We start from the raw sequence: 136,288 nt of genomic DNA on the forward strand, positions 1-136,288 counted from the left end.
ACTCTATTTAAAAACAATACACTCATTTTGTTTCATAATAACAAATATACAATAAAATGTGAGGAATTAATAATAGAAACAGGTCAGCACCTATGAAAACTGTAGGAACTTCTCAATTTCCTGTAAACAAACTTTTAAAAAATGAATTTCAGGGCCAGCAATGTGGCTCACTTGGTTAATCCTCCACCTGTGGCGCTGCCATCCCATATGGGTACCGGGTTCTAGTCCCGGTCAGGGTGCCGGGTTCTGTCCCGGTTGCTCCTCTTCCAGTCTAGCTCTCTGCTGTGGCCCGGGGAGGGCAGTGGAGGATGGCCCAAGTGCTTGGGCCCTGCACCCCATGGGAGACCAGGAGAAGCACCCGGCTCCTGGCTTCAGATCAGCACAGCGCTAGCCATGGCAGCTATTTGGGGAGTGAACCAACAGAAGGAAGACATTTCTCTCTGTCTCTCTCTCTCTCTCACTGTCTATAACTCTACCTATCAAATTAAAAAAACAAAAGTGAATTTCACATTTAGAAAAAAGTTGTGAGGACAGCAGTTTCAGTCTCATTCTAATCGGTTCCCCTAATGTTCACCTCGACATAATCGTAAAGCCGTCTACACAGACAGCAGACTAACCTGACGTCACACAGTTAACTAACACAGAAAACTCCAATATGTGCTGAATTAAAGATAGCCTCGGGGCCAGCGTTTCTGCGTAGCAGGTTAAGCCATCACCTGCAATCCTAGAATCTCAAGTGGTCATCACTTGGAGTCCTGGCTGCTCCACTTCCGATCCAGCTCCCTGCTAATGCTCCTGGGAAAGCAGCAGCAGGTGGCCCAAGTCCTGGGATCCCTGCATCCCACTGAGAGACCCAGATGAAGCTCCTGGCTCCTGGCTTCAGCCTGGCCAAGCCCCTGCCATTGCGGCCATTTGGGGAATGAACCAGTGAATGGGAGATCTCTCTTTCTCTCCCTCTCAGCAACTCAGCCTTCAAATAAGTAAATAAAATAATGGCCATAAATTCCTTCTGTTCTTCCCATTAGCAGTAGGTAGACTCCACTACCCTCCTCTTAAACCTGGTCATGCCTTAGTGACGACCTTGACCAGCGGAGTGGGGGTGAAATCGATGCTATTTCCCTGTCAGTGACACAATTTCCTCAATCCATGACTGACTCCATGATAGTCCATAAGATCTGTGATGATGGAGCCCAGCTGCCAGGCTGGGGGGAAGCCCCGGGAGTCCCAGGAGAGGACCATGTGGGGAGGGATGAAGGCCCCTCCCCCACCCAGAGCAGCTGCTCCGCAAGCACGTGAGATCCTTCCAGAAGGTCCCCAGCAGGTCCCCTCAGCCCCCACCCCACCCCCACCAGCTCTGTGGTGTGAGGGAAGCAGGGCTGAGCCCGCCCCATCCCCCACGTCCTGAGCATGTAAGATCCCTGTGAAGAAGGACAAAGGTGATAGATGCTTGGAATCGTGTTCTGTGAATCAGGCTGCTTTGGGAACAATTTTCTATTTTAAGGTTACAGTAATTTGCCTCGGCAGAAAATACTTTCATTCACTTAAACACCCTTTTTTAAAAAATATTTATTAAGTTATTTGAAAGATGGAGTTACAGAGGCAGAGAGAGAGAGAGAGAGAGAGAGAGAGAGAGAGGTCTTCCATCTGCTGGTTCACTCCCCAGATGGCTGCAATGGCTGGAGCTGAGCCAATCCGAAGCCAGGAGCCAGGAACTTCTTCCAGGTCTCCCATGTGGCTGCAGGGGTCCAAGGACTCGGCGCATCTTCTACTGCTTTCCCAGGTCACAGCAGAGAGCTGGATCCAAAGTGGAACAGTTGGGACTTGAACTGGTGCCGGCACTACAGGTGCTATGCCACAGCACTGGCCAATAAACATCTTTTTGTATCTTTTAAACCATCCCCAGGAGAAGTTGAGATGCGAGTGTGCTGTGTCCAGGAGTGATGAGAGGCCTGCAGGTCCCTGCTGTGGTCCCAGAGGCAGCTCTGTCAGGGTCCCGGGCGCAGAGACAGGGCTGGGAGAGCTGTTCCTCCCACGGGGCACGGCTGGGCAGGGTCAGGCTGCAGGAGTGATCTGAATCAGCTGTGACTCTGGGACGAGTCCTGGCCTGAGATTTCAGGACCGCACCCTCATGCGTGGGGAGCTCAGCCTTGTCTTTGCCCTTGGACCTGACCCAGGTACTCGTCAGTGTGTCACTGGCTCCCTGCCTGACCCCAGGGCTCCGGGAGAACCACGTGATAGGACTCGGCTGCTGCACCCTCGGCCACAGCAGAGCCCGGCCGCCCTGCACACAGAATTGAGAGGGTGGAAGCGCCGACTCGGATCTGCAGCCTGAGGAGGGGCGTGCCTGTGACAGTTAGGGGCGCCACACTCACCGTCCTGACACGGTTTCTCCGTGGCCACTTGGAAGTTTTCCAGTTTGCCATTTTGAAAGAAATTCACAACCTACCTCACTTAGAGGAGGGCGGGGTTTCCATCATTCAGCTCGGCTGCCCCCACGATCACTTTGCTCAGAGCCCTAACACAATCATTGTCCCCAGAGGACTCGGCGTCCACAGTTACGTCACGTGCAGGTCTGGTCTGAGAGCTGTCGGGGGTCCTGCTCCAGATTCCAACCGTAAATCTCACTGCCGTACATGATCAGGACTCCTGTGCACCCTGCCAGCAGGAAGGGACTTGGTGTCTCCTGAGTGTCCATTAGCAGCAGGTGTAACGCGGCTAACATTCTTTATGTCTCCCACAGTCCAGAGGATGCTCTGAGCAACCCACTAACCCAGTCGCGCCATCACACAAACACCTCCCGCCCGGCATCAACCCGTGTCCAGCAGGGAGGCTCCCCTCTATCCCAGGCCTGCTGCTGTCCTCAAACTGTCCATCTAGGCTGGACCTCCCTCCCCCTAGCCTTTCCCACAGGAAACTCAACAAGAGCCCTGGCCTGGCCCCGCCCCTTCCCCCTGCTTCTGTCCCTGGCCAACCCCACCGCTTCCCAGAAATGTCTTGTATGGGGAGGAAGACAAGTCCTCCTCAGGGACAGGTGACCGTGACCCCCAGGGGACCCGTGATGGCTTCACACAGCCCTGCAGCCTCCATGCGGGCTGCCCTCTTTGGTCTGCTGCAGGGTCTGCGGACCCAGCTGGGAACCAGGGACTCGGGATGCTGGGATTCTGCCCTCCAGGGAAACCGAGTGATTGGGGAGCTTGTCTTTGAGGCACACTGATGTGTCCCCCCGTCACCCCCGCAGACGGCAATCCTGTGGGCTTGGGGGCGCCTCGGTCCTCCACAGTGTGGGGAGCAACTCGGACTAGACTGTTACTGGAATTAAGACTTATTCTATGCATCTGCTCTCCCACAATATGGCGCTGAGAAGGGAGTAACAACTTCTACGCAGCTGCCTCTCGCCAACTTGAGTGATGACCTGCAGGAGCTGATCCTGCTCCTGATTGGAGGAGAGCAGCGTACTCGGCGTGTGGGCAGCCGAGTTGGGATTGGTGGAAGAGGACTATAAAGGAGGAGAGAGACAACATGCACCAGGAACATTTGAGGAACATCTGAGCAGCCCACGAGAGAGCCGGCCGGCGGTGTGCCGCTCCCCCGCGGAAGTGGGGAAAGTGGCAGGGGGAACCGCCCTTCCACAGAGGTGGAAGGATCGGCAGCCCACCCGGGAAGAACCAGCAGCAAACCCGGGGAGGGCCGAGCAGACGAAAGAACAAAGGGAGCGACACACAGCCCTCCCCTCTCTGGCTGCCTGCGGGTGGCCCTGCTGTGCCGCGACTCCCACACACCCCGCGTGCACCTCTGGGGCTGCCTCTCCTTTGGGCAGCCCCGGGGAGTGTCCGCCGCTTCTGCAGGCCTGGCCGCGGGGCTCCGCTGCTGTCCCCGCGCCCGCTCCAGCCGGGAGCCGGCCCGGGCAGAGCCGCGCATCCCGGTGCTCTCGGGCGCGCCAGGGTTTCCCCGCCTCCGTGCGTGACTGACAAAGCGGCCTCCGGGATCCGTCCAGGTTTGCCGCCGTCAAAGGCAGGGACGCGGCTCTGGTGCCCGTCGCGGCTCCAAGCGACAATGTCCTCACCGGCTTGGAGGTCGCTGGTGCGCGTGCGCGGGTCTACCTGGCTGTGGTTCTGCGCCCCTTAACAGGGGCAGGTTCTTCTGGGATGCCAGGGTCGTGCGTTCTCACCGCGCCCTCGGTCAGCAGAGCCCAGGAGCAGCCCCTGATGTCAGGTCGCCTCCGCCCCACCTCTCTCTTCCACGTCCACCACCACCACTCGGGGAGGGTTGTTTGTTCGTTGGCTTGGTGTGGAAGCCCAGGAGAGACCGCAGGAGCGGTGGAAAGAGAACAGGAAACCGGAGAGGGGGCGCCGCCGGGGGCAGTGCTCTCTGCAGAGGCACTGGCTCCTCAGCCCTCGGCCCCGGGCCCCGGGCGAGACAGGTGCTCAGGGCCGCGGCTCGCTGAGCCCAGGCCTGGCTGACTGGTCGTCCAGCCGCGGGGCGAGGGCAGCGGAGGATGGGCTCCGAGCCGCGGCTGCAGGGAGCCAGGCAGCGCGTCCAGGGTCCCTGGTTCCCGGGAGTCCTGAGGGCTGTTCCCAGCTGGGTCCGCAGACCCCACAGCAGACCAAAGACAGCAGCCCGCATGGAGGCTGCAGGGCTGTGTGAAGCCATCACGGGTCCCCTGGGGGTCACGGTCACCTGTCCCTGAGGAGGACTTGTCTTCCTCCCCATACGAATCGTTTCTGCAACCCCCCCCCCCAGGACACCTCACACCATCACACACACACATCACTCACATCATGTATCTTCCATACAGCACACATGTCACTCACATACCTCATTGTCACATACACACCACTCACAGCACACACACAGACCACCTAGCATGCATACAGCACACACATCACATATCACACGCTAACACACATGACACACACATCATATATCACATCCATACATCACACGCGTACCACACAGCACACACACATCGTGCACATTATATATCATATACATGCATCACACACACACACACACACGCACACACACGCACAGGTGGAATCCATCTGCCCTGATGGGGAGAACCTAGGACCGCCCTTGAAGGGGAAGTGGAGCGGGAAGTGTCCGGTCCCTAACCCTGGCCGGCGTGTGTAGGAGGAGCTTGATTGTGACCAACGCGGCAGAGCTCAGGAGCCTGCGTGTGCGACTCTGACGCCGCGAGGCACGGAGGGTGCTGCTGCTGGAGATCTCTGTGTGTTCCTGGTTTTCCCGAGGACAGAAGTCGTCGTCTGACCCGGGAGAGTCCAGTCACGGGTTCTGTGCACCTGCGGAGCTGCACAGCCCTGGGCTACAGCTCCATGCTGTCCTTTGTTGCAGGTTGCAGGCCTGTGTTTTGTTGGCAGCCACACAAAAGGCGGTGAAATTCATAGCACAGAAGCTGGGCCCTGCCTGCTGCACGTGTCAGCTCATTAGTATTTCAGGTTTGTTTAGTTGCATTTACATAGTGCTCAGAGCTGCCACACAAGTTGATTCAGAGTTTCCACTGTGGTGCTGGTGCTAAGGGAACGCCCAAATGCACATGGAGAGACACAGGTACAGAGACATTGATTACAGTATTTAAGGCAAGGCTGAAAAATTAGGAACCGTTTTCAATAGGAGACAACAAATGAAATAAATTATAATCTCTCCATAAAATGGAAAGATAGGGGCCTTGTGCTATACTGGGTAAAGCTGCTGCCTACAACACTGGCGTCCCATATGGGCACTGGTTCAAGTCCCAGCTACTCCAATTCTAATCATCTTCCTACTCACGTGCCTGGGAAAGCAGCGGAAGATGGCCCAAGTTCTTGGTTCCCTGTACCCACGTGGGAGACCTGGAGGAAGTTCCTGGCTCCTGGCTTTGGCCTGGCCCAGCCCTGCCTGTTGAGGCCATTTGGGGAGTGAACCAGTGGATGGAAGACCTCTCTCTCTCTCTTTGCCTCTGCTTCTCCCTCTTTCAAATAAACAAATACATATTTTTAAAAAATGGAGCCCTGTTATCCTATAAACTATGCAGAAGAGTTGACCAGTTGGCAGGCCCGCCCTGTGTAAGTCCCCAATGCCCTGAGCGGGACGGACCCCTCCCGACAGCAGGAGTCTCTGTTTCCTGATAAAACACTCTCCCTTGCTCTGTTCACACCACGCCTACTGTCTGCATCGTAATTCTCCATCACTCTGAGGCAGACTGACCTGAACTCCTGTAACACTGTTTTTTTTAAACCTTTGGCATGGTGAAATGGCATGTGGGAGGGGAGGCTTTATTTTTAAGATTTATTTATTTGAAAGGCAGAGTTTCAGAGAGGCAGAGACAGAGAGTGGGGGAGAGAGAAAGCGAGAGAGAGAGAGAGAGAGAGGTCTTCCATCTGCTGGTTCACTCCCCAAATGGTTGCAATGGCCAGAGTTGTGTCCATCCGAAGCCAGGAGCCAGGAGCTGCTTCCAGGTCTCCAATGTGGGTGCAGGGGCCCAAGGACTAGGGCCATCGTCTACTGCTTTCCCAGGCCATAGCGGATTTGGATCAGAAGTGGAGCAGCCGGGACATAAACCAGCGTCCATATGGAGCGGCAGCATTGCAGGCAGTGGCTTTACCCATTATGCCGCAGTGTCAGCCCCTGTAACACTTTTTATAAAAAGAGAAGAGTGGGGGCCAGTGCTGTGGCGTAGCAGATAAAGCAGACGCCTGCGGTGCCGACATCCCATATGGGCACCGTTTGAGTCCCAGCTACTTCATGACTGATCCAGCTCCCTGCTGTGGCCTGGGAAAGCAGTAGAAGCTGGACCAAGTGCTTGGGCCCCTGCACCCATGTGGGAGACCCAGAGGAAGCTCCTGGCTCCTGGCTTTGGATCAGAACAGCTCCAGCTGTAGAGGCCACATTGGGAGTGAACCAGCAGGTGGAAGACCTCTCTCTCTCTCTCTCTCTCTCTCTCTCTCTCTCTGCCTTTCCTTCTCTTCTGTGTAACTCCAACTTTCAAACATATATATTTTTTTAAAAAAGAGAAGATTATCTGTGTACACGAATATTTCTTTTGTTATGAAGATTTATTTTTTTATTTGAAAGGTAGTGGGAGAGAGAGAGGTGTCTTCCATCCACTGGTTCTCTCCCCAGATGGCCCCAACAGCTGGAGATGAGCCAAAGTGAATCCAGAAACCAAGAAACTCCATCCTGGTCTCCCACGGGAGGGAGAGTCCACACACTGGGACCGTCATCCGCTGCTTTCCCGGGCAAATCGGCAGGAAGCTGGATCAGAAGTGGAGCATCTGCTATGAAAGCCAGAATTGCAGACAGGACTGATCCACTGCAGCCAGTGCAGGGGGGACAGGACTGATCCACTGCAGCCAGCGCAGGGGGGGACGCGACTGATCCAGTGCAGCCAGCGCAGGGGTGGACGCGACTGATCCAGTGCAGCCAGCGCAGGGGTGGACGCGACTGATCCACTGCAGCCAGTGCAGGGGGGACAGGACTGATCCACTGCAGCCAGCGCAGGGGGGGATGGGACTGATCCACTGCAGCCAGCGCTGGCCCTGCCCGGCTACCTTCTACGTGTGTAACTATATCGAGTTTTTGGAAAAATGCAAACACTATGTGGTACCCACAGTTACCTGCGGGGGCAGGAGGCGGACGGAGCGGAAGTGAGGGGAAGATGACCCTCACTCGCTGTGTGACTCTAGGGCTCAGAAGACAGAACGTTTTCCAGTTGAGTTATTGCCTGCATTATCTGTAATATGGGAGCGGCCCTGAAGGCTGAGAAGAGGAAAAATCAGTGCCGGACGGAGGAGTGGGGGGTGGGGGAGACGGAGCAGGGAGCTCAGGGCAGGAAGCCGGGTGGAGGGACATCGATCGGGGGAAGGGCAGAGATTCCGCCCCCAGCGTGGGCAGTGCCCGCCTCGGGTGGGCCCTGGACCGAAGCCCTGCGATCCCTGCTGTCTGGGGGCAGAGGTGATGTGAGGGTTCCCGCGTATCTGTGCAGTGCTGGCTGGACAGCTCCCCGCGTGCTGCCCACATTGGATCCTGAGCCTGGACTCAGCAGCGCCCCTACAGGACAATCCTGAACACAGGACAGCCGTGCCCTTCTGTCCCCAAGCCCCTCATCCCAGCCCTAGCAGGGAGTAGCTGGACAGATGAGAGACACAGCCCCAGGGCTCAAAGCGGAGGCGCCAGGCCTGGGAGGTCCTGACGCTGAGGTGGGGCCACCGGTGCCTGAGATCCCTGTTCCTCTGCCCATGGAAAAGCACCGGATTGCCTCAGCCTGGGTTCCCAGCAACAGTGTCTGCCCGAGGGTATTGACAAGAATTCTCTGTGGGAGGAAGAGGTGGGTGAGTATCTTAGAAGGCGGCAGGGGACACCCAGAGGTGCAGCACGCCCTGACCAAGTTTGGAAGCCCTCCGTTCTCTTCTTGAATATTGTTATTATCCTTAAAGATTTCTTCATTAGTTTATTTCAAGTGGGGAGAGTAAGATATATAGAGAGATCTTTCATCACTAATCACCTGCAGATAGCTATCATGCCCAGGGCTGGGCCAGGCTGAAGCCAGGAGCCAGGAGCTCCATCCTGGCCTCCCAGAAGGGTGCAGGGCCCCATCCTCTGCTGCTTTCCCAGTGCAGTAGCAGGGACCTGGCTTGGAGGTAGAGCAGCTTGGGCTGAAACCAGCACTCATTAAGGGTGCTGGCGAGGCAGGGAGCAGCTTAGCCAATGCCCCTGCGGCCCAGGGCTGCTGCTCTGGTTCTCCTTGGTCAGGGAAGGGCAGTGTCCCTGAGAGCAGGTCTGATATGCCAGCTGTCTGCCGTGCCGCAACCCGAGGCCCAGCGCTGCATGGCGGAGCCCGGGGCGGAGGGCAGGGGTGGCAGGGAGGTTCCTGGCTGCTGGAGTCGACCCTGGGGCAGAGGAGCTGCAGGGCCGTCAGGTGCAGGGAAGCTGGGCTGAACAGGGAGGGGGCAGTGATGTGAGCTGGGCAGAGGCGGGACCTGGGGTTGGGGTCCCCTTAGCCAAGGCGCAGCTTCCGTGAGCAGCACCGGGGCACCAGGGGAGAGGGTGAGGCCCCGAATCAGGGCTCTCGTTCATCCCTGGGGTCTCTGACCTCTGCCGGCGGCGTCTCCCGCAGCACTCACAGGTCCATCTGTGGGCCCTCTGCCCTCACCCTTTCCCGCCCAGTGCTCCCGTGTCTCAGCGCTGCAGGGAGTTCTCTGGGTTCAGGAAGTCCCCTTTGCTCAGGGGGCGCCTCCTGTGATGGCTGACGGAGCACGCAGCTGCCGTCACGGGGCCTACGGGGGGACTGGCGATTTCATAAACGGCCGGGCTCCTGCAGCTCAGGGCGCAGTGGGCTGGGCTTGGCGTTACCGTGGAGGGCGAGTTTCCACGCTGTCCCTTGTCACATGCTTTTCTGAGTCCTTGAGATGAACGTTTTGTTGCGAACGGGAAGAAAGGACGCTGAGGTACCCCGTCCCCAGCGCTGAATGTCTCCCCACTCGACCTCTTATTCCCTGACTCCCCGGCGGTGGGGTGAAGCCATCCGTGCCGATCTGGCTCCCTTCTGTTGGGTCGATCGCTGTGTATTAGGTCCTTCCTGGCCGTGGTCATCAAATTAAGTTCGGATCCCCTCTGCCGCCCCCGTCCTGACCACTGGTGCTGCCGCCCAAGCCCCGAGGCCCTGGTCTGGATGCAGAGTGCATGAGTGCAGACAAGACAGACAGGACTGTACCTGGGACAGGAGCCATGAAGGGGTAGGGGCCGAGTCATTCCTCAAATATCTTTCATTATTAAGTGGCGACGCCCCGACAGAGAGAACTCCCATTCATCAGCAGCTCCCCGAATGCTGCAACCACCAGGGCCAGGCCACAGCCGGGAGCCCAGCCCTCCAGCCGGGTCTCCCGCGTGGGCGGCAGGGACCCAACTACTAAAGCCATCGCCGCTGCCTTCTGGGGTCTACGTTAGCTGGAAGCTGGAGTCACGAGCCAGGGCTGGACTCCAACGCAGCTGTGGCAGCTTAGTCTGCGGGTGCTGTGACCGTGTCCCCACCGCCAGGCCGCATGCGGGCTCCTGAGGCGTCCCTTCTGCAAGTGCTCCCCGGAGAGCGGAGCTGACGCTGGGACCAGGGATGAGCGCAGGGGAGGGACTGCTCTGAGGACGAGCCTGCAGATTCTTCTGTATTTACTTAGAGGTAGAAACAGGGAGAGGGAGAGGGAGAGGGAGAGGGAGAGGGAAAGAGGGAGAGGGAGAGGAAGAGGAAGAGGGAGGGAGAGGGAGACAGGGAGAGAGGTAGAGAGGTAGACAGAGAGAGAGAGAGGGAGAGGGAGAGGGAGAGGGAGAGGGAGAGGGAGAGAATCGTCCACCCCTGGGTCACTCATCAAATGCCTCTCACATCCAGGGCTGGGTCAGGTCAAGGCCAGGAACCCAGAACTCCATCTATGGGTGGGAGGGGCCTGCAGCCTCCCAGGGTTCCGTTAGCAGGGAGGGGCCGTCGGGAGCAGCGTCAGGACTTGGAGCCAGGAGCTCTGGGGTGGGATGCGGGAGCAGCATCTCAGCCACGAGGCCAAACGCCCGCCCCAGGAGGAGCTGCTTGAACTGAGCCAGCGATGACACAGGGCTGGAGTGGGCCGGAGATCAGTTATATGCCTGTGTGTGTTTGCAAGTGTGTGTTTGCATGTGTGTGTTTGGGTGTGTGTGTGTTTCTTTTGAAAAGGTTAAATGGAACATTAGTGGTGTCTGTGGGCACCTCTGTGGTTTCCAATGAATGTAAGTGATTGACTGAGTGCCCAGCCTGTGCCCACGGGATTCCGAGCTGAGCGGGCCGTGAACCATCAGCTGAGGCTCTGTCCTCCGCGGGGGGAGGGCTGCGGGAGACTGGGGCTGACCGCTGTGCACTCGACACTTCCACACGCAGCTGTGTTCCACTCTGCTGTTCCAGCCCATCCAGACCCAGTCGCCAGCCAGCGCCTCCCTCAGCTCTGGAGTCGCAGGTACGGTTGGATTTTACTTTAAAAATGGGTGTTTCTTGCCCTTTCTAGATTTGAAAGCCTAAAGCTCTTTTGGGCCAAATCCTGGGGAAAGACTAATAATTTCCTCAATTTGCAGACTTTCTTGTCCACAAGAGAAAATCGTAACAGCCTCTGGGACTCGGAGGGTTAAGGCGAAGAGGCTTGGAGCTGGCTGTCTTGCGGTGGGTTAAGCTAGGACCGGCAGCGCCAGCACATCATGTGGGTGCCAGTTCGAGTCCTGGCTGCTCCATTTCCCATCCAGCTCTCTGCTAATGGCCTGGAAAAGCAGCAGAAGATGGCCCAAAAGTGTGGGCCCCTGCACCCATGTGGGAGACCCAGAGGAAGCTCCAGACTCCTGGCTGCGGATTGGCTCAGCTCCGGCCATTGCAGCCTTTGGGGAGTGAACCAGCGGATGGCAGATTCTCTGTCTCTGTCATACCTCTCTTTCACTGGAACTCTGCCTTTCAAAGAAAGAAAGAAAGAAAGAAAACAAAACAGGAAGAGGGCAGAAATGATCCTCTGGCTGATTACAGGGGTAGAGGAGGGGTGTGGAACTGTGGGTCCCACCTCTGTGCGGGGCAGGGCGGCTGAGGCAAGGACCGTGAGAAAAAATGCAAGTTGGGAAAATCATGGGAGGGGCCGGGCTGGATCTGAAACCAGTGCCAACCTCTGGAAGGACCTGACCCACGGCCAGCACTGAGCCAAACAGCCCCAGCCCCAGCCCCGATCCATCTCTGCCACCTCGCGCATCAGCTGTGTGAGGGTCCGGGGTAGGGTGACCCAAGCCTGGGCCCCCAGACCTCGCCCTCACCCTCGCCCTCGCCCTCGCCCTCGCCCGCACTTCCTGATGCATTAGGAGGCACCTGCAGCACTGGAGAAAACGCGGGAGCTCACGGGGACCTGAGCCACACGTGGGGGCTCCTGGCCAGGACACACCGCTGACCTCCAGTGCACTGCAGAGGAGGGGGCACCTCCAGAGGGGCTCAGGTGGGAGCCCTGGTCGGAGCTGCACTGTGGGGCGACCCGCAGTGACCAAGTGCCCCGTGGGCAGAGGCCATGCCCTGACCTCGGCCCCGCAGGGCGCTGAGCGCTGGACACAGGAGTGGGCGCTGACAGCCGGCATCTTCATTCTTCTCATTTCCACGGGCGTCCCGGGGCGTGCAGCACCCCGTGTTCCTGTTCCACCAGGGCTGCCAACCCCATGGCTGCGTGTGAGGGTCGGGGGAGGGGGGCTCCGTTCTCCTCACTGCTCCTCACCCGACCGCGCCCTGCAGAGACCGAGAGCTGTGAGTGGGCCCCTTCCCTGTAGCCCAACACGCAGGGAGCAGCAGGGACCTGGGCCAGGGCTCAGGGGTGCCCTAGGGCCGGAGTTCCGATGACTCACAGGTTCCCTGAGCCCTGTTTACCAGACAGCTGTGGGCAGAAGCGAGAACATAAAAATGGGTGATGCTGCCAGCAGTCTCTTTCCTAATATCCTAAAGCTCTCGTTATATTTATAGAAGCCCGTGTTGAATATGCAATTAGTGTGCAGTTTGTTTCTTTGCTTATAGATTTATTTCTCTATTTGAAATGCAGTTTTACAGAAATAGGGAGGAAGAGAGGGAGAGAGACAGAGAAGCAGATCCTCCATCTGCTGGTTCACTCCTCAAATGTCACCGGGAGCCAGGAACTCCATCCGGGTCCCTCACGGGGTGCAGGGGCCCAGGCGCGTTGGCCATGGCCCAGAGCCTTTCCGGGGCAGCACCCGGAAGCAGGATCAGAAGCAGAGCAGCCAGGACTGGAATGGGCGCCCCCTGTGCGGTGCTGGTGTTGCCAGCAGGGGTCTGAGCCACAGTGGCACAAGGCAGGTCCCCACTGGTAATCAAACGTTTGCTATGGTCACATCATAAGTAAGTACACACACACACACACGCGCGCGCACACACGTGCACACACACATTACACACACATACACACACACTACACACACACGCACACACATACACACACACACGCACACACACACAGTCTCTCCAGAAAGCAGGGATATCTGCAGGTGTTCCTAGGACCAGGGCACCCCAGTGAGTTAATCCCTGTGCAGAGCTTTGGCCCTAAGCCCTGAGGCTGGGCGCAGGTGCACACTTGGTTGTAAACTGAAATATCCCAGCTCCACCGCTCTGCAGACACGGAGGGACTCCCTGAGGTGCGGTACAGGCAGCGGGACAGAGCGCGTAACTGAGGACAGAGCTGCTGTCCTGGGGGGGGGGCGTCCAGGTGACAGGTGCTGTCACCGTCCCTGTGAGAGGCGGGCAGGACCTCGTGACGGCCTTCACTCAGCTCTGTCTCCTGGGGCCCTGGCTCCCGGGCACGGACACAGCCCACGCTCCCCAAGCTCACAAAGCACAGCCAGGCCTGCTTTGCCGTGTGCTCACGGGAGCCCAGAACACACGTGCTGGGGGACGTCCAAGTTGTGCCCACGGCAGCACCCTGCACGCCATGTTCCTCCACCTTCCACCACCGAGGACGCCCACGTTTCGTGCCTTCTCGCCGGGTCAGCTCGCCCTCGCCCTCGCCCGCGCCCTCGCCCGCGCCCGCGCCCGCGCCCGCGCCCTCACCGGCGCCCTCGTCTAACTCTGCCTGTCAAAATAAATAAATAAATGGTAAATGTGTGTGTGAGAGATTTATCTGTCTACCTTCAAATAAAATGAAAACAAAATTTTAAACAGAAAACTGGAAAGCCATATACTGATTTCAAAAAATTTCATTTCAGGATTCCTTAATTTGAAAGTCAGACTTACAGAGAGACAGAGACAGGGAGAGAGATCTTCCATCTGCTGGTTCACTCCCCAGATGGCCACCATGGCCGTAACTGGGCGAGCCCAAAGCTAGAGCCAGGAGCTTCTTCCCTGTCTCCCAGGTGGGTGCAGGAGCCCAGGGACTCGGACCCTCCTCTGCGGCTTTTCCCAGGCGCATTAGCAGGGAGCGGGATGGGAGTGGAGCCTCAGGACGTTCCGGCACCCGTGTGGGACGCCAGGACCGAGGAGGCAGCTTTGCCCTCTGTGCCACAACGCAGCGCCGTGAGAAAGTTTTGCTGCAAAATAAACTCAGACTCCCTTGTTCTGATGGCTTGAACAGGACGTGGCTGGCGGCACTGGGGAGGAGGCGCTCCCACCATGTGAAACCCGGACACCCATGCGCAGGAAGCTTACCGGGGAGAACCACGAACTCGTTGCTGCTTCCCGGGACTCCTGGAGGGGACAACGCGCCTGGGGCCTCAGTAGTTTACAAAGGAGTCCATTCAAGCAGCCTGGGCCAGCACTGAAGCTGAGGTCCACAGGGCCAGACCAAACCTGCGCACTGAGCACAATTAATCTTGACCAAGTCCTACAGCCGAGGACACATGAGGGACGGCGCAGATAACAGCAGAGCTGACCCTCGCGCTGACAGCAGCCGCTGCCTTCTCTGTGGGAACCAGCGCTGGCTCCGCCCCCAGGAGCTGCACAGAGGACCTGAGTTCCCACGGGAGTTTAACCCAGCAGGACGGCGGCCAACTAGCTTCAGTTTAATCAGCTGGTGCTGTGTCAGGGGTTGCGATATTGCCCTGTACTCAGAAAATGCTCAAGGATTGCTTGTTAATAAAATCAACAAATTAAATCAAGGGCTGGGCGGCTGCGAGTCGCGGCTGCGGTGCTCTGGGGGACGCTCAGGTGTTGGCTCCTGGGCTCTCTGGGCGCCGAGCCTGATGGCTCCTGCTTATTGGGGCGGTGATGAGAGATCTCGCCTCAGCCGCAGCAGGAAGAGCACCCGGGAAGCTTCCCCGAGCGTCCTCTCCACCCGACTGCGCCCCCAGCACCCAGGGCAGCTCCGTGCGTGCGCTACACGGGAAGTGACCACGCAGCCCCTGGCGGCCCTGACTCCGCCCCTCTTGGTTCTTTGTTATTTTCTTGGTTCTTTGTTATTGCCGTGGGCGTGGTTCCGGAGCTGTCTGGGCGCCCAGGTCCCATATCTGAGAGCCTGAGGGGGAGTCCACCCTTGAGCCCAGGAATTCACAGCCTGGGCGGAGATGAGGCCACATAGCTGGGTCTGTCCTGCGCGGGAGTCCCAGCACCGGCTTTGGCCGGATTCACCCCAGCTGTTGCCGGCGTTTGGGCAGCGCCCCCTGGGTGGGAGGTCACTCTCTGTTTCACTAGCTCCACCCGCACTTCCACCCGCACCTTTCAGGTAGAACAAATTATTGTAATGCTTTAACTATTTAATGGAGCTCCTTTCTCTTCAGCTAATCAAGACGGCACCACCGCGGCTCAGCCCCAGGACCCTCAGTTCTGAGAAATGTGCTGGAGTTCTGGAATCAGCGTCTTGACCTTGACCGAGCCTGCACTGAGAAAGGGAGTCTGTGTTTATTTTGATCTCCCGATGCTTTCTGTATTTTATTAACAATGCAACATTCCCTTTTTAGGGAAAAAAAGGAATGAAATCCAGTGCTGATGCGAGCGATGGACACAAGCAGGTGTGGAGGGCGATGCCAGCAAACGCACACTGGGCCCTGCAGGCTGCAAAGCGAGCCCGAGGAACGCGCCCTCAGCACTCACACGGGGCTCCCTGCACCTGCCCAGCCCAACTGGCTCATGCATATGTAGTGGGGCAGTTCTGACGCATGTGGGCTAAATTAGTCAGCATTGTTAGTTACTCAGAGCACATATGTGTGCACTAGAGGTTTCTGTACTGAAGAGTACCCATCCTCTGCAGAACCAGAGAGTGACCTTCAAGGCCCATGAGTGGACAGGTTGCACGAGGCTGCCAGGCGGCAGGGCAGGGACTGGCCTTGGTGAAGCCCCGCCTATGGGTCAGGCTCTGGCGATGTGGTCTCTGCACAGAGCAGCCCCGTCTCCCAGAACCTCCCCCTTGATGTCCTGTGCTTGGCAGGAAGCTGGAATTGGGAGTGGAGCAGCCGGGACTCGAACTGTGCCCATATGGGATGCCGGTGCTGTAGACGGGGCTGAGCCGCTGTCCCACAGCGCCGACCCCATGTCCTATTATTCCCGTTCAGCTGTCTGGCTGCGTTTGTCTCAGTGTCACTTGGCGCAAGGGACACGGGTACCAGGAACCTATGGCTAGTCTTCCTTTCTCTGTGTAGGTAACGAACTCAATTTTTTTTCCAATTCGTTGCAAAAGTCAGCCATTTCATAACAAATGCTCCCTGCCCTCTACCCATCACAGCCCCCAAGTGTGCAAGAGGGGAGGAAAGCCAGTGTGAAGGGTGGAGCAGGTGACAATCCGTCAGGGACTCCCCATCAGGCGGCAACTCAGCCACGTTTCTCCATTGAATGAGCCCAGTGCACACGTGTCCCCACTGGCTGTCACCTCTGTGAGGGCCTGACCCTGGAGCTTGGGCAAGCAGGGAGGTAGAGCGGCCAGCAGAGGCGGAAGTCGGCAAATTCCAGCAGGCGATGTAGAACCCGGCAGAGGGGGCACCACCCGTAGTCCACGTCTTTTGGGTGACCGTGGGAGCAGGCGTAGGGCGTGATCCACACGATGGTGGGGCCCAGCACCCCAGCCTAGCACCTCAGTCATCGGGCGAATGCATCTGGGACGGTGGCTCTCGCAGGCCTGATTTCCCGGCAGCTGCTCTCTCAGCGGGGGACGTCCGGCGACCAGGGGACTCCTGTTAGGGTGCAGGGGAAGCAGAGGCACCGACTTCACACCCGCAGAGGAGGGAGCAGGCGGCTCTGTACGCAGCCATCAGACCCTGCAGGTGGAGTCTCCTCCTCTGACCTGGGACAGGAGAGTCCCTGCCGCCGGCGATGCCCCCTAAGGCCTCTGCCCCAGTGCTGTGTCAGCCTCCCTGGGGAGCCCCGGAACACAGAGGGGCGGCCTCTGAGAACCCCACAGGCGTTGCACTCACAACGGAGTGATGCTGACGGGCAGACAGCAATGACAAACACGGGGTAACAATTATCTGGTCAAAGACCTTAGAGCAACAAGAAAAAGGCACCGTGGACACCAGGGTCCCCCGTGACTCTGTCCCTGGCGACTCCCTGGTGGAGAGTCTGCAGCCCCGGAGGAGCCCCCGATCCTGCTGCACCTTCGATGTCTCCCACACCTGACTCTGCAGAAGCAGGAGCCCTGCAGGTGTGGACATGGGGGGGCCTTGAAACTTCTGGGATAAGGCATGTGGGGAGCCTGGAAACAGCCAGTGTTTGGGGAGGGCGGGTGCCCTCAGGGGAGGGTCTCTCCCAGCTGGGCGCCCCTTCAGCTGTGCCCAGAAAAGGCTCTCAGGGCGGAGGGCGTGAGAAGGCGGCTGCCTCCCGGGCCAGATTCAGGAGCTGTTACTGAATGACTGCTGTCTGTGCCGTCCCCACCCTCCCAGGCCCTGCTGCCTGTGTTGCCACATGATTCACAGGTCCAAGTTCGTATAAAAACCACAGAGCCAGGTCCCACCCCAGAGGTGCAGCTGCTCCACCACCCACTGCCCTGCAGCCGGCTCAGAAGCATGGTGCTCGGTGAGGAGACCCCAGCCCCAGGGAGCCTCAGAGCCCCCAACCCTGCTGGGCTGGAAACCTGACCCTCTTTTCACTTGTAGAGAGGTACTTATTTATTTGAAAGTCAGAGTGACTGGGGGAGAGAGGGAGGGAGGCAGGGAGGTAGGGAGGAAGAGAGAGAGAGAGAGGTATTGAGCGCTTCCCTCTTCTGGCTCCCTGCCCAGGTGGCTGCAATGGCAGGGCCCTGAGCTCCACCGGGTCTCCCCCGAGGGTGCAGGGCCCACGCTCTCAGACCATCTTCTGCTGCTTTCCCACTGCATAGCAGGAGCTGCATCAGACGTGGAGCAGCCGGGGCTTGAACCAGGACCCGTGGGTGATGCTGCTGTCTCAGGTGGCAGCTTAACCCCTGCACGGCGCCAGCCTGACTCTCTCTCCCCTAAGCAGTTCTTGTCTCCCTCCTCGTATCACCCTGGTCCTCTCTGATGCTTTGCCACCTCCCTCGTACCTGCAGCCTCAGAACCTTAACTCCTCCCGGAGCCTCCCTGTGTGTCCCCCCTGCCTGCCCACACCCCAGGACCCTGACCCACTCTGAGCGGCATCCGTGAGCAGGGAGCTCCGTGCCGTCGCTGGGGCCTGGACCAGGTGTCCCAGCGCTGTCCTCATCCCCTCTGCTTCACAGCTGCCGTCTTCCTCTCTGCCCTCCTGGGCTCGCTCTCGGAAGGAGTCCCAGGTGAGAGCAGGTGCATGAGGCGGGAGGAGGCAGCATCACGGAGCTGGGGCTGGTCCCGGACACAACCCCGGAGCCCACCCAGCTCTGGCTTTGCAGGGCCTGACGGTCTGTGGCTGTGCCAGCCAGCGCCCATGTGCGGGGACCAGGCCTACAACCCCCTGGAGCAGTGCTGTGACGATGACACCATCCTGCCCCTGAACCAGACCCGCCTCTGTGGCCCCCACTGCCGCTACTGGCCCTGCTTCCAGCGCTGCTGCCTGGAGTCCGTGGGCTCGCACACTGACAGAGTGGTGAGGCTTAAGCTGCCCGGCGTGAAGTCCGACTGCAGGACGTCCCCCATCTCCAGGATCTGCGCCCAGGTGAGGGTCTGGGATCCAGGCCCTGCTGGAGAGGGGGGAAGGTGAGTCCCACTCGGCGGGCAGACTCTCCCTTGCCATCTCTGGGTAGCCACGTAACCGCTGGCCTCCTGTCTGTCTCCCCCCATCCCCTGCCCCTCTGTTCCCCCCAACTTCCCTGCAGGAAAAGCCCCTGACCGGACCTCTGCCAGATTCCACCTCATCTCCAGCGGCCTGGAGAGCAGACGCAGGTCGCCCCAGACTCTGATGTGTGGGGGTCACTTGTGCTGCACTGCTGTAGCCCCCGTGGTCCCTGGGTCAGATGTCACTTTCCCAGGACAGCAGTGTTGGGAAGTGGGCTGCGGGGGAGGCTGTCAGGTCAGGGGCAGAGGGGTCACCTCCCTGGAGAGTGGGTTGCTGCCCAGCCAGGCCGCCTCTCACATTCTGCTTCTTCCATGGGCTAACGTGTTAGAGTTGGATTGCTCTTGCCACCCCAAAAACGCTCCAAGAGACCTTCTCTCATGCAATTAACAAAGGGTAAGGTTTATTGATGATCCGACATGTCGGGGCCCCCGTCCCAGTACAGGCAAGCGGCCCCAAATAGTCTTGGGTTGGGGTTTTTATACACGTTTAAACAAAGAAAATCAATCATTGCATGGATCAGACAGAGGTATAGGGTAAACAATTGATACAAGTTAAGTGATTTTACAACCAGTTGATTTATGAATACAGGGAGTACAGGATATCAAGTAAGGGCCTGATTAGACCTCAGAGAACCATATGGCCTATACAGGGAGTATCAAAAAGCCTCCTATTGCCAAAAGGGAGGGCCACGCAACAAACACAACAAGGTTGCAGGAACTGCCTTGATGATACCTAGGAATGCAGCCGAATGGCGATAAGGGACACATGGTGGGGTCAGGGTTCCAGGAGGCAAAGAGATATATGGTGACTTCTTCTATCTTACTTAGGTGAAACTAAGGTTACGCTCACATTGGGGTAATTTACTGACTAATTAACTTTATAGAGAATGGCTATGCAGAGCAAGTCTAATGAGGTCAGGAAAGTTCACCAGAGGAGGTTGAGGAGGGAGCGGCTTTTAACTTTTTAACCCTTCAAACGCAGGGTTAGGGCCCTGCTGGGTGCTGCCTCTCTGTCTTCTACTTTCTGACCCAGCTGTTTTTTTTTTTTTTTAAGATTTTTTTTATTTATTTGAAAGAGTTACACAGAGAGAGAAGGAGAGGCAGAGAGAGTTCATGCCGGTTCATGTGGGGGACGCTGAATCCGGAGAGGCCTAGAGGAACTACCTGAGCCTGCCTCGAATTTGAAAACCTGACTTTAGGGAGTGCAGTGGAGGATGGCCCAAGTGCTTGGGCCCTGCACCCCATGGGAGACCAGGAGAAGCACCTGGCTCCTGCCATCGGATCAGTGCGGTGCGCCGGCCGCGGCAGCCATTGGAGGGTGAACCAACGGCAAAGGAAGACCTTTCTCTCTGTCTCTCTCTCTTTCACTGTCCACTCTGCCTGTCAAAAAAAAAAAAAAAAAAAAAGACACTAAAAAAAAAAAAAAAGAAAAGAAAACCTGACTTTAAGTTTCAAATCCCTGGTAGCAAACACCCCAGCCCCAGGGCGCTTCTGCCTAAGGATCATCAAGGTGGTATAGCAGGAGTGGCTAAGACCCTTTTGCATCGCAACACCCCACCCCTTGCCCGCATCCGCTCATCCACTCTGTACCATCCGCTCTGTACCTCAGCTATATATACACCTCCCTTTTACAATAAAGTAAGATCCTGCTTTGACTGGGCTTCACACCGCGCCTGATTGTCCCCGGGGTTTGGGGAAGGCTGAGTGGTGGGTGGCGCACTTCCCCTCCTCGGTCAAGGCAAGCTGCGGGCAGCCTGCCTAATTCTCCGGCGGTGGCGAGGAACAGTCACCGCAGGTTCACTCCCCAACTGGCCACAATGGCCAGAGCTGAGCTGATACAAAGCTGGGAGCCAGGAGCCTCTTTCAGGTCTCCTACATAGGTGCAGGGGCCCAAAGACTTGGGCCATCTTCTACTGCTTTCCCAGGTCACAGCAGAGAGCTGGATGGGAATTGGAGCAGCTGGGACTCGAACCCGAGCCCAAATGGGATGTCGGCACTGCAGGTGGAGGCTTTATCCACTACATCATAGTGTCAGCCTCGGAATTTTTTTTTTTAAGAGTTGAATGGAACCTGTTTCCAATGCTACGTTGCAACAAAAATATACAAGATGTAAAGATACAAAAATATTTGGAAAGCCACGTTATGTTTCCACTCGGTTTGTCACTCGCACTCGCAGCCTGGGCTGGGCAGGGGCCAGGCTGGGGGAGCACTGGCTGCCCAGACCCTCTGGCGAGAACGGTTCCCATGGAAATGCAGCATCCTGCTGGCTCACAGAAGAGCCTCACCCCGGGAGCTTTTCCTAAGACAGCGTCGCCAGACAGTCGCCAAAGCGTGTATCTGTTCCTGTCCCTGATTTCTGCAGTTCCTCTCCGGCATTACCAGCGAGCCAGACCAGGGCTGACTGCTTTCAACTTCCATGTCCCATGGCTGAGAGGCCCACGCAGCCACCTCTGCCAGCCTCAAGAGTCACACCAGCTGCGCTCCCAAGGAGGAGAGAGGAGAGAGGATTCGGGGGTGGGCGGAGCACAGGGACCTGCTCACAAGAGGCAGACCCCTGTGGCCAGCCAGGGCGCGGACTCCTGGCCCTGGGTATTGGAAGCCAGGCTACTGTCCTCACTCTGAGGCCCTGCTGGGATGTGGTGCAGGAGGCAGGTGCCAGCACCGGCAGCAGCTGGGGCTAGGGCTGGGGGTTGCTGGAGCCGAGGCCACCTGCGTCCTGGGACTCCAAGTGCAGACCTCACACAAGGGATAGGGGTTGAGGCCGCCGAGGCAGTGATTCCCAGGTCCAAGCTTCCGTCAGAAGTCCAAGAGGACGGGCTGCTCCACACTCCTTCCCAGGCCATGGGCGCTTGGGGCAGCACCCCTCACTCAGGCTTAGCCTTGGCCGCAGCCCATGGCAGAGGCAACAAAGTCTCAGCCCCTCCGCCATCCTTACCCAAGTCTCAGTCCCTAACTTCGCCACTGCAGACTCCTCTCCTAAGAAGCTGACTCTCCCTTCTACCTCTCTCCATGCCCCGACCCCACACCACCCCCAACTCACCACTCACTCTCACCAAGGCAGAGAAAGGCAGACAGGGCATGGACAAGAGGCTCCATACAGAGACAACTCAGCCTAGGCTGAGCCCACGTGGTCTGAGGCTGACAAGGAAGGAGCCCCACGTGGGGACCAGATCACTTGCACAGCTCTTTGAGTTTCTTTTGATAACACAGGGGAAATGTCTAGGTTGATGCGGTGGCACAAGCCCCAGCAAATCTTTTCTCTCTCTCTCTCTCTCTCTCTTTTTTTTATAAAAGGAAACCCAAGAATAACTACACAAAATGGGTAGAACAGCTTCATTTTGCCTGCATCATCCCCACCCCTGTGCTGGCACTGCCCAGCACCAACAGGGAGCTCCTGGGCCCCCAGGTTCCCCAGGCAGCCGTCCAAACCCTCCAGGGCACTGCAGGAAGGGGCCACTTCTGTTTGCTGGGATTCAGAAAATAACACTCAGTACAGGCCCTTGGCAAGCTGAACACCACACTGGGGCTCAGAAGCAAGACCTCTCTGATGTGGCTGAATCAGGATTTGAATGTTGTCAACACACAAGGACCTTTCTGACCTGCTCCTGACCTCTCCGTCCTGTTCCCCTCTCTCCCTGAGGTTCATGGCTGAACCTGGAACCCCCTCCCCACAGCCAACCACAAAACCCAGCAATGTGACCCAGACCCGCCCCCACCTCTCTGTGTAAAAGACACAGAGAAACTCCCAGACCCACATTTGAGAGCAGGTCCTAATGTTCTCAGTCCGGATGGATCCCAGCCTACGTGACTCAGTGACAGTGAGAAGAACGTGAACAGGCAGGGCTCACTGAGCCCCATCTATCACCATTGGGTCAGTCGCCTTTGTCCAGTCATGGTTCTACATTATCTGTTCTGTGTCAAACCTAGGTATGGAAACCAAAGCCTTTGGGTCCTCATTTCTGAAGGTTCCTGTGCCGTGGAAAACCTTGACTCAGCAAACCTGTCTTTGGTGTGGGGATATTGGCCCTGATCTTTATGATGGGGAAGAAATGGATCACACCTTCCTGCCCCCACCCGCCCAGATTCCCAGGGAGACCATCAGAGCTGAGACATCTGCAGACAGCCAGGATGAAAAACAAGAGCAAGGGCCATCAGAAGCGGCCACCCAGTGAGCGTCGCAGCCCACAGCGGCCTGCCCTGCGTTAGCCACTGGAGACCTCAGCATCCCTCACAGCCGCCATGCACCCTGCACACAGAGCTCTCACTGAGGAGCCCACGATGTTCAGCCTCATGGGCCCCAGAGAACCCAAGCAGCCAGCAGAGCTGCCACAGATCCCTTGCAGGTTTGGCTGCAAGTACCAGACTCCACTTCCTCCTTAGAGCTGTGCCAGCGGGTGTTGCCACAGGCACCCTGGGACACACAGTAGCCCCAGCGTCCTGCCACCGAGCCCAGATCTCAGGTTCCCTGAAGCCACTCACATGCACACCACAAACTCTGCAGCACACATGCAGCTGTCCCCAGTTCCTGTCTCCAGGCTCCATCACCACACTCATGACCACAGCTGGCCCCTGCAGCCATGAACAGGCATGCTGCCAACTCCAGCCCCCACACCTGTGCATTCCCATGGAGCCATCCCATGGTGCCACACACATGCCTGTAGCTGTATGCCTGCACACCCCCAGCCCCAGGCCCCATCATCGCTGGCCTCTGTCTCACCACTGGACACAGAGGCACTGCTGGACACCTCACTAGCACTTATACCCGCTACAAATACCCATAGTTCCCAACACCAGGAACCATGTAGTTGCCAAGGTTGGCACCCCAACTGCCTGAGCTAAAGGACCTGGAGCTGCCAGAGGCCCCCACACCTGGCACCCAGCACCTCGGCACACCCCACTTTGCAAGTGACTTCGTAAGCTACCTTATAAAGTTTGGTAAAGATTTATTTATTTATTTGAAAGTCAGAGTTACACAGAGAGAGAGGAGAGGCAGAGAGGGAGAGAGGGGGAGAGAGAGAGAGAGAGAGAGAGAGAGAGGTCTTCCACCTGTTGGTTCACTCCCCAATTGGCCACCACGGCTGGAGCTGCACTGATCCAAAGCCAGGAGCCAGGTGCTTCTTCTAGGTCTCCCACATGAGTGCAGGGGCCCAAGGACTTGGGCCATCTTTTACTGCTTTCCCAGGCCACAGCAGAGAGCTGGACTGGAAGTGGAGCAGCCAGGACTTGAACTGGCGCCCATATGGGATGCCGGCACTGCAGGTAGCGGCTTTACCCGCTACGCCACAGCGCCAGCCCCGCTATGCCACTTTATAGAAGATGGTTCAGCATCTGAGAACCTAGGGAGCTGCAGGGTTCTTGGAACCCATCCCCTGATGATGTCACTCGCTGATGTTCCGGGGTGGAGGTGGGGGTTGATATGTGCAGATCCCACAGGGAAAACACATGAACCCTTCACGTTTCGAGTCCTCCAAGACTTTGCCTTGTGTTTCTTCCTTCGGCTGCATCCGATGCTTCCTTTCTGTTGTGATAAACCTGTAATCTTAAACATAGCACTGGCCTGAATTCTTTGAATTGTTCTAGTGAGTTATCGAACTTGATGGGACTTCAGGAATCGCCAAACTTGGACCTGAGGACCCCTGAACTTGCAGCTGGCATCTGGAATAAAAGCAATTTTATTACGAAGGACTTCAGCCGGTAACTTGTGAGGCTTGGCCTCATTTCAGAGAGTTAGTGGAGGGAGATGGCGACGGGCTCATGGCCTCACCACCAAGGTGCAATCATCTTGGGTCACATCTGTGCACCTGCACCAGGTATTAAACATAGTGTTTCTGACCAAGTCAGCACAACACAGGGGACTCAGCCCAGGATGTAAGCTTGATGAATGCTCAGAGCTATGTCCTCCAGGTGTGTTGTTCAACCCCTGCGTGTGGTTGATGGATCACTTGGGACGGACGTGCCCGTGTTTGACATTTGCAGGATTATGTCGTCCTTATACCAATAAGGTGGTCAGAGGGATTCTGCCCTGATGTCTGGACACAGAGCTACGTAGGGATAAACTGCTTGGCAAAACTGTAGGTGATTCAAGGGATTTCGGGGTCCATGTGGACTATATGTTTATGTCAGAGAGTTCATATGTTGAAGCCCCGATCCTCAAGTGATGGCTCAGGAAGGTGGAACTCTTGTGGTTGGGATTAGTGCCCTTATAAGAATGGCCGGCCTTAGCCTGCTCTCTTTATGCCATGTGAAAATACACTATATATATATATATATATATATATATATATATATATATATATAAAGATTTATTTGAGAGGCAGAATTAGAGACAGAGAGATGGGGAGACAGAGAGGTTGGTCTTCCATCCACTGGTTCACTCCCCAAATGGCTGCCACGGCCAGAGCTGGAGCTTCTTCCAGGTCTCCCACGTGGGTGCAGGGGCCCAAGCACTTGGGCCATCTTCCACTGCTCTCCCAGGCCACAGCAGAGAGCTGGATTGGAAGAGGAGCAGCCGGGACACAAACCCGGGCCCACATGGTATGCCAGTGCCACAAGTGGAGACTTAGCCTACTACACCACAGCGCTGGCCCCAGTATGCTATATTTTGACCTTGGACACTTGGGTTAAAATAATGAAGGCTCCAGGCACTGTATTCGGACGCATATTCATATTCATATGACACAGAAGTGGGCAGTCTGCCACCTGGAAAATGATCCTCACAGGACCTGACCGTGCTGGTAGCAGCAAGATGTCATGCTCCAGCCTCCAGGGAGGAAAAAATGTGTCTTCACAGACCACCCAGCGTAACACGAGCCCCAGCAGATCAAAGGAAACCCGACGATCCAAGGTGACAGCAGCACACACACGGTACGCGTGGGTGAGATCCTTCTGCTCTCAGCGGACACCTGGATGGAGAGGCATTTGGTGTTGCTTTGCGGGGTGGGCGCTGTGGTGCAGCAGGTTAAAGCTGCCACCTGCAGTGCCAGCATCCCACATGGACGCTGGTTCTAGTCCTGGCTGCTCCTCTTCCAATCCAGCTCTCTGCAGTAGAAGATGGCCCAAGTCCTTGGGAGATCCAGAAGAAGCCCCTGGTTCCTGACTTTGGATCAGCTCAGCTCTGGCCATTGTGGCCATTTGGGGAGTGAGCCAGCAGATGGAAGACCTCTCTCTCTCTCTGTCTCTCTCTGTCTCTACCTCTCTCTGTAATTCTCTTTAATTTAAAAAAAAAAAAAAAAGGTGTTGCTTGGGCTGCCTGCGTTCCGTATCAGAGTGCCTGGATCTGAGCTACGATTCCAGCTTCCTACAATGCAGGATGCGACAGCTCCAGGTCCCAGGATTCAGCCTGGGATGTTGTAAGGATTTGGGGTATGGACCAGTGAATGGAAAATTCTCTCTCTCTCTTTCGAACAAATAAATTTCAAAAGCCAACTGGATGTGTACGAGTTTAAGTTGGCCCCTAGCTGGCTTTGACGCTAACAGATATCGGCCTGCTGTGAAGACATGAATAGCCCAGGAGCCAGCAGCAGACCCCTCTGCAGCCGCTGGCCAGGACGTCAGCTTGCCTTCCAGGGGCTCCCAGGCTGTCGATGTTGACGCGGGCACCTGTGACATATGTGACAGTGCTTGCTGTGTGACAGCGCCGGAAGTCAGCTGGAGAGAGCTGGAAGACGTGGAGGTCTGGTGGGAGGACGTCACCCTGGGGGCTCAGGTGAAACCCGGGGGAGCTGCAGGCGGCTGGTCCTCTACCAGCCCTCTCCCCGGCAGGCGCACCGCCATCCTCCCCAGAACCGATGTCAGAATACTGACTCGCACTCGGGTCTTTTACGCCCGTTCACGCGGAGGGCTGAGACCAAGACGTGTGGGAGAGCCGTGTTTTGAACCTGTGCTTCCCCAGCCACGGCCACTGAGGCCCTCACGGAACATAGCAGGGTGCAGAAGGAAATGCAGATTTCCAAGGAATCCCAGAAACACCTGTGAGTCACCGTGGAAACCACCTGCTGCAGCTGGCACAGTTTTGGCTGTGTGAGTTTCTTGGGGAACAGGGTGGAAAAAACCCCACGTGGCACACACTGAGGGACTCTGCCAGGGTCTCAGAGCAGGAAGCTGGAGGCGGTAGCAGGGGCCCAGCCTCAAGCCCGGCACTGAGACATGGACCCAGGCACCGTGACGTGGGACCCAGGCACCGTCACATGGGACCCAGGCACCGTGACGTGGACCCAGGCACTCTGACATGGACCCAGGCACCGTGACACAGACCCAGGCACTCTGACATGGACCCAGGCACCGTGACGTGGAACCAGGCACTCTGACGTGGACCCAGGCACCGTGACGTGGACCCAGGCACTCTGACGTGGACCCAGGCACTCTGACGTGGACCCAGGCACCGTGACGTGGACCCAGGCACCGTGACCTGGACCCAGGCACTCTGACGTGGACCCAGGCACCGTGATGTGGAACCAGGCACTCTGACGTGGACCCAGGCACCGTGACGTGGACCCAGGCACTCTGACATGGACCCAGGCACTCTGACGTGGACCCAGGCACCGTGACGTGGACCCAGGCACCGTGACCTGGACCCAGGCACTCTGACATGGACCCAGGCACCGTAACGTGGACCCAGGCACTGTGATGTGGACCCAGGCACTCTGACGTGGACCCAGGCACCATGACTTGGACCCAGGCACTGTGACGTGGGACCCAGGCACCGTGATGCAGACCCAGGCACCGTGATGTGGATCCCTGGCACTGTGACGTGGGACCCAGGCACCGTGACATGGGACCCAGGCACTGTGACGTGGGACCCAGGCACCGTGACGTGGACCCAGGCACTGTGACGTGGATCCCTGGCACTCTGACGTGGGACCCAGGCACCGTGACGTGGACCCAGGCACCGTGACGTGGACCCAGGCACTCTGACATGGACCCAGGCACCATAACCTGGGACCCAGGCACCGTGACGTGAACCCAGGCACTCTGACATGGACCCAGGCACCGTAACCTGGGACCCAGGCACCGTGACGTGAACCCAGGCACCATGACGTGGACCCAGGCACTGTGACGTGGATCCCTGGCACTCTGACGTGGGACCCAGGCACCGTGACGTGGGACCCAGGCACCGTGACGTGGACCCAGGCACTCTGACGTGGACCCAGGCACCATGACATGGACCCAGGCACTGTGATGTGGATCCCAGGTACCGTGACGTGGGACCCAGGCACCATGACGTGGACCCAGGCACTCTGACATGGACCCAAGCACCGTAACCTGGGACCCAGGCACCGTGACCTGGACCCAGGTACTCTGACATGGGACCCAGGCACTCTGACGTGGACCCAGACACCGTGACGTGGGACCCAGGCACCGTGACGTGAACCCAGGCACCGTGACGTGGACCCAGGCACCGTGACGTGGACTCAGGCACCGTGACGTGGATCCCTGGCACTCTGACATGGGAAGCAGGCTTCCCAATCACGATTCTGAATGCCCAATCCTGTGTAGATTTGCAAAATGTTATTTAATAAGATTTTTAAAAGGTTTATCTTTATTTATTTGAAAGGTAAATTTACAGAGAGAAAAAGGAAAGACTGTTATGAGAGAGATCTTCCACCCGCTGGTTCACTCCCCAAATGGCCGCAACGGCCAGGGCTGGGCCAGGCTGCAGCCAAGAGCCAGGAGCTTCCTCCAGGTCTCCCATGCAGGTGCAGGGGCCCAAGCACTTGGGCATCTTCCACTGCCTTCCCAGTCATTAGCTGGGAGCTGGATGAGAAGTGGGGCAGCTGGGACTCAAACTGGAGTATTTTAGCTTCTTTTTCTCTTTGTCTCCTGTTCTTTGCATCAGCGGGCCGCCTCCACCACGGGGCTATAAAAATATTTTCCTATATTTGGCTAATAAAGTGTTTATAAAGGTTTATTTTTCTTCTGATGTGATTCGGAGTCTAATTTATCTTCTTCCTGGAAGACAGCTTCTGTGTTGGCAGAGGACAGCAACTCCGAGCGTGATGGGACCGTTTCTGGGCTCTGGCCCTGTTTCACAGCTCTTCTTGTGTTCACTTCATGATCAATGCTTTGGTTTTTTAAAAGCTTTGTTTATTTGAAAGTCAGAGTTACAGAGAGAGAAGGAGAGACAAAGAGAGATCTTCTATCCACTGATTCACTCCCGAAATGGCTGCAATGGCCGGAGCTGGGGCAGACTGAAGCCAGGAGCCAGGAGCTTCTTCTGGGTCCTCCATGTGGGTGCAGCAGCCCAAGCACTTGGGCCATCTTCTACGGCTATCCCAGGCCACAGCAGAGAGCCAGGTCAGAAATGGAGCAGCCATGGGCACTGTGGCATAGCTGGTAAAGCCCTGGCTTGCGGTGCCGGCATCCCATATGGGCGCTGGTTCAAGTCCTGGCTGCTCCACTTCCGATCCAGCTCTCTGCTGTGGCCTGGGAAAGCAGTAGAAGATGGCCCGAGTCCTTGGGCCCCTGCACCCACATGGGAGACCAGGAAGAAGCTCCTGGTTCCTGGTTTTGGATCAGCCCAGCTCCAGCCATTGCAGCCATTTGGGGAGTGAACCAGTGGATAGATAATCTCTCTCTCTGCCTTTCAAATAAATAAATAAATTTTGGGGAAAAAAAAAAGTGGAGCAGTCAGAATTTGAACCAGCGTCCATGTGGGATGCCAGTGTTGCAAAGGCCGAACCAGCACAACATATTTTTTCCTGCTTACATGAATTTATGGAAAATAAAACTTTAAAAACTTTAAAGTTTTTTTTAATGTTCTCATTCTAGAAGCTATGCACCATTTATGGAATTGGCGTTCTTTCTACCCATTCAGTGATATTTTCTATTTTTCCTTCCTAGATGTTCTCCATGCATTTTTTTTTTTGACAGGCAGAGTGGACAGTGAGAGAGAGAGACAGAGAGAAAGGTCTTCCTTTGCCATTGGTTCACCCTCCAATGGACACAGCGCTGCAGCCAGCGCACCACGCTGATCCGAAGGCAGGAGCCAGGTGCTTCTCCTGGTCTCCCATGGGGTGCAGGACCCAAGCACTTGGGCCATCCTCCACTGCACTCCTGGGCCACAGCATAGAGCTGGCCTGGAAGAGGAACAGAATCCGGCGCCCCAACCGGGACTAGAACCCAGTGTGCTGGCGCCACTAGGCAGAGGATTAGGCTATTGAGCCGTGGTGCTGGCCTCTCCATGCATTCTTTCCATGAAAGGCATCGCTGTGTAATTCATACGCTAGACCACTAGCACAGCCTCCCATTTCCACGTATATGTGGTTCCTGAGAGCAGAAAGTACAACAGTGAGCTTTGTACATTGAGTTTATAGCCTCCAAATCATTACATTTTGTTCCTTATGATAGTTTTGAGTTTCCCTCATTTTCTAGATATGGATTTTTTTAAAACAACCTTTATTTATTTTTTTATTTTTATTTTTTATTTTATTTTTTTTTATTTATCCAGCAGAGAGCTGGATCAGAAGTGGAGCAGCCAGGACTGGAACCGGTGTCTATTTGGGATGCCGGCACTGCAGGTGGTGGCTTTACCGGCTACGCCACAGCGCCAGCCCGAGATAGATACATTTTGCTACCTGAATTAGTAATTGTGTGTCACTTGACTAATAACAGCAGTAATTAACAGTAATCAGCATGAACTCCTGTGTCGGGCACTCATTTGTAGCATAACAGACGCAGAACAATTTTAAATAACAGAGACGTCCTCTCTCGCTGTTTTCCCACACATGTTCTTGCTTTGTTGACCACTTTGTTAACCTTTCGCAATTTGTAGTCCTGGTAAAACTCATCTGGCCAGGTTGTTTCTCATTTATTTGTCCTGTTTTATTGTCCCTTTATTGTCTTGATTTTCATTTATTCATCCCATACTACGTGCCACTTAGGCCGTGGGAATAAGGAAATAAACAACAAAAAAGGAAGTCCTTGTCCACAATGAGGTTACGGAGAGACCAAGAAATTCAAAAGGAAATACATATTGTTTGGTCAGCTCCCGCAGGGTGCGCTGGGAACCGAACCGCTGTCGACTGTGCGCGTCGGGGTCAAACACGGAGGCTTCGCTTGGATCCTCGTGTAGTGGCTGCGACCAGCAAACCGCTGGGAGCCGGGGACCCTCGGGGAAGCCGCAGGACGGGACCCCCGCCCGGCGCCCCCGCGGGGGACTCACCTGGATGGCGCGCACCCTGGCGGCGGCGGCGGGGAACGGGGCGGGGGGACCACGTCCAAGCTCAGAGCTGGCCGCGAGCCTGGGCCCCAGTGGGAGCCGCGCCTAAGGTGTCACTCCGCGAAGCCTGAGTATCTAGGCGGTTTAGCAGTCACCAGGGGCTTTTACTCGATTTTCCGTCTTCCCCACTCGGATCCGTGCGCAGGATCGGCGATTTTGTCCAGGACCACAGAGGAAGCTGGGGCACACAGCAGGTGCACGGCTGCCCTTAGTCTCCCCTCTCAGGGCAAGGACTCCCCAGGAGCAAGGGGCTGTGCCTGTCCTGGCTTCTGGATCATGCTGGGGCCCTCGAAACCCCCAAAATCAGGCAGCCCCCTGCCCCCTGCCAGGACCTACACCCGCCTCTCTCCTGGCTCACAGACGCAAGGAGCCCTGGACTGTAGGGGGCCCCTATTTCTGGGGCCGTGGACAAGCAGACGGGGTGCACAGGAGCTCCTCACGGTGGGCCCCGGGGAGAGGGCTTGGGCAGAAAGAGCTGGGCGTGAGCTGGGAGCCAGCGCCTCTGTGTGAGAACTCTAGGATGTCTGAGAGCCCTGGATTCCAGCGGCCGGTTCCTCGGTTCCTAGGAGGAACTTAAAAGGGTGTTGTCTGCAGGACGGGGGGGAGGGGGCGCCTGGAGAACAGCGGGTGCCTGAGTGACCCAGGCAAGGGGAGAGGACCCTCACAGGAAGTGCCTGGTGGGGGTGGGGAGGCGGGATGGGAGAGCAGCCTTAGGGGAAGAAGAAATGAGTATTGGGGCAGGTGCTGTGGCTTAGCGGGTAAAGCCACTGCCTGCCAATGCCAGCATTGCATATGGGCACCGGTTTGAGTCCTGGCTGCTCCTCTTCTGAGCCAGCCCCCTGCTAATGCACCTGGGAAAGCAGCGGAAGACAGCCCAAGCGCTTGGGCCCCTGCACCCACATGGGAGACCCTGATGGAGTTGCTGGCTCCTGGCTTCAGCCTGGCCCAGCCCTGGCCATTGCAGCCATTTGGGGAGTGACCCAGCAGATGGAAGACCTCTCTCTCTCTCTCTCTGTCTCTCTCTCCGTCTCTCTCTCTCTCTAACTCTGCCTTTCAAATAAATAAATAAATAAATCTTTAAAAATAATAAATGGGTGCTTGTTGTAGCGGTTCCCAAGCTGCCAGCAGAGGGCGCCTGGAGACTCAACACCTGGGTGCGCAAACAACTCCATAAAAATGACCGCTCCGCTTCTCCCGCCCTGGGTCCGTGGGGCAACCACGCTCTTTGGCGGAAAAGAAAAGCCCGTTTTGAAACGGTGCCCCCTGCCACCCCTACTCCCCCGCCACCGCACTTATGCGGTGTGGGCTGTGGCTTCGCACGCCTCTCTGTGTTCTGCCTTTTTGCAGGTGTGTGTGTGAGGCTTGGGTCACATTCAGTGCCTGACGTCTGACTTTTAAACATTCTGCAATCCAGCACGCGGCCCTCCAGCCGTGCCCTTGTCCCCGGACGACCGTTGCGTCCATTCCACAGATGGACAGACTGAGGGAGGATCCGTGGGCGGGATTCACATGGACGTTGCCCCAACGAGATGCTAGGAACTGCAGACAGCGTGGTGAGCAGGAAGGAAAACGGAGCCCCTTCTGTCTTTCCATGTCCTGGCCTGGGGCGCGGTTCCTGGGACTCCGACGGCCCGGGGCGTTGTTGAAAACTCCCCACTTCGCTCTCAAGGATCCTGTTTAACAGAGCTCATCAAACATAAGGAGCCCCCAGAAGTCCCCGGAAAATGCACATTACAAAAAAAAAAAAAAAAAAAAGCCGGCGCCGCGGCTCACTAGGCTAATCCTCCGCCTAGCGGCGCCGGCACACCAGGTTCTAGTCCCGGTTGGGGCGCCGGATTCTGTCCCGGTTGCCCCTCTTCCAGGCCAGCTCTCTGCTGTGGCCCGGGAGTGCAGTGGAGGATGGCCCAGGTGCTTGGGCCCTGCACCCCATGGGAGACCAGGAAAAGCACCTGGCTCCTGGCTCCTGCCATCGGATCAGCGCGGTGCGCCAGCCGCAGCGCGCCGGCCGCGGCGGCCATTGGAGGGTGAACCAACGGCAAAAGGAAGACCTTTCTCTCTGTCTCTCTCTCTCTCACTGTCCACCCTGCCTGTAAAAAAAAAAAAAAAAAAAAAAAAAAGGCTGGATTTTTAGAAAACGTTTATACCAAACCAAACTTATCTCTTTTTTTATTTGAGAGAGAGAGAGAGAGAGAGAGAGAGAGAGAGAGAGAGAATATCTCTCTTTCAATGGCTTACTCCCCAAATGGCTGGCCCTGAGCCAGTTTGAAGCCAGGAGCCAAAAACTGCACCCAGGTCTTTCACGTGGGTGGCAGGCACCCAACTACGTTAGCCCCGCTGCTGCCTCCCAGGGCACACATCAGCCAGAAGCTGGAGGTGAGCCCACAGCCGGGACTCCACCCCAGGCACTGAGATGCGGGAGGCGGGCGGCAGCACCGCCGCGCCAGACGCCAGCCCCTGCGTTACCTTTTCATGCCCTTTTCATTCTGAGAAATAGAAGTTCATTCGAAATTATACAGGGAACTCTCGAAACGGCTGCTAGGATAAGTGCGAAGGACAGGAAGTGGTCTGGGGGCAGCAGAGAGGGGCTGTGTCCTTGCCCTGGCATCAGAGAGGAGGGGTCGCCGAGAGCGGGCGGTCAGCGAGGGGCCAGCGCCAGGCTCAGGGACAAGGCAGGAGTCTGAGCTGCACCTTGAACTTCTCCTTGCTGTCTTGACTATTTTACTCCTCTCACTTTTAAAGACTGATTTATTTGAAAGGTAGAGTTAGAGAGAGGCAGAAAGAGAGAGAGAGAGAAGTCTTCCACCCATTGGTTCACTCCCCAATTGGCCACAATGGCCAGAGCGGAGCTGATCCAAAGCCAGGAGCCAGGAGCTTCTTCCAGGTCTCCCTTGTGGGTGCAGGGGCCCAAGCAGTTGGTCCATCCTCTGCTGTTTTCCCAGATGCATTAGCAGAGAGCTGGATCGGAAGTGGAGCAGCCGGGTCTCGAACCGGCCATTTGGGGGATGAACCAACAGAAGGAAGACCTTTCTCTCTGTCTCTCTCTCTCTCTCACTATCTAACTCTGCCTATCCAAAAAAAAAAAAAAAAAAAAAAAAAAAGAGAGAGCTGGTTCTGAGAAAATCATGAGACGTCTTGCACCACAGTTGCCAGTGGGCCCCAGATCCAGGACTCAGCTGACAAAACTGGGGGTGGGCTGCGTGGTGGTGTGGACGCACCTGGCAGACCAGGTGCTGGATGATGGGGGCCAGGGCGTTGAGTCCAAAAGGAGAGGAAGTCAGAGAAGCGGGCCTCGCTCACAAACACACACACACAGGACTGGGACTCCGATGCCCCCGGTCAGGGCCCGACTGTCCTCGCTCCCGATCCCGGCTCCCCCTGGTGGTCAGTGTTGGGAGCGCACGCGCGCACTCAGCGCCGGGTGCATGGACCCAGGGCAGGCACTCATTCCCCGTGCAGAGCCAGCCCTGCTGCGGGAGTCCCTGCCCTCATCCCGCACACGGGGGACGGGAAACGAAACACAGAAAACCAGGCCTTGCGCTCGGGAAGCCACCCCGGACGCCCGAGCCAGGGTCCTTCTCCGACTTTATTCGTCTCTGGGGCTTCTGGGCAAAACCCGCACCCCCTGCACCCCACCAGAGGACAGCGGGGTCTCCGCGGTGCTGGACCACGCTCCCAGGGGGCGGGGGGCTGAGGGAGGCCGCCAGGACCAGGCTCCCAGGGGGCGGGAGGCTCCGAGGCCGCCAGGGCACGCTGGGCCCATGTACCTCTGCCTGCTTCTGCCGCGTGTGTCTTGCGATGACCTCATAGCTAATTTTGCTGGGAACTGCAGCCTCAGGGCAGGAACCCAGCACTGAGAAGGCTCTGAGCCCCGCCCCGCCCCGCCCTCTCCTGCGGGGGCCCTGGAGCTCCTGGTGCCTGGCTCCCTGCAGCTCTGCACGGGGTTGGGTGAGCAGGGGAGGGGCCATGCCCGGGGGCCCCAGATGTTCCCCAGCTTGCCAGGGAGCCCGGGAGGTGCAGCCGCTGTGTCAGGGCAGGCAGGGTTGAGTCAGCACACGCGGAGCCAGGCCTGTCAACCATCCACTCCCTGCTCATTCCTGGAGTTGGACTCTGTGTTCATTGATGCTGGGCCACAGTGCACTTAGTGCCAGGCCTGCTTCTCTTCCCAGTGGAGACCTGGAGTGGGCGGGGCTGGGTCAGGGGCTTAGGGCACCAGGGAGGGCTTCCTGGAGGAGGGGACTTGGAGGGACCTGGGCAGCCCAGCTTTGCCCTCTCCTTGCCTGGGCTCTCAGGGTAGAAGGCAGGGGAACCCACAGAAGGAGCCCATCCTTGTAACCCTCTTCCTCCTAGGGAAGTCACTCCTAGGCTAGCCCGCCCCTGGGGGCTTAGCCAGCTTGGGCACCAGCTTATCCTGAACCCTAGGCTGCTGTGGTCCCTGGATTCCTGCCCGTGAGGCGTAACCCACTCCCTGTAGATTGTCGCACTTTCTGTCTCCCTGGTCTCAGGTAAGCAGCAAAGGCGTGGCTGAGACGTGGTGGGCTGGAGGACCCGCCTGGAGGACCGGGTCACCCCTACGGGCCCAGCAGAGGCCCTACGGAAGGGACAGGTGGCCTTGCCTGTTGGACGAGATGGAAAAAGTTCGTGAAAAACACCTGTTCTGAAAACACTATGCATGGGTTCAGATTTCCTTAATTCCCTTTTCCCATGAACTCATCGCTGTCCCTTCACGTATGATGGCACTGGAGGGAGGGAGGGAGGGAGGCCCTGCATGCAGATGGCGACCGTGTGGGATTGGAGCAGAAGGAAGCCTGGCACAAGGAGGTGTACACATGCGTGGAAGCACTGGCCACCTCCAGCCTCTCCAGGACAGAGACCTTCTTGGGTAGAGGGATCCAGGTACCTTAACCACACCTGTCCAAGCTGAAACAGGTGGGGCCAGCGCTGTGGCACAGCAGTGCCAGCATCCCATAGGGGTGCCGGTTCGAGTCCCGGATGCTCCACTTTCAATCTGACTCTCTGCTGTGGCCTGGGAAAGCAGTAGAAGATGGCCCAAGTCCTTGGGCCCCTGCACACGTGCAGGAGACTAGGAAGAAGCTCCTGGCTCCTGGCTTCTGACAGGTGCAATCCGGCCAATTGGGAATAAACCAGTGGATGCAAGATCTCTCTCTCTCTCTCTCTCTCTCTCTCTCTCTCTCTTCCTCTCCTTGTGTTTAATCTGACTTTCAAATAAATAAACCTTAAAAAAAAAAAAAAAAAAAGGCATGAAGGTGGGACCAAGAGCTCCACCTGTTGGCTGCTCACTGATGCACCTGTCAGCATGACGAGGGCGTGGCCTTCACTGTGGGTCCTCTCCCTGCAGGAATGCATGCGTGTCACGTGACTCTGGACATTTGGGGAGGAAGGTCTGAGGATGCCAGCTGGGGAGGAGCTTGCTCCACATGGGACGACTCTGGGCTGCTTCAGCTGCATGGATTGCAGGGGGTGATGTCCTGGGTCCTGCCTGCTGGGCTGTGCCGTCACAGCGGGACGGGGCCATCATCACCGTGTGCCCCCTAAACCCCATCAGGCAGCCCCACGATGTCACGTCGCTGGGAGAGAGAAGGACGTCACACTCCTCATGCAAGACCTAGTCAGGCAGCACTCTGTGCTTCTCACAGTGTTTGTGGAACATCCCGGACCTCCTGTTATGAAGCAGGTGCACCCGAAGGTTGACCGGAGGCAGGAGCCCGGGGGGAGGCTGCAGGGGCAGAGATGGCCGTGCAGTCCCCAGGGTGCTGTAGGTCCAGTCTGAGCCCTGGGCTGGGTTGTAGGCCACATGTACCGGCCAGCCCGTATCTCTCCCTGCCTTCCCCCACCCCTTCTTGACAGCCACAGGATGGAGCAGGTGTGTCGGGACACTCGCCGGTGGGTGTGTCCCAGTGGGTATTTTTAAAATTAGACTGGAATAGTTGGAAAGTGGACAAGTGCTCACAGCACGGAAGCTTGTCAGCCATTGTGAAATTAACCTTGCTTGTGGCAGATGTCGTCACCACACCGACGCCTCCTGTGGAGTCACGGCCACGGTTAAGGATCACAGGAAGGGAGCGGGCTCCTGGCCCACGCACAGCGCTGCCTCTGCCCCTGCAGCTGCCTCACCATCCTCCCCGCCTACGCTGTCCACGCTGGGTGGTCGCTGTCTCGGGGCAAGTCTTCCACCTCCGCTGGACCTAGAGCTCAGCGGGGCAGGAATCGGGCCAGCCACATCAGTCACGGCCATGTCCCCTGCTACTGGGGACCCCGGGCCAGAGGATGCTCATGGGAAATGAGCGCTCAGCCAGCTGGTCCCCTCCACGCAAGGCAGACACTGGACAAGGCCCACTGCGGGTTGCCCAGCTCAGCGACCTGCACATACCCTGGCCCACACAGCCTAGGAAGGGTGAGCAGGCCTTGGGCTCAGGTACTTCTGGGCCAGCCCTGGTGAGGCTTCCCGGGCCTCCAGGTGGAGCTGGGAGATCCGCACTCCTGGGCCGGGGAGCACAGGGAGGGAACCTCGGGACTTCCCCTCCTCACCAGCAGCAAATGAGACGCGTCTGCCCTCTGGCTGCAGCACCCGGCCGCAGGCAGGGGTTTGGTGGAAGTTCTGGGTTTCAGGAAGAATGGCAGGGGTGCAGGACATTATGGTGCAGGGGAGGGGTCTCCCAGGCGTCACAGAGGACCTCCCTACGGGTTGGGTGGGGCAGGGGCTCTCAGCTCCACCTGCACACTGCCAGCTCACAGACTGCTCCAGCCACGGGGTCTCGGGGTCCAGTACCTGCGTGGTCGGATGGATCCCCGCTGGCCTGCACCACTACCCAGCGGCAGCAGTGGGAACAGCAGCCAAAGCGAGGCTGAGACCCACAGGGGGAGGTTTCCTGCAGGGACCCGGTGCTGACCTGGGTTTCTCGGCCCTGCCCAGGAGGGGCCGTGGAGGCTGACACTGCTGCCCGAGGTAAGGTTCTCCACCCAGGAAGTCTGACAGCACCCTCTGTGCCCCCTGCAGGACACGGCACCTGCTCTGTGCCATGCACAGGTGCAGGGGGATCCCTTTGGTCTCTCCTGCACCTGCCTCCTGCCCTGCCCAACAGGGGACAGTGCTGTGGAGCAAGCACAGAGGCACTGGCTCCCTGGCTCTGAGCTGATCTCTGGGGCTGGGCGAGAGCCCAGCTCTGTGCCCACACAAACCTGCGTCAGGCCAGGTTCTGCCAGGCCATGGCTGGGTGACCCTGGGGAGGTGACTTTGCCTCGCTGAGCCCCGGGTTCCTTTCCCCTAAGTGCAGAGGAGCCTGTCCAGGTGATGCGTTGTCGGCAGGACTGACAGACATCATGTGTCTCAGGGCCTGGCCACGGAAGGTCACCGAAGACCACTCCACGCCCAGGACTGGACCCTCTGGCAACAAGGACACCCGGCCAGTGGAGGACAAGCGAGACGGTGGTGCTGGCTGGAAAACAGCAGAGCAGACGATGGCGCCTCCTGCACTGAGGGCTGAGTTGTGTCACCTGTGACAACCCTGGAGGAACCTGAGGCTGGTGATGATGTCATCGCTATTTTTCCCACAGCGAGTCACAGCCAGCGCTCCTGCACTGGGGATTCTAGAAGGTTCCACAATCCTCCTCCTCGGCCAAGAGCCAAGACACAGCTGCCCTGTCACGTCTTCCCAAGAAGGTTCCGGTTCTCAGGTTCTCGTTCCAGCATTTTTAGAGTTCTGGACTGGGGCCATGGGACAGGACCTGCTGTCTCCACCGGGGTTGGGGAGGCAGGGCCTGACTGGAACCTGGGTGAGGCAGAGGCCCCGTGACCCGGGCAGGCTCCTGGCCGCCCTGCTGTGGAGGAGCCCGACCACACTGCAGACCCTGCATTCTGCTGTCTCGGGGCTGCTGGGGCAGACCAGGCTCAGTCCCTGCTGCTGCGGGCAGGGGCTCTGGGCTGGGGTGCGGGAGGGCGGCAGGCACAGCCCAGGCCTCCGTGGACGCTGACAGCCCAGACTCAGTGTCATGAGGCTTTGGGGTCAGAGAGCCCTGTGTCATATCGTGTCCCTGCCCCTTTTCACATGGCTAAAACGCTGCCCACACACTGCCCACTTCCTCCCCCAGCACCTCGAGCCCCTGCCCGATCCTGCCCGCTCTGGGTTCACTCTCTGGGGACAGGTCTGCCTTGCACACGGGCTCCAGCTCTGAGACTGTTAGGTAGGAAGTCAGTTATGAGCTTATGTGTGTGTGACATAAAGGCCTAAAGAGAAGACATCTATGTCCAGCATATGCATCTGATCTCAAAGTCATCCTGACAATGTTTCAGGGGCAGCCCGGTATTCGCATCCTGCCCTGCCCCCTTCTACCTGATGACCTGCCAGGTGGAGATCCCCCCCACTTCTGCCTGACAAATCTTCCACAATCTCCCAGGTGCAGCCCAGTATCTGCACTTCAAACACCCTGCTTCTCCGAATCCCCGTTCTCCAGGGGTCTTGCTCACCCTTCCTCTGAACCCAGAATGGTGCCAGCTAGGCTTCCTCCTGTCTGATACCTTCAGGGGAAAACTCAAATAGAAGTTTTTCTATTTACATCCAAAAAGCCCTTTGTTCCAAGAGGAGCAGAGGTGGGGAAGCAAGACCTATCTCCTTAAAAACCCTCGGCCTCAACTGGACTGTGCACTCAGCCCTCTGCCTCTCTGCTGAGCCGCCCGCCTGGTCTCGCCAGGTGTACTCTCTCTACTCAACCATGTAACCTGCCCCCCCCCCGCCCAGTCCGAGCGACTGTGCACTATCTCTCAGGTGCTGTCTGGAGAGGTGCCCATCCATCCTTACGGATGTCCCTTCCCTAATAAACCTTGCTATTTTACCTCCCACTACTCTCTGTCTCACGTCTGAACTCTTTCTTGCGCGAAGACAAGAACCCTGCAGTTTCTCCTGTAACAAGACCAGGCCCCGGGCTGTGCTGGCTGCCGTGGACTCTCAGGTCTTGGTCCCTGGCTGTCCCAGGAATGAAGAAGGCCCTGTATTCCCAGAAGGTCAATGTGAGATCCTGACCTCAGATGGCCCTGGGTTTAATCCTCCATCTCTGGATGCCACCTAGACCCTGGCCTATGTCCAACTGCTGGTCAGTGTCTCAGGCTGCAATGGAACCCAGGTCTCCTGAGCTGCCACCCAGGGGCCTCCCAAAGCCTTGCAGGAGAGCCCTGCTCACAGACACCCCTGGAGGAGATCCAGGGAGGAGGTCCCGGGCTCCTGGGTGGGGCTGGCAGAGCCAGGCTCCTGGGTGTGAATCTGGGTCAATGCAGACTCTGCCTGCTCCTACCTGCTCACCCTTCCCCCAGGAGGAAGCAGGAGTCCCCCTCCTGGTGGTGGGGCAGTTCTCTCCACCTGCCCCAGCGAGCCCCGCCCAGGGCCCAGGGAAGAATGTGCTGGGGAATGTCAGGTATGCAGCAGGAGGGGGAGGGCTCCCCAGGCCCAGGAGTGCCCTCCCCTCTGGCTGCCCAGGAGGAGGCCTTGTCAGTGTTTGCTCAGGCTCAAGGTCAGCATTTCAGGGACTGAAGAGCCTGCTTCCTGTGGAGCCTGGTGGTCAGGCTGGACCCCTGCCCTGGTGTGTCCTCATAACGTGGTGAGGAAGGACCCCATGTCCCAGAGGGGCTGTGTCTCCAGGAACGAGGCCAGCGCAACCTGCTGGGCTGTGACCCAGGACCCAGAGGCCACTGCTGCAGCCCCAGTGTCTTCTCATCAGGTCAGGGCTGGTGGGGGTGAGCTGTGGAGACCTGACAGCTGTGTCGCCATGACTGTGCTGCCCAGAGCGGCAGAAGCACCTAGGACCCCAGCTTCAATGGCCCTGGTAGGGGTGTCCTAGGCTTCCAGCCTCTGTAGACAGGGAGGCCCTGACGGGTGTGGGCAGGGTGCCAAGTGCCACCCACCCCATCCTGCACACCCCCAGGGCTCCCTCTCCCCTCCTCATCACAACCCTGTCTCCTGCCTCACCCCAGCCACGTCATCGCCCTGCCATCTTCAGACTTCAGTCTCAATCTCACCCCCCTCCCATCCCCCCTGAGGGCAGCCCAGGCTCAGATCAGACTCCTGTCAGTCCTGACAGCTCCCGCCCAGCTCCTGTCTCCCCTCTCTGTGGCTTTGCTGTCGGGGCCGACACTTGGGAGTCAGGGGCGGCTGCGGATTTGATCGTCACCGAGAAGGGAACTACTTCAGTGCCCAGGGTGGTGCAGGCCTTTCCCTTCTTGAACCTGAACGAGTCGGTCAGCACCAGGGGCGTGGACAGCTCCTCTGCTCCGCCTGCTCCTCATGTCCCAGGATTTTACTTAATTTGTCTTTACGGGTCTGTATGTTTCTCTGTGTGTTTATGTGTGTGTGTACTTGTCAGTGTGTGCCTCTGTGTGTGTCTTATCTGTGTGTCTTTGTGTATATATGTGTGTGCATGTATGTGACTTTGTGTCTGTGTGCGAGTGTTCGTCTATATGCATGTATGTGTGTGTGCGTATGTCTGTGTTTATGTGTATGCGTGTGTGTGCATGTCTGTGTCTGTGTGTATATATGTGAGTGTGTGTGTGCATGAGTCGGTATGTATGTGTGCATGTGTGTGGGTAGCTGTGTATCTGTGTGCATGTGTGAGTTGTGTCTCTGTGTGCATGTGTGAATGTGTGTGTGTGTGATAAAACACAGCCACAGAACGACGCCTCACAAGGTGCCTTGTGTCTGGATCTGCAGTCAACACCGGGTCTGTGTTCTCAGGGTTCATCCCCGCGGTGGCCTCCATTGGGCTTCATTCCTCCTCATGACATTCCCTCACATGGATGTCGCATCTTCTGCCTTCCAGTTGCAGTCGGTGGCCACCGGCGATGTTTGCATTGTGGACATTGTGGCTGATGCGACTCTGACCACCGGTGTTTCTTTGAGCACCTGTTTTCCGCTCTCTGGGGGCACACGCTGCAGGAGCGGGGACTGCTCAGGTGATGTCTGTCTAAGGGGGAACCACCTGTCTCCAACAGGGACTGCACCATCACACACTCCCGGCAACAAGGCACAAGGCTTGTGGCTTCTCCGCTTCCTGGCCAGCTCCGTCCCACGTCCCCCAGCCCCAGTTTTGAAGCCTCACCCTCCCCGTGGTGCAAAGTGGCCGTTCCTTGTGGCTTTCAAGCAGTTTCAGTCCATGCAGGGTTCGCGATATTCCTCATGGATCTGGAAATCAGCGGAGACACTGCTGCACAAAGCAAGGGTGTGGGGCTCCCGGAGGGGCCGTGCTGGGTCTGTGGGTTGCGTTGGGGGTATCGCACTCTCAGTGACATTAGCTGTCCAAGGAGAGGTCACAAAGGTGTGTTCCTTGCTTAGCCTGCCCTTAACCACTTCCCTGCCCTGCACTTGATTCTGGCATTTCCTTGTAAAATGCATTGGCAATGACTTTGTTTTCTTTGTAGGGCTCTAATTGTGAGCGCTGTGTGGGATCTTTTCAGTAGGACAAAGTCACTGATGTGTGTGGGTGGATGCCATGTCCCTGGTCTCCATCAGCTCCCTGGCCTGCCAGGACCAGCCCAGGACCCAGAACTCAGGGGCTGTCCATCAACCCTGGCTGCTGTCACTCAGGGGAAAGGCACCGTTGCGGCTGTGTCCACACGTGGGGAAATCCCAGTCTGAATGAACAGCAAACTGGGCGGCCTCTGAGGACACTGCGGGCCTCGCTCACACACACTCACACACAGGACTGGGACTCTGATGCCCACCGTCAGGGCCCCGCTGTCCTCAATCCCGATCCCGGCTCCCCCTGGTGGTCAGTGGTGGGAGCGCACGCGCGCACTCAGTGCCCAGTGCATGGACCCAGGGCAGGCGCTCATTCCCCGCGCAGAGCCCGCCCTGCGGGAGTCCCTGCCCTCATCCCGCACACGGGGGACGGGAAACGAAAAACAGAAAACCAGGCCTTGCGCTCGGGAAGCCCCCGCGGACGCCCGAGCCAGGGTCCTTCTCCTACTTTATTCGTCTCTGGCACTTCTGGGCAAAACCCGCACCCCCTGCACCCCACCAGACTCAGCCAGGGGACAGCGGGGTCTCCGCGGTGCTGGACCACGCTCCCAGGGGGCGGGGGGGCTGAGGGAGGCCGCCAGGACCAGGCTCCCAGGGGGCGGGAGGCTCCGAGGCCGCCAGGGCACGCTGGGCCCACGTACCTCTGCCTGCTTCTGCCGCGTGTGTCTCCTGATGACCTCATAGCTAACTTTGCTGGGAACTGCAGCCTCAGGGCAGGAACCCAGCACTGAGAAGGCTCTGAGCCCCGCCCCGCCCCGCCCTCTCCTGCTGGGGCCCTGGAGCTCCTGGTGCCTGGCTCCCTGCAGCTCTGCAGGGGGTTGGGTGAGCAGGGGAGGGGCCATGCCCGGGGCCCAGATGTTCCCCAGCTACCCAGGGAGCCCGGGAGGTGCAGCCGATGTGTCAGGGCAGGCAGGGTTGAGTCAGCACACGCGGAGCCAGGCCTGTCAACCATCCACTCCCTGCTCATTCCTGGAGTTGGACTCTGTGTTCATTGATGCTGGGCCACAGTGCACTTAGTGCCAGGCCTGCTTCTCTTCCCAGTGGAGACCTGGAGTGGGCGGGGCTGTGTCAGGGGCTTAGGGCACCAGGGAGGGCTTCCTGGAGGAGGGGACTTGGAGGGACCTGGGCAGCCCAGCTTTGCCCTCTCCTTGCCTGGGCTCTCAGGGTAGAAGGCAGGGGAACCCACAGAAGGAGCCCATCCTTGTAACCCTCTTCCTCCTAGGGAAGTCACTCCTAGGTTAGCCCGCCCCTGGGGGCTTAGCCAGCTTGGGCACCAGCTAATCCTGAACCCTAGGCTGCTGTGGTCCCTGGATTCCTGCCTGTGAGGCGTAACCCACTCCCTGTAGATTGTCGCACTTTCTGTCTCCCTGGTCTCAGGTAAGCAGCAAAGGTGTGGCTGAGACGCGGTGGGCTGGAGGACCCGCCTGGAGGACCGGGTCACCCCTACGGGCCCAGCAGAGGCCCTACGGAAGGGACAGGTGGCCTTGCCTGTTGGACGAGATGGAAAAAGTTCGTGAAAAACACCTGTTCTGAAAACACTATGCATGGGTTCAGATTTCCTTAATTCCCTTTTCCCATGAACTCATCGCTGTCCCTTCACGTATGATGGCACTGGAGGGAGGGAGGGAGGGAGGCCCTGCATGCAGATGGCGACCGTGTGGGATTGGAGCAGAAGGAAGCCTGGCACAAGGAGGTGTACACATGGGTGGAAGCACTGGCCACCTCAGCCTCTCCAGGACAGAGACCTTCTTGGGTAGAGGGATCCAGGTACCTTAACCACACCTGTCCAAGCTGAAACAGGTGGGGCCAGCGCTGTGGCACAGCAGTGCCAGCATCCCATAGGGGTGCCGGTTCGAGTCCCGGATGCTCCACTTTCAATCTGACTCTCTGCTATGGCCTGGGAAAGCAGTAGAAGATGGCCCAAGTCCTTGGGCCCCTGCACACGTGCAGGAGACTAGGAAGAAGCTCCTGGCTCCTGGCTTCTGACAGGTGCAATCCGGCCAATTGGGAGTAAACCAGTGGATGGAAGATATCTCTCTCTCTCTCTCTCTCTCTACCTCTCCTTCTGTTTAATCTGACTTTCAAATAAATAAACCTTAAAAAAAAAAAAAAAAAGCATGAAGGTGGGACCAAGAGCTCCACCTGTTGGCTGCTCACTGATGCACCTGTCAGCATGACGAGGGCGTGGCCTTCACTGTGGGTCCTCTCCCTGCGGGAATGCATGCGTGTCACGTGACTCTGGACATTTGGGGAGGAAGGTCTGAGGATGCCAGCTGGGGAGGAGCTTGCTCCACATGGGACGACTCTGGGCTGCTTCAGCTGCATGGATTGCAGGGGGTGATGTCCTGGGTCCCGCGTGCTGGGCTGTGCCGTCACAGCGGGACGGGGCCATCATCACCGTGTGCCCCCTAAACCCCATCAGGCAGCCCCACGATGTCACGTCGCTGGGAGAGAGAAGGACGTCACACTCCTCATGCAAGACCTAGTCAGGCAGCACTCTGTGCTGCTCACAGTGTTTGTGGAACATCCCAGACCTTCTGTAATGAAGCAGGTGCACCCGAAGGTTGACCGGAGGCAGGAGCCCGGGGGGAGGCTGCGGGGGCAGAGATGGCCGTGCAGTCCCCAGGGTGCTGTAGGTCCAGTCTGAGCCCTGGGCTGGGTTGTAGGCCACAGGCACCGCCCAGCCCGTATCTCTCCCTGCCTTCCCCCACCCCTTCTTGACAGCCACAGGATGGAGCAGGTGTGTCGGGACACTCGCCGGTGGGTGTGTCCCAGTGGGTATTTTTAAAATCAGACTGGAATAGTTGGAAAGTGGACAAGTGCTCACAGCACGGAAGCTTGTCAGCCATTGTGAAATTAACCTTGCTTGTGGCAGATGTCGTCACCACACCGACGCCTCCTGTGGAGTCACGGCCACGGTTAAGGATCACAGGAAGGGAGCGGGCTCCTGGCCCACGCACAGCGCTGCCTCTGCCCCTGCAGCTGCCTCACCATCCTCCCCGCCTACGCTGTCCACGCTGGGTGGTCGCTGTCTCGGGGCAAGTCTTCCACCTCCGCTGGACCTAGAGCTCAGCGGGGCAGGAATCGGGGCCAGCCACATCAGTCACGGCCATGTCCCCTGCTACTGGGGACCCCGGGCCAGAGGATGCTCATGGGAAATGAGCGCTCAGCCAGCTGGTCCCCTCCACACAAGGCAGACACTGGACAAGGCCCACTGCGGGTTGCCCAGCTCAGCGACCTGCACATACCCTGGCCCACACAGCCTAGGAAGGGTGAGCAGGCCTTGGGCTCAGGTACTTCTGGGCCAGCCCTGGTGAGGCTTCCCAGGCCTCCAGGTGGAGCTGGGAGATCCGCACTCCTGGGCCGGGGAGCACAGGGAGGGAACCTCGGGACTTCCCCTCCTCACCAGCAGCAAATGAGACGCGTCTGCCCCCTGGCTGCAGCACCCGGCCGCAGGCAGGGGTTTGGTGGAAGTTCTGGGTTTCAGGAAGAATGGCAGGGGTGCAGGACATTATGGTGCAGGGGAGGGGTCTCCCAGGCGTCACAGAGGCACCTCCCTACGGGTTGGGTGGGGCAGGGGCTCTCAGCTCCACCTGCACACTGCCAGCTCACAGACTGCTCCAGCCACGGGGTCTCGGGGTCCAGTACCTGCGTGGTCGGAGGGATCCCCGCTGGCCTAAACCGCTACCCAGCGGCAGCAGTGGGAACAGCAGCCAAAGCAAGGCTGAGACCACAGGGGGAGGTTTCCTGCAGGGACCCGGTGCTGACCTGGGTTTCTCGGCCCTGCCCAGGAGGGGCCGTGGAGGCTGACACTGCTGCCCCGAGGTAAGGTTCTCCACCCTGGAAGTCTGACAGCACGCTCTGTGCCCCCTGCAGGACACGGCACCTGCTCTGTGCCATGCACAGGTGCAGGGGGATCCCTTTGGTCTCTCCTGCACCTGCCACCTGCCCTGCCCAACAGGGGACAGTGCTGTGGAGCAAGCACAGAGGCACTGGCTCCCTGGCTCTGAGCTGATCTCTGGGGCTGGGGGACGGCCAGCTCTATGCCCACACAAACCTGCGTCAGGCCAGGTTCTGCCAGGCCATGGCTGGGTGACCCTGGGAGAGGTGACTTTGCCTCGCTGAGCCCCGGGTTCCTTCCTGCTAAGTGAGGAGGGCCTGCCCAGATGATGCATTGTCAGTAGGACTGACAGACATCATGTGTCTCAGGGCCTGGCCACAGAAGGTCACCGAGGACCACCACATGCCCAGGACTGGACCCTCTGGCAACAAGGACACCCGGCCAGTGGAGGACGAGAGAGACGGTGGTGCTGGCTGGAAAACAGCAAAGCAGACGATGGCGCCTCCTGCACTGAGGGCTGAGTTGTGTCACCTGTGACAACCCTGGAGGAACCTGAGGCTGGTGATGATGTCATCGCTATTTTTCCCACAGCGAGTCACAGCCAGCGCTCCTGCACTGGGGATTCTAGAAGGTTCCACCATCCTCCTCCTCGGCCAAGAGCCAAGACACAGCTGCCCTGTCACGTCTTCCCAAGAAGTTCCGGTTCTCAGGTTCTCGTTCCAGCATTTTTAGAGTTCTGGACTGGGGCCATGGGACAGGACCTGCTGTCTCCACCGGGGTTGGGGAGGCCGGGCCTGACTGGAACCTGGGTGAGGCAGAGGCCCCGTGACCCGGGCAGGCTCCTGGCCGCCCTGCTGTGGAGGAGCCCGACCACACTGCAGACCCTGCATTCTGCTGTCTCGGGGCTGCTGGGGCAGACCAGGCTCAGTCCCCGCTGCTGCGGGCAGGGGCTCTGGGCTGGGGTGCGGGAGGGCAGCAGGCACTGCCCAGGCCTCCGTGGGTGCTGACAGCCCAGACTCAGTGTCATGAGGCTTTGGGGTCAGAGAGTCCTGGGTCACATCCTGTCCCTGCCCCTTTTCACATGGCTAAAACGCTGCCCACACACTGCCCACTTCCTCCCCCAGCACCTCGAGCCCCTGCCCGATCCTGCCCGCTCTGGGGTCACTCTCTGGGGACAGGTCTGCCTTGCACACGGGCTCCGGCTCTGAGACTGTTAGGTAGGAAGTCAGTTATGAGCTTATGCGTGTGTGACATAAAGGCCTAAATAGAAGACATCTATGTCCAGCATATGCATCTGCATCTCAAAGTCATCCTGACAATATTTCAGGGGCAGCCCGGTATTCGCATCCTGCCCTGCCCCCTTCTACCTGATGACCTGCCAGGTGGAGATCCCCCCCTCTTCTGCCTGACAAACCTTCCACAATCTCCCAGGTGCAGTCCAGTATCTGCACTTCAAACACCCTGCTTCTCCGAATCCCTGTTCTCCAGGGGTCTTGCTCACCCTTCCTCTGAACCCAGAATGGTGCCAGCTAGGCTTCCTCCTGTCTGATACCGTCAGGGGAAAACTCAAACAGAAGTTTTTCTATTTACATCCAAAAAGCCCTTTGTTCCAAGAGGAGCAGAGGTGGGGAAGCAAGACCTATCTCCTTAAAAACCCTCGGCCTCAACTGGACTGTGCGCTCAGCCCTCTGCCTCTCTGCTGAGCCGCCCGCCTGGTCTCGCCAGGTGTACTCTCTCAACTCAACTATGTAACCTGCCCCCCCCCCCCCGCCCAGTCCAAGCGACTGTGCACTATCTCTCAGGTCCTGTCTGGAGAGGTGCCCATCCATCCTTGAGGATGTTCCTTCCCTAATAAACCTTGCTATTTTACCTCCCACTACTCTCTGTCTTATATCTGAACTCTTTCTTGCGCGAAGACAAGAACCCTGCAGTTTCTCCGGTAACAAGACCAGGCCCCGGGCTGTGCTAGCTGCCGTGGACTCTCAGGTCTTGGTCCCTGGCTGTCCCAGGAATGAAGAAGGCCCTGTATTCCCAGATGGTCAATGTGAGATCCTAACCTCAGATGGTCCTGGGTTTAATCCTCCATCTCTGGATGCCACCTAGACCCTGGCCGAGGTCCCACTGCTGGTCAGTGTCTCAGGCTGCACTGGACCCCAGGTCTCCTGAGCTGCCACCCAGGGGCCTCCCAAAGCCTTGCAGGAGAGCCCTGCTCACAGTCACTCCTGGAGGAGACCCAGGGAGGAGGTCCCGGGCTCCTGGGTGGGGCTGGCAGAGCCAGGCTCCTGGGTGTGAATCTGGGTCAATGCAGACTCTGCCTGCTCCTACCTGCTCACCCTTCCCCCAGGAGGAAGCAGGAGTCCCCCTCCTGGTGGTGGGGCAGTTCTCTCCACCTGCCCCAGCGAGCCCCGCCCAGGGCCCAGGGAAGAATGTGCTGGGGAATGTCAGGTATGCAGCAGGAGGGGGAGGGCTCCCCAGGCCCAGGAGTGCCCTCCCCTCTGGCTGCCCAGGAGGAGGCCTTGTCAGTGTTTGCTCAGGCTCAAGGTCAGCATTTCAGGGACTGAAGAGCCTGCTGCCTGTGGAGCCTGGTGGTCAGGATGGACCCCTGCCCTGGTGTGTCCTCATAACGTGGTGAGGAAGGACCCCATGTCCCAGAGGGGCTGTGTCTCCAGGAACGAGGCCAGCACAACCTGCTGGGCTGTGACCCAGGACCCAGAGGCCACTGCTGCAGCCCCAGTGTCTTCTCAGCAGGTCAGGGCTGGTGGGGGTGAGCTGCGGAGACCCCCGGTGTCCCCACAACTATGCTGCCCAGAGCGGCAGAAGCACCCAGGACCCCAGCTTCAATGGCCCTGGTAGGGGAGTCCTAGGCTTCCAGCCTCTGTAGACAGGGAGGCCCTGACGGGTGTGGGCAGGGTGCCAAGTGCCACCCACCCCATCCTGCACACCCCCAGGGCTCCCTCTCCCCTCCTCATCACAACCCTGTCTCCTGCCTCACCCCAGCCACGTCATCGCCCTGCCATCTTCAGACTTCAGTCTCAATCTCACCCCCCTCCCATCCACCCTGAGGGCAGCCCAGGCTCAGATCAGACTCCTGTCAGTCCTGACAGCTCCCGCCCAGCTCCTGTCTCCCCTCTCTGTGGCTTTGCTGTCGGGGCCGACACTTGGGAGTCAGGGGCGGCTGCGGATTTGATCGTCACCGAGAAGGGAACTACTTCAGTGCCCAGGGTGGTGCAGGCCTTTCCCTTCTTGAACCTGAACGAGTCGGTCAGCACCAGGGGCGTGGACAGCTCCTCTGCTCCGCCTGCTCCTCATGTCCCAGGATTTTACTTAATTTGTCTTTACGGGTCTGTATGTTTCTCTGTGTGTTTATGTGTGTGTACTTGTCAGTGTGTGTCTCTGTGTGTGTCTTATCTGTGTGTCTTTGTGTATATATGTGTGTGCATGTGTGAGTGTGTGTGTATACATGTGACTTTGTGTCTCTGTGTGTGTCTATATGCATGTTTGCGTGTGCGTATCTGTGTTTATGTGTATGCGTGTGTGTGCATGTCTGTGTGTATATATGCAAGTATGTGTGTGTGCATGAGTCGGTATGCATGTGTGCATGTGTGTGGGTAGCTGTGTGTGTATCTGTGTGCATGTGTGAGTTGTGTCTCTGTGTGCATGTGCGAATGTGTGTGTGTGTGATAAAACACATCCACAGAACGACACCTCACAAGGTGCCTCGTGTCTGGATCTGCAGTCAACACCGGGTCTGTGTTCTCAGGGTTCATCCCCGCGGTGGCCTCCGTCGGGCTTCATTCCTCCTCATGACATTCCCTCACATGGATGTCGCATCTTCTGCCTTCCGATTGGCAGTCGGTGGCCACCGGCGATGTTTGCATTGTGGACATTGTGGCTGATGCGACTCTGACCACCGGTGTTTCTTTGAGCACCTGTTTTCTGCTCTCTGGGGGCACACGCTGCAGGAGCGGGGCCTGCTCAGGTGATGTCTGTCTAAGGGGGAACCACCTGTCTCCAACAGGGACTGCACCATCACACACTCCCGGCAACAAGGCACAAGGCTTGTGGCTTCTCCGCTTCCTGGCCAGCTCCGTCCCACGTCCCCCAGCCCCAGTTTTGAAGCCTCACCCTCCCCGTGGTGCAAAGCGGCCGTTCCTTGTGGCTTTCAAACAGTTTCAGTCCATGCAGGGTTCGCGATATTCCTCATGGATCTGGAAATCAGCGGAGACACTGCTGCACAAAGCAAGGGTATGGGGCTCCCGGAGGGGCCGTGCTGGGTCTGTGGGTTGCGTTGCGGGTATCGCACTCTCAGTGACATTAGCTGTCCAAGGAGAGGTCACAAAGGTGTGTTCCTTGCTTAGCCTGCCCTGAACCACTTCCCTGCCCTGCACTTGATTCTGGCATTTCCTTGTAAAATGCATTGGCAATGACTTTGTTTTCTTTGTAGGGCTCTAATTGTGAGCGCTGTGTGGGAGCTTTTTAGTAGGACAAAGTCACTGACGTGTGTGGGTGGATGCCGTGTCCCTGGTCTCCATCAGCTCCCTGGCCTGCCAGGACCAGCCCAGGACCCAGAACTCAGGGGCTGTCCAACCCTGGCTGCTGTCTCTCAGGGGAAAGGCACCGTTGCGGCTGTGTCCACACGTGGGGAAATCCCAGTCTGAATGAACAGCAAACTGGGCGGCCTCTGAGGACACTGCGGGCCTCGCTCACACACACTCACACACAGGACTGGGACTCCGATGCCCCCGGTCAGGGCCCGACTGACCTCGCTCCCGATCCCGGCTCCCCCTGGTGGTCAGTGGTGGGAGCGCACGCGCGCACTCAGCGCCCCGCGCAAGGACCCAGGGCAGGCGCTCATTCCCCGCGCAGAGCCCGCCCTGCGGGAGTCCCTGCCCTCATCCCGCACACGGGGGACGGGAAACGAAAAACAGAAAACCAGGCCTTGCGCTCGGGAAGCCCCCGCGGACGCCAGAGCCAGGGTCCGTCTCCGACTTTATTCGTCTCTGGGACTTCTGGGCAAAACCCGCACCCCCTGCACCCCACCAGACTCAGCCAGGGGACAGCGGGGTCTCCGCGGTGCTGGACCACGCTCCCAGGGGGCGGGGGGCTGAGGGAGGCCGCCAGGACCAGGCTCCCAGGGGGCGGGAGGCTCCGAGGCCGCCAGGGCACGCTGGGCCCATGTACCTCTGCCTGCTGCTGCCGCGTGTGTCTCCTGATGACCTCATAGCTAACTTTGCTGGGAACTGCAGCCTCAGGGCAGGAACCCAGCACTGAGAAGGCTCTGAGCCCCGCCCCGCCCCGCCCCCTCCTGCGGGGGCCCTGGAGCTCCTGGTGCCTGGCTCCCTGCAAATCTGCAGGGGGTTGGGTGAGCAGGGGAGGGGGCATGTCCGGGGGCCCAGACGTTCCCCAGCTTCCCAGGGAGCCCGGGAGGTGCAGCCGCTGTGTCAGGGCAGGCAGGGTTGAGTCAGCACACGCGGAGCCAGGCCTGTCAACCATCCACTCCCTGCTCATTCCTGGAGTTGGACTCTGTGTTCATTGATGCTGGGTCACAGTGCACTTAGTGCCAGGCCTGCTTCTCTTCCCAGTGGAGACCTGGAGTGGGCGGGGCTGGGTCAGGGGCTTAGGGCACCAGGGAGGGCTTCCTGGAGGAGGGGACTTGGAGGGACCTGGGCAGCCCAGCTTTGCCCTCTCCTTTCTGGACTCTCAGGGTAGAATGTAGTGTTCTGAGCTACAGGGGAACCCAGCAAGGAGCCCCTCCCTGAGAGAGAGGTCCTTGGCTCCCTGCTGGGGTGCCTCATGAGCGCCCATTCCTGCAGTGCAGCCTTGGAAGGGCGCTCAGGGTGGCCCTGAGGGAAGCAGGAAGTCCTGCGCTGGTCTCCGAGGTGTTGTGGGGGTGGTGGGTGGGCTCATTTCCCTCTTTAAGGAAACCTGTGGCTGCGGGCTGAGCCCAGTCCCATGCTCATCTTCCCAGAGAAGTTGATGTGTGTAGGGACCGTGGAAGTGAAACAGCAGGGAAGCCGTGCTGTCGTGGTCATTTGGGTGCTGGTGATGGAGGCCAGGTGCTGAGCTGAACTGAGCGGTGACCTGGACAGAACAGGCTCACAGCCCCGCGCAGCCGCCACACGCCATCAGGCTCATCCGACAAGCCCCGGCCACAGACCCGACAGCCCAGGACCCGCAGTCGCTGCTTCTTTGGCCGCACCTGGCAGTCCGGCTGCCTGCCCCACCCGGAGGATGGGGTCTTGTGCAGGGGCGCAGGCCCCTGGCTCCCCCGCCCAGCGTCTCCACATTATCTAGATGCAACAGCAAGGAGTTCCCCGCCTGGGGCCCTGCCTCCGTCTCTGGCATCGGCCTTGGTAAAGCCGTGGACAAACCATTCCCATGCGGCCCGCATCACAGCAGAGGGAGGACTGGACCTCATGAGTGTGGCAATGAAAACGCAGCAGGGCAAACCCGCGGGTGGCATAGGAGGCCGGCTGGGTGGTCCTGCAGACACATCAGTGGGGCTGGTGGTCGCAACAAGGGCATGGCGAGTTAAGCCCCCACCCCCTGCCTGGCAGCCCACACTGGAGCACAGGTTCAAGTCTCAGCGGCTTCGCTTCTGATCCAGTTCCCTGCCATTGTTCCGGAAAGGTAGCTGACGATGGCCCGAGTGCTTGAGTTTCTGCCACCCATGTGGGAGACCCGGATGGAAATCCAAACTCCAGTTCACAGCCATTGGGGCTATTTGGGGAATGAACCAGCAGGTGGAAGATTCTCTCTCTCTCTCTCTCTCTCTCTCTCTCTCCCCCCTCCCCCTCCTGCTGCCTATCACTCTGCCTTTCTACTTTAAAAAATCCTTAAAAAGGAGTTCCTAGGGGAGAGAAGGTCCTGCATCCCCACCAGGTGTGGGTAATTGGCCCCAGGCAGAGGGAGTGAAGAGCGGAGCTGGTGCAGGAGGGAGACTCAGAAAAGGAGGTGATGCCCCCTGGTGGACTGGAGGACTCTGCACCCACTCCTCTCCAGATTGAAACAAGGGTCACAGTGGGGCCTGGGGCTCCTCCACCTGCTGCCCAGGCACCGAGGCCTGGATTGCATGGATATTTCTCCCAGGGGCTTCATCTGGGTCTCCCACATGCATGCAGGGACCCAAGCCTTTGGGGACATCTTCTGCTGCTTTCCCAGGCACTTAGCAGGAAGCTAGATCAGAATTGGAGCAGCTGGGACTCACATGGGCTCCTATATGGGTAAACTTTTATTCATTTTATTTGAAAAGCAGAAAGAGAGAGAACAGAGAGAGAGAGAGAGAGAGAGAGACAATGATCTTCCATCCACCAGTTCACTCCCTAAATGTCTGCAACAGTCAGGGCTGGGCCAGGCTGAAGCCAGACTACAAGAGCTCAGTGCAGGTCTCCCATGTGGGTGGCAGGGACCCAAGTATTAGAGCCGTCACCTGCTGCCTCCCAGGGTGCACACATTCCCAGGAAGCTACAAATGAGAGCAGAGCTGAGGATGGAACCCAGGTACTCTGCTATGGGATGCGGGCAGCTCAAGTGGCACCCTGGGCTCTAGGCCAAACACACCCCTAAAATAGTGAACTTTATGCGAGTATTATAACACACACACAGTCACACACACACAGTCACACACATGCACACACACAGAGAGACACATGCACACAGAGACACAGACACACATACACTCATGCACACACACACACAATGGTAAGGTTAAACCTTCTGACATGCGGTGGGGAGGGTGGAGGTCAGAGCAGAGGAGCTGTCCACGCCCCTGGTGCTGACCGTCATGATCAGGTTCCATTGAATCTCGGTGATGATCAAATCCGCAGCCACCCCTGACTCCCAAGTGTCGGCCCCAACAGCAAAGACACAGAGAGGGGAGATAGGAGCTGGGCGGGAGCTGTCAGGACTGACAGGAGTCTGACCTCAGCCCTAGCCGCATTCCCAGTGATGAGGGGGATGGGATGATAGGGAGACTTAGGGCTGAGATGAGGAAGAGGATGGGGAGTCAGCTGACCTGCAGCTGCGGTCCTGGGTGCTTCTGCCGCTCTGGGCAGCACAGTCGTGGGGACACAGGGGTCCCCACAGCTCACCCCCACCAGCCCTGACCTGCTGAGAAGACACTGGGGCTGCAGCAGTGGCCTCTGGGTCCTGGGTCACAGCCCAGCAGGTTGTGCTGGCCTCGTTCCTGGAGACACAGCCCCTCTGGGACATGGGGTCCTTCCTCACCACGTTATGAGGACACACCAGGGCAGGGGTCCATCCTGACCACCAGGCTCCACAGGCAGCAGGCTCTTCAGTCCCTGAAATGCTGACCTTGAGCCTGAGCAAACACTGACAAGGCCTCCTCCTGGGCAGCCAGAGGGGAGGGCACTCCTGGGCCTGGGGAGCCCTCCCCCTCCTGCTGCATACCTGACATTCCCCAGCACATTCTTCCCTGGGCCCTGGGCGGGGCTCGCTGGGGCAGGTGGAGAGAACTGCCCCACCACCAGGAGGGGGACTCCTGCTTCCTCCTGGGGGAAGGGTGAGCAGGTAGGAGCAGGCAGAGTCTGCATTGACCCAGATTCACACCCAGGAGCCTGGCTCTGCCAGCCCCACCCAGGAGCCCGGGACCTCCTCCCTGGGTCTCCTCCAGGGGCGTCTGTGAGCAGGGCTCTCCTGCAAGGCTTTGGGAGGCCCCTGGGTGGCAGCTCAGGAGACCTGGGGTCCAGTGCAGCCTGAGACACTGACCAGCAGTGGGACCTCGGCCAGGGTCTAGGTGGCATCCAGAGATGGAGGATTAAACCCAGGACCATCTGAGGTCAGGATCTCACATTGACCATCTAGGAATACAGGGCCTTCTTCACTCCTGGGACAACCCGGGACCAAGACCTGAGAGTCCATGGCAGCCAGCACAGCCCGGGGCCTGGTCTCAGAGCCGGAGCCCGTGTGCAAGGCAGACCTGTCCCCAGAGAGTGACCCCAGAGCAGGCAGGATCGGGCAGGGGCTCGAGGTGCTGGGGGAGGAAGTGGGCAGTGTGTGGGCAGCGTTTTAGCCATGTGAAAAGGGGCAGGGACAGGATGTGACCCAGGACTCTCTGACCCCAAAGCCTCATGACACTGAGTCTGGGCTGTCAGCACCCACGGAGGCCTGGGCAGTGCCTGCTGCCCTCCCGCACCCCAGCCCAGAGCCCCTGCCCACAGCAGTGGGGACTGAGCCTGGTCTGCCCCAGCAGCCCTGAGACAGCAGAATGCAGGGTCTGCAGTGTGGTCGGGCTCCTCCACATCAGGGCAGCCAGGAGCCTGCCCGGGGCACGGGGCCTCTGCCTCACCCAGGTTCCAGTCAGGCCCGGCCTCCCCAACCCCGGTGGAGACAGCAGGTCCTGTCCCATGGCCCCAGTCCAGAACTCTAAAAATGCTGGAACGAGAACCTGAGTACCGGAACTTCTTGGGAAGACGTGACAGGGCAGCTGTGTCTTGGCTCTTGGCCGAGGAGGAGGATCGTGGAACCTTCTAGAATCCCCAGTGCAGGAGCGCTGGCTGTGACTCGCTGTGGGAAAAATAGCGATGACATCATCACCAGCCTCAGGTTCCTCCAGGGTTGTCACAGGTGACACAACTCAGCCCTCAGTGCAGGAGGCGCCATCGTCTGCTCTGCTGTTTTCCAGCCAGCACCACCGTCTCTCTCGTCCTCCACTGGCCGGGTGTCCTTGTTGCCAGAGGGTCCAGTCCTGGGTGTGGGGTGGTCTTCGGTGACCTTCTGTGGCCAGGCCCTGAGACACATGATGTCTGTCAGTCCTGCTGACAACGCATCACCTGGGCAGGCTCCACTCCACTTAGCGGGAAGGAACCCGGGGCTCAGCGAGGCAAAGTCACCTCCCCAGGGTCACCCAGCCATGACCTGGCAGAACCTGGCCTGACGCAGGTTTGTGTGGGCACAGAGCTGGCCGTCCCCCAGCCCCAGAGATCAGCTCAGAGCCAGGGGGCCAGTGCCTCTGTGCTTGCTCCACAGCACTGTCCCCTGTTGGGCAGGGCAGGTGGCAGGTGCAGGAGAGACCAAAGGGATCCCCCTGCACCTGTGCATGGCACAGAGCAGGTGCCGTGTCCTGCAGGGGGCACAGAGGGTGCTGTCAGAGGATCGTGGACATGGTGGAATCTGAGTGACAGTCCTGGCACTTTGGAACAGTGCCAGCCTCCACTGCCATCCCTGCGTCTGGCTGGGGACACCTGTGCCTCCACCTGGGACCACTGGAGCTCAGACATGGATACCCCCAGAAATGACCACCCAGTGTGCTCCTGAACCTGGCTTCCTGCTGAGTCTGGACCCTTGAGTGGCTCCCTCATCCCAGGATGGCCCAGCTCTGTTCCTGCTCCCTTGGTCCCTCTGCTGATTCGAGACTGGAATGGATGCAGGTCCCAGAGCAGCCTGAGGCTGGGCTTGGGCTCAAGACAGGCGGGGCTGGAGTCTGGGTGTTGAGGGCCTGCTGTATGAGCCGCGGCACGGGGAAGGGGGTCTCCAGGGGCAGGTGGGTTGGAGAGGAGCTGGGAGGCACCCTGGGCGCTGGGAGAACCTGTGAAAGCATTGCATCTGGTTGTGGCCTCTCTCCCACGGACCCTGACCGACAGATGTACAATAATGACATGGAGCAGGATTACCAAGCGACGACTCTTTACTTTCCCTTTCTGTCCCTGCCTGTGTGTGTCTTCTGTGCCTCAAGCATCATGAAGACACGGCCTTGGAGTAGCCTGCACAACCTCAGCAAAGCCGGGCACTGCAGACTAAATGGACAAGCGCTCCTCATCCGATGGGCATTAGTGAAGGGACAGGAACCACATGGGAAGAGCCGTGGTGGATTCTGAGGCCCCGGGGTGTGCCCAGGTCTGTCCCCACTCCAGTCTCCTGAGCTACCCAAGCAAACTTCGACAGGACCCCCTGCCTGGCCCCGCCTTGTGCTACCTGGGATTCCCAGTGGTACAGAACTCAGCACGGTTTCTTTGTCCTGAATGCCACAGGGGCTTGGGCTGTGAAGTCAGAGGGGAGTGGAGAGGCCCCTTTGGGAAGATGTCAGGAATCTGCAGCCTGGCACAGGAAGTGGGGAAATGCAAAGACTGAATGGGATGGGGGGGTGAGTTGTTGGGCTGTCTCAGGGTGAGTGGACGGGGAGCCACCTGCCCTGCTGTTGGCCAAGGCAGCCAATGCAGTTCCGGGAGGGAGAGGGAGGCCTTTGGGGCAAGTGATGGAAAAACACTGGTCCTCTCTCCACTCTCGCTGTTCAGCCACAAGATCTGCCCCAGGGCCCCACAAGTCTCTACATGTTGAGCAGCGGGGCTGAGATCCAGTGACGTCACCAGCTGATCTGTGGATAAAAGGACCTGCTGAGATGCGCAGGTCACCCCCGACTCCTCGGCAGCCGCTCTGAGCCATGAGTCCCCGCTGCTGCACCCTGGGTAAGGAGACAGGGTCCTGGGCCCAGCTGACCCCCTCCTCCCAGCCTTCTCCCAGGCCCCTGCATCCCAAGCCCTGCCTGCCCTCACAGGCGACTCCAGCACAGCACTGCCTGAGCCACAGCCCCTGAAAAGACCCCACCCCATCCTGCTTCGCACCCTCACCCCAATGCCCACGCAGCCCCTCTAGCTGCACCCCCGTCTCTCCAGCCTCTTCCTCCCAGTGCTCCCCTCCTGCCCAAAGCTCTTAGCCCTTCTTGTGCTGTACAAGACCCTGGACCACAGGGAGTCTGGACTCCACCCTGGGTCTGCCTCTAAGGCTTCCCAGAGCCTCAGTCCCCGGCCTCAGGCTGGGCTCAGGAGGCCGGCCCAGGCTGCCATCCCCCACCCCGCCCTCTGCCCTCCACAGCTGTCTCAGCCGCCCTCTGCCTCCTCATGGTCCTCTGCTCCCAAGGGGCGCCAGGTGAGCCGGGAGGGGCAGGGATGCTGGCGGGGTTGGGGGGATTCCTAGAGGACCTCAGGCTGGGACCAAGCTGCCCCCCTGCTGCCCCGGGCCACACCTGCTCTGTCTTCTGCAGTATCCCCCATGGGGGCTCGCCGGATAGTGTGTGAGCTGTATGGGAGGTGCGGGGACGAGTTCTACGACCCGGCACACTACTGCTGCCATGACCAGGCCGTGGTGCCCCTGGCCAGGACGCACGGGTGCGGCAACTGCACCTACAGGGTGTGCTTCGAGCAGTGCTGCCCCTTGTCACTGACGGTGAAACTCAGAGACCAGGACTGCTCGGCGGCCGCGGGCCCTGGGGACCGGCTGTGTCACAGGTGAGGGCCTGGACCCCACGGGGTGAGGGCTGCCCAGCAGCGGGGAGGGCCCGTGCCTGTCCTGTCCATCGTGGAGTCTAACCCTCCATGAACCCCGGGGCCTCTGTTCACCCCCCTCCCCCATACTTCTTTCTTCTCTGCTCCTGTTTCTCTCTGAGGGTCTCCCTCCCCCAGCTCTCTCCCCCACTCCTCTGCACCTGTTCTGCCCACCCTGTGTCTGCGACCCTGTCCTGCTCACTCCTGTCTCTCTCTGCAGCATCCGCTCGCGAGTCAGCTAACTCCCTCCTCATTGGGTCTCCTCGGACCTCAGCCTGCACCTTCCTAGGAGAGGCAATGGGGGTGTCACCGACCAGGAGCCCCGAGGAGCCCTGACCTGACGCCAGCCCCCAGGCCAATGTCCACGCGCACAAGGTGCAGCTGGCCCAGTCCCTCTCCTCCGGCCCCGGGAATAAAGCACAGGCACTCTCTAAAGGTTGCCTCCTTTATGAAGTGATCCGGGGGCGCTGGGGCGTTGGGGAGGGTCCTGAACGACGACCCCGGGACGCTTGTTCCCGGCAAGCACGCATTTTGGCACCAACAGCCGGGTCTCCTGGGTTCGCGAAATAAAAAAAAAAAAAAAATCTCAGGCGCGATTCTTCCCTCCACTTCGACTTCGCCAAAGCGGAGGGGGTGGGGGGGGGCAGGGTAGGGGCTTCAGTGCGGAGCCAGCGCCTCACCTGCGTCCTCAGGTGGAGGGGGCGGGGCCAATGCGTCCTCTGCAGCCTGCGGGGCGAAGGGCGCGGGTTGGACTAGAGAGGGGTCGCTGGCGCTGGGAGAGACGAGTCGCCAGCTCTGGGTCCTGGGGACGGATTCGGAGGCCTTTGAGGAGACTGAGCGAGAGCGAGGAAACCATCGCGACCCACCTCAGCGCCCCCCGCCCGCCCGCCCGCCAGCGCGAGGCCGGGGACGCTGGTCCCGCTCCTGTCTGATGCCCGACACCCTCTCCAGGCCCGGGCCTCTCTCTCCTGGACCTGTGCAGACCGCCCAGCCCCTCCCACGCCCAGGGCCGCCCTGTCCACTTGTCATCGACTGCCCAGTGTGGTGAGGGGGGTTGAGACCCTCCCAATAGGAATTATTTGCCTCCAAACGGATTTGCTTGAAATGAACCCGGAAAGTGCTGGCTTATGGCATTCTGGAAGCCAATGAGAATGGATTTAGTGGGGCCAGCGCTGTGGCGTAGCAGGCAAAGCCGTTGCCTGCAGTGCCGGCATCCGATATGGGCGCCAGTGCTAGTTCAGGCTGCTCCTCTTCTGATCCAGCTCTCTGCTGTGGCCTGAGAAAGCAGTAGAAGATGGACCAAGTGCTTGGGCCCCTGCACCTGGGTGGGAGACCTGGAAGAAGCGCCTGGCTTCTGGCTTTGGATTGGTCCAGCTCCTGCGGTTGCAGTCATCTGGGGGGAGTGATCCAGCAGATGGAAGACCTCTCTCATTGCCTCTCCTTCTCTCCCTGTTTAACTCTGATTTTCAAATAAATAAATAAATAATTAAAAAAGAAAAGAAAATCAATGTAATAACAGAGCACAGCAAACAGGCCGTGACATGGTGGGGCAGGGGGCTCTGACTCCCTTTCTGGGAGGAATAGATTCAGGGTCTCTAGGATCAGCAGTGTCAGGATGGCTGAACCACCCCTCCCCCATGCCACTCAGCTCAGGCCCCCAGGGGTCTCCCCCAGAAGCCAGCTCTTCCCTCTGTGTAGGAGACCCCACCCCAGGTGACCCCTAACATCTCCTGATTGCTTCACAAACAGAATTATCACAGAGCAAATCTTGCTGCTTCCATCACAGGGAAAGAGTGAGCCCCTAAGTCCTGGGCAGAGGAGGGGAGGGGCCGGGCCAGGCAGGGTCCCTGGAGTGGGAGGAGGCTGGGCCCCCCCACCCCTCGGTGGGGAGGGGGAGCTGGGTCCTGCTTCCAGCCCGGGGCTGACAGGAGTGGGCTCTGTTGAGAGCTGAGCTGAAGGCAGGAGTGGGGGGAGGGGAGGCAGAGGGCTCTGGCTCAGCTTTGGGGGTGGCCTCCACTCTGGATTCAAGTGCGGGAGCCAGGGCCCAGTCTCAGAGGCTCGGGGGCGGGGCAGGGCAGTGAGAGGGTGATGGGCGGCCCGGGGTCGGGGTGGTGTGGGCACCTGGCGCTCAGATTCAGCTCCCCGGGGCCCCACCCCCAGGGTCTCCAGGCCCCACCTCTCGCCTCTGCCTCTGCTGTGTCTTTCCCATTTCCCCTCTCATTCTCCACTCTGCAGTTTCTTCCCGGTGGGAAGAAGGAGCCAGGCCCAACAGGGAGGGTGGGAGGAGGGGCTTTGGACTCAGGATGGAGGGGGGGACTGAGGCCCCATTCCCAAGGTGGAGAGAGACCTGCCTGCCGCCCAATCGCCCAATCCCTGCCTACGCAGCCTGGAAATGCGGGTCTGGGAACGCCCCGCGCTCTGGGGCCAGCTGTAAGACCACAGCTGTGCGGCCCTGATGGATCCGTCATTGACAGAGAAGCTGACAGGTGACCGAGAGGAGGGACGACCCAGGGAGGACGCTGTGGCCACCCTGGCTCTCGGCTCCCCGCGACCCGGGGAGCGCTGTGCGGAGAACTCCCCGTGGACCTCCTGGTGCGCCCTGGTGCAGAGCCTGCTGTTACTGTGCTCAGCGCTTTCTGGAGAGTTCCATGCTTGTATACACCGTCCCAGCAGACTGACAAAATGCCACTGAACGTGTCCAGTGATGTCCTGGGGATCCTAATACATTTCTTCTAAATACTGTTGTTTTTTAATAGTTTTTGACAGGCAGAGTGGACAGTGAGAGAGAGAGACAGAGAGAAAGGTCTTCCTTTGCCGTTGGTTCACCCTCCAATGGCCGGCGCACCGCGCTGATCCGATGGCAGGAGCCAGGTACTTCTCCTGGTCTCCCATGGGGTGCAGGGCCCAAGGACTTGGGCCATCCTCCACTGCACTCCCTGGCCACAGCAGAGAGCTGGCCTGGAAGAGGGACAACTGGGACAGAATCCGGCGCCCCGACCGGGACTAGAACCTGGTGTGCCGGCACCGCAAGGCTGAGGATTAGCCCAGTGAGCCGCGGCGCCGGCTCCGATGTCTTCTCGGCACTTGCTGGGCGACAGGGCAGGACACCTGGCTGAGTGACTGTCTTGTTCATTTCTGCATCAGGGGTGGGGCTCACACCACACACACACCATGCACATCCCTGAAATGCCAGGCTGCTCACTTCTTTCCTAGGGGAGTTGCCACCCTGACCCCACACACAGGGCACCCTAGGGCTTCAGGCCACCCTGCCCAGTGGGGGCAGGACCCTCCAGTCCCAAGTGGCCACTCAGATCCTTCCTGGCATGGAGCAGAGGTGCACCTGCCACCCCGGACACTGGGGTTGGTGCCTCCTTCCCTGCAGGTTTCTGTGAACAACCGAGGGCCCCCTCGGGCTTTAGGGGGCTGCAGGCAGGGTCAGGAGGGCCCTCAGCCACACCCACGTCACCGCTGGGAGGGCGGTTGCTGCGGCCTCGGCTGCACTTGCTGCTCTTCTGGCTGCTTCCACTCTGCTCCCTGTGTTGTGGCCTGGAGGAGCCCAGGTGAGACGCACGCCAGGTGCAGTGGGCAGGAGGTGGACTCTGATTTCTGCCTCGGCTGTCACTGGAGACAACGCTCTGTTGTCTCATCTTCTCCCTGCACTGATGGGCGAGGAGTACACCAGGCTAAATTAATTGCATTAGCACCCTTTTTGCAACCTAACCACCCCCGAATGGGTGAAGGGATTTAAGCAGTAACCACACAGGATTTCCAACATTGAGCTGAGACAACCGTGTGTTTGGCGCCCCCTGGTGGAAGCGCAGAGCACTACCCACGATGTGCACCTCCGAGGATTCCCGCTCTCCTACAAGCAAAGGGCCAGGGGCATACTAGAACATTCCACTGACCCTCGAGCGGATATTTCTTACTTCTTCCCCTTCCCTTTCTTTGAGTTAACTTGCCCTTTCTCTTCTAGTTCCTTACAGTGTAAGTTGCAGGTAGCGATCTGAGACCTTTCTTTTACAGTGTAACGTTTGCGGCTGTAAAGTCCCCCCGGGGACCTTCGCTGCCTACCTGCTGGTGCTGTGCTTCCCCCTCTAAATCGTCTTGAGTATTTTCTAATTTCTTTTGAAAGCTGCTCGTGCTCCTCGGCTGTCTAATTGCTCCTTTTCCAGCTTTTTCTTGTGTGCTGGCGTCTGTGTTGTTCCGCGTGGCCGGGGGAGACGACTGGCTGCCTGCAGTATTGTGAGTCCACGGAGACGCTCTGTGGCCCGCAGGTGCTGGCCCCGAGGGAAGCCCCGTGTGCGTCGGAGGAGAGTGTGTGTCCTGCGCTGACGGAGTGGGGGCTCTGACCACGTCTGTTAGGTCTGACAGTTTGTGTTTTTGTCCAAATCCCTGTTATACTGAGCCTCTGTTGATTCTTCCACCATTGTTGAAAGTTAAGTATTGAATTCTCCAACACTTATGATAGGACACTACCCACTTATCTCTTAAGCTCTTTGTATTCTTCCTCATATAGTCTGTGGTTCCATTGTTTGGTTAATATAGATATATATTTAAATTCCTTTATCTTTTTAATGTATTGATGCTTTTTATCAATACATATTGCCTTTATTTGTCTTTTGTAACCATTCTTGACTTAAATTATACACACGTATTTAATGATTTATCTATTTGAAAGGCAGAGAGAGAGAAAGAGAAATCTTCCATCCACTCTCAAATAGCTGCAATGGCCAGAGCTGGGTCAGGCCACAGCCAGGAACCTGGAACTCTATCCAGGGCTCCCATGTGGGTGGCAGGGTCCAAGCCCTTGGGCCATCTTCCACTATTTTCCTAGGCTCAATAGCAGGGAGCTGGATCGTAAGTAGAGCAGCCGGGACTTGAACCAGCTCTCCTATGAGATGCTAGTGTCGCAGGCAGCAGCTTAACCTGCTGCACCACAACGCAGACCCCGATTTAAAGTGTATGCTGTTGGGGTCGGCGCTGTGGTGTAACAGATAAAGCCACCGCCTGCAGAGCTGGCATCCTATATGGGTGCTGGTTCGAGTCCCGGCTGCTCCACTTCTGATCCAGCTCTCTGCTGTGGCCTGTGAAGGCAGAAGAGGTTGGCCCAAGTCCTTGGGCCCCTGCATCCATGTGGGAGACCCGGAAGCAGCGCCTGGCTCCTGGTTCAGATCGGCTCTGGCCATTGCAGCCATCAGCAGATGGAAGACCTCTCTCTCTCTCTCTCTCTCTGCCTCTGCCTCTCTGTAACTCTGCTTTTCAAATAAATACATAAATCTTTAAAAAATGAACAAATGAAATAAAATAAATAAAGTCTATGCTGTCTTATTTCACAAATATAACAGAGGATCCATTTGATCCGTGTTAGCGTGGGCTGTTTCCTCCTGTCCTTTGTGTCTTTGAATCTAAAGGGGCCTCTTGTAGTCATCCTATAACTACATCCTGTGTTTTTAAACCCATTTTGCCAAACTCTGTCTAATACATTTTTTATTTGAAAGGCAGAGGGACACAGACAGAGGGACAGAGGCAGAGGGACACAGATAGGGGGAGATCTTCCACTCTGATCCATCTCACAGATGCCTGCAGCAGCTGGAGCTGGGCCAGGCTGGAGCCGGGAGCCTGGAGCTCCATCCACGTCTCCCACATGGGTGGCAGGGACCCAGCTACTTGAGCCACCACTGCTGCCTCCCAGGATGCCCATTGGCTGCAGCTGGAATCAGAGCTGGAGCTGGGGCTTGGAGCCAGGTCCTCGGATGTGGGTGCGGGCACCCCAGTGACCTCTTAACTTCTGCACCAAATGCCTCCTCCAATCTCTGCCACAAACTACATTTTTATGCATCCCATGGCAACGACTGTCATTTTAATTGTTATGTCTTTTTATTTTAATCATACAGGAAAAGGAGAATTACAAAATTAATGTGCAAAAATACTGGCTTTATCATTCTCTATGCGTTTAGCTTTTCAAGGGGGAGAGAGACACAGAGAGAGATTCTCCATCTGTCAGTTCCCTCACCAGATGCTGCAATGGCCAGGGCTGAGCCAGGAGGAAGCCTGGATCCTGGAATTTTATCCAGGTCTCCCCTGTGGGTAGCAAGGGCCCAAGGACTTGGCCCATCTTCCTCTGCTTTTCCCAGACTTTTAGCAGGGAGCTGCATCAGAAGTGGAGCAGCTGGGATTCAAACCATTGCCCATAGGGGATGCCAGCATCCCAGGTGGCGGCTTTGCCTACTACACCACAGCGCCAGCCTGGCCTCCTCTGTTACAAAAGATGCCAAGTGGGGTGTGTTCTCCAGCTGTGGATCATGACACTGAGGTTGTAGAACCAGTTGAGTTGTGTCATAGCTAACATCAAGTCAGAACCTGCTACCGTGGTCCTTTTCTTTGGGACTGTGTGTCAGCCAGCAGGCAGCAGGGGGCGCCAGAAACCCAGAAGAACATTCCCAGAGCAGGTACCTGGTCATCCTCCCTCCCTGAGGTGCCCGCCCTGGCTTTGTCACCATCTGAGGACGAGTCTGCCTGCCTCCCTCCCTGGGACAGGAGCTCTCTGGGGACAGGAACCAGGGGCTGCATTGGTCACTGCTGCGTCCCCAGGTTGTGGGGGGACACTGTCTGGTGCTGGGGCCGGAGGATGGGAAATAAGAGTAAATTCAGCCCAGATCATGGGATCCGTCACCCTCCATTCCCCACCCCCCCAGAGGGCGGTCCCTGGCCCAAGGCCACTGAGCTCACAGACATCAGTCCCAGACACCAAGCTCCCTGCCCTGCAACCTCCACCAGGGACTTTTTTTTTTTTTTTTTTTTTTTTGACAGGCAGAGTGGACAGTGAGAGAGAGAGACAGAGAGAAAGGTCTTGCTTTGCCGTTGGTTCACCCTCCAATGGCCGCCGCAGCCGGTGCACCGCGCTGATCCGAAGGCAGGAGCCAGGTGCTTCTCCTGGTCTCCCATGGGGTGCAGGGCCCCAGCACCTGGGCCATCCTCCACTGCACTCCCTGGCCACAGCAGAGAGCTGGCCTGGAAGAGGGGCAACCGGGACAGAATCCGGCGCCCCGACCGGGACTGGAACCTGGGGTGCCGGCGCCGCAAGGCAGAGGATTAGCCTAGTGAGCCGCGGCGCAGGCCTCACCAGGGACTTTGGGGCCAGCCGCCCACCCACCAGTGAGACGTCCCACGCCTCCAGTGGAACTGAGAGACCTGTGCTGCAGGACGGGGGGCACGGGGAGCTCTGCCGCCCCTCCACACAAGCAGCAAAACAGCCCCGTCTGTCTCCTGGTCCCCCCAGGTGCTGCTTCCTCCTGGCTGCAGGGAGCCACTCCCAGGTGCAGGCCAGAGGGGAGGCTGGTGGACTCCCAGGGTCTCATCTCAGAAAGAATGTCAGCTATGCAGGACGCCCCCTGAGAGAGGGAGCCGAGAGGCCACTCCCAGTCAGGTTGGGAGGGGCAGGGGCTCTGGGCTCCACCTGCACCCCACAAGCTTGCTGGCGGCTCCGGCCACCTGCCACAGGGCCTTAGGGGCCAATACCTGCTTGGCCAGCTAGGATCCCTTCCTGCCTATATGGTCGCACAGCGGCAGCGGCAGGAACAGCCGGAGAAAGCTGGGTGAGACCCACGAGAGGAGGCGCCTCTGCGCAGGTGTTGCGAGCCCCACCCTCGCCCTCTTGCAGCCCAGGAGCGAACGCTGCAGATCCCTGCCAGCCAGTGCTGCCTTTGGAACCCCGTTCCGCCCAGCAGCCTTGTCACTGCCTTGCCGAGCTAGGGTGGAAAAGCAGAGAAAGACAAAGGATCGGGCTTGCCTCAGCCCGCGTGCGTGAGTAAGCCGTGCCTGTCCTCCCGAAGCCTCGGCGCCGTTCGGCTTCTGCGGTCTTCTGTCTGTAAGATTTGGTTCCCTGACCGGGAAATGGACCGCGCTGGCCCTGAGAGCCGCCGCTTCGGGGCGTGGGCGGAGCGAGGTGACCCCGGCGGGGCGGACGCCTGGGCGCCTCTGCCCGGACCTCAGGGAGAAGTCCCCCAACGGCGGGGGTCGCGGCTTCCCGGGCCGCCGCCACCAACCCGGACGCCGGGAGACTCGGGACGATGGGACCTGGGGAATCGGAGGAGGTAAGGGTTCCCGGGACGGAAGCACGGTCAAGGGTCCCGCGGGCGCGGGGGACTAGACCCCGGACCGGCCCTGGTTTTGCGGAGCGGCCCCTCCAGGGAACCTCAGGAGAGACAGAGACGCCTCGCTGACCCTTCGCAGGCAGAAGGAAATTTGGGAATGCCGCACTGGTCTTTATTCTTTTTTTAAAATTAATTAATTAATTAATTAATTATTTTTTGGACAGGCAGAGTTAGTGAGAGAGAGAGAGAGAGAGACAGAGACAGAGAGAAAGGTCTTCTTTTGCCGTTGGTTCACCCCCCAAATGGCCACCATGGCCCGCGCTGCACCGATCCGAAGACAAGAGCCAGGTGCTTCTCCTGGTCTCCCATGGGGTGCAGGGCCCAAGCACCTGGGCCATCCTCCACTGCACTCCCTGGCCACAGCAGAGTGCTGGACTGGAAGTGGGGCAACTGGGACAGATTCCGGTGCCCCAACCATGACTAGAACCCGGGGTGCCAGCGCCGCAGGCAGAGGATTAGCCTAGTGAGCCGTGGCACTGGCCTATTTATTTATTTTTAAAGTCAGTTACAGAGAGGCAGAGGCAAAGAGAGAGAGAGAGAAAACCTTCCACCCTTTGGTTATTCCCCAAATGGTCGCAACAGCCAGAGCTGGGATGATAGGAAGCCAGGAGCCGGGAGCTTCTTCCGGGTGTCCCGCAGGAGTGCAGGGGCCCAAGCACTTGGGCCATCTTCCACTGCTTTCCCAGGCCACAGCAGAGAGCTGGAGTGGAAGTGTAGCACATGGGGCTGGAATTGGTGCCCATATGGGATGCCGCCACTGGCAGCCGCAGATTTAACTGCTGCACCACAGCGCGGGCCCCTGAGCTGGTTTTTCTCCTCTGATAAGTGGATAGCACTCGCTCCACATCCCGGTGTGCCTCTCTGTAGTCCTACCTCCTCAGCAGGGCTCAAGGCCCACGGGCGACACGGCTGTTCCGGGTTGGCAAGGCTGCTGTCTGTGTGGGGAGCCCCCTTGGTGCAGTGCAATCCCAGGGAGCCAAGACACAGGTTCAGATGGTCACTGTGCAAACAGGGTCTGTGCTGAGCTGCCAGCCCCAGGGGGCCCAGGGTGCTGTGTCCCCCCCCCCAGCTGCTCTGGGTCACGGTCAGGGAGACTCAGGGCTCCGTAGAGGAGTCACAGTCTCCACACCTCAGTTCTGGCCTTAAGTAGCCCAGGGAAGACACCAACGCCCACTCCTGGGTGAGCCAAGAGTTGCTACAGTAATTAAATACGAGAGACAACCTCCCCTCCCAGTTCAGGGTTGCAGCCAGCCCTGCTCAGGCCCTCCTCCTCCCCCAACCCTCCTCCATGTGCCAGTGCCCACAGCAGCTCCTTTCGGGGAGGAAGTCGCCAAGGACGGGGCCCCACAAGGATCCACTTTGTCTCAGATGAGGAGGAGAGGGGAAGGAGACTGGTGGGGAATCCAGATCCTTCCACGGCACCTGGATGTGTGCCCAGGCCCAGCCCTGGGCCAGGCCTGCCCCAGCCAGCCATAGCCTGGGGACAGCTGTCAGGACAGAGAGACTGGGTGTGAAGCCACATCCAGAGCAGGTTTATGCAGAAGACTGAAGCCTGGGTGAACGCACGCACGGCGGCGGAGTTGCCAGCGAACGCACAGCAGAGAGAGAGCCCCTTCCCTACAGACCAGCGATTTAAACAGTGCAAAGCACTGGGAAGGGGCTTGGGGGTCTGAGCTGAAGCTGGGCTGCTGAGATAGAGGGAGAGCCTGGACTCGTTCTGAAGGTCCCGCGAGATCACAGTGGGAGCTGGGAGGGGTTCGGGCTGAGGCTGACGCTGGACTGCGGAGCCCAGCTGCTGAGCTTGGGGCAGAGACAGGCTGCTGGCTGGGCTCTTCAGACAGGGGAGTGTCCAGCAGGCCGGGCAGGGTGCAGCTGTGTTGGCAGGGCAGAGAAATGGGGCCTGCTTGCTGCGTGTAGGAGAAGACGCCCAAGTCCTTGGGCCCCTGCACCTGCGTGAGAGACCTGGAAGAAGCTCCTTGCTGCTGGCCTCTGACTGGTGCAGCTCCAGCCCTTGCGGCCACCTGGGGAGTGAAGGAGGGACAGAAGACCTCTCCTTCGCTCTCTCTCCCTCCCTCCCTCCCTCCCTCCCTCCCTCCCTCCCTCCCTCTCTGCCTCTGCCTCTCTGTAACTCTGCCTTTCAAATTAAATAAATATTTTTTAAGAAATGGGAAAATGTCTCCACCCTCGAGTTTGTAATCAGGACACCTGCTGCCTACGGTGTGCAGAAGCCCACGGGGTAGGGAGGAGGGTTCCAGTGGGATCACCCGCCTTTGCTCCGCCTTCCACGCCTGTAACCTGCATCTGTAGTCACCAGAACAGCTGCAGGGAGAGCCTGCTAGAACCGGGACTGCTGCCTGGAGCGAATGATACTGTTGCTGCTTTGCGCCCGTGCAAGGAAAGAAACAGTTGCCTCGCACCGCCTCACCTTGACCATGTCCTGTGTGCACCGCCTCACCTTGACCATGTCCTGTGGGCCTGAATTTGAAAATGTGCCCCCATGATAAGAACCATAAATCGGGTGTTTCAAGCAAGAGTTTGGAGGGAGGGCACCAGTCCTGGCCGCCACTCAGGCTGGTGACTGAGCACTGAAAGAATAAAGGGGCACAGTGGTGGGGGATACAAATCCTCCCCAGTGAGCTACCTCTGAGGTATAGACTGCACAGGAACGCTGAGGGAGGTGGACCCAGAAGAGGGAGGGGCCTGCAGAGGAGGGAGGAGACCTGCAGCACAAAGTGTTAGAGTGGACCGCCCGAAAAACGTCACCAAGAGACACGTCTCTTATGCAAACAACACAGGGAAGTTTTATTGATTATCCAGCATGCTGGGGCTGTCCGATCATACATGGTAACCCCGAATAACCAAAGGTTAGGGTTTATAAAGGCAAAAACCGCAAAACCGGGAAGGGGGGAATACATGGTTGCTATGCACGGTTGTTATACACAGTTGCTAAAATCAAAAGAGAGTACATAAAATCAAAAGAGAGTATATGGTTACTGGGGTCAACATAACCTAAAACCTAAGTGAAATTAATATTGATCATAATCTTGACAATACCAGTTACAATATTACAATTAGCAATTAGGACTTGACGTTAATGTAAGACACAGACAAATCATTATTATTTATAATTATTTATAATTATTATATATTATATATATATATATTATTATTACCCAGGTAACCCAGGTGCAACCTTTCTACTTTTAAGCTTGAGCAATCATGCTAGGGGGTTTTTGTGCTCTGCCAAGGGTGATGTAGTGCGCTGCTATTGTCCGACTATTTGAGATCATAGTTTCAGACCAGAGTCTCACGGTGGGGGGGGGGGGGGTGCTTTCCCAGAATGCAGTCTCAAGTGCTCCAAAATGGAGTCCCTACTGTCAAGGTGCTACTTCACTCTGTCTTATTTTCACAGCTGCACCAGGAAGGTTTAAACCTATAAACTTAAGCTTAACTTTTTACACCCGCACATATACAATTTTAACTCTTCACACCCTTCCAGACTGTGCGAGTCTGGTGTCCAGCCAAGAGACATCAGGAAGCACTAGGATGCTCCATGGCCAGGATCCGTCAGTCATCTCAAGGCCTTCTCCCAGTCCCTCGCAAAGGGCTGGTCCTGCAAGGAAAGAGATAGGACAGAGTCTCAGCTCTGGGGGACTGGTCCAGCCCAGGTCAGCAAGCCCGCGCCCTGAGTCTTAAGGCTGGCAGCTATGGTGACCACTCTTAACTGACAGGGACCTGGTGAGAGAGAGACAGAGAGGGGAGAGAGTGGGAGAGGGGAAAGAAGGAGAGATGGGGAGAAGGGGTGGAATGAGAAGGCCATGCCAAGATAGCCACTAGCAAGCGAGCATCAGTTACTCAGGAGTGGCTTCGGAAATCCACTGAGAAACCACCTGGCAACAGAGCCTGCCTGGCAACAGGCTGTGATTGGTTAGGGTATAGACTGCCCCTTGACCAGATTGGCTGCCTTGGCTATATAACCTGCTGCACCAACTGAAATAAAGGAGTCTGCAGGCTGCTCGCCTCTGGCCCACTTTCAGCCAACTCCTGGGGTCTGTGTGGTGGCTCCGTGCTTCTTGCCCCACCACACTCCTCCTCTCAGAATGAATCCACAGCAACAGGGAGAAGGGTTGAAGGCGGAGGGGAGAGGGAGAGAGAGAAGCAATGGGTGAGAGAGGCTCTCTGAAAAACAGAGGCGGGAGCAGTCTGCTTGCTCAGCCGTCTGCCCAGGCGATCTGATGCTGCTCAGAGTCAGACCTGAGTTGAATCCTGGCCATGGCACCAAGCTGTCACGGGAGAGTGAAGACAAGTCCCCTCTCAGTTCCCATCTCACGGCTGGAGAGGAATTCCCGAGCAGACAAGGAGAGCGAGCAAAGTCGGTCTATTGCAAGTGAGGAGCCTCCTGTCACAGCAGCCAGGAGGGAGGCTCCCAGGGCGCTGGCTCTTTTATACACAAAGTGGCCCACTCTGGTCTCCTTCTGAAAACCAGACCCAGATTTAACCAATCAGAGGAGGAGCAGAATAATAGCTAATTGAAGAACCTTAAAAATCAAACCAAGATGGAGTGACTTAAGCCAATACCATTAAAAACAAGAAGTCACCTTTGCCCCAAATAAAAATTAAAGTTTAAAATCACAGCCCTAAACTTTTTCCCCCAAAGCTAAAATTAGGTGCAGCTATAAAATAAGGGACCCTATGCTTAGCTAGCTGTGACACTTGTGCCTGGCTGTGCTAAGACCTAACCCAGTTTGTATACCTCCTAATACTCAAATAACGGTGTGGGAAGCGGGACGCTGCTCTCCCACAAGGGGAACAAAGGGAGCGAGATGTCGCCCCCCTCAGGGTGAACAAGATGGTGCTGGCAGGGAAAGGAACTACTAAAGAAGTAAACAACAAAGTGGCGATGAGGTGCATGCCTCCCGTGTGATCCCGTAGCTGATTGGATAGAAGACGCACGCCCTTCACATGATCAGCTCACGGATTGGACTGCTGTGTGCATGGACTCTATAGTGCTTTTGATTGGTCGCTGCGGGTATATAAACCGTGTGGCTTGTACTGGGGGTGTTCTCCGGACTCCCGAGTTCAGAAGGCCCGTCTGCACAGACGCCGAATAAGTCCTCTTGCTTTTGCATCAGCTGGTCTGGAGTCTGAGTCTCTGGGTGTGCCTCTCAACGTGTTACCATCCTCACTCCGAGGGTCTAACGCTAATCAGAAGACAGGGATTGCAATCCAGTGTAGCCTTCATAAAACTCAGTGCAGTTAGTGGACTGAACTGTTTTCCGATTGACCTAACTGCCGGTCAGCCCGTCTAACTCCTCACCATGATTCTCAGCCCAGAGCTGTTGAAGGACCACTGGCCCAGGCCCAGAGGGGCACTCGGTGTGCACAGAAGCTACCACGATACCAGGCTCTGTGGAGGTTGGCTGCTGAGCAGGGGCACAACCATGGGTCTTCTTGGCTGGCGTACATTCCTAAAGCTGTACCTATAAAAAATACATTCATTAAATAAAAGCTTTAAAAGAAAAAAAGAATTCCATGGGGATTCTTAAGGGACTGACCGAGGCTGGGTGGGTGACCCCCTTCTTGGGCTGGAGGCGGGCAAGAGGTTGTTGGGAAATCTAGCAATCAGAATAATTAGTTACCAGTTACCATTTGAAATCCACTCCGATTCTCTCTCTCTCTCTCTCAAAATTTATTTATTTATTTGCGAGGCGGAGTTATAGACAGAAAGACAGAGAGACAGAGAAAGAGGTCTTCCATCCACTGGTTCACTTCCCAAATGGCTGCAACGGCCGGAGCTGGAAGCTTCTTCCAGGTCTCCCACGTGGGTGCAGGCACCCAAGCACTTGGGCCATCATCCACTGCTTTCCCAGGCCATCAGCAGAGAACTGGATCAGAAGTAGAGCAGCCAGGACACGAACCAGCATCCCTATGGAATGCTGGCACCATAGGTGGAGGCATAGCCAACTATACCATAGCGCCGGCATTGCTTCCACCCCTGCCCCTCTTTTTGGGTTGCCTTAGTGGAAGTTGATTTTCTGGGAAAGCATTCTTCCATGTAGGAAAAACCAAGAGATTATGAATCATAGATCAGGAGAAGAACAACCACACGAAATCCGACTGCAGGACCACAATTCTACAGAAGCAGAGATGTCAGCATATGGACTACCAACCCCCCTCCACCCTCCCTGCCTCAGCCCAATGCCACGGCCAGGGGCCACCCCCTTACCTGTCACAGACCCTGGAGATGGGGGATGAGTGGCACTGGGAGCTGACACCCAGGACTCTCAGCCGCACAACAAGTCTCGGGTGACCGACTGACTCAGGACAGCAGAGCTCAAAGCAGGGCCAGTAGCGGCAGTGGGGGCCACAGAGGCGGGTCCGGTTCAGGGGCAGGATGGTGTCGTCGTCACAGCACTGCTCCAGGGGGTTGTAGACCTGGTCCCCGCACCTGGGCGCCGGCTGGCACAGCCACAGACCGTCAGGCCCTGCAAAGCCAGAGCTGGGTGGGCTCCAGGGTTGTGTCCAGGACCAGCCCCAGCTCCGTGATGCTGTCTCCTCCCGCCTCATGCACCTGCTCTCACCTGGGACTCCTTCCGAGAGCGAGCCCAGGAGGGCAGAGACGAAGAGGGCAGCTGTGAAGCAGAGGGGATGAGGACGGCGCTGGGACACCTGGTCCAGGCCCCAGCGATGGCACGGAGCTCCCTGCTCACGGACGCCGCTCAGAGTGGGTCAGGGTCCTGGGGTGTGGGTGGGCAGGGGGGACACGCAGGGAGGCTCCGGGAGGAGTTAAGGTTCTGGGGCTGCAGGTGCGAGGGAGGTGGCAAAGCATCAGAGAGGACCGGGGTGATACGAGGAGGGAGACAAGAACTGCTTAGGGGAGAGAGTCAGGCTGGCGCCGTGCAGGGGTTAAGCTGCCACCTGAGACAGCGGCATCACCCACGGGTCCTGGTTCAAGCCCCGGCTGCTCCACGTCTGATGCAGCTCCTGCTATGCAGTGGGAAAGCAGCAGAAGACGGTCTGAGAGCGTGGGCCTTGCACCCTCGGGGGAGACCCGGTGGAGCTCAGGGCCCTGCCATTGCAGCCACCTGGGCAGGGAGCCAGAAGAGGGAAGCCCCGCCCCCTCTGACTTTCAAATAAATAAGTACCTCTCTACAAGTGAAAAGAGGGTCAGGTTTCCAGCCCAGCAGGGGCAGGGGCTCTGAGGCTCCCCCCACCCCGGGGCTGGGGTCTCCTCACCGAGCACTCTGGGCACCATGCTTCTGAGCCGGCTGCAGGGCAGTGGGTGGCGGAGCAGCTGCACCTCTGGGTCGGGACCTGGCTCTGTGGTTTATATAGGAGCCCAGGGACCTGTGAATCATGTGGCAACACAGGCAGCAGGGCCTGGGAGGGTGGGGACAGCACTGACAGCAGTCATTGAGTAACAGCTCCTGAATCTGGCCCAGGAGGCAGCCGCCTTCTCACGCCCTCCGCCCTGAGAGCCTTTTCTGGGCACAGCTGTGTTAGAGTCTGAAAAAGCCCACTGCCCGAGGAACGACTCCAAGAGACTTTTCTCTCATGTAACCAGCAAAGGGTTAAAGATTTATTGATTATCCAGCATGCTGGGGCTGTCCGATCATACATGAACAGAGCAGCCCCGAATAACCAAAGGTTAGGGTTTATAAAGGCAAAAACCGCAAAACCGGGAAGGGGGGAATACATGGTTGCTATGCACGGTTGCTATACACAGTTGCTAAAATCAAAAGAGAGTACATAAAATCAAAAGAGAGTATATGGTTACTGGGGTCAACATAACCTAAAACCTAAGTGAAATTAACATTTATCATAATCTTGACAATACCAGTTACAATATTACAATTAGCAATTAGGACTTGACATTAATGTAAGACACAGACAAATCACATCTTTATTATTAGCCCAGGTAACCCAGGTGCACCCTTTCTACTTTTAAGCTTGAGCAATCATGCTAGGGGGTTTTTGTGCTCTGCCAAGGGTGATGTAGTGCACTGCTATTGTCCGACTATTTGAGATCATAGTTTCAGACCAGAGTCTCACGGTGGGGGGGGGGGGGGGTGCTTTCCCAGAATGCAGTCTCAAGTGCTCCAAAATGGAGTCCCTACTGTCAAGGTGTTACTTCACTCTGTCTTATTTTTACAGTTGTACCAGGAAGGTTTAAACCTGTAAGCTTAAGCTTAACTTTTCACACCCGCACATATACAATTTTAACTCTTCAGCTGAGGGGGCGCCCAGCTGGGAGAGACGCCTGGGCCCTCCCTCCCCTGAGGGCACCCGCCCTCCCCAAACACTGGCTGTTTCCAGGCTCCCCACATGCCTTATTACAGAAGTTTCAAGGCCCCCCCCCATGTCCACTCCTGCAGGGCTCCTGCTTCTGCAGAGTCAGGTGTGGGAGACATCGAAGGTGCAGCAGGATCGGGGGCTCCTCCGGGGCTGCAGACTCTCCACCAGGGAGTCGCCAGGGACAGAGCCAGGGACAGAGTCACGGGGGACCCTGGGGTCCACGGTGCCTTTTTCTTGTTGCTCTAAGGGTCTTTGACCAGAGAATTGTTACCCCCTGTTTGTCATTGCTGTCTGCCCATCAGCATCACTCCGTCCATGTGAGGGCAACGCCTGTGGGGTTCTCAGAGGCCGCCCCTCTGTGTTCCGGGGCTCCCCAGGGAGGCTGACACAGCACTGGGGCAGAGGCCTTAGGGGGCATCGCCGGCGGCAGGGACTCTCCTGTCCCGGGTCAGAGGAGGAGACTCCACCTGCAGGGTCTGATGGCTGCGTACAGAGCCGCCTGCTCCCTCCTCTGCGGGTGTCAAGTCGGTGCCTCTGCTTCCCCTGCACCCTAACAGGAGTCCCCTGGTCGCTGGACGTCCCCGGCTGACAGAGCAGCTGCCGGGAAATCAGGCCTGCGAGAGCCACGGTCCCAGATGCATTCGCCCGATGACTCCTCGGAGCCCTGCGCCTGCACCAGGGAGCTCCTGACCATGGATGGAGATGCACCCCCCCGGGGGGGGGGGCAGGTAGGTCACACGGGCGGAGGAAATCGCAAAGGTGGTTCCTGGAGTTCCTCTGTGCCTCCATGGACTGTGTGCAGGAAATCCACGGAGCCTGCGGACACGGAGCAGCCAGGCTGAGCAGTCATCCCTGAGCACAGAGCCCGTGTGGCCCAGGCTGTCCGGTCTGTCTGATCGTGGGCGCCTCAACGTGGAGCCATGGGAGGCCTGGGGAAGCAGCAGAGTGAACGTGGCTCTGCCGCCAACTGCATCACCTGCAGCAAAGCCGGGAAGAAGCTGCAGCGGAGCCTGGTGATCCGGGCACTGTGCATCCGGGAGGGCATTTACTCGCAGGAGCCCAAGCACAGGACGATGGGGAACAAGGGCTCCAGACACTGTTTATCTCATCAAAGACATCAAGTTCCTCCTCCCGGAGCCCAGAGCCCAAGAGACAAGGGTTTGGGAGCCCTACGGGAAGAGAGTGGAAACCGTGGAGCGTCGGAAAGACAAGCCCGACCATAAACTTGACCACAGCATCAAGGAGCAGTGCTCCATGTTCACTGATACTCTGCAGGACCAGTGGTGCCCTGTCCATGTGCCGTCCACTTGCCGCGGACGGGCAAGTGCCACGTGCAGACCCCTCAGCTCTGCCGCCGGCTCACCGTGGAGTTCCTGCACAAGGCCTTCCTTGTCCTTCATGTCCATCCAAGGCATCTGCATCCAGGCTGGGGTGCTGGGCCCCACCAGCGTGTGGATCACGCCCTATGCCTTCTCCCACGGTCACCCAAAAGACATGGACTACGGGTGGTGCCCCCTCTGCCGGGTTCTACATTGCCTGCTGGAATTTGCCGACTTCCGCCTCTGCTGGCCGCTCTACCTCATCTGCTTGCCCAAGCTCCAGGGTCAGGCCCTCACAGAGGTGACAGCCAGTGGGGACACGTGGGCGCTGGGCTCATTCAATGGAGAAACGTGGCTGAGTTGCCGCCTGATGGGGAGTCCCTGACGGATTGTCACCTGCTCCACCCCTCACACTGGCTTTTCTCCCCTCTTGCACACTTGGGGGCTGTGATGGGTAGAGGGCAGGGAGCATTCGTTATGAAATGGCTGACTTTTGCAACGAATTGGAAAAAAAATTGAGTTCGTTACCTACACAGAGAAAGGAAGACTAGCCATAGGTTCCTGGTACCCGTGTCCCTTGCACCAAGTGACACTGAGACAAACACAGCCAGACAGCTGAACGGGAATAATAGGACATGGGGTCGGCACTGTGGGACAGCGGCTCAGCCCCGTCTACAGCACCGGCATCCCATATGGGCACAGTTCGAGTCCTGGCTGCTCCACTCCCAATTCCAGCTTCCTGCCAAGCACAGGACATCAAGGCGGAGGTTCTGGGAGACGGGGCTGCTCTGTGCAGAGACCACATCGCCAGAGCCTGACCCATAGGCGGGGCTTCACCAAGGCCAGTCCCTGCCCTGCCGCCTGGCAGCCTCGTGCAACCTGTCCACTCATGGGCATTGAAGGTCACTCTCTGGTTCTGCAGAGGATGGGTACTCTTCAGTACAGAAACCTCTAGTGCACACATATGTGCTCTGAGTAACTAACAATGCTGACCAAGTGAGCCCACATGCGTCAGAACTGCCCCACTACATATGCATGAGCCAGTTGGGCTGGGCAGGTGCAGGGAGCCCCGTGTGAGTGCTGAGGGCGCGTTCCTCGGGCTCGCTTTGCAGCCTGCAGGGCCCAGTGTGCGTTTCCTGGCATCGCCCTCCACACCTGCTTGCGTCCATCGCTCGCATCAGCACTGGATTTCATTCCTTTTTTTCCCTAAAAAGGGAATGTCGCATTGTTAAGAAAATACAGAGAGCATCGGGAGATCAAAATAAACACACAAACTCCCTTTCTCAGTGCAGGCTCGGTCAAGGTCAAGACGCTGATTCCAGAACTCCAGGGCATTTCTGAGAACTGAGGGTCCTGGGGCTGAGCCGCGGTGGTGCCGTCTTGATTAGCTGAAGAGAAAGGAGCTCCATTAAATAGTTAAAGCATTACAATAATTTGTTCTACCTGAAAGGTGCGGGTGGAGGTGCAGGTGGAGCTAGTGAAACAGGGAGTGACCTCCCACCCAGGGGGCGCTGCCCAAATGCCGGCAACAGCTGGGTTGAATCCGGCCAAAGCCGGTGCTGGGACTCCCGCGCAGGACAGACCCAGCTATGTGGCCTCATCTCCGCCCAGGCTGTGAATTCCTGGGCTCAAGGGTGGACTCCCCCTCAGGCTCTCAGATATGGGACCTGGGCGCCCAGACAGCTCCGGAACCACGCCCACGGCAATAACAAAGAACCAAGAAAACAACAAAGCACCAGGAGGGGCGGAGTCAGGGCCGCCAGGGGCTGCGTGGTCACTTCCCGAGCAGCGCACGCACGGAGCCGCCCTGGGTGCTGGGGGCGCCGTTGGGTGGAGAGGACGCTCGGGGAAGCTTCCCGGGTGCTCTTCCTGCTGCGGCTGAGGCGAGATCTCTCATCACCGCCCCAATAAGCAGGAGTCATCAGGCTCGGCGCCCAGAGAGCCCAGGAGCCAACACCTGAGCGTCCCCAGAGCTCCGCAGTCGCGACTCGCAGCCGCCCAGCCCTTGATTTAATTTGTTGATTTTATTAACTAGCAATCCTTGAGCATTTTCTGAGTACAGTGCAATATCGCAACCCTGACACAGCGCCAGCTGATTAAACTGAAGCGAGTTGGCCGCCGTCCTGCTGGGTTAAACTCCCGTGGGAACTCAGGTCCTCTGTGCAGCTCCTGGGGCGGAGCCAGCGCTGGTTCCCACAGAGAAGGCAGCGGCTGCTCTGTCAGTGCGCGAGGTCAGCTCTGCTGTTATCTGCGCCGTCTGTCATGTGTCCTCGGCTGTAGGACTTGGTCAAGATTAATTGTGCTCAGTGCGCAGGTTTGGTCTGGCTCTGTGGACCTCAGCTTCAGTGCTGGCCCAGGCCGCTTGAATGGACTCCTTTGTAAACTACTGAGGCCCCAGGCGCGTCGTCCCCTCCAGGAGTCCCGGGAAGCAGCAGCAAGTTCGTGGTTCTCCCCCGCAAACTTCGCACACACGGGTGTCCGGGCTTCACATGGTGGGGGTGCCTCCTCCCCAGTGCCGCCAGCCACGTCCTGTTCAAGCCATCAGAACAAGGGAGTCTGAGTTTATTTTGCAGCAAAACTTTCTCACAGCGCTGCGTTGTGGCACAGAGGGCAAAGCTGCCTCCTGGGCCCTGGCGTCCCACACGGGTGCCGGAACGTCCTGAGGCTCCACTCCAATCCCGCTCCCTGCTAATGCGCCTGGGAAAAGCTGAAGAGGAGGGTCCGAGTCCCTGGCCTCCTGCACCCACCTGGGAGACAGGGAAGAAGCTCCTGGCTCCTAGCTTTGGCCTCGCCCAGTTACGGCCATGGTGGCCATCTGGGGAGTGAACCAGCAGATGGAAGATCTCTCTCCCTGTCTCTGTCTCTCTGTAAGTCTGACTTTCAAAATAAATTAATGAATCCTGAAATGATTTTTTTGAAATCAGTGTATAGTTTTATGGTGTTTTTTCTTTTTTCTAAATATTTATTTATTTGAAAGGCAGAGTTACAAAGAGTCAGAGAGAAAGAGAGAGAAAGAGAGAGAGAGAGAGGTCTTCCATCTGCTGATCCACTCCGCAAGGCCACAACACCTGGAGATGAACCAATCCAAAGCCAGGAGCCTGGAGCTTCCTCCAGATCTCCCACACAGGTGCAGGGGCCCAAACACCTGGGCCATCTTCTGCTGCTTTCCCAGGCACATTAGCAGGGAGCTGGATGGGAAGTGGAGCAGCCAGGACTTGAACTGGCACCCATATGGGATTTGTGCACTGCAGGCGGCAGCTTTACCCTTTATGCCACAGCACTGGCCCCAAGTTTTCTTTTTAAAAGTGATTTATTTGTTTTCATTTATTTGAAAGTAGATTGATAGATCTCTCATGGTAGGCACATGCAGACATACACGAATACACACACACACACACACGCACACACCCAGTGATATCATTGCAGGAAACAGGAACAGACGAGAAGAGCAGTTACACCCACCGTGGGAAGAGACGTGGGAAACTGGGAAGCTCATTCCTCCTGGCGGGACCAGGCGTGAGTACATCCACCTGGGAACTCCTGGGCGCGTCCTTTAGAGCCACACGTTTTGTGATCTAGAAATTCCACTCTAGACGTGTGTGGCCGAGAGAAAGGCAGACGTGTGTTGAGGAACAACCACGGGCAGGGCTTCTATTGACGAATAAAACTTAGTAGATTCATTTATGAAAGTAAAAAGCTGGAAACAACCCAGGGGCCGTGAGGTGAGGTGTGTCGGCCGGGGCCAGCCGTGAGTGACGGAGCTGGCCGGCCGAGCCGGCACGGCAGCTGGGGCTGCAGGAGCTGCCCCGGCACCGACTCCTGGTGCAGCACACGCAGCCCGGGGATGCGCACGCGGCAAGGGGCTCGTGGGTTTCTGAAGAACAGACCGCACAGAATGACGGGAAACTCTCCATGCAGACTGCTGCCACGCCGCCTCTGACGGCCGGTCCATCTTTCCAAATCAGGGCCTGGTGCGTTGCCCTGTGGCCTCACTCATGGACCTATAAGAGTGCTGACTTCGCAGTTGTTTTAAGCCTTATCTGCTTGTTGTCTGAAAGGCAGAGGTACAGAGAGAGGGAGAAAGAGAGAAGATATCTTCCATTCGCTGGCTTGCTCTCCAGAATGGCCACAATGGCCAGGGCTGGGTCAGACCAAAGCCAGGAGCCTGGAACTCCATCCGGGTCTCCCACATGGCTGGCAGGGCCCACGCACTTGGGCCATCCTCCGCTGCCTTCCCAGGTGCGTTAGCAGGGACTGGACTGGAAATGGAGCAGCTGGGATCGAACTGGCTCTCGTACGGGATGCTGGTGCTGCAGGCTGCAGCTCAACCGGCTGTGCTACACGCTGGCCCCTGGTTCTACACTGGTTGCGTCTTTCACTTGTTAAGGGAGGTGGTGACCTCAACGTTGCTTGCATGCCGGCCAGAGGCTGCAAACCCCAGGACGTGTACTTCAGATGTGTTCGATGCTTTGAGAGCCGAGGCTCACGGATGGCCCAGCGTCCTGCCCATACTGGGAAAAGTCCCGGGTGGACTTGAAAGGGACCCAGGGGAAGCGAGACGCAGCTCAGGCCACCCCTGCCCCCAGGGACCCTGACCGCACAGCTCTCACGCACCCAGTCTCCATCTGGGAGCCACAGGAGCCGGGGAGCCCACAGTGCTCGTGTCAGTGTGATGATAAGAAAGACAGAGAGGACAGAGTGGCCTGTGTCACTCCCACTGCTCCATGGTGTCAGGAGTGCGGTGCTCGCAGAGGGCTCCGGCCATGCGCCGGTGCCATGCCCCCTCGCCAGTTCTCGTCACAGACCCAGGGGCCCTGGTGGCCACAGGACTCCATGTCTCAGGACTCAGTTCTTGACTGGGCCTGGGTTTCTGTCATCAACTTCCTCTTCCTTTTAAAACCGTGCCCACCTCACACTGCAGCTTCAGACCCTAGCTTTTTAGTTACACATTCTCTCTCTGTCTCTATCTATCTCTATCTCTCTCTATCTCTATCTCTTTCTCTATCTCTTTTAATAAAGTTTAAGCACATAAGAAATGTCTTTGATTTTTTTTAAGATTTATTTATTTGAAAGGCAGAGTTACAGATGGATGGAGAGGCAGAGAGAGAGAGAGAGAGGTCTTCTATCTGCTGGTCCACTCCCCAGATGGCTGCAATGGTGGAGTTGGAGCCTGGGGCCAGGAGCTTCTTCCAGGTCTCCCATGCACGTGCAGGGGCCCAAGGACTTGGGCCATCCTCTACTGCTTTCCCAGGCCACAGCTGAGAGCTGGATCAGAAGTGGAACAGCTGGGACTCGAACCGGCACCCGCTGGAGGAGGCTTAACCTACCTGCCACAGCACCGCCCTAGTCACACATTCTCCTCTCAGTCTTTTACTCGTCACCTAAGTAGACTCGAGGTGACCCTGACTTAGCCTCATGGAAGTCCTTCTGCTACTCCACCCAGGACTCCTAGAGCCACGGGTGCTGTCTGTTTACTCTCCCTTGTTCTGTGTTACTGTGGCTGTTCCTTCAAATGCTCACTGACTTTATATCCAAGGAGGCATTCTTAGCGTTCTATGCAGTCGTTACATTATTTGCTTACTTCCCTTTGTCTTCTTTATTTGTCTTGTTTGTGTGTATCTGGCTGCGGTACTGCGTCTTCTGGCTTTGTATGCAGTGAACACTTCTCTCCATTTCTCTTTTCCTGAAAATTCCTTCCCCCCTGGAAAGTACACTGCTGCGTATGGGATTAAGGAACTCAAGGCTGGGACCTGCGTTGTGGCGCAGCAGGTTAAGCAGCCACCTGAGACAATGGCGTTGCATATGGGCACTGGTTGCGTCCCAGCTGTCCCATTTCATTTTTTTTTTTCTTTTAAAGATTTATTTATTGGTAAGTTAGAGTTACACAGAGAGAGGCGAGGCAGAGAGAGAGAGAGAGAGAGAGAGAGAGACAGGTCTTCCATCTGATGGTTCACTCTCCAATTGGCTGCAAAGGCCGGAGCTGCACCTATCTGAAGCTGGGAACCAGGAGCTTCTTCCAGGTCTCCCGCATGGGTACAGGGGACCAAGAACTTTGGCCATCTTCTACTGCTTTCCCAGGCATGGTAGCAGGGAGCTGGATTGGAAGAGGCACAGCCAGGACATGAACCGGCGCCCACCTGGGATCCCAGCACCACAGGTAGTGGCTTTCCCGGCTACGCCACAGCACTGGCCTCTCTTTGCTTCCTTCTAAGGATACATTTGCATTGTCTTATGACTTCTATATTTTTATAAACTCAAGAAAGTTCAAAATCTTCCTTTATTTCTCACAAAGTGTTTCTGGAGACAGTCTAGTGTTTGCAAGTTCTGCAGCAGGGTCGGTGCCCACAGCCTGCAGGCAGAACCGAACGCTGGCTGGAAAAAGGCAGTGCGACTCAGAACTGAGCCCAAACTCAGGCCCTGGGAGGGGCTGATTCTTATTAAAAACTCATGGGTGGCTGGATGAGTAAGTCGCAGATAATTCTAAGATGTGCATTGTTATTTGTTTCACAGGAAGACCTACTTCTTTATTTAAAAATAGATTTTTCTATACTTTTTTAAAAAATTTGTTTGAAAGGTAGATATATGGAGAGAGAAGGAGAGAGAGAGAGAGTGTTTTCTATGGTTGCTGTGGATTCGTTTCTGGGAGGAGGAGCGTGGTGGGGGGATAGAGGTGCAGAGTCACCACACAGAACCCAGGAGTCGGGTGAAAGCAGGCCTGAGGCAAGCAGCCTGCAGACTCATTTATTTCAGTTGGTACAGCAGCTTATATAGCCAAGGCAGCCAATCTGGTCAAGGGGCGGTCTATGCCCCCAACCAATCACAGCCTGTTGCCAGGCAGTTTCTGAGGCCATCCAATCACAGCCTGTTGCCAGGCAGTTCCTGTTGCCAGCGGCCATCTTGGCATGGCCTTCTCATTCCACCACACTGGTTCACTACCGAAATGTCCACAGAGGCTGGACTGGGCTGATCCAAAACAGTAGCCAGGAGCTTCTTCCAGGTCTCCCACTGGGTTCAGGGGTCCAAGCACTTGGGCCATCTTCTACTGCTTTCACAGGCACATTAGCAGGGAGCTGGATCAGAAGTAGAGCAGCCAGGACTTGAACCAACACTCCTCTAGGATGCCAGCACTGCAGGTGGAGGCTTATCCTTCTACGCCACAGTGCAGGTCCCAGAAACTTTGCTCCCAAAGTTCCTCATTTGTATGAAGTTTGAATAAAGAAAGTATTGGAAGGGCTTTCTTTTTTAAAAATCTTTTTTTTAAAGATTTATTTATTTATTCGGAACTCAGAGTTACAGACAGGAGAGGCAGAGAGAGAGGTCTTCCATCTGCTGGTTCACTGCCCAAATGGCTGCAACGGCCGGAGCTGCACTGATCAGAAGCCAGGAGCCAGGAGCTTCTTCTAGGTCTCCCACGTGGATGCAGGGCCCAAGGACTGGGGCATCTTCTACTGCTTTCCCAGGACATAGCAGACAGCTGGATCGGGAGTGGAGCAGCTGGGACTCAAACTGGCGCCCATATGGGATGCGGGCACTGCAGGCCAGTGCATTAACCCACTGTGCGACAGTGACAGCTCTTTGAAGGGCTTTCAAATCCACGTGGGAACTACAGCCTCCGATGATGATGGTGCTGGAATTCAAGCTGCCCCACCTGGATGTAATCTCACGCCCGGCTCAGCCAGGATCAAGTCAAATATTCCACAGGTCATGTCTTCACCCTGGTTCAGCTGGAGCAGGCGTCAGTCCAATGACCTTATCTCATCCCTGGTACAGAATTCATGCAGACCACGCCCTCTGCGCACACAGCCCTGCCCATGAGAGGGATCCCAGGGACGCTGCCCCAGCCCCAGCTCACTCGGCCTGGAAGCTGCAGCCTGGAGCCCCCGGAGGTCCCTGCGGTGTCCAGGCCAACAGCAGCCTTGCTGTCCACACCCGGAGCAGCTGGGAACCCTCTGCCCCTCGGGGACCTCAGGACAAAACACACAACGGTGCGCACCAGACCCCTCCCTGGACGCGCGGCTGTGGGAGGTGGCGTCCTGCTGATCTCCAGCCTGGCTGTGTGCCCACGGCTGCCCGCGTGCTCACCTGCGCCCCACAGCGGGGCACAAACAACCCGGGAGCAAGACGGGGACGCAGGGAGCCACAGTTGGGCTTCTCTGCCCGCAGAGAGCGGAGGGGAGCCCGAGGGTGCTGGGGCAGGGGGGAGGGCGAGAGCGAGGGCGAGGGCAAGAGTGAGGGTGAGCTGACCCGGCGAGAAGGCACGAAACGTGGGCGTCCTCGGTGGTGGAAGGTGCAGGAACATGGCGTGCAGGGTGCTGCCGTGGGCACTGCGCCTGCGCACAACTTGGGCGTCCCCCAGCACGTGTGTTCTGGGCTCCCGTGAGCACATGGCGAAGCCGGCCTGGCTGTGCTTTGTGAGCTTGGGGAGCGTGGGCTGTGTCCGTGCCCGGGAGCCAGGGCCCCAGGAGACAGAGCTGAGTGAAGGCTGTCACAGGGTCCTGCCCGCCTCTCACAGGGACGGTGACAGCATCTGTCACCTGGACGCCCCCCCCCCCCCCAGGACAGCAGCTCTGTCCTCAGCCACGCGCTCTGTGCCGCTGCCTGCACCGCACCTCAGGGAGTCCCTCCGTGTCTGCAGAGCGGTGGAGCTGGGATATTTCAGTTTACAACCAAGTGTGCACCTGCGCCCAGCCTCAGGGCTTAGGGCCAAAGCTCTGCACAGGGATTAACTCAGTGGGGTGCCCTGGTCCTAGGAACACCTGCAGATATCCCTGCTTTCTGGAGAGACTGTGTGTGTGTGCGTGTGTGTGTGTGTGTGTAATGTGTGTGTGCGCGTGTGTGTGTGTGTAATGTGTGTGTGCATGTGTGTGCGTGTGTGTGTAATGTGTGTGCGTGTATGTGTGTGTAATGTGTGTGTGCATGTGTGTGCGTGTGTGTGTAATGTGTGTGTGCGTGTGTGTATGTGTGTGTAATGTGTGTGTGCATGTGTGTGCGCGTGCGCGCGTGTGTGTGTGTGTACTTACTTATGAAGTGACCATGGCAAACGTCTGATTACCAGTGGGGACCTGCCTTGTGCCACTGTGGCTCAGACCCCTGCTGGCAACACCAGCACCGCACAGGGGGCGCCTGTGCAGTCCTGGCTGCTCTGCTTCTGATCCAGCTTCCGGGTGCTGCCCCGGAAAGGCTCTGGGCCATGGCCAACGCGCCTGGGCCCCTGCACCCCGTGAGGGACCCGGATGGAGTTCCTGGCTCCCAGGACATTTGAGGAGTGAACCAGCAGATGGAGGATCTGCTTCTCTGTCTCTCTCCCTCTCTTCCTCCTATTTCTGTAAAACTGTCTTTCAAACACGCAAATAAATCTATAAGAAAAGACACAAACTGCATACTAATTGCATATTCAACACGGGCTTCTATAAATATAACGAGAGCTTTAGGGATATTAGGAAAGAGACTGCTGGCAGCATCACCCATTTTTATGTTCTCGCTTCTGCCCACAGCTGTCTGGTAAACAGGGCTCAGGGAACCTGTGAGTCATCGGAACTCCGGCCCTAGGGCACCCCTGAGCCCTGGCCCAGGTCCCTGCTGCTCCCTGCGTGTTGGGCTACAGGGAAGGGGCCCACTCACAGCTCTCGGTCTCTGCAGGGCGCGGTCGGGTGAGGAGCAGTGAGGAGAACGGAGCCCCCCTCCCCCGACCCTCACACGCAGCCATGGGGCTGGCAGCCCTGGTGGAACAGGAACACGGGGTGCTGCACGCCCCGGGACGCCCGCGGAAATGAGAAGAATGAAGATGCCGGCTGTCAGCGCCCACTCCTGTGTCCAGCGCTCAGCGCCCTGCGGGGCCGAGGTCAGGGCGTGGCCTCCGCCCACGGGGCACTTGGTCACCGCGGGTCGCCCCACAGTGCAGCTCTGACCAGGGCTCCCACCTGAGCCCCTCTGGAGGTGCCCCCTCCTCTGCAGTGCACTGGAGGTCAGCGGTGTGTCCTGGCCAGGAGCCCCCATGTGTGGCTCAGGTCCCCGTGGGCTCCCGCATTTTCTCCAGTGCTGCAGGCGCCTCCTAATGCATCAGGAAGTGCGGGCGAGGGCGAGGGCGAGGGCGAGGTCTGGGGCCGCAGGCTTGGGTCACCCTACCCCGGACCCTCACACAGCTGATGCGCGAGGTGGCAGAGACGGATCGGGGCTGGGGCTGGGGCTGTTTGGCTCAGTGCTGGCCGTGGGTCAGGTCCTTCCAGAGGTTGGCACTGGTTTCGGATCCAGCCCGGCCCCTCCCACACTTAGCCCAACTTGCATTTTTTCTCACGGTCCTTGCCTCAGCCGCCCTGCCCCGCACAGAGGTGGAACCCACAGATCCACACCCCTCCTCTACCCCTGTAATCAGCCAGCGGATCATTTCTGCCCTCTTCCTGTTTTGTTTTCTTTCTTTCTTTATTTGAAAGGCAGAGTTCCAGCGAAAGAGAGGTATGACAGAGACAGAGAATCTGCCATCCGCTGGTTCACTCCCCAAAGGCTGCAATGGCCGGAGCTGAGCCAATCCGCAGCCAGGAGTCTGGAGCTTCCTCTGGGTCTCCCACATGGGTGCAGGGGCCCACACTTTTGGGCCATCTTCTGCTGCTTTTCCAGGCCATTAGCAGAGAGCTGGATGGGAAATGGAGCAGCCAGGACTCGAACTGGCACCCACATGATGTGCTGGCGCTGCCGGTCCTAGCTTAACCCACCGCAAGACAGCCAGCTCCAAGCCTCTTCACCTTAACCCTCCGAGTCCCAGAGGCTGTTACGATTTTCTCTTGTGGACAAGAAAGTCTGCAAATTGAGGAAATTATTAGTCTTTCCCCAGGATTTGGCCCAAAAGAGCTTTAGGCTTTCAAATCTAGAAAGGGCAAGAAACACCCATTTTTAAAGTAAAATCCAACCGTACCTGCGACTCCAGAGCTGAGGGAGGCGCTGGCTGGCGACTGGGTCTGGATGGGCTGGAACAGCAGAGTGGAACACAGCTGCGTGTGGAAGTGTCGAGTGCACAGCGGTCAGCCCCAGTCTCCCGCAGCCCTCCCCCCGCGGAGGACAGAGCCTCAGCTGATGGTTCACGGCCCGCTCAGCTCGGAATCCCGTGGGCACAGGCTGGGCGCTCAGTCAATCACTTACATTCATTGGAAACCACAGAGGTGCCCACAGACACCACTAATGTTCCATTTAACCTTTTCAAAAGAAACACACACACACCCAAACACACACATGCAAACACACACTTGCAAACACACACAGGCATATAACTGATCTCCGGCCCACTCCAGCCCTGTGTCATCGCTGGCTCAGTCCAACCAGCTCATACTGGTCTGAGATGCTGCTCCCGCATCCCACCCCGGAGCTCCTGGCTCCAAGTCCTGACGCTGCTCCCGACGGCCCCTCCCTGCTAACGGAACCCTGGGAGGATGCAGGCCCCTCCCACCCATGGATGGAGTTCTGGGTTCCTGGCCTTGACCTGACCCAGCCCTGGATGTGAGAGGCATTTGATGAGTGACCCAGGGGTGGACGATTCTCTCCCTCTCCCTCTCCCTCTCCCTCTCCCTCTCCCTCTCTCTCTCTCTGTCTACCTCTCTACCTCTCTCCCTCTCCCTCTCCCTCCCTCTTCCTCTCCCTCTCCCTCTTTCCCTCTCCCTCTCCCTCTCCCTCTCCCTGTTTCTACCTCTAAGTAAATACAGAAGAATCTGCAGGCTCGTCCTCAGAGCAGTCCCTCCCCTGCGCTCATCCCTGGTCCCAGCGTCAGCTCCGCTCTCCGGGGAGCACTTGCAGAAGGGACGCCTCAGGGCCCGCATGCAGCCTGGCGGTGGGGACATGGTCACAGCACCCACAGACTAAGCTGCCACAGCTGCGTTGGAGTCCAGCCCTGGCTCCTGACTCCAGCTTCCAGCTAACGTAGACCCCAGAAGGCAGCGGCGATGGCTTTAGTAGTTGGGTCCCTGCCGCCCATGCGGGAGACCCGGCTGGAGGGCTGGGCTCCCGGCTGTGGCCTGGCCCTGGTGGTCGCAGCATTCAGGGAGTTGGTACGAATGGGAGTTCTCTCTGTCGGGGTGTCGCCACTTAATAATGAAAGATATTTGAGGAATGACTCGGCCCCTACCCCTTCACGGCTCCTGTCCCAGGTACAGTCCTGTCTGTCTTGTCTACAGCCACGCACTCTGCATCCAGACCAGGGCCTCGGGGCTCGGGCGGCAGCACCAGTGGTCAGGACGGGGGGCGGCAGAGGGGACCCGAACTTAATTTGATGACCACGGCCAGGAAGGACCTAATACACAGCGATCGACCCAACGGAAGGGAGCCAGATCGGCGCGGACGGCTTCACCCCACCGCCGGGGAGTCAGGGAATAAGAGGTCGAGTGGGGAGACATTCAGCGCTGGGGACGGGGTACCTCAGCGTCCTTTCTTCCCGTTTGCAACAAAACGTTCATCTCAAGGACTCAGAAAAGCATGTGACAAGGGACAGCGTGGAAACTCGCCCTCCACGGTAACGCCAAGCGCAGCCCACTGCGCCCTGAGCTGCAGGAGCCCGGCCGTTTATGAAATCGCCAGTCCCCCCGTAGGCCCCGTGACGGCAGCTGCGTCTTATGGACTATCATGGAAATCAATCACGGATTGAGGAATCGTGTCACTGACAGGGAAATAGTGGTCATTATATTTAACCCCCACTCTGCTGGTCAAGGTTGTCCCTTGCCGCTCCTCCGCACGCGGAGGAGCCGCACCGGACCGGACGCTTGTTGTTCCCTTTTTCACAAGTCCTTTCTATAGTAAAGTAAGAATAAGTAAACAGCAAACTCCCAAAGCAAGAATGAGTAGAGAGAAATGAGAAAGAACGAAGCAACGAACTTCCCCGCGAACTCTCCAACGCACTCTCCAACCAACCCGCACCACCATGTCTCTCTCCTCCTGTATAGTCCTCTCCACCAATCCGTGCTCTGCTACCCACACGCCGAGCGCGCCGCTCTCCTCCAATCAGGAGCGGCTCCTGCAGCCTGTCAAGTTGGTGAGAGGCAGCTGGGTAGAAGCTGTACGCTCCTCCCCCAGCGCCACACTGTGGGAGAGCAGATGCATAGAATAAGTCTTAATTCCAGTAACAGTATAGTCCGAGTTGCTCCCCACAGTCCCTAAGGCATGACCAGGTTTAAGAGGAGGGTAGTGGAGTCTACCTACTGGTAATGGGAAGAACAGAAGGAATTTGAGCCCATTAAGTTTAAAATATTTATTTATTTATTTGAAAGGCAGAATTGCTGAGAGTGAGGGAGAGATCTCCCATTCACTGGTTCATTCTGCAAATGGCCACAATGGCTGGGGCTGGGCCAGGCTGAAGCCAGGAGCCAGGAGCCAGGAGCCAGGAGCCAGGAGCCAGGAGCTTCACCTGGGTCTCCCACACAGGTGCAGGGGCCCGAGGAGTTGGGCCGTCTGCTGCTGCTTTCCCAGGAGCATTAGCAGGGAGCTGGATTGAAAGTGGAGCAGCCAGGACTCCAAGTGATGACCACTTGAGATTCTAGGATTGCAGGTGACAGCTTAACCTGCCATGCAGAAACGCTGGCCCCGAGGCTATCTTTAACTCAGCACATATTGGAGTTTTCTGTGTTAGTTAACTGTGTGACGTCAGGTTAGTCTGCTGTCTGTGTAGACGGTTTTAGGATTATGTCGAGGTGAACATTAGGGGAACCGATTAGAATGAGACTGAAACTGCTGTCCTCACAACTTTTTTCTAAATGTGAAATTCACTTTTTAAAAGTTTGATTATGGGAAATTGAGAAGTTCCTATGGTTTTCATAGGCACTGACCTGTTTCTATTACTAATTCCTCATATTTTATTGTACATTTGTTATGAATGAAATAAAATGAGTACATTTTTAAAAATTATTTATTTTTTAATCTATTTATTTATTTCATTATTTGAAAGCAGTGTTACAGAGAAGCAGAGACAGAGAGAAAGAGGCAGAGAGAGAGACAGGTCTTCCACCTGCTTGTTCACTCCCCAGATGGCCAAAATGGCTAGAGCTGAGCTGATTTGAAGCCAGGAGCCAGGAGCTTCTTCCAGGTCTCCCATGTGGGTGCAGGGGCCCAAGGATAGCAAAGAGCTGGATTGGAAGAGGAGCACTGGCGCTGCGGCTCACTAGGCTAATCCTCTGCCTTGCGGCGCTGGCACACCAGGTTCTAGTCCCGGTCGGGGCGCTGGATTCAGTCCCAGTTGCCCCTCTTCCAGGCCAGCTCTCTGCTGTGGCCCGGGAGTGCAGTGGAGGATGGCCCAAGTGCTTGGGCCCTGCACCCCATGGGAGACCAGGAGAAGCACCTGGCTCCTGCCTTCGGATCAGCGTGGTGCGCCGGCCGTGGCGGCCATTGGAGGGTGAACCAAAGGCAAAGGAAGACCTTTCTCTCTTTCTCTCTCTCACTGTCCACTCTGCCTGTCAAAAAAAAAAAAAAAAAAAAAAAAGAGGAAGTGGAGCATCCAGGACCCAAACTGGCACCCATATGGGATGCTGGCACTGCAGGGGGAGGATTAATTATTAGTTAAATTTTAAAAAAGATTTATTTATTTGAAAGGCAGAGTTACAGAGAGAGAAGGAAAGGCACACAGAGAGTGTACATTGTTTCCAACTAGAGGGGCCAGTGCTGTGGCGCAGTGGGTTAACGCCCTGGTCTGAAGTGCTGGCATCCCATATGGGTGTCGGTTTGAGACCTGGCTGCTCCACTTCCAATCCAGCTCTCTGCTATGGGCTGGGAAAGCAGTATAAGGTGGCCCAAGTGCTTGGGCCCCTGCACCCTTGTGGGAGACCTGGAAGAAGCTCCTGGCTCCTGGATCAGCTCAGCTCTAGCCATTGTTTCCAATTGGAGAGTGAACCATTGGATGCAAGACCCCCCCGCCGCCGCCTCTCCTCTCTGTGTAACTCTGACATTATTTTTAACTAGAGTTCATAGTTTATTACAATTTCCTTCATTTGTACCTAATGTCCTTTAACTTTTCCAAGACACTCATTGTTTATTGTCTTCAAAGATTCTGGTTTTATTTTTCACTTTATTTGGTGAGGTGGGGGGAGAGATAGAGAGAGGAATCTGTTGGCTCACTCCCCAAATACTTACTGAAGTGACCCCCTGACAGTGGGGACTCCATCCTGAGAAAGCTCCCCCACCGTGAGACTCTGGTCCCAGAGTGACCGTGGTCTGGAACTAGGACAATGACAGCAACTGCATCCCGCTTCCCAGAACACAGAAATCCCCTGCCACGACTGCTCAAGCGTCAAAGACAGGCTGCCCTGGAGTAACGCCAAGACTGTAGCTTGTCTGCGTCCCACACGTGATTTAGGCGGTACCTGGACTAATGTCAAGACCATAACTGGTATTGTCAAGATGTGATTGACACGTTTCCCCGTATACTTTAGGTCAGCTTGACCCTAGCAACCACGTATTCCCCCTCCCCTCCTTAAGGGCTTTGCCTTTATCAACCCCATTGCTTTGAGCTTCGGGGTCCAGAGTTCTTTAGGACATGAGCCCGCTCTTGGCAGACGGCTCAAATAAAGGACTCGATCCAGATTCTCAGTGTGTGGAGCTCCTCTGTTTCATCTCCCTTCGGGTATCACTTCACAACACCCATGAGTCACCGAGTCGGTGCCCTTGCTGCTGTCCCGAGTGCCCACTCTCAGCCTCCGCTTGGGCCTGGGCCAGTGTCTCACACCCCCTGGCTTCTGACGATGCGACAGGGCTGAGCAGCCCCGGTAAGGTGTTTTGCAGACTCTCTCCCCGTCAGGGCGTGTCTCTTTTTCTCAGGATTGCACTGGGCTCTGCGGGGAGGATGCCACAGAGGGAGGTGCCCTCTCTCTGGCACCACATCATGGCCACCTGCTGGCAGAATGATCCGTCCCTGGGAGGGGACCCTGGGACCGGGCTGATGCAGTCATTTGCAGGTTTCCCCCGTGTGGTCAGGTTTTTCTCCCCTTTCAGTACCTGAAGTAACACCTTAACAGTAGGGACTCTATTTTTTTTTAAAGATTTATTTATTTACTGAAAAGTCAGGGACACAAAGATAGAGAAGGAGAGGCAGAGAGAGAGGTCTTCCATCCACTGGTTCACTCCCCAGTTAGCTGCAACAGCCAAGCTGCGCCAATCCGAAGCCAGGAGCCAGGAGCTTCTACCAGGTCTCCCACGCGGGCGCAGGGGCCCAAGGACTTGGGCCATCTTCTACTGCTTTCCCAGGCCACAGCAGAGAGCTGGATCGGAAGTGGAGCAGCCAGGGCTAGAACTGGCGCCCATATGAGATGCCAGCACTGCAGGTGGCGGCTTTACCCTCTACACCACAGCGCCAGCCCTGAGTACATTATTTTTAACTAGAGTTCATAGTTTATTAAAATTTCCTTCATTTGCACCTAATGTCCTTTAACTGTTCCAAGACACTCACTGTTTAGTCTCTTCATAGATTTTGTTTTAATTTTTCACTTTATTTGGTGAGGCGGGGGGAGAGATAGAGAGAGGAATCTCTGTTGCTCACTCCCCAAATACTTACTGAAGTGACCCCCTGACAGTGGGGACTCCATCCTGAGATAGCTCCCCCACCATGAGACTCTGGTCTGAAACAAGACCTAAACACCCCGTCAATAACAGTACTCCCACAGTAACAGTACTCACACAGTAACAGTACTCCCACAGTAACAGTCCACTGCACCCACCGGGCAGAGCACAGAAACTCACTGGCATGACCACTCACGCTTAAAACCTACAGGCGCTTTTTGGATTGGCCTTTTGCCATTGCAGCAGGTGCTGCCCCTGCGCCTCCAGGGCGCCTGGCCTTTGGGCCGACAGCCCCATGCTTCCTGGTCTGTGCGCTCCTCCCCATGGCTGGCTCCTGGTCCTCGGTATGAATCCAGATTTCTCTTAGATAGGGCCCTCACTCTCGCATGCATTTCTCCCAGAAAGCTTAAAAATTTTAAATGAATGAATGAATAATAATAATAAAACAGATAGCCTGGGGCCAGCGCTGGGGCCCAGCCTGCAGTGCCGGCATCCCATATGGACGACAGTTCGGGGTCCAGCTGTTCCTTTTCGGATCCAGCTCTCTGCTGTGGCCTGGGAAAGCAGTAGAAGATGGCCCAAGTGCTTGGGCCCCTGCACCCGTGTGGGAGACCCGGAGGAGGCTCCTGGCTCGGATTGGTGCAGCCCCGGCCGTTGAGGCCATCTGGGGAGTGGACCAGTGGATGGAAGACCTCTCTCTCTCTCTCTCTCTTCCTTTGACTGTCTATAACTCTGCCTCTCAAATAAATGAATAAATATTTTTTTAAAAAAGGTTACACCTGGCTTAATGTTAAGTTGTAGCTTGTCTACTGTCAAGATTGCAATTGGTACCAGTTTCCCATAGGCCTTAGGTCAGCTTGACCCTAGCCACCATGTATCCCCTCCCTTCCTGTGGTTAGTGCTGCTCTAAACCCTGCGGCTTTGAGCTTCGGGTTGCGTTCTTTGGGGCATGAGCCCGCTCCCGGCCGCCGTCCCCCAAATGCTATCGGGGTTCGGAGCTCCTCTGTCTGCACTCGCTCGGGTGCACGGGAAGTATTTCAGGAGCCAGGGCTGTATCTGCCGCCCGGGGCTGGGTCTCAGCCTGAAGCCGGGAGGCACGCAGGTGCACCTCGATGCCGCCCGCCTGCGCCTTTCGGACCCACGCCCGGCCGGGGCCGCCCTCCGGGGCGCGGCGTGGGGACCCCGGCCCGAGCGAGCGCCCGGCCGAGGGTGACTCGGCCTCGCTGCGGCCACGGAGGGGAGCGCGGACCGTCCACGCGGAGGGTGCGCCTGGTAACTCACACCGGGGCAAAGCCAGGAGCGCGGAGGCGGGAACGCCTCTTCAGACTGCGTGTCCACACGCGGGCGGCCGCAGCTCAGGACGCCCAAAGCAGCAGCAGCGCCCACTCCGCTCCGCCCCGGGCGCACCGCGGCTTCTCCCACTTCAGAATCCAGTCTGCGCCTGCGCGAGCTCTGCCGGAGGCGCCTGCGCACTGAGGGGCTGCGCCTGCCTCCCTCCACAGAGCGGTCGCCTATCGCCCTCTAGCGGTTCCTACTGGGACGCCGGCTCTGAACCCCGCAGAGCGGTGACTCGGGGACTTTGAGTGACGTGAGCGCCCTACACTCAGAGCACCTGCCAGTCACGCTCTCCCGGGTTTGGGGCGGGCGTCCGGTATTCCTCAGTAGATGGCAGCAGGAGACCGTCAGAGGAGGGAGGGAGGCGCGGCTTCTGTGACGCGCAGGTGCGCGCAGGTGCGTCCCATCCAGCTGGCGCTCGGGCGCGCGAGTGGATGCGGTGTTTGTCGTCGGTGTCACCACTCAGACGCCGGCTGCTGCTCTCAGCCGTCCCTGACGCTTGCAACGCCGTGAGTACCGTGGCCGGGGCAGCCGCTGCCGTGGGGCTGACACGTGGGGGTGCCCGCGGCCGTCGGTGCAGGGCCAGGCTGCCCAGGTGCCGCCGCGGACAGGCTCCCAGAGCGCGGGGAGTCGCAGCGCACCCGGTACTGCCGCTGAGCCTGGCACTTCGTTATGTCCTCAGGAGGGACTGGGGCCAGCGAGTCTGACCGAGATCCACGTCGCGTCCTCGGGGCTCCGCGCCCAGCCTGCCCGGGACTCCCCGGGCCGCAGCCCGCGCTTCGGCCACGCCGCGCCTGGGAAGACTGCCCCGGCCCGTGGGCTGCGGCGGCTCCTGCGGCCGGGCGTGGGTCGGGAAGGCGCAGGCGGGCGGCATCGAGGTGCACCTGCGTGCCTCCCGGCTTCAGGCTGAGACCCAGCCCACAGCGCAGTCGCACTAGGAGGGGGTGAGGTGGTGGGCAGTGCGTCCCCGGCGTGGGCGCGGTGCCCTCCTAAAGCTGTTCATGGAGCCTGTTTGTGTCCGTTTTCCACCTCCACCGCGTGAGGGGGAGGTGAGAAGGCGCCGTCTCGGAAGCCCAGAGCAGCCCTCGCCGGGCGTGGAGTCTGAGTTGGCCTTGAACTGGGGGGAAAGTCAATTTCTGCTGTTGATGAGTTACCCAGTGGATGGTGTTTTGGACCCTCTGGGATGGACTAGGACCGCCCAAAGTTTAAAACACGCATCCGCGAGTCTGTACAAGATTAATAAATAAGGAATAAATAAATGAGTAGGAAAGTGGCAAATTATCAGTGCAAAAGAACCCAACGGCACTGAGCAGATGCACTACCATGAAACAGGGAGTGGAACTCGGCGGCCCCGGGCTGCAGATCTACCCTGGCCCTGAAATACGGCGTGGAACGGGGAGAAAAACCGACGACACAGGGGAAACCTGCAAATGACTGCATCAGCCCGGTCCCAGGGTCCCCTCCCAGGGACGGGTCATTCTGCCAGCAGGTGGCCGTGATGTGGTGCCAGAGAGAGGGCACCTCCCTCTGTGGCATCCTCCCCGCAGAGCCAAGTGCAATCCTGAGAAAAACAGACACGCCCTGACGGGGAGAGAGTCTGCAAAACACCTTACCGGGGCTGCTCAGCCCTGTCAGCATCGTCAGAAGCCAGGGGGTGTGAGACACTGGCCCAGGCCCAAGCGGAGGCTGAGGGTGGGCACTCGGGACAGCAGCAAGGGCACCGACTCGGTGACTCACAGCCCCGTCAGACTGCCGGGATCCATCAAGCCCTCTTCCTGGGAATGCACACCTGAGAGGCAAAGGCTTGGGTCCCTGCCAGCCATGTGGGAGACCTGGGAGAAGGTCAAGCCTCCTGCATCCAGCGTGACCCAGCCCTGGCTGTTGTGATGTGATAGCCGAAGGGAGATGAAACAGAGGAGCTCCACACACTGAGAATCTGGATCGAGTCCTTTATTTGAGCCGTCTGCCAAGAGCGGGCTCATGTCCTAAAGAACTCTGGACCCCGAAGCTTTATAAAGAGGGTTTATAAAGGCAAAAACAAACAAACAAACAAAAATAAACAAACAAAAAAACCCCTAGGGAGGGGACGGGGAATACGTGGTTGCTAGGGTAAGCTGACTTAAAGCATGTGGAAAACTAATATCATATACGATCTTGATACTATCAGTAACAATCTTGACATTAGTCCAGGTACCGCCTAAATCATGTGTGGGACACAGACAAGTTACAGTCTTGGCGTTACTCCAGGGGCAGCCTGTCTTTGAAGCTTGAGCAGTCGTGGCAGGGGATTTCTGTGTTCTGGGAAGCAGGATGCGGTTGCTGTCATCGTCCTAGTTCCAGACCACGGTCACTCTGGGACCAGAGTCTCACGGGGGGTGGGGGGGGGGAGGGCTTTCTCAGGATGGAGTCTCCGGCGCTCTAAAATGATCCCTGCTGTCAGGTGTCACTTCGGTGTTTGGGGAGTGAGCCAATAGTAGGAATTCCTCTACCCCCCCCCCACATCACCAAATAAAATGAAAAATAAAAACAAAATCTACGACCCATTAAAACACAAAAAGGAGGCTGAAGAGACTAAACAGTGAGTGTATTGGAACAGTTAAAGGACATCAGGTGCAAATGAAGGAAATCTTAATAAACTATGAACTCTATTTAAAAACAATACACTCATTTTGTTTCATAATAATAACAAATATACAATAAAATGTGAGGAATTAATAATAGAAACAGGTCAGCACCTATGAAAACTGTAGGAACTTCTCAATTTCCTGTAAACAAACTTTTAAAAAATGAATTTCAGGGCCAGCAATGTGGCTCACTTGGTTAATCCTCCACCTGTGGCGCTGCCATCCCATATGGGTACCGGGTTCTAGTCCCGGTCAGGGTGCCGGGTTCTGTCCCGGTTGCTCCTCTTCCAGTCTAGCTCTCTGCTGTGGCCCGGGGAGGGCAGTGGAGGATGGCCCAAGTGCTTGGGCCCTGCACCCCATGGGAGACCAGGAGAAGCACCCGGCTCCTGGCTTCAGATCAGCACAGCGCTAGCCATGGCAGCTATTTGGGGAGTGAACCAACAGAAGGAAGACATTTCTCTCTGTCTCTCTCTCTCTCTCACTGTCTATAACTCTACCTATCAAATTAAAAAAACAAAAGTGAATTTCACATTTAGAAAAAAGTTGTGAGGACAACAGTTTCAGTCTCATTCTAATCGGTTCCCCTAATGTTCACCTCGACATAATCGTAAAGCCGTCTACACAGACAGCAGACTAACCTGACGTCACACAGTTAACTAACACAGAAAACTCCAATATGTGCTGAGTTAAAGATAGCCTCGGGGCCAGCGTTTCTGCGTAGCAGGTTAAGCCATCACCTGCAATCCTAGAATCTCAAGTGGGCATCACTTGGAGTCCTGGCTGCTCCACTTCCAATCCAGCTCCCTGCTAATGCTCCTGGGAAAGCAGCAGCAGGTGGCCCAAGTCCTGGGGTCTCTGCCTCCACTGAGAGACCCAGATGAAGCTCCTGGCTCCTGGCTCCTGGCTTCAGCCTGGCCAAGCCCCTGCCATTGCAGCCATTTGGGGAATGAACCAGTGAATGGGAGATCTCTCTTTCTCTCCCTCTCAGCAACTCAGCCTTCAAATAAATAAATAAAATAACGGCCATAAATTCCTTCTGTTCTTCCCATTAGCAGGTAGACTCCACTACCCTCCTCTTAAACCTGGTCATGCCTTAGTGACGACCTTGACCAGCGGAGTGGGGGTGAAATGATGCTATTTCCCTGTCAGTGACACAATTTCCTCAATCCGTGACTGACTCCATGATAGTCCATAAGATCTGTGACGATGGAGCCCAGCTGCCAGGCTGGGGGGAAGCCCCGGGAGTCCCAGGAGAGGCCCATGTGGGGAGGGATGAAGGCCCCTCCCCCCACCCAGAGCAGCCGCTCCCTAAGCACGCGAGATCATTCCAGAAGGTCCCCAGCAGGTCCCATCAGTCCCCCCCACCCCCACCAGCTCTATGATGTGAGGGAAGCAGGGCTGAGCCCGCCCCATCCCCCACGTCCTGAGCATGTAAGATCCCTGTGAAGAAGGACAAAGGCGATAGATGCTTGGAATTGTGTTCTGTGAATCAGGCTGCTTTGGGAACAATTTTCTATTTTAAGGTTACAGTAATTTGCCTCGGCAGAAAATGCTTTCATTCACTTAAACACCCTTTTTTAAAAAATATTTATTAAGTTATTTGAAAGATGGAGTTACAGAGGCAGAGAGAGAGAGAGAGAGAGAGAGAGGTCTTCCATCTGCTGGTTCACTCCCCAGATGGCTGCAATGGCTGGAGCTGAGCCAATCCAAAGCCAGGAGTCAGGAGCTTCTTCCCAGTCTGTCATGTGGGTGCAGGGGTACAAGGACTCGGCGCATCTTCTACTGCTTTCCCAGGTCACAGCAGAGAGCTGGATCCAAAGTGGAACAGTTGGGACCTGAACTGGTGCCGGCGCTACAGGTGGCTTTACCTGCTATACCACAGCACTGGCCAATAAACATCTTTTTGTATCTTTAAAACAATTACCATCCCCAGGAGAAGTTGAGATGTGAGTGTGCTGTGTCCAGGAGTGATGAGAGGCCTGCAGGTCCCTGCTGTGGTCCCAGAGGCAGCTCTGTCAGGGTCCCGGGCGCAGAGACGGGGCTGGGAGAGCTGTTCCTCCCACAGGGCACAGCTGGGCAGGGTCAGGCTGCAGGAGTGATCTGAATCAGCTGTGACTCTGGGACGAGTCCCGGCCTGAGATTTCAGGACCGCACCCTCATGCGTGGGGAGCTCAGCCTTGTCTTTGCCCTTGGACCTGACCCAGGTACTCGTCAGTGACCTCATTTGTGTCACTGGCTCCCTGCCTGACCCCAGGGCTCCGGGAGAACCATGTGACAGGACTCGGCTGCTGCACCCTCGGCCACAGCAGAGCCCGGCCCCCCTGGACACAGAATTGAGAGGGCGGAAGCGCTGACTCGGATCTGCAGCCTGAGGAGGGGCCGTGCCTGTGACAGTTAGGGGGCACCACACTCACCGTCCTGACATGGTTTCTCCGTGGCCACTTGGAAGTTTTCCAGTTTGCCATTTTGAAAGAAATTCACAACCTACCTCACTTAGAGGAGGGCGGGGTTTCCATCATTCAGCTCGGCTGCCCCCCGCGATCACTTTGCTCAGAGCCCTAACACAATCATTGTCCCCAGAGGACTCGGCGTCCACAGTTACGTCACGTGCAGGTCTGGTCTGAGAGCTGTCGGGGGTCCTGCTCCAGATTCCAACCGTAAATCTCACTGCCGTACATGATCAGGACTCCTGCGCACCCTGCCAGCAGGAAGGGACTTGGTGTCCCTTGAGTGTCCATTAGCAGCAGGTGTAACGCGGCTAACATTCTTTATGTCTCCCACAGTCCAGAGGATGCTGTGAGCAACCCACTAACCCAGTCGCACCATCACACAAACACCCGGCATCAACCCATGGCCAGCAGGGAGGCTCCCCTCTATCCCAGGCCTGCTGCTGTCCTCAAACTGTCCATCTAGGCTGGACCTCCCTCCCCCTAGCCTTTCCCACAGGAAACTCAACAAGAGCCCTGGCCTGGCCCCGCCCCTTCCCCCTGCTTCTGTCCCTGGCCAACCCCACCGCTTCCCAGAAATGTCTTGTATGGGGAGGAAGACAAGTCCTCCTCAGGGACAGGTGACCGTGACCCCCAGGGGACCCGTGATGGCTTCACACAGCCCTGCAGCCTCCATGCGGGCTGCTGTCTTTGGTCTGCTGCGGGGGTCTAGGACCCAGCTGGGAACCAGGGACTCGGGATGCTGGGATTCTGCCCTCCAGGGAAACCGAGTGATGGGGAGCTTGTCTTTGAGGCACACTGACGTGCCCCCCCCTGTCACCCCCGCAGACGGCAATCCTGTGGGCTTGGGGGCGCCTCGGTCCTCCCCAGCCCTCCCCTCTCTGGCTGCCTGCGGGTGGCCCTGCTGTGCCGCGACTCCCACACACCCCGCGTGCACCTCTGGGGCTGCCTCTCCTTTGGGCAGCCCCGGGGAGTGTCCGCCGCTTCTGCAGGCCTGGCCGCGGGGCTCCGCTGCTGTCCCCGCGCCCGCTCCAGCCGGGAGCCGGCCCGGGCAGAGCCGCGCATCCCGGTGCTCTCGGGCGCGCCAGGGTTTCCCCGCCTCCGTGCGTGACTGACACAGCGGCCTCCGGGATCCGTCCAGGTTTGCCGCCGTCAAAGGCAGGGACGCGGCTCTGGTGCCCGTCGCGGCTCCAGGCGACAATGTCCTCACCTGCTTGGAGGTCGCTGGTGCGCGTGCGCGGGTCTACCTGGCTGTGGTTCTGCGCCCCTTAACAGGGGCAGGTTCTTCTGGGATGCCAGGGTCGTGCGTTCTCACCGCGCCCTCGGTCAGCAGAGCCCGGGAGCAGCGCCGGCCCCTGATGTCAGGTCGCCTCCGCCCCACCTCTCTCTTCCACGTCCACCACTACCACTGGGGCAGGTTATTTGTTCACTCCCTTCGTGTGGAAGCCCAGGAGAGACCGCAGGAGCGGTGGAAAGAGAACAGGAAACCGGAGAGGGGGCGCCGCCGGGGGCAGTGCTCTCTGCAGAGGCACCGGCTCCTCAGCCCCGCGGACCCGGGGCCCGGGCGCGACAGGTGCTCAGGGCCGCGGCTCGCTGAGCCCAGGCCTGGCTGACTGGTCCTGCAGCCGCGGGGCGAGGGCAGTGGAGGATGGGCTCCGAGCCGCGGCTGCAGGGCGCCAGGCAGCGCGTCCAGGGTCCCTGGTTCCCGGGAGTCCTGAGGGCTGTTCCCAGCTTGGTCCGCAGACCCCCGCAGCAGACCAAAGACAGCAGCCCGCATGGAGGCTGCAGGGCTGTGTGAAGCCATCACGGGTCCCCTGGGGGTCACGGTCACCTGTCCCTGAGGAGGACTTGTTCTTCCTCCCCATACGAATCGTTTCTGCAACCCCCCCCCCCAGGACACCTCACACCATCACACACACACATCACTCACATCATGTATCTTCCATACAGCACACATGTCACTCACATACCTCATTGTCACATACACACCACTCACAGCACACACACAGACCACCTAGCATGCATACAGCACACACATCACATATCACACGCTAACACACATGACACACACATCATATAACACATCCATACATCACACACGTACCACACAGCACACACACATCGTGCACATTATATATCATATACATGCATCACACACACACACACACACACACACACACACACACTCACACACACACAGGTGGAATCCATCTGCCCTGATGGGGAGAACCTAGGACCGCCCTTGAAGGGGAAGTGGAGCAGGAAGTGTCCGGTCCCTAACCCTGGCCGGCATGTGTAGGAGGAGCTTGATTGTGACCAACGCGGCAGAGCTCAGGAGCCTGCGTGTGCGACTCTGATGCCGCGAGGCACGGAGGGTGCTGCTGCTGGAGATCTCTGTGTGTTCCTGGTTTTCCCGAGGACAGAAGTCGTCGTCTGACCTGGGAGAGTCCAGTCACGGGTTCTGTGCACCTGCGGAGCTGCACAGCCCTGGGCTACAGCTCCAGGCTGTACTTTGTTGCAGGTTGCAGGCCTGTGTTTTGTTGGCAGCCACACAAAAGGCGGTGAAATTCATAGCACAGAAGCTGGGCCCTGCCTGCTGCACGTGTCAGCTCATTAGTATTTCAGGTTTGTTTAGTTGCATTTACATAGGGCTCAGAGCTGCCACACAAGTTGATTCAGAGTTTCCACTGTGGTGCTGGTGCTAAGGGAACGCCCAAATGCACATGGAGAGACACAGGTACAGAGACATTGATTACAGTATTTAAGGCAAGGCTGAAAAATTAGGAACCGTTTTCAATAGGAGACAACAAATGAAATAAATCATAATCTCTTTATAAAATGGAAAATAGGGGCAGACATTGTGGCTGAGCAGGTAAAGCCACCACCTGCACCACCAACATCTCATATAAGCACCAGTTCAAATCCCAGCTCCTCCAGTTCCAATGCATCTCCCTGCTGATGCACCTGGGAAAGCAGCTGAGGATGGCCCGAGTGCTTGGGTCCTGCACCCATGTTGCAGACCTGGATGAAGCTCCTGGCTCCTGGCTCTGGCCTGGCCCAGCCCTTCCTGTTTCGGCCATTTGGGGAGTGAACCATGGCAGGCCCGCCCTGTGTAAGTCCCAAATGCCCTGAGCAGGACGGACCCCTCCCGAAAGCAGGAGTCTCTGTTTCCTGATATAACACTCTCCCTTGCTTTGTTCACACCACGCCTACTGTCTGCATCGTAATTCTCCATCACTCTGGGGCAGACTGACCTGAACTCCTGTAACACTGTTTTTTTTAAGCCTTTGGCACAGTGAAATGGCATGTGGGAGGACAGGCTTTATTTTTAAGATTTATTTATTTGAAAGGCAGAGTTTCAGAGAGGCAGACACAGAGAGTGGGGGAGAGAGAAAGCGAGAGAGAGAGAGAGAGAGAGAGAGAGAGAGAGAGAGGTCTTCCATCCGCTGGTTCACTCCCCAGATGGCCGCAATGGCCAGAGTTGTGTCCATCCGAAGCCAGGAGCCAAGAGCTGCTTCTGGGTCTCCCATGTGGGTGCAGGGGCCCAAGGACTCTGGCCATCGTCTACTGCTTTCCCAGGCCATAGCAGATTTAGATCAGAAGTGGAGCAGCCGGGACATAAACCAGCGTCCATATGGAGCGGCAGCATTGCAGGCAGTGGCTTTACCCATTATGCCTCAGCGTCAGCCCCTGTAACTTTTTATAAAAAGAGAAGAGTGGGGGCCAGCGCTGTGGCGTAGCAGATAAAGCAGACGCCTGCGGTGCCGGCATCCCATATAGGCACCATTTGAGTCCTGGCTACTTCACTACCGATCCAGCTCCCTGCTGTGGCCTGGGAAAGCAGTAGAAGCTGGACCAAGTGCTTGGGCCCCTGCACCCATGTGGGAGACCCAGAGGAAGCTCCTGGCTCCTGGCTTTGGATCAGAACAGCTCCAGCTGTAGAGGCCACATTGGGAGTGAACCAGCAGGTGGAAGACCCCCCCCTCTCTGCCTTTCCTTCTCTTCTGTGTAACTCCAACTTTCAAATATATATATTTTTTTAAAAAAAGAGAAGATTCTCTGTGTACACGAATATTTCTTTTGTTATGAAGATTTATTTTTTTATTTGAAAGGTAGTGGGAGAGAGAGAGGTGTCTTCCATCCACTGGTTCACTCCCCAGATGACCCCAACAGCTGGAGATGAGCCAAGGTGAATCCAGAAACCAAGAAACTCCGTCCTGGTCTCCCACGGGAGGCAGAGTCCACGCACTGGGACCGTCATTCGCTGCTTTCCCGGGCAAATCAGCAGGAAGCTGGATCAGAAGTGGAGCATCTGCTATGGAAGCCAGAATTGCAGACAGGACTGATCCACTGCAGCCAGTGCAGGGGGGACAGGACTGATCCACTGCGGCCAGCAGAGGGGGACAGGGCTGATCCACTGCAGCCAGGGCAGGGGGGACGGGACTGATCCACTGCCGCCAGCGCCGGCCCTGCCCGGCTACCTTCTACGTGTATAACTATATAGAATTTTTGGGAAAATGCACACTATGTGGTACCCACAGTTATCTGCGGGGGCAGGAGGCGGACCGAGCGGAAGTGGGGGGAAGATGACCCTCACTCGCTGTGTGACTCTAGGGCTCAGAAGACAGAACGTTTTCCAGTTGAGTTATTGTCTGCATTATCTGTAATATGGGAGGGGCCCTGAAGGCTGAGAAGAGGAAAAAACAGTGCTGGACGGAGGAGTGGAGGGTGGGGGAGACGGAGCAGGGAGCTCAGGGCAGGAAGCTGGGTGGAGGGACATCGATCGGGGGAAGGGCAGAGATTCTGCCCCCAGCGTGGGCAGTGCCCGCCTCGGGTGGGCCCTGGACCGAAGCCCTGCGATCCCTGCTGTCTGGGGACAGAGGTGATGTGAGGGTTCCCGCGACTCTGTGCAGTGCTGGCTGGACAGCTCCCCGCGTGCTGCCCACATTGGATCCTGAGCCTGGACTCAGCAGCGCCCCTACAGGACAATCCTGAACACAGGACAGCCGCGCCCTTCTGGCCCCAAGCCCCTCATCCCAGCCCTAGCAGGGAGTAGCTGGACAGATGAGAGACACAGTCCCAGGGCTCAAAGCGGAGGCGCCAGGCCTCAGAGGTCCTGACCTTGAGGTGGGGCCACCGGTGCCTGAGATCCCTGTTCCTCTGCCCGTGGAAAAGCACCGGATTGCCTCAGCCTGGGTTCCCAGCAACAGTGTCTGCCCGAGGGTATTGACAAGAATTCTCCGTGGGAAGAAGAGGTGGGCGGAGTATCTTAGAAGGCGGCAGGGGACACCCAGAGGTGCAGCACGCCCTGACCAAGTTTGGAAGCCCTCCGTTCTCTTCTTGAATTGTGTTTATTTTTCTTTAAAAATTTATACATTGATCTATTTGAAGTGGGGAGAGTCAAATAGAGAGAGATCTTTCATCACTGGTTCACTTGCCAGATGGCTGCCATGCCCGGGGCTGGGCCAGGCTGAAGCCAGGAGCCAGGAGCTTCTTCTGGATCTCCCACGTGGCTGTAGTGGCCCAGACACTTGGGCCATCTCCCACTGCTCTCCCAGATGCATGTGCAGGGAGTTGGATCACAAGTGGAGCAGCCAGGACTGGAACCAGCACCCATATGGGATGCCGTCCCCGCAGGCTGTGGCTTTAACCACTGTGCCACAGAGCAGACTCCTCTCTTTTGACCCATAACCCTGAGCCCCTTTTGGGAGAACAAATGAGGAAAGGGTTAAAATGTGGTTAACTTCTCCTGGAAGGAGCACTGGGCAGTGCAGCACACGGGGAGGCACTGCGCCTGCCTCCACCTGCTCCATGCTGGGTCCCCCGGGGTTGAGAGGAGCCCACGGAGCTTGGGATCACGATGCCGTGTGGGCCCCCCCACCCCACCCAAGACACCACACCTCCCTGGACGCCGCTGCCCACAACACCAGCTCCAGCCACTGGTAGGTGTCCTTCCTTCTGCATCTGGAGAGAGACAGAGAGATTTGAGACTCAGGTTCAGAGGCACATGGACAGAGCTGGTTGGAGAGGGCAGGGGAAGCAGTGTAGGGGGAGAACAGAGCAGGGCCCCCCACTGGGAGGACCCCACCGTGGGACTCCTCCCTGCCTCCGTCCCCCCCCCCTCCAGCCTGGAGCACAGGGAGGCTTCTTTCCAGGGATTCCCTTGAAGTGGAGAGGTTGGGCCGGCACAGGTGACCCTGGGGCCCTCAGTCCCAGGGTCCGAATGACTCAGCAGCATTGTGGGCAGCAGGACCAGGCTGCAGGGGCTTCCCGGTGGGCAAAGACTCAGGGGTCCGTTCCATGCAGCAGCCGTCCTAGTCTGAGACCCACTCCCTGGCCTGGGGGCTGCCGGGCTGCTCCTGGCACACAGTGCACGGGTGGGTGTCACGGAGCCGCAGGCCTGGCTCCCAGTCTGGGTGGTGTGGGAGCTCCAACTGCAATCCCAAAACCACTCCCTCCTCCTCGTGCTCCTCACCCCCCCCCCCATTAGGAAATCCCCTCTGAGCCTGCCCGGGCTAAGGACCCAGAGCAGCCTGTGAGAAACCGCGGGGTTGGCAATGGGGCGGATTCGCAGTCTCCTGCAGGGACTGTGCTGGATTGGTTTCAGTTCTGTCTAAAACTGCAGGGTAGTTTGGGGCCGGTTCTTTCCAAAGGTTTTATTCTTATTTATTTGAAAGGCACAGTTACACAAGAGAGGGAGAGAGAGAGAGAGAGAAAGAGAGAGAGAGAGAGAGAGAGAGAGAGAGAGAGAGAGAGAGAGAGAGAGAGAGAGGAAGAGGTGCCTCCAACAGCCAGGGCTTGGCCAGGCTGAAGCCAGGAGCCAGGAGCCCCATCCTCTATTGTTTTCCCAGGTGTAGTATCAGGGAGCTGGCTTGGAGGTGGAGTAGCTTGGACTGAAGCCAGCATTCAATAAGGGTGCTGGCGAGGCAGGGAGCAGCTTAGTCAATGCCCCCGCGGCCCAGGGCTGCTGCTCTGGTTCTCCTTGGTCAGGGAAGGGCGGTGTCCCTGAGAGCAGGTCTGACATGCCAGCTGTCTGCCGTGCCGCAACCCGAGGCCCAGCGCTGCATGGCAGAGCCCGGGGCGGAGGGCAGGGGTGGCAAGGGAGGTTCCTGGCTGCTGGAGACAACGCTGGGGCAGAGGGCCTGCAGGGCCGTCAGGTGCAGGGGAGCTGGGCTGAACGGGGAGGGGGCAGTGATGTGAGCTGGGCAGAGGCGGGACCTGGGGTTGGGGTCCCCTTAGCCAAGGCACAGCTTCCGTGAGCAGCCCCGGGGCACCAGGGGAGAGGGTGAGGCCCCGAATCAGGGCTCTCCTTCATCTCTGGGGTCTCTGACCTCTGCCGGCGGCGTCTCCCGCAGCACTCACAGGCCCATCTGTGGGCCCTCTGCCCTCACCCTTTCCCGCCCAGACCTCCCGTGTCTCAGCGCTGCAGGGAGTTCTCTGGGTTCAGGAAGTCCCCTTTGCTCAGGGGGCGCCTCCTGTGATGGCTGACGGAGCACGCAGCTGCCGTCACGGGGCCTACGGGGGGACTGGCGATTTCATAAACGGCCAGGCTCCTGCAGCTCAGGGCGCAGTGGGCTGCGCTTGGCGTTACCGTGGAGGGCGAGTTTCCACGCTGTCCCTTGTCACATGCTTTTCTGAGTCCTTGAGATGAACGTTTTGTTGCAAACGGGAAGAAAGGACGCTGAGGTACCCCGTCCCCAGCGCTGAATGTCTCCCCACTCGACCTCTTATTCCCTGACTCCCCGGCGGTGGGGTGAAGCCGTCTGCCCCGATCTGGCTCCCTTCTGTTGGGTCGATCGCTGTGTATTAGGTCCTTCCTGGCCGTGGTCATCAAATTAAGTTCGGGTCCCCTCTGCCGCCCCCCGTCCTGACCACTGGTGCTGCCGCCCGAGCCCCGAGGCCCTGGTCTGGATGCAGAGTGCGTGGCTGCAGACAAGACAGACAGGACTGTACCTGGGACAGGAGCCGTGAAGGGGTAGGGGCCGAGTCATTCCTCAAATATCTTTCATTATTAAGTGGCGACACCCCGACAGAGAGAGCTCCCATTCGTACCAACTCCCCGAATGCTGCGACCACCAGGGCCAGGCCAGGCCACAGCCGGGAGCCCAGCCCTCCAGCCGGGTCTCCCGCATGGGCGGCAGGGACCCAACTACTAAAGCCATCGCCGCTGCCTTCTGGGGTCTACGTTAGCTGGAAGCTGGAGTCAGGAGCCAGGGCTGGACTCCAACGCAGCTGTGGCAGCTTAGTCTGCGGGTGCTGTGACCGTGTCCCCACCGCCAGGCTGCACGCGGGCTCCTGAGGCGTCCCTTCTGCAAGTGCTCCCCGGAGAGCGGAGCTGACGCTGGGACCAGGGATGAGCGCAGGGGAGGGACTGCTCTGAGGACGAGCCTGCAGATTCTTCTGTATTTACTTAGAGGTAGAAACAGCGAGAGGGAGATGGAGAGAGGGAGACAGAGAGAGAGAGAGAGAGAGAGAGAGAGAGAGAGGGAGAGGGAGAGGGAGAGGGGGAGAGAGGGAGGGAGAGGGAGGGAGGGAGAGAGGGAGGGAGAGGGAGAGAGGGAGAGAGGTAGAAACAGAGAGGGAGAGGGAGAGGGAGATGGGGAGAGGGAGAGAGGGAGAGAGGTAGACAGAGAGAGAGAGATAGAGTGAGAGGGAGAGAGGGAGAGAGGTAGACAGAGAGAGAGAGAGAGGGAGGGAGGGAGAGATGGAGAAACCAGGAGAGGGAGAGAGGGAGAGAGGGAGAGGGAGAGAGAGAGAGGGAGGGAGAGGGAGAGAGGTAGACAGAGAGAGAGATAGAGGGAGAGGGAGAGGGAGAGAGGGAGAGAGGTAGACAGAGAGAGAGAGAGGGAGAGGGAGAGAGGAATAGGGAGAGAGAGAGAGAGAGAGAGAGAGAGAGAGAGAGAGAGATGGAGAAACCAGGAGAGGGAGAGAGGGAGAGAGGGAGAGGGAGAGAGAGAGAGGGAGGGAGAGGGAGAGAGGTAGACAGAGAGAGAGATAGAGGGAGAGGGAGAGGGAGAGAGGGAGAGAGGTAGACAGAGAGAGAGGGAGAGAGAGAGAGAGAGAGAGAGAGAGAGAGGGAGAGGGAGAGAGGGAGAGGGGGAGAGAGGGAGGGAGAGGGAGGGAGGGAGAGAGGGAGGGAGAGGGAGAGAGGGAGAGAGGTAGAAACAGAGAGGGAGAGGGAGAGGGAGATGGGGAGAGGGAGAGAGGGAGAGAGGTAGACAGAGAGAGAGAGATAGAGTGAGAGGGAGAGAGGGAGAGAGGTAGACAGAGAGAGAGAGGGAGGGAGGGAGGGAGAGATGGAGAAACCAGGAGAGGGAGAGAGGGAGAGAGGGAGAGGGAGAGAGAGAGAGGGAGGGAGAGGGAGAGAGGTAGACAGAGAGAGAGATAGAGGGAGAGGGAGAGGGAGAGAGGGAGAGAGGTAGACAGAGAGAGAGAGAGGGAGAGGGAGAGAGGAATAGGGAGAGAGAGAGAGAGAGAGAGAGAGAGAGAGAGAGAGAGAGGGAGGGAGAGATGGAGAAACCAGGAGAGGGAGAGAGGGAGAGAGGGAGGGAGAGGGAGAGAGGGAGAGAGGGAGGGAGAGGGAGAGAGGGAGGGAGAGGGAGAGAGGGAGAGAGGGAGGGAGAGGGAGAGAGGGAGAGAGGTAGAAACAGAGAGGGAGAGGGAGAGGGCGAGGGAGAGGGAGATGGGGAGAGGGCGAGGGAGAGGGAGAGAATCGTCCAACCCCTGGGTCACTCATCAAATGCCTCTCACATCCAGGGCTGGGTCAGGTCAAGGCCAGGAACCCAGAACTCCATCCATGGGTGGGAGGGGCCTGCAGCCTCCCAGGGTTCCGTTAGCAGGGAGGGGCCGTCGGGAGCAGCGTCAGGACTTGGAGCCAGGAGCTCTGGGGTGGGATGCGGGAGCAGCATCTCAGCCAGGATGAGCTGGTTGGACTGAGCCAGCGATGACACAGGGCTGGAGCGGGGCAGAGATCAGTGATGTGTGTGTGTGTGTGTCTGTGTGCACGCGTGTGTGTATGCGTGTTTGGGGGTGTGTGTGCGTGTGCATGGGGGCTTTTGAGGAATGAATCAGCAGATGGAAGGCCTCTCTATCTCTTTCTCATGGTAACTGCCCGTCATATAAATAAATAAATATAATAAACAAAAGAGGAAGAGGGTGGACGTGATCGACAGTGGGTGATTACAGGAGTGGGGGAGGGGTGTGGAAGGCAAGGACCATGAGAAACAATGCAAGTTGGGCTAAGTGTGGGAGGGGCCGGGCTGGATCTGAAACCAGTGCCCGCCTCTGGGAGGACCTGACCCACGGCCAGCGCTGAGCCAAACAGCCCCAGCCCCAACCCCGATCCGTCTCTGCCGCCTCGGGCATCAGCTGTGTGAGGGTCCGGGGTAGGGTGACCCAAGCCTGGGCCCCCAGACCTCGCCCTCGCCCTCGCCTGCACTTCCTAATGCATTAGGAGGCACCTGCAGCACTGGAGAAAACGCGGGAGCTCACGGGGACCTGGGCCACACGTGGGGGCTCCTGGCCGGGACACACCGCTGACCTCCAGTGCACTGCAGAGGAGGGGGCACCTCCTGAGGGGCTCAGGTGGGAGCCCTGGTCAGAGCTGCACTGTGGGGCGACCTGCGGTGACCAAGTGCCCCGTGGGCGGAGGCCATGCCCTGACCTCGGCCCCGCAGGGCGCTGAGCGCTGGACACAGGAGTGGGCGCTGACAGCCGGCATCTTTATTCTTCTCATTTCCACGGGCGTCCCGGGGCGTGCAGCACCCCGAGTTCCTGTTCCACCAGGGCTGCCAACCCCATGGCTGCGTGTGAGGGTCGGGGGAGGGGAGCTCCTTTCTCCTCACTGCTCCTCACCCGACCACGCCCTGCAGAGACCGAGAGCTGTGAGTGGGCCCCTTCCCTGTAGCCCAACACGCAGGGAGCAGCAGGGACCTGGGCCAGGGCTCAGGGGTGCACTAGGGCCGGAGTTCCGATGACTCACAGGTTCCCTGAGCTCTGTTTACCAGACAGCTGTGGGCAGAAGCGAGAACATAAAAATGGGTGATGCTGCCAGCAGTCTCTTTCCTAATATCCCTAAAGCTCTCGTTATATTTATAGAAGCCCGTGTTGAATATGCAATTAGTGTGCAGTTTCTGTCTTTTCTTATAGATTTATTTGCATGTTTGAAAGGCAGTTTTACAGAAATAGGAGGAAGAGAGGGAGAGAGACAGAGAAGCAGATCCTCCATCTGCTGGTTCACTCCTCAAACGTCCCCGGGGGCCAGGAACTCCATCCGGGTCCCTCACGGGGTGCAGGGGCCCAGGCGCGTTGGCCATGGCCCAGAGCCTTTCCGGGGCAGCACCTGGAAGCTGGATCAGAAGCAGAGCAGCCAGGACTGCACGGGCGCCCCCTGTGCGGTGCTGGTGTTGCCAGCAGGGGTCTGAGCCACAGTGGCACAAGGCAGGTCCCCACTGGTAATCAAACGTTTGCCATGGTCACACATAAGTAAGTACACACACACACATGCACACACACACACGCACACACATGCACACACACATTACACACACATACACACACACACGCACACACACACAGTCTCTCCAGAAAGCAGGGATATCTGCAGGTGTTCCTAGGACCAGGGCACCCCAGTGAGAAAATCCCTGTGCAGAGCTTTGGCCCTAAGCCCTGAGGCTGGGCGCAGGTGCACACTTGGTTGTAAACTGAAATATCCCCGCTCCACCGCTCTGCAGACACGGAGGGACTCCCTGAGGTGCGGTGCAGGCAGCAGGACAGAGCGCGTGGCTGAGGACAGAGCTGCTGTCCTGGGGGGGGGGGGCGTCCAGGTGACAGGTGCTGTCACCTCCCTGTGAGAGGCAGGCAGGACCCTGTGACGGCCTTCCAGGGTCCCTGGGGGCAGGGGTGGCCTGAGCTGCGTCTCGCTTCCCCTGGGTCCCTTTCAAGTCCACCCGGGACTTTTCCCAGAATGGGCCGGACGCTGGGCCATCCGTGAGCCTCGGCTCTCAAAGCATAGAACACATCTGAAGTACACATCCTGGGGTTTGCAGCCTCTGGCCGGCATGCAAGCAACGTTGAGGTCACCACCTCCCTTAACAAGTGAAAGACGCAACCAGTGTAGAACCAGGGGCCAGCGTGTGGCACAGCTGGTTGAGCTGCAGCCTGCAGCACCAGCATCCTGTACGAGAGCCGGTTCGAGTCCCAGCTGCTCCACTTCCAGTCCACCTGCTAACGCACCTGGGAAGGCAGCGGAGGACGGCCCAAGTGCGTGGGCCCTGCCAGCCATGTGGGAGACCCGGATGGAGTTCCAGGCTCCTGGCTTTGGTTTGACCCAGCCCTGGACTTTGTGGCCATTCTGGGGAGCAAGCCAGTGAATGGAAGATATCTTCTCTCTTTCTCCCTCTCTCTCTGTACCTCTGCCTTTCAGACAAACAAGCAGATAAGGCTTAAAACAACTGCGAAATCAGCACTCTTATGGGTCCATGAGTGAGGCCACAGGGCAATGCACTGGGCCCTGATTTGGAAAGACGGACCGGCCGTCAGAGGCGGCGCGGCAGCAGTCTGCGTGGAGAGCTCCCCTTCCTCCTGCGTGGTCCGCTCTTCAGAAACCCACGAGCCCCTTGCCGCGTGCGCATCCCCGGGCTGCGTGTGCTGCACCAGGAGTCAGTGCCGGGGCAGCTCCTGCAGCCCCAGCTGCGGTGCCGGCTCGGCCGGCCAGCTCCGTCACTCACGGCTGGCCCGAGCCAACACACCTCACCTCACTGCCCCTGGGTTGTTTCCAGCTTTTGACTTTCATAAATGAATCTACTAAGTTTTATTCGTCAATAGAAACCCTGCCCATGGCTGTTCTTCAACACACCTCTGCCTTTCTCTCGGCCACACACGTCTAGAGTGGAATTTCTAGATCACAAAACGTGTGGCTCTAAAGGACGCGCCCAGGAGTTCCCAGGTGGATATACTCACGCCTGATCCCGCCAGGAGGAATGAGCTTCCCAGTTTCCCACGTCTCTTCCCACGGTGGGTGTAACTGCTCTTCTCGTCTGTTCCTGTTTCCTGCAATGATATCACTGGGAGTGTGTGTGTGTATGTGTATGTCTGCATGCGTCTACCGTGAGAGATCTATCAATCTACTTTCAAATAAATGAAAACAAATAAATCACTTTTAAAAAGAAAACTTGGGGCCAGTGCTGTGGCATAGAGGGTAAAGCTGCCGCCTGCAGTGCACAAATCCCATATGGGTGCCAGTTCAAGTCCTGGCTGCTCCACTTCCCATCCAGCTCCCTGCTAATGTGCCTGGGAAAGCAGCAGAAGATGGCCCAGGTGCTTGGGCCCCTGCACCTGTGTGGGAGATCTGGAGGAAGCTCCAGGCTCCTGGCTTTGGATTGGTTCATCTCCAGCTGTTGTGGTCATTGGGGAGTGAATCAGCAGATGGAAGACCTCTCTCTCTCTCTTTCTCTCTCTTTCTCTCTGACTCTTTGTAACTCTGCCTTTCAAATAAATAAATATTTAGAAAAAAGAGAAAAAACACAGGAAAACTATACACTGATTTCAAAAAATTTCATTTCAGGATTCACTTATTTATTTTGAAAGCCAGATTTACAGAGAGACAGAGACAGGGAGAGAAATCTTCCATCTGCTGGTTCACTCCCCAGATGGCCACCATGGCCGTAACTGGGCGAGGCCAAAGCTAGAGCCAGGAGCTTCTTCCCTGTCTCCCAGGTGGGTGCAGGAGCCCAGGGACTCGGACCCTCCTCTGCGGCTTTTCCCAGGCGCATTAGCAGGGAGCGGGATGGGAGTGGAGCCTCAGGACGTTCCCGGCACCCGTGTGGGACGCCAGGGCCCAGGAGGCAGCTTTGCCCTCTGTGCCACAACGCAGCGCCGTGAGAAAGTTTTGCTGCAAAATAAACTCAGACTCCCTTGTTCTGATGGCTTGAACAGGACGTGGCTGGCGCCACTGGGGAGGAGGCGCCCCCACCACGCGAAAGCCCGGACACCCGTGCGTGGGAAGTTTGCAGGGGAGAACCACGAACTCGCTGCTGCTTCCCGGGACTCCTGGAGGGGACAAAGCGCCTGGGGCCTCAGTAGTTTACAAAGGAGTCCATTCAAGCGGCCTGGGCCAGCACTGAAGCTGAGGTCCACAGGGCCAGACCAAACCTGCACACTGAGCACAATTAATCTTGACCAAGTCCTACGGCCGAGGACACATGAGGGACGGCGCAGATAACAGCAGAGCTGACCACACGCACTGACAGTGCAGCCGCTGCCTTCTCTGTGGGAACCAGCGCTGGCTCTGCCCCCAGGAGCTGCACAGAGGACCTGAGTTCCCACGGGAGTTTAACCCAACAGGACGGCGGCCAACTCGCTTCAGTTTAATCAGCTGGCGCTGTGTCAGGGTTGAGTATTGCCCTGTACCCAGAAAATGTGAGGATTGCTAGTTAATAAAATCAACAAATTAAATCAAGGGCTGGGCGGCTGCGAGTCGCGGCCGCGGAGTCTGGGGACGCTCAGGTGTTGGCTCCTGGGCTCTCTGGGCGCCGAGCCTGATGGCTCCTGCTTATTGGGGCGGTGATGAGAGATCTCGCCTACAGCCGCAGCAGGAAGAGCACCCGGGAAGCTTCCCCGAGCGTCCTCTCCACCCGACTGCGCATCCAGCACCCAGGGCGGCTCCGTGCGTGCGCTGCACGGGAAGTGACCACGCAGCCCCTGGTGGCCCTGACTCCGCCCCTCCTGGTGCTTTGTTGTTTTCGAGAGGAGCATTGTCGTGGGCGTGGTTCCGGAGCTGTCTGGGCGCCCAGGTCCCATATCTGAGAGCCTGAGGGGGAGTCCACCCTTGAGCCCAGGAATTCACACCCTGGGCGGAGAGGAGGCCACATAGCTGGGTCTGTCCTGTGCGGGAGTCCCAGCACCGGCTTTGGCCGGATTCACCCAGCTGTTGCCGGCGTTTGGGCAGCGCCCCCTGGGTGGGAGGTCACTCCCTGTTTCACTAGCTCCACCTGCACCTCCACCTGCACCTTTCAGGTAGAACAAATTATTGTAATGCTTTAACTATTTAATGGAGCTCCTTTCTCTTCAGCTAATCAAGACGGCACCACCGCGGCTCAGCCCCAGGACCCTCAGTTCTCAGAAATGCCCTGGAGTTCTGGAATCAGCGTCTTGACCTTGACCGAGCCTGCACTGAGAAAGGGAATTTGTGTGTTTATTTTGATCTCCCGATGCTCTCTGTATTTTCTTAACAATGCGACATTCCCTTTTTAGGAAAAAAAAAGGAATGAAATCCAGTGCTGATGCGATGGATGGACCCAAGCAGGTGTGGAGGGCGATGCCAGCAAACGCACACTGGGCTCTGCAGGCTGCAAAGGGAGCCCGAGGAACGCGCCCTCAGCACTCACACGGGGCTCCCTGCACCTGCCCAGCCCAACTGGCTCATGCATATGTAGTAGGGCAGTTCTGACTCATGTGGGCTCACTTGGTCAGCATTGTTAGTTACTCAGAGCACATATGTGTGCACTAGAGGTTTCTGTGCTGAAGAGTATCCATCCTCTGCAGAACCAGAGAGTGACCTTCAATGCCCATGAGTGGACAGGTTGCACGAGGCTGCCAGGCGGCAGGGCAGGGACTGGCCTTGGTGAAGCCCCGCCTATGGGTCAGGCTCTGGCGATGTGGTCTCTGCACAGAGCAGCCCCGTCTCCCAGAACCTCCCCCTTGATGTCCTGTGCTTGGCAGGAAGCTGGAATTGGGAGTGGAGCAGCCGGGACTCGAACTGTGCCCATATGGGATGCCGGTACTGTAGACGGGGCTGAGCCGCTGTCCCACAGCGCCGACCCCATGTCCTATTTTTCCCGTTCAGCTGTCTGGCTGCGTTTGTCTCAGTGTCACTTGGCGCAAGGGACACGGGTACCAGGAACCTATGGCTAGTCTTCCTTTCTCTGTGTAGGTAATGAACTCAATTTTTTTTCCAATTCGTTGCAAAAGTCAGCCATTTCATAACGAATGCTCCCTGCCCTCTACCCATCACAGCCCCCAAGTGTGCAAGAGGGGAGGAAAGCCAGTGTGAAGGGTGGAGCAGGTGACAGGCCGTCAGGGACTCCCCATCAGGCGGCAACTCAGCCACGTTTCTCCATTGAATGAGCCCAGTGCACACGTGTCCCCACTGGCTGTCACCTCTGTGAGGGCCTGACCCTGGAGCTTGGGCAAGCAGAGGAGGTAGAGTGGCCAGCAGAGGCGGAAGTCGGCAAATTCCAGCAGGCTATGTAGAACCCGGCAGAGGGGGCACCACCCGTAGTCCACGTCTTTTGGGTGACCGTGGGAGAAGGCGTAGGGCGTGATCCACACGATGGTGGGGCCCAGCACCCCAGCCTAGCACCTCAGTCATCGGGCGAATGCATCTGGGACCGTGGCTCTCGCAGGCCTGACTTCCCGGCAGCTGCTCTGTCAGCCGGGGACGTCTGACGACCAGGGGACTTCTGTTAGGGTGCAGGGGAAGCAGGAGGCACTGACTTGACACCCGCAGAGGAGGCAGCAGGCGGCTCTGTACGCAGCCATCAGACCCTGCAGGTGGAGTCTCCCCCTCTGACCCGGGACAGGAGAGTCCCTGCCGCCGGCGATGCCCCCTAAAGCCTCTGCCCCAGTGCTGTGTCTGCCTCCCTGGGGAGCCCCGAAACACAGAGGGCGGCCTCTGAGAACCCCACAGGCGTTGCATTCACACGGACGGAGTGATGCTGACGGGCAGACAGCAATGACAAACACGGGGTAACAATTCTCTGGTCAAAGACCCTTAGAGCAACAAGAAAAAGGCACCGTGGACACCAGGGTCCCCCGTGACTCTGTCCCTGGCGACTCCCTGGTGGAGAGTCTGCAGCCCCGGAGGAGCCCCCGATCCTGCTGCACCTTCAATGTCTCCCACACCTGACTCTGCAGAAGCAGGAACCCTGCAGGAGTGGACATGGGGGGGGCCTTGAAACTTCTGGGATAAGGCATGTGGGGAGCCTGGAAACAGCCAGTGTTTGGGGAGGGTGGGTGCCCTCAGGGGAGGGTCTCTCCCAGCTGGGCACCCCCTCAGCTGTGCCCAGAAAAGGCTCTCAGGGCGGAGGGCGTGAGAAGGCGGCTGCCTCCCGGGCCAGATTCAGGAGCTGTTACTCAATAACTGCTGTCTGTGCCGTCCCCACCCTCCCAGGCCCTGCTGCCTGTGTTGCCACATGATTCACAGGTCTGAGTTCGTATAAAAACCACAGAGCCAGGTCCCACCCCAGAGGTGCAGCTGCTCCGCCACCCACTGCCCTGCAGCCGGCTCAGAAGCATGGTGCTCGGTGAGGAGACCCCAGCCCCAGGGAGCCTCAGAGCCCCCAACCCTGCTGGGCTGGAAACCTGACCCTCTTTTCACTTGTAGAGAGGTACTTATTTATTTGAAAGTCAGAGTGACTGGGGGAGAGAGGGAGGGAGGCAGGGAGGGAGAAAGAGAGAGAGAGAGAGAGAGAGGTATTGAGCACTTCCCTCTTCTGGCTCCCTGCCCAGGTGGCTGCAATGGCAGGGCCCTGAGCTCCACCGGGTCTCCCCCGAGGGTGCAGGGCCCATGCTCTCAGACCGTCTTCTGCTGCTTTCCCACTGCATAGCAGGAGCTGCATCAGACGTGGAGCAGCCGGGGCTTGAACCAGGACCCGTGGGTGATGCCGCTGTCTCAGGTGGCAGCTTAACCCCTGCACGGCGCCAGCCTGACTCTCTCTCCCCTAAGCAGTTCTTGTCTCCCTCCTCGTATCACCCCGGTCCTCTCTGATGCTTTGCCACCTCCCTCGCACCTGCAGCCTCAGAACCTTAACTCCTCCCGGAGCCTCCCTATGTGTCCCCCCTGCCCACCCACACCCCAGGACCCTGACCCACTCTGAGCGGCGTCCGTGAGCAGGGAGCTCCGTGCCGTCGCTGGGGCCTGGACCAGGTGTCCCAGCGCCGTCCTCATCCCCTCTGCTTCACAGCTGCCGTCTTCCTCTCTGCCCTCCTGGGCTCGCTCTCGGAAGGAGTCCCAGGTGAGAGCAGGTGCATGAGGCGGGAGGAGGCAGCATCACGGAGCTGGGGCTGGTCCCGGACACAACCCCGGAGCCCACCCAGCTCTGGCTTTGCAGGGCCTGACGGTCTGTGGCTGTGCCAGCCAGCGCCCAGGTGCGGGGACCAGGCCTACAACCCCCTGGAGCAGTGCTGTGACGATGACACCATCCTGCCCCTGAACTGGACCCGCCTCTGTGGCCCCCACTGCCGCTACTGGCCCTGCTTCCAGCGCTGCTGCCTGGAGTCCGTGGGCTCGCACACTGACAGAGTGGTGAGGCTTAAGCTGCCCGGCGTGAAGTCCGACTGCAGGACGTCCCCCATCTCCAGGATCTGCGCCCAGGTGAGGGTCTGGGATCCAGGCCCTGCTGGAGAGGGGAGGAGGGTGAGTCCCACTCGGCGGGCAGACTCTCCCTTGCCATCTCTGGGTAGCCACGTAACCGCTGGCCTCCTGTCTGTCTCCCCCCATCCCCTGCCCCTCTGTTCCCCCCAACTTCCCTGCAGGAAAAGCCCCTGACCGGACCTCTGCCAGATTCCACCTCATCTCCAGCGGCCTGGAGAGCAGACGCAGGTCGCCCCAGACTCTGATGTGTGGGGGTCACTTGTGCTGCACTGCTGTAGCCCCCCTGGTCCCTGGGTCAGATGTCACTTTCCCAGGACAGCAGTGTTGGGAAGTGGGCTGCGGGGGAGGCTGTCAGGTCAGGGGCAGAGGGGTCACCTCCCTGGAGAGTGGGTTGCTGCCCAGCCAGGCCGCCTCTCACATTCTGCTTCCTCCATGGGCTAACGTAGGGTTAGGACCCTGCTGGGTGCTGCTCCTTGTCTTCTACTTTCTGACCCAGCTGTCTCTTTTACAGCAACACAACTCATTCTAAGACAGCTACACATAATAACCTAAAAAAAAGATTTATTTGTTCAAAACACAGAGTTATAGAGAGAGGTATAGACAGAGAGAGAGAGAGGACTTCCATCTGCTGGTTCACTCCCCAAATGGCTGCAATGGTTGGAGCTGGGCTGACCAGAAGCCAGGAGCTTCTTCCGGGTCTCCCATGTGGGCACAGGGACCCAAGGACGTGGGCCATCTTCTACTGCTTTCCCAGGCCACAGCAGAGAGCTGGATCAGAAGTGGAGCAGCCGGGACTCAAACTGGCACCTATGTGGGATCCTAGTGCTGTAGACTGGGCTTTAACCTGCTACACCACATCACCGGCCCCCAAATATTACTTTTTTGTTTTTGAAGATTTATTTATTTGCTTAAAAGTCAGAGTTACAGAGAGAGAGAAGGAGAGGCAGAGATTGAGACAGAAGTCTTCCATCCGCTGGTTCACTCCCCAAATGGCCACAATGGATGGAGCTGTGTCGATCTGAAGCCAGGAGCCAGGTCTCCCATGCAGGTGCAGGGGCCCAAGGACGTGGGCCATCTTCTGCTGCTTTCCCAGGCCACAGCAGGGAGCTGGATCAGAAGAGGAGCAGCCAGATATCGAACCGGTGCCCATATGGGATGCCAGCACTGTAGGCCACGGCTTTACCTGCTGAGGCACAGGGCCGCCCCCCACCATGTTATTTCTTCTGCACGTCACTGCAGTGACACCCTGACCAGAGGGACTCCATTTTAGAGCCCCTGAGACTCCACCTTGAGAAAGAATCCCCGACCGTGAGACTCTGGTCTGAAACCAACTATAGTCCAAAACTAAGACAGTGACAATACACTGATCCCACTCGGCAGAACACAGAAACTACCTAGCATGATCACTCAAGCTTAAAACAGAGGCTGTGGGGCCGGCGCTGTGGCACAGTGGGTTAACGCCCTGGCCTGCTGTGCTGGCATCCCATATGGGCACTGGTTCAAGTCCTGGCTGTTCCACTTCTGATCCAGCTCTCTGCTAAGACCTGGGAAAGCAGTAGAAAATGGCCCAAGTCCTTGGGCCCCTGCACCCACATAGGAGACCTGGAAGAAGCTCCTGGCTCCTGGCTTCAGATCGCCACAGCTCCGGCCCTTGCAGCCAATTGGGGAGTGAATCATAGGATGGAAGACCTCTCTCTCTCTCTCCCTCCCTCCCTCCCTCCTCTCCTCTCACTGTGTAACTCTCACTTTCAAATAAATAAATAAGTCTTTTTAAAAAAATTTTTTGACAGGCAGAGTGGACAGTGAGAGAGAGACAGAGAGAAAGGTCTTCCTTTTGCCGTTGGTTCACTCCCCAGTGGCCGCCGCGGCCGGCGCACCACGCTGATCGGATGGCAGGAGCCATGTACTTCTCCTGGTCTCCCATGGGGTGCAGGGCCCAAGCACTTGGGCCATCCTCCACTGCACTCCCGGGCCACAGCAGAGAGCTGGACTGGAAGAGGAGCAACCAGGACAGAATCCGGCCCCCCGACTGGGACTAGAACCCGGTGTGCCGGCGCCACAATGTGGAGGATTAGCCTAGTGAGCCGCGGCACCGGCCTCTCCATGCATTCTTTCCATTAAAGGCATCGCTGTGTAATTCATACGCTAGACCACTAGCACAGCCTCCCATTTCCACGTATTTGTGGTTCCTGAGAGCAGAAAGTACAACAGTGAGCTTTGTACATTGATTTTATAGCCTCCAAATCATTTCATTTTGTTCCTTATGATAGTTTTGAGTTTCCCACATTTGCTAGATATGGATTTTTTTAAAACAACCTTTATTTATTTTTTGGAAAGTCAGAGTTACAGCAGAGAGCTGGATGGGAAGTGGAGCAGCCAGGACTGGAACCGGCGTCTATTTGGGATGCCGGCACTGCAGGTGGTGGCTTTACCGGCTACGCCACAGCGCCAGCCCGAGATAGATACATTTTGCTACCTGAATTAATAATTGTGTGTCACTTGACTGATAACAGCAGTAATTAACAGTAATCAGCATGAACTCCTGTGTCGGGCACTCATTCGTAGCATAACAGACGCAGAACAATTTTAAATAACAGAGACGTCCTCTCTCGCTGTTTTCCCACACATGTTCTTGCTTTGTTGACCACTTTGTTAACCTTTCGCAATCTGTAGTCCTGGTAAAACTCATCCGGCCAGGTTGTTTCTCATTTATTTGTCCTGTTTTATTGTCCCTTTATTGTCTTGATTTTCATTTATTCATCCCATACTACGTGCCACTTAGGCCGTGGGAATAAGGAAATAAACAACAAAAAAGGAAGTCCTTGTCCACAATGAGGTTACGGAGAGACCAAGAAATTCAAAAGGAAATACATATTGTTTGGTCAGCTCCCGCAGGGTGCGCTGGGAACCGAACCGCTGTCGACTGTGCGCGTCGGGGTCAAACACGGAGGCTTCGCTTGGATCCTCGTGTAGTGGCTGCGACCAGCAAACCGCTGGGAGCCGGGACCCTCCGGGAAGCCGCAGGACGGGACCCCCGCCCGGCCGCCCCCGGGGAGGACTCACCTGGATGGCGCGCCCCCTGGCGGCGGCGGCGGGGAACGGGGCGGGGGGACCACGTCCAAGCTCAGAGCTGGCCGCGAGCCTGGGCCCCACTGGGAGCCGCGCCTAAGGTGTCACTCAGCGAAGCCTGAGTATCTGGGTGGTTTAACAGTCACCAGGGGCTTTTACTCGATTTTCCGTCTTCCCCACTCGGATCCGTGCGCAGGATCGGCGATTTTGTCCAGGACCACAGAGGAAGCTGGGGCACACAGCAGGTGCACGGCTGCCCTTAGTCTCCCCTCTCAGGGCAAGGACTCCCCAGGAGCAAGGGGCTGTGCCTGTCCTGGCTTCTGGATCATGCTGGGGCCCTCGAAACCCCCAAAATCAGGCAGCCCCCTGCCCCCTGCCAGGACCTACACCCGCCTCTCTCCTGGCTCACAGACGCAAGGAGCCCTGGACTGTAGGGGGCCCCTATTTCTGGGGCCGTGGACAAGCAGACGGGGTGCACAGGAGCTCCTCACGGTGGGCCCCGGGGAGAGGGCTTGGGCAGAAAGAGCTGGGCGTGAGCTGGGAGCCAGCACCTCTGTGTGAGAACTCTAGGATGTCTGAGAGCCCTGGATTCCAGCGGCCGGTTCCTCGGTTCCTAGGAGGAACTTAAAAGGGTGTTGTCTGCAGGACGGGGGGGGGGGGGGGGGGGCGCCTGGAGAACAGAGTGACCCAGGCAAGGGGAGAGGACCCTCACAGGAAGTGCCTGGTGGGGGCGGGGAGGCAGGATGGGAAAGCAGCCTGCTCCCTTAGAGGAAGAAGAAATGAAGCCGGCGCCGTGGCTCAATAGGCTAATCCTCCACCTTGCGGCGCCGGCACACCGGGTTCTAGTCCCGGTTGGGGCGCCGGATTCTGTCCCGGTTGCCCCTCTTCCAGGCCAGCCCTCTGCTGTGGCCCGGGAGTGCAGTGGAGGATGGCCCAGGTGCTTGGGCCCTGCACCCCATGGGAGACCAGGAAAAGCACCTGGCTCCTGGCTCCTGCCAGGGTCAGCGCGGTGCGCCGGCTGCAGCGGCGGCCATTGGAGGGTGAACCAACGGCAAAAGGAAGACCTTTCTCTCTCTCTGTCTCTCTCTCTCACTGTCCACTCTGCCTGTCAAAAAAAAAAAAAAAATGAGTGTTGGGGCAGGTGCTGTGGCTTAGCGGGTAAAGCCACTGCCTGCCAATGCCAGCATTGCATATGGGCACCGGTTTGAGCCCTGGCTGCTCCTCTTCTGAGCCAGCCCCCTGCTAATGCACCTGGGAAAGCAGCGGAAGACAGCCCAGGTGCTTGGGCCCCTGCACCCACATGGGAGACCCTGATGGCTTCAGCCTGGCCCAGCCCTGGCCATTGCAGCCATTTGAGGAGTGACCCAGCAGATGGAAGACCTCTCTCTCTCTCTCTCTCTCTCTCTCTGTCTCTCTCTCTCTGTCTCTCTCTCTGTCTCTCTCTCTCTCTAACTCTGCCTTTCAAATAAATAAATAAATCTTTAAAAATAATAAATGGGGGCCGGCGCCGCGGCTCAGTAGGCTAATCCTCCGCCTAGCGGCGCCGGCACACCGGGTTCTAGTCCCGGTCGGGGCGCCGGATTCTGTCCCGGTTGCCCCTCTTCCAGGCCAGCCCTCTGCTGTGGCCAGGGAGTGCAGTGGAGGATGGCCCAGGTGCTTGGGCCCTGCACCCCATGGGAGACCAGGAAAAGCACCTGGCTCCTGGCTCCTGCCATCGGATCAGCGCGGTGCGCCGGCCGCAGCGCGCCGGCCGCGGCGGCCATTGGAGGGTGAACCAACGGCAAAGGAAGACCTTTCTCTCTGTCTCTCTCTCTCACTGTCCACTCTGCCTGTCAAAAAATAAAAAAAAAAAAAATAATAATAATAATAATAATAAATGGGTGCTTGTTGTAGCGGTTCCCAAGCTGCCAGCAGAGGGCGCTTGGAGACTCAACACCTGGGTGCTCAAACAACTCCATAAAAATGACCGCTCCGCTTCTCCCGCCCTGGGTCCCGTGGGGCAACCACGCTCTTTGGTGGAAAAGAAAAGTCCGTTTTGAAACGGTGCCCCCTGCCACCCCCTCTCCCCCGCCACCGCACTTATGCGGTGTGGGCTGTGGCTTCGCACGCCTCTCTGTGTTCTGCCTTTTTGCAGGTGTGTGTGTGAAAGGCTTGGGTCACATTCAGTGCCTGACGTCTGACTTTTAAACATTCTGCAATCCAGCACGCGGCCCTCCAGCCGTGCCCTTGTCCCCGGACGACCGCTGCATCCATTCCACAGATGGACAGACTGAGGGAGGATCCGTGGCGGGATTCACATGGACGTTGCCCCAACGAGATGCTAGGAACTGCAGACAGCGTGGCGAGCAGGAAGGAAAACGGAGCCCCTTCTGTCTTTCCATGTCCTGGCCTGGGGCGCGGTTCCTGGGACGGCCCGGGGCGTTGCTGAAAACTCCCCACTTCGCTCTCAAGGGTCCTGTTTAACAGAGCTCATCAAACACAAGGAGCCCCCAGAAGTCCCCGGAAAATGCACATTACAAAAAAAAAAAAAAAAAAAGGCTGGATTTTTAGAAAACGTTTATACCAAACCAAACTTACCTCTTTTTTTATTTGAGAGAGAGAGAATATCTCTCATTCAATGGCTTACTCCCCAAATGGCTGGCCCTGAGCCAGTTTGAAGCCAGGAGCCAAAAACTGCACCCAGGTCTTTCACGTGGGTGGCAGGCACCCAACTACGTGAGCCCCGCTGCTGCCTCCCAGGGCACACATCAGCCAGAAGCTGGAGGTGAGCCCACAGCCGGGACTCCACCCCAGGCACTGAGATGCGGAAGGCGGGCGGCAGCACCACCACGCCAGACGCCAGCCCCTGCGTTACCTTTTCATGCCCTTTTCATTCTGAGAAATAGAAGTTCATTCGAAATGATACAGGGAACTCTCGAAACGGCTGCTGGGATAAGTGCGAAGGACAGGAAGTGGTCTGGGGGCAGCAGAGAGGGGCTGTGTCCTTGCCCCGGCATCAGAGAGGAGGGGTCGCCGAGAGCGGGCGGTCAGCGAGGGGCCAGCGCCAGGCTCAGGGACAAGGCAGGAGTCTGAGCTGCACCTTGAACTTCTCCTTGCTGTCTTGACTATTTTACTCCTCTCACTTTTTAAGACTGATTTATTTGAAGGTAGAGTTAGAGAGAGGCAGAAAGAGAGAGAGAGAAGTCTTCCACCCATTGGTTCACTCCCCAATTGGCTACAATGGCCAGAGCGGAGCTGATCCAAAGCCAGGAGCCAGGAGCTTCTTCTGGGTCTCCCTTGTGGGTGCAGGGGCCCAAGCAGTTGGTCCATCCTCTGCTGCTTTCCCAGATGCATTCCGATCAGCTGGATCGGAAGTGGAGCAGCCGGGTCTCGAACCGGCCATTTGGGGGGTGAACCAACAGAAGGAAGACCTTTCTCTCTCTCTCTCTCTCTCACTATCTAACTCTGCCTATCAAAAAAAAAAAAAAAAAAAAAAAGAGCTGGTTCCGAGAAAATCACAAGACGTCTTGCACCACAGTTGCCCGTGGGCCCCAGATCCAGGACTCGGCTGACAAAACTGGGGGTGGGCTGCGTGGTGGTGTGGACGCACCTGGCAGACCAGGTGCTGGATGATGGGGGGGCAGGGCATTGAGTCCAGAAGGAGGGGAAGTCAGAGAAGCAGAAGCAAGACCAAGGCTGAGGGAAGTGGGCACTCTGAGGAGGAAGTGGTCACCATGTCAGAGGCTGGCCAGCCACCCGAGACTGCCCGGCCCATGGTGTCGGCACGGATGCTTACCATGGACCCCTACCTCACACCGCACGCAAAGATGCACACCAGCCACTGGGAAGCTCTCGAACACAACACCTAAATAGAAAAAGCGTCACCACTGCGGTGTGAAAAAGGCAAGAAACACTGAAACTGTGAAAGGAGCCTTTTTTTTTTTTTTTTTTTTGACAGGATGAGGGTTTGCAGTGTATTTGACAAAGGGTTGCTCTATCCCAGACACACAACTGGCAAGGAAACGCTTGGAAGAGAGGAACGGACATGGATGCAGTCAGAAATCTATGGGGGAAAAGGAAAGGGGAGGGGAGAGGAGGGGAGAAGAGAGGGGAGGGGAGGGGAGGGGAGGGGAGGGGAGGAGAGGGGAGGGGAGGGGAGGGGAGGGGAGAGTGGAGGGGAGGGGAGGGGAGGGGAGGAGAGAGGAGGAGAGGAGAGGGGAGGGGAGGGAAGGTATGAGAGGGGAGGGGAGGGGAGGAGAGGGGAGGGGAGGGGAGGAGAGGAGAGGGGAGGAGAGGGGAGGAGAGGGGAGGGGAGGAGAGAGGAGGAGAGGAGAGGGGAGGGGAGGGAAGGGATAAGAGGGGAGGGGAGGGGAGGAGAGGGGAGGGGAGGGGAGGGGAGGAGAGGGGAGGAGAGGGGAGGGGAGGAGAGAGGAGGAGAGGAGAGGGGAGGGGAGGGAAGGGATAAGAGGGGAGGGGGAGGGGAGGAGAGGGGAGGGGAGGGGAGGGGAGGGGGGAGGGGAGGGGGGAGGTGAGGAGAGGGGAGGGGAGGAGGGGAGGGAGGGGAGTGGAGGGGAGTGGAGGGGAGGAGGGGAGGGGACCACCCCCTCCCTGAGGTTCGGGCAGGGCAAACAAAACAGCAGGAGGTTCTGTCCCTGGGGCGGGAAAGGCTTGTGAGGCTCACTGCACTGCTGGGGAGAGGGATACTAAAACCTCCCTGCTGGGGCCGGTGTAGCAGGTAAAGCAGCCGCCTGCAGTGCCGGCATCCCATATGGGTGCCAGTTCGAGTCCCGGCTGCTCCACCTCCAATTCAGCTCTCTGCTGTGGCAGATGGCCCATGTCCTTGGGCCACTGCACCCATGTGGGAGACCCAGAGGAGTCTCCTGGCTTTGGATTGGTGCAGCTCCGGCCGTTGTGGCCAGTTGGGGAGTGAAACAGCGGATGGAAGACCTCCCCCCGCCCCCCGCCTCTCCTTCTCTCTCTGTAACTCTGCCTTTCAAATAAATCTTTTAAAAAAATTCTACTGGAATTTAGAGCACGGCTGTAGTTGTTCTGTGTTCATCCACTTTGTGAGAACCAATTCAAGCTCTCCTCTCTCTCTATTGACTCTAGAAGCTCCTCTCTCAATCCTGTCCACTCTCTAGAAAGTCCACTGGGGAACCAGCACGTGGCGCAGCAGGCGAAGCCACCACCGCAGACACCCATATTGGAGCACCTGTCTGAGTCCTGGCTGCTCCACTTCTGAACCAGCTCCCTGCTTATGCGCCCGGGGAGGCAGCAGAAGGTGGCCCAAGTGCTTGGCCCCTGCACCCACGTGGGAGGCCAGGATGAGGTTCCGGGCATCTGGTTTTGGCCTTGCCCAGCCCTGGTTATTCAGGGAATCAAACAGCGGATGGATGATCTCTCTCTCTTTCTCTCTCCCTCTCTCTATTTTTCTCTCTCCCTCCCTCACTCTACCTTTCAAATAAACATAATTAATCTTTACAAAACAAGCCGGCGCCGTGGCTCACTAGGCTAATCCTCCGCCTAGCGGCGCCGGCACACCGGGTTCTAGTCCCGGTCGGGGCGCCGGATTCTGTCCCGGTTGCCCCTCTTCCAGGCCAGCTCTCTGCTGTGGCCAGGGAGGGCAGTGGAGGATGGCCCAGGTGCTTGGGCCCTGCACTCCATGGGAGACCAGGAGAAGCACCTGGCTCCTGGCTCCTGCCATCGGATCAGCGCGGTGCACCGGCCGCAGCACGCCGGCCGCGGCAGCCATTGGAGGGTGAACCAACGGCAAAGGAAGACCTTCTCTCTGTCTCTCTCTCTCACTGTCCACTCTGCCTGTCAAAAAATAATAATAATAATAATAATAAATAATCTTTACAAAACAGAAGTCCACTCGTTCACTTTTCTCTATGTGCATCTTTCTCCAATGCTCCTAAAAAAGACTGAGATGATGGGGCCAGCGCTGTGGTATAGCAGGTAAACCACCAGCTGCAGCGCCAGCATCTCATATGGACACTGGTTCAAGTCCCGGCTGATCCACTTCCCACCCAGCTCCCTGCAAATGCGCCTGGGAAAGCAGCGGAGGATGCCCAAGTCCTTGGGCCCCTGCACCCACATGGGAGACGCTGAAGAAGCCCCTGGCTCCTGGCTTCGGATCCAGCTCATCCCTGGCCATTGTGGCCATTTGGGGAGCGAGCCAGCACTCTCTCAGTCTCTTTGTCTCTGTCTCTGTCTCTCCCTCTCTCTCTAACTCTGCCTCTCCAATAAATAAATATTTTTTAAAAATAGACTGAAAGGGATACAAATGTACACGACAACCCAACAATCCCAGTTATGGGATTCTGTTGTTCATTTTGCAAACCACCCACTTTTTTTTAAACAAGCAACGGATATGAGCAGATGACTGACAGAACAGAACCAAATGGGGAGTAAACAAGAAAAGCACACATCTCCTGAGTGCTTGTAAGAATGCCAGCTCACAGAGCTAGCACTTTACACCTGTCAACTTAAAAGATTCCGTGGGGCCCACGCTGTGGCGTAGCAGGTTAGGCCACCGCCTGCAGTGCCCACATCCCATACGTGCACCGGTTCGAGACCCGACTGCTCCACTTCCGATCCAGCTCTCTGCTATTGAGCCTGGGAAAGCAGCGGAAGACGGCCCAAGTGCTTGGACCCCGGTACCCCTGTGGGAGACCCGGGCAGAGTTCCTGGCTCCTGGCTTTGGCCTGGCCACTGTGGCCATCTGGGGAGTGAACCAGCAGATGGAAGATCTCTCTCTCTCTCCCTCTCTCCCCCTCTCCCCCTCTCTGTAACTCTGCCTTTCAAATAAACAAAACAAAACAGAAAAGGCCGTGACATCCGCATCCAGGGTGGGGCGGAGGTGGCCCGCTAGAACTGGAGCCAAACCCTCTGGCACACATATTAGCGTCGCGTGCCCCGAGAAGCCTGCGTTTCTTTTACACGGACACACTCCAGGGCCCAGGGGGGTTTGTGCAAGAACCCGGAACACCTTTGGCTGAACCTCTACCAAGAAACATTGCGCAAGCTCTATGAAGAACCCACTAGAATCAGACGCACGGCCCTGGAGTGTTCCGTAACAGACCACAGACCCACGCATGTGGCTTTATGTGTTTGAGAAAGAAATCCTGTCCTGTGAGTTTGTAGCAAGCTGGGGATAATCTCCGTGGACAGCCCTGCCGGGCCTCGGCCGTGTTCGTGATAGGTAACACGCACCTCTCAAGCCTGCTGTGAGCAGGTGGCCGCTTTGCAGGGTGCGTGGAGTTGCGGGCGTGCGCCTGCATGGCATCGTGAGGGCCCCTCCCCCCCCACTGGGGGCCCCCCCGATGGGCGGAGCTGGAGGGAGCCCCGCACAGGGGGTCTAGATGTTTGGCAGTTCAGCTTGTTACAACTAGCACGTGTTACTCTTGCAAGTTTTAAAAGTTTGTCTTTATTTATTTGAGGGACAGAGAGGTAGAGAGCCCCCTGCCACTGGCCCATATCCCCACATGCCTGCAACAGCCAGGGCTTGGCGGGGCCGAAGGTGGGCGGAAGCCTTGTACCCAGCCCACTCAGGGGCCCTGGGCAAGGGGCTGCGTTCCTCGGGACTCGGAGTCCCGCCTTGTGGGCGTGCAGCTGCCAGTGGCACCCACGGAAAGCGTGCTGCTTGCCTCCGGCTGAGGCTCCCAAAGGCCCGAGTCCTGCTGGCCTGCTCACTCCCCCCCCCCACATACTCGCCCCATGCTGCAGGTGGGGGACAGCGAGGCACAGAAGAGGCCGCCTCACTGGCTTCGGCCCTGACACTGGAGGGCAGGCAGCCTCGGAGGGCGGCTCCGGACCCCCCCCCCAGGAGCCACCACCTCCCACTCCCAGCTCCGGACGTCCCCTCTCCCCCACCTCACTTTACCCAACTGCGAAACTGGGTTTCCCCATACTCACCCTCGGTTTGCCGCAAGGGTTAAGTGTCACAGGCCTGGGCCTGCTTTGGAAAACAGGAAGCTCGGTTACTCCAGTTTCTGCAGGAAGCCGTGCCCACACGGGGTGGGATGCCCGGTAACTGGGGCAATGCGCCACTTGAGGCGGGGGGGTCGCGCAAGGTAGGGCAGGGAACCACCCTCTGGGCCTTCCAGAAAACACAGGGGGAAGTACCAAGTGTGGGTCCCCTGCGGGGAGGGGGGAGCTGGAAACCCCCTGCGGTGTGAGGCAAGAACCCCCCACCCCGCCTCCCGCAGATAAAGGCAGCCGCGCCATCTTCACTGCCCCTGCGCGCCCCACTGCCATGCTCCGCCACGGTGGCCGTGCGCTGCTCGCCTGCGCCCTCCTGGCCCTGCTGGGCCTCGGGGCAGCTCTGAAGACCCCAGCCCGGAGCTGCTGCAGCCCCATTGTGCCTCGCAGGGAGTGGAAGGCCCTGGCGTCCGAGTGCTCCAAGCGCCTGCGCCAGCCGGTGCGCTACGTGGTGGTGTCGCACACGGCAGGCAGCAGCTGCAGCAGCCCGGACTCGTGCCAGCAGCAGGCTCGGAACGTGCAGCACTACCACGCGCGGACGCTGGGCTGGTGCGACGTCGGCTACAAGTGAGTGGGGCGCCGAGGAAGCCGGCCTGGGTCTGCAGCCTCCTGGCGTCCCCCCCGCCCGGGGGTCTTCGTTTCCCCCTCTAAGGCTGGGCAGGTGCAGGCGGCCCGACAATGCCTGGGACCTTTGATCAGGATCAAGGTCCTGGGGTCAGCTCAGAGACGTGGGCAGAGCCAGCACCTTCAGCTTGCCCGTGCTGGCTGAGGCTATTGCGGGGGGGTGGGGGGGCATTGTTGAGATCGGCTACCGGGCCGTGCCCACCGGACCCATGCGCCGTGGACGGGGCTGGCGTCCTACACAGGGGTCTCCATCCCAGCACGGAAGGAGCCAATGTGTGCTAAGCTCTCGGGGGACCCCGCAGTCCAGGTGCCATTGCCATTAGGCGGCAATCAGCAGTAGGGGGCGTGTTGAGCCTGCTCCCTGGGCAGCAGCGTGGCCAGGGGCTCCACGCGGGAACCCTGCAGGTTCTCAGACCCAGGGAGGCGAGGAGCACCTGGAAATGCTCGTTCCCAGGCCCCGCCCCTCCAGGCTGCTTCCGGAGACCTCGCCCAAAGAAGCCCGGAAACTTCCGAGGGCACCCCAGCTCTAACCTCCGCCTTGCGGGGCTGCGCCGGAAGCGGCAGACTGACGTCGGCTTCCGGGATTGCAGGATCCCAACGCCGATCCTGCTGTTCCCAGCGCCCCTCCTGCGCCTGTCCTAGCCTCTCTCCGCGCGTCAGCTGCTCCCTTGGCGGAGGCTCTGAGCTGCTCCCGCGTGGCCGGCGCACAGCCAGCGCCGTGTCACAGCGCCGGGGGCGGGGAAGGTGGGGGGCCCTCAACAGCCCAGCCCCAGCGCCAGGCTGTGTGAGCTGGATTCCCAGGGAACAGACTCACGACGGGGGACGCCAAGGCGCCCCCATTCTGGGGTGAGCCGGGGAGTGGGGAGGGGGGGCTGCGCCAGCAGATGCTGCCCCTACAGGAGGCTGATCTAGCTTATTCCGGGCTTGTCAATCAAGTCAGCCAAGGTGTGTTCTTGTCTGTGACTTATGGAACTGCTGCAGGCTTGGCAGACAAATCCTGGGGCACCAGGTCTACACCTGGCTCTGACCCCCTGCCTAGCTCGAGTCCCTGCTGCGCCCCCCGCCCAGCGGCCCCCAAGGGCTGGCAGCAGCCTGGGGCAAGGGGCGAGTCCCTGGGACCCGAGACTAAGACCCGGTGGAGATTCAGCAGAGAGGCAAAGCAAGCAAACAAGATCTGGTGGGCGGAGTCATGGAGACCCGGTGGGTGGAGTCATGGAGCCCTGGTGGGCGGAGTCATGGAGACCCGGTGGGCGGAGTCATGGAGCCCTGGTGGGTGGGGTCATGGAGCCCTGGTGGGTGGGGTCATGGAGCCCTGGGTGAAAACCCTGGGCTGTGTGACCTCTGGCAGGTGCCTCCCCAGCTCTGATCCCTGGTGCTGTGAGGCTGAGATGTGGCCACAGTCCTGGCTGTGGCGGAAATCAGGGGAGGAGGAGGAGTTTGGGGGAACTGGGAGTGGCAGGAGGGGAGTAGAGGGTGGGGAGGGAGTCTGCCCCAGAAAGCTCCCCCTCTCACCAAGTCCCCGCCCACCACGCAGCTTCCTGATAGGAGAGGACGGGCTGGTGTATGAGGGTCGCGGCTGGGACATCAAGGGCGACCACGCAGGGCCCACCTGGAACCCCATATCCATCGGCATCACCTTCATGGGCAACTACATGGGTGAGTCGGGAGGTGGGGTGGCACAGCAGGGGGCCCCACGCTCTGCTCTGGGGGCTGCCTGAGCCAGCCCTCCCGGGAGGCACAGAGCGCGTCAGCCCAGCTCCAGCCGTCACTCACCCGCGAGCCCGCACCCCCTCTGCCCCGTGAGGGAGCCCCGGTCACACGCCTGCTCCCCCCTCCCCAGATCGGGTGCCGCCAGCCCGGGCCCTCCGGGCCGCCCAGAGCCTGCTGGACTGCGGAGTGGCTCGGGGAGCCCTGAGCTCCAACTACGAGGTCAAAGGGCACCGGGACGTGCAGAAGACGCTGTCGCCGGGCAACCAGCTCTACGAAATCATCCAGACCTGGCAGCACTACCGCGAGTGAGGCCCACTCCCGCCCGCCCAGCGCCCCCCCCCCAATAAACCTGCAGCTCAGCCCGTGTCCCCGAGCCAGCGGCTCCCTCTCTGCGCCTCCCCCGCCCTCCCCCCGGACCCTGGCCCCAGCACACCATCCTCTCTGGTGCTCAGAACCCAGAGGACTCTGGGCAGAGCCCAGGACCCAGCACCAAGTGGGTCCGGGTGGCACCGACAGGCCTCGGGCCGCAAGGCACCGCTCCCTCGGCCACTCGGCCACACACAGCCCATGCAGGTCTCTGCTCACTCCCACCCCTGGGCCACCCACCCGTCAGCGCCCAGTCAGGTGCACCCATAGACACCAGGTCCTGGTTGCACCCCCAGGCCTCCTCCCCTCCCCCAAATCCTGCCCTTCAGAGTCACCAGCTGAGGGTCCCCAAGGACAAAGATATTTATTTACAAAGGCAGGCGTGGCCGGGGAGAGGGCAGGGTCAGGGCCCGCACACACCCGAGACCCCAGGAGCACCAGGGCGCCGCCCCACCCCGTTCTCAGGTGGGCGGAGGATGGAGGGGCACCCCCCCAGTCAGCACCGCGTGTCCAGCCGGTTCATGTACTCCTGCAAGGCCTTCAGGCGGGCGTCTATCTCCGCCATGTCGGCCGCCTGGTGGTCGGAGCTGTACTCTGGAGAGCAGGCGTGGGCGGCGGGGCTGTGAGGAGCCCCACACGCCGCCCTCCTAACCACCCCCCCCCCGGGCGGGGCCTGCGCGGGAGAGGCAGGGCGGATGTGGGGCCCCAGGGGCTCACCTTTGATGGGGACCCAGCCCCCCGAGTTGGCCAGGCGTCTCTGACGGTGGCTGTGTTCCAGGGGCACAGACTTCTGACGACAGAGGCAGGAAAGGGGTCAGGCACCCCCTTTAATCCTGCCCCCCAAATCCCACTGAAAGTTCTGGACTTCAAGAACGGGGCTGGCACCTGCTGGGCCCTCATTGTATGCCAAGAAACTTCCTGTGTCTTGGCGCCCCCATTTCCCTGATAAAGAAACTGAGGCACAGAGGGCTAAGTAACTGCCTTGAGCCCAGCAGGTTTGAGGGCCCCCAGGGTGCTCCCCCCCAACCCCACAGCCTCAAGAAGCCCCGGTGACAGAGGCACCTGGGACCCGACCCCGGGAGGGAGACAGAGCAGACACGGGGCAGCTGGCTGGGGAGACCCTCACTCACCGTGTGGGACCCACTCCAGCAGATGGGGCTGGAACGCTTCCGGAGCCTGCGCGTGCTGGGGGTGGTGGTGATCAGGGAGCAGTGGGGGGGGGCCTTTGGCAGCTCACTCAGCCACCTTGGTGGTTTCAAGGCCCCTGCCCTGCATCACCCAACCCCCCCACCCCCACCCTGCAGAATACTGTTTCCAGCCTCCCCAGTCACCCTTCCCCACGTTGCAAGTCTTACCTTCTGGAGAGCGACTGGGAGAAGTCCAGCTCACTGCAGGAGCTGGCCGAGGAGCAGCGGCTGCGGAAACTGTCCACTGGGGGGAAGGGGGTGTGTGTGTGAGCGCCCAGCTCCCAGGGGCCCCCGCGCCCCCACCCTGCGGGCCGCTTACCTGAGGAGCTGCGGTGTCGGGAGCGGTTGGCCGCGTCCCCCCGGCCGGTCACAGCGGCAGGAGGCCGGCCCTGGCGAGACCACGAGACGGACGGGCCGTCCCCACTTCCTCCGGAGCCCAGGCGGTTCCGCTGCTGCTGCTGCTGCCTGGGGAGTGGGAGACAGCTGGGAGGGCCCCGCCCCCGCCCCGCCCCGCCCCGCCCCCGCCGGAGCCCAGCAGGGGGAAAGCCTGCGGGACCAGACCGGAGAGGGTGGGCGGAGCCCTGAGCAGGCAGGGGAGGGGTCAGGACAGCGGGAGGGGCAAATGAGCGGTGGGAGCGAGCGCCGCAGGTACCAGGTGATGGAAGCAGCTGGGGGTGGGAGGGGCGCTGGGGGGGGAGGGGCAGAGGTACGGGCGGGGAGAGGGGCAGGGGCGGGGGTATGGGCAGGGGAGGGGGCGGTCCCTAACTTCATTCTGATCTCTCTCTGCTTCTTCTCCTTAGCTTTCACAAAGGCTGTGGGGTCGAAGCGGGTGACACGACCACCTAGGATAAGGGGGGACGGGGTGTGGAGAGAAAAGAAGGCCGGGTCACGGGGTCACGGGCAGCTCCAGCCCGTTCACCACCCCCAAGGCAGAGCCCGGCAGGCCCGGACCTGTGGGTGAGGGCGTGGGGCGAGCAGGCTGGCCCCTACCCCGGCCCCCGCGGCTGCTCTCTCGGGATGAGGAACGGGCGGCCCCGCGGCCCCGCGACGTAGAGCGCTCCCGGGACGACGAAGCCCGGTCTTCCCGGGCCGAGGCCGGAGCCACCGGCGGAGGCCGCCTCCTGAGGGCACAGGACCGGCTGTTAGCTGCCCGCGGGTCTGGACAACCCCATCCCCTCCAACTCCCCTCAACTCCTAGACACACACTCCTGGCCCACGACCCTCCCTCAGCGTCTGCCCCTCTGCAAGACCAGAGAAAAGCCCCCTCCCAAAAAGACCCACGTGTCACCTGCGTGCATCCCAACCATGACTCCTTCACCCGACGCATTTCCCAGCTCCCAGGAGCTCCTGCCCATTTTCCATCCCCCACCCCAATAAAGCCAGCCGACCCCACCTGCTGGGCCACACCCTCCAGGCCCAAGCCCTGCCCATCTTCCCTGGCCTTGCCCCTCCCTGTGCTCCACCCAGTCCTTAGGCCCCGCCCACTCCCAGGCTCTGCCCGCCCTCCCCACCCCACCGGGACCCGCCCACCCTTCAGGCCCCGCCCCCCAGCCCCTGCAGGCCCCGCCGCTCACCCTCTCTTGTACAGGGCCAGCTCGCCGTTCAGCGTCTTCAGCCGGGCGCGCAGGCTCCGCTCCGACGCCTTCGCCTCCTCGAGCTGCCGGCAGGGGAGAGCGGCGCAGAGGTCCCCAGCGAGGCCGAGGCCCGCGCCCCCGCGGCCCGCCAGCCGCCCCGGGCCTCACCTCCTTGGCCAGGCGGCGGCAGTCCTGGCCGCGGCGGCCCGACGCCCGGGGCCCGAGGCCGCGCTCCTGCCGCAACTCCAGCTCCAGGCCGCGCACGAGCGCGCGCAGCGCCTCGGCCTCCTGGCGCGCCGCCCGGCCGGCCAGCGCCTCCTCGCGCGCGCGGCCCAGCTGGGCCTCGAGCTCGCGCTTCTCGGACGCCAGGCGGGACACCCTACGGGGGAGGCAGGGGAGAGCGAGCGCTGGGCAGGGGGCTCGGCCCCCCACCTCTCCTCCGGGAGCGGCGCCCCTGGTGTCACCTCCTCCAGTAAGGGCGGCCCCCGCCCCCAGGAGAACAGGGCCAGGCCCGCGCCACACGCACCCCTCCTCCCCTAGCGGGGCTGGACGGCTGGGCACACAGCCCGGGAGTTCTGATTCTGTCCACGTCTGCACCCTGAAAGCCGGCCCCGACAGAGGTCCCGCCCCGGGTCACAGGAGCCCAGGAAATGCGGAGCTGAGCGGCTCATCACTGTGGCGCTCAGAACCCTTGCTCGGGGAAGGACACGGCGCCAGACTCAGGCTTGCTGCATGGCCGTAACAGTGGGCGCGGGAGTGAGCGAAGCTGGCATCCCGAGCCCCCTGGCCACCTCAGCCCAGCGCCACAGCGGCCGGACGAACGAGGCAGAGCCCTACGTCCGACACCAGGACACCACCACCATGAGCTTAAACCTGTGCAGAGGTTTAACGAGTCTGTACAGGAGAGGGGGTTACAACGTTGCATACACATGTGTCCAGAAATACACAGCACGGGAAAGGCAATTAAAAGATGCCTGTATTTCTGGCGCGCACACACACACACACACACACACACAAATCATCTGCACCAAAGAGAGAGAACCTTCCACCCACTGGTTCACTCCCCAAATGGCTTCAACAGCCAGGGCCGGGCCAGGGGGAAGCCGGGAGCCAGGAGCTCCATCCGGGTCTCCCGCGTGGGTGGCAGGACCCCGAGCACTGAGCCATCATGGCTGCCTCCCTGGACGCACGTGGCAGGGTGCTGGAGCCGAGGCAGAGTAACCAGGGCTGGGGCCAGGCACCAGAAGGCGGCAGGTGGGCTCCCCACGCGCCCACCCTCAGAGACATTTTGAAGTAATGCAGACACGGGAGGGCGAGCTCCGAGGACCCTCGGAGGGAACGGGGATGCAAAGTGGGCTTCTCTGAATTGCGGCCGTGCCAGGGTCGGCCACCACTCCGGAAACACTTTCTGTACAAGCAAACGGATTAAATTTTAACAAAAGCTCCGACGGACCTAACTACACTATGTCAGAGTTGGGGGCACGTTGGAGACCTGCGTTGCGGTGGCTACAAGGTTTGGCCTACACACAAAGAAATCTTAACCTTCATTCGGAACTCATTGTACGGACCTGGCTCAGCACACAGCAAACAGTGTCCCTAGAGACTCGAGGTTTTCAGCTCCACGAAAGACCCAAATGTGCAAGCAAAGAAGTGAGCACAGACACTGCCCTCTTTTTGTTGGTTTTTAAAGATTTATTTATTTATTTGAAAGACAATTACAGAGAGAGAGAGAGAGAGAGAGAGGTCTCATCCACTGGTTCACTTGCCAAATGGCCGCAGCACCTGGGGCCAGGCCAGGAGCTTCTTCTGGGTCTCCCACGGGGGTGCAGTGGTCCAAGCACGTGGGCTCCCGTGTGGGGCGCCGGCACTGCAGGCAGAAGCCTCACCGTCTACGCCCCAGCACCGGCCCCTAGACATTTATAGTGTACACTCTAGTGTATGAGGGTCACACCTCAAAATGAGAAAGTTAAGAAACGGGGGCTGCGGCCGTTGCTGTGGTGTAGCGGGTAAAGCCGCTGCCTGCAGTGCCGGCATCCCATGTGGGCACCAGTTCAAGTCCCAGCTGCTCCTCTTCTGACCCAGCTCTCTGCTGTGGCCTGGGAAAGCAGTGGAAGATGGCCCAAGTGCTTGGGCCCCTGCGCCCACATGGGAGACCTGGAAGAAGCTCCTGGCTCCTGGCTCCGATAGGTTTAAGTCCAACCATTGTGGCCATCTGGAGAGTGAACCA

At 58.3% G+C, this 136,288-nt stretch overlaps 6 protein-coding genes across 23 annotated transcripts in view; 4 read left to right on the forward strand and 2 right to left on the reverse strand.

Annotated features, from left to right (window-relative positions):
- The first annotated feature begins 17,338 nt into the window (after positions 1-17,338).
- LOC100354094 (insulin growth factor-like family member 4) lies at positions 17,339-36,670 on the forward strand. Of its 4 annotated transcripts, none has more exons than XM_070062064.1 (5): positions 17,408-17,464; positions 18,123-18,173; positions 18,270-18,532; positions 18,693-18,825; positions 36,432-36,670. In XM_070062064.1, the coding sequence occupies exons 1-4, from the start codon at positions 17,455-17,457 to the stop codon at positions 18,774-18,776; spliced, it is 408 nt and encodes a 135-aa protein (XP_069918165.1). In that variant the 5' UTR covers positions 17,408-17,454; the 3' UTR covers positions 18,777-18,825; positions 36,432-36,670. The 4 variants fall into 4 exon arrangements, 2 of the variants coding, with proteins under 2 accessions (XP_051693379.2, XP_069918165.1); XR_011383916.1 differs by lacking the exon at positions 36,432-36,670 and adding an exon at positions 22,579-24,192 and having other exon boundaries at positions 17,416-17,464; positions 18,693-19,045; XR_011383915.1 differs by lacking the exon at positions 36,432-36,670 and adding an exon at positions 19,706-20,020 and having other exon boundaries at positions 17,416-17,464; positions 18,693-19,045.
- Positions 36,671-57,514: 20,844 nt separating this feature from the next.
- LOC103346278 (insulin growth factor-like family member 1) lies at positions 57,515-58,982 on the forward strand. 2 transcript variants are annotated; one of them, XM_051837425.2, is made up of 4 exons: positions 57,560-57,650; positions 58,057-58,110; positions 58,226-58,469; positions 58,726-58,982. In XM_051837425.2, the coding sequence occupies exons 1-4, from the start codon at positions 57,626-57,628 to the stop codon at positions 58,745-58,747; spliced, it is 345 nt and encodes a 114-aa protein (XP_051693385.2). In that variant the 5' UTR covers positions 57,560-57,625; the 3' UTR covers positions 58,748-58,982. The 2 variants fall into 2 exon arrangements, with proteins under 2 accessions (XP_051693387.2, XP_051693385.2); XM_051837427.2 differs by lacking the exon at positions 58,057-58,110 and having other exon boundaries at positions 57,515-57,650; positions 58,726-58,956.
- A 10,481-nt stretch (positions 58,983-69,463) lies between these two features.
- Positions 69,464-74,082, reverse strand: LOC138846695 (insulin growth factor-like family member 4). Of its 4 annotated transcripts, XM_070063198.1 has the most exons (5): positions 73,895-74,082; positions 73,240-73,290; positions 72,885-73,143; positions 72,214-72,273; positions 69,464-72,138 (listed from the first exon to the last, which is right to left on the reverse strand). In XM_070063198.1, the coding sequence occupies exons 1-5, from the start codon at positions 73,911-73,913 to the stop codon at positions 72,048-72,050; spliced, it is 480 nt and encodes a 159-aa protein (XP_069919299.1). In that variant the 5' UTR covers positions 73,914-74,082; the 3' UTR covers positions 69,464-72,047. The 4 variants fall into 4 exon arrangements, 3 of the variants coding, with proteins under 3 accessions (XP_069919299.1, XP_069919300.1, XP_069919301.1); XR_011384226.1 differs by lacking the exon at positions 72,214-72,273 and having other exon boundaries at positions 69,464-72,132; positions 73,895-74,064; XM_070063199.1 differs by lacking the exon at positions 72,214-72,273 and having other exon boundaries at positions 69,465-72,138; positions 73,895-74,067.
- A 20,358-nt stretch (positions 74,083-94,440) lies between these two features.
- Positions 94,441-121,237, forward strand: LOC100359185 (insulin growth factor-like family member 4). Of its 8 annotated transcripts, XM_070062073.1 has the most exons (7): positions 111,926-112,210; positions 113,132-113,614; positions 114,267-116,583; positions 116,705-116,871; positions 117,160-117,210; positions 117,333-117,611; positions 120,456-121,237. In XM_070062073.1, exons 4-7 carry the CDS (start codon positions 116,857-116,859, stop codon positions 120,540-120,542), a joined length of 432 nt encoding a protein of 143 aa, XP_069918174.1. In that variant the 5' UTR covers positions 111,926-112,210; positions 113,132-113,614; positions 114,267-116,583; positions 116,705-116,856; the 3' UTR covers positions 120,543-121,237. The 8 variants fall into 8 exon arrangements, 4 of the variants coding, with proteins under 4 accessions (XP_069918174.1, XP_069918173.1, XP_069918171.1 ...); XR_011383919.1 differs by lacking the exons at positions 116,705-116,871; positions 120,456-121,237 and adding an exon at positions 117,731-120,387 and having other exon boundaries at positions 111,039-112,210; positions 117,307-117,569; XR_011383920.1 differs by lacking the exon at positions 120,456-121,237 and adding an exon at positions 117,731-120,387 and having other exon boundaries at positions 111,042-112,210; positions 116,705-117,210; positions 117,293-117,569.
- Positions 121,238-128,672: 7,435 nt separating this feature from the next.
- On the forward strand, positions 128,673-131,300 carry PGLYRP1 (peptidoglycan recognition protein 1). Its single transcript, XM_070062069.1, has 3 exons — positions 128,673-129,167; positions 130,759-130,880; positions 131,065-131,300. Exons 1-3 carry the CDS (start codon positions 128,875-128,877, stop codon positions 131,241-131,243), a joined length of 594 nt encoding a protein of 197 aa, XP_069918170.1. The 5' UTR covers positions 128,673-128,874; the 3' UTR covers positions 131,244-131,300.
- A 345-nt stretch (positions 131,301-131,645) lies between these two features.
- CCDC61 (coiled-coil domain containing 61) overlaps positions 131,646-136,288 on the reverse strand; it is a 20,174-nt gene continuing 15,531 nt past the window's right edge. For 3 of the 4 annotated variants that reach the window (XM_070062067.1, XM_070062068.1, XM_070062065.1), the window contains 9 exons: positions 134,230-134,440; positions 134,062-134,144; positions 133,439-133,608; positions 133,254-133,329; positions 132,807-132,952; positions 132,656-132,731; positions 132,431-132,485; positions 132,018-132,090; positions 131,646-131,894 (listed from right to left, as the gene is read on the reverse strand). In XM_070062067.1, the coding sequence (XP_069918168.1) occupies positions 131,797-131,894; positions 132,018-132,090; positions 132,431-132,485; positions 132,656-132,731; positions 132,807-132,952; positions 133,254-133,329; positions 133,439-133,608; positions 134,062-134,144; positions 134,230-134,440 (988 nt within the window). In that variant the 3' untranslated portion in view covers positions 131,646-131,796. The remainder of the gene's footprint in view (positions 131,895-132,017; positions 132,091-132,430; positions 132,486-132,655; positions 132,732-132,806; positions 132,953-133,253; positions 133,330-133,438; positions 133,609-134,061; positions 134,145-134,229; positions 134,441-136,288) is intronic. The other variant, XM_070062066.1, reaches the window with a different exon arrangement.

Source organism: Oryctolagus cuniculus, chromosome 18 (genome assembly GCF_964237555.1).
Source record: "Oryctolagus cuniculus chromosome 18, mOryCun1.1, whole genome shotgun sequence".
Taxonomy (NCBI): domain Eukaryota; kingdom Metazoa; phylum Chordata; class Mammalia; order Lagomorpha; family Leporidae; genus Oryctolagus; species Oryctolagus cuniculus.

Excerpts from the sequence above, each read along its gene's own strand:
- LOC100354094 (XM_051837419.2), top strand. Across the intron at positions 18,174-18,269 it reads GCTCTCGGAAGGAGTCCCAG|GGCCTGACGGTCTGTGGCTG; the intron begins GTGAGAGCAGGT and ends CTGGCTTTGCAG. Across the intron at positions 18,533-30,634 it reads TCTCCAGGATCTGCGCCCAG|CTCCCGCAGGGTGCGCTGGG; the intron begins GTGAGGGTCTGG and ends TTGTTTGGTCAG.
- LOC103346278 (XM_051837425.2), top strand. The coding sequence starts at position 57,626 with ATGAGTCCCCGCTGCTGCACCCTGG. Across the intron at positions 58,111-58,225 it reads CTGCTCCCAAGGGGCGCCAG|TATCCCCCATGGGGGCTCGC; the intron begins GTGAGCCGGGAG and ends TGTCTTCTGCAG. Across the intron at positions 58,470-58,725 it reads GGGGACCGGCTGTGTCACAG|CATCCGCTCGCGAGTCAGCT; the intron begins GTGAGGGCCTGG and ends CTCTCTCTGCAG.
- LOC100359185 (XM_070062070.1), top strand. The coding sequence starts at position 116,763 with ATGCTCTCAGACCGTCTTCTGCTGCTTTCCCACTGCATAGCAGGAGCT. Across the intron at positions 116,872-117,159 it reads GGGTGATGCCGCTGTCTCAG|CTGCCGTCTTCCTCTCTGCC; the intron begins GTGGCAGCTTAA and ends TCTGCTTCACAG. Across the intron at positions 117,612-117,730 it reads CTGCTGGAGAGGGGAGGAGG|GAAAAGCCCCTGACCGGACC; the intron begins GTGAGTCCCACT and ends ACTTCCCTGCAG.
- LOC138846695 (XM_070063198.1), bottom strand. Across the intron at positions 73,144-73,239 it reads GCTCTCGGAAGGAGTCCCAG|GGCCTGACGGTCTGTGGCTG; the intron begins GTGAGAGCAGGT and ends CTGGCTTTGCAG. Across the intron at positions 72,274-72,884 it reads ATCTCCAGGGTCTGTGACAG|ATTTCCCAACAACCTCTTGC; the intron begins GTAAGGGGGTGG and ends TCTGATTGCTAG.
- PGLYRP1 (XM_070062069.1), top strand. The coding sequence starts at position 128,875 with ATGCTCCGCCACGGTGGCCGTGCGCTGCTCGCCTGCGCCCTCCTGGCC. Across the intron at positions 129,168-130,758 it reads TGGTGCGACGTCGGCTACAA|CTTCCTGATAGGAGAGGACG; the intron begins GTGAGTGGGGCG and ends CCCACCACGCAG. Across the intron at positions 130,881-131,064 it reads CTTCATGGGCAACTACATGG|ATCGGGTGCCGCCAGCCCGG; the intron begins GTGAGTCGGGAG and ends CCCCCTCCCCAG.